At 35.6% G+C, this 144,179-nt stretch overlaps 2 protein-coding genes across 4 annotated transcripts; both read left to right on the top strand.

Annotated features, from left to right (window-relative positions):
- The first annotated feature begins 12,221 nt into the window (after positions 1–12,221).
- TMEM196 (transmembrane protein 196) lies at positions 12,222–63,536 on the top strand. 2 transcript variants are annotated; one of them, XM_032759733.2, is made up of 4 exons: positions 12,222–13,273; positions 55,912–55,968; positions 59,607–59,861; positions 63,241–63,536. In XM_032759733.2, the coding sequence occupies exons 1-4, from the start codon at positions 13,109–13,111 to the stop codon at positions 63,298–63,300; spliced, it is 537 nt and encodes a 178-aa protein (XP_032615624.1). In that variant the 5' UTR covers positions 12,222–13,108; the 3' UTR covers positions 63,301–63,536. The 2 variants fall into 2 exon arrangements, with proteins under 2 accessions (XP_032615624.1, XP_032615632.1); XM_032759741.2 differs by having other exon boundaries at positions 12,222–13,255.
- A 15,426-nt stretch (positions 63,537–78,962) lies between these two features.
- Positions 78,963–92,530, top strand: POLR1F (RNA polymerase I subunit F). Of its 2 annotated transcripts, XM_058446580.1 has the most exons (5): positions 78,966–79,237; positions 83,040–83,181; positions 87,730–87,938; positions 89,277–89,674; positions 92,110–92,530. In XM_058446580.1, exons 1-5 carry the CDS (start codon positions 78,984–78,986, stop codon positions 92,130–92,132), a joined length of 1,026 nt encoding a protein of 341 aa, XP_058302563.1. In that variant the 5' UTR covers positions 78,966–78,983; the 3' UTR covers positions 92,133–92,530. The 2 variants fall into 2 exon arrangements, with proteins under 2 accessions (XP_032615645.1, XP_058302563.1); XM_032759754.2 differs by having other exon boundaries at positions 78,963–79,237; positions 89,277–92,530.
- The last annotated feature ends 51,649 nt before the right edge of the window (positions 92,531–144,179 follow it).

The following is a 144,179-nucleotide window of genomic DNA, read 5'->3' on the forward strand; positions in this document are numbered from 1 at the left end:
TAAATGACGAGCTAATGGGTGCAGGAAATCAACATGGCACATGGATACATATGTAACAAACCTGCACATTGTGCACATGTACCCTAAAACCTAAAGTATAATAAAAAAATAAATAAATAAATAAATAAAATTAGAGTAGCAACCCCTGAATTTTCTTTTCTTTCTTCTTTTTTTTTTTGTTTTTTGTTTTTTGTTTTTGAGACAGAGTTTCACTCTTGTTGCCCAGGCTGGAGTGCAACGGCACAAGCTCAGCTCACCGCAACCTCCACCTCCCAGGTTCAAGCAATTCTCCTGCCTCAGCCTCCCGAGTAGCTGGGATTACAGGCATGCACCACCACGCCCAGCTAATTTTGTATTTTTAGTAGAGATGGGGTCTGTCCATGTTGAGGCTGGTCTCAAACTCCTAACCTCAGGTGATCCACCTGCCTCGGCCTCCCGAAGTGCTGGGATTACAGGCGTGAGCCACTGCACCTGGCCCGAATTTTGTATTTTTTTATTTGTGTGGTAGGTTTTTCTCTATCCTTTCACTTTGAGCTTATGAGTGTAATTGCATGTGAGATGAGTCTCCTGAAGACAGCAAACAGTTGGGTCTTTCTTCTTTTTTCAACTTGCCACTCTGTGCCTTTTAATTGGGGCATTTCATTTAAGGTTAATATTGATGTATGCAGATGTGACCTTGTCATCATGTTGTTAGCCGGTTATTATGCAGACTTGTTTGTGTGATTGCTGTATAGTGTCAAGGGTCTATGTACTTGAGTGTGTTTTTGCTTTTTTTGTAGTGGCTGGTAACAATCTTTCCTTTCCTGGTGGTAAAGAATTCCCTTAGCACTTGCTTTTCTGAAAAGAACCTTATTTCTCCTTCAATTATGAAGCTTAGTTTGGATATGAAATTCTTGGTTGAGATTTATCTTTTTTAAGAATACCCAGCATAGGCCTACAATATCTTCTGGTTTGTAGGGTTTCTGCCGAAAGATCTACTGTCAGCCTGATGGGGTTCCCTTTGTAGGTAACCTGTCCCTCCTCTCTAGCTGCCTTTAACATTTTTCTTTCATTTTAAACTTGGAGAATCTGATGGCTATGTGTCTTGGGGTGATTGTCTTGCATAGTATCTCAGAGAGGTTCTCTGCATTCCCTGAATTTGAATGTTGGCCTCTCTGTTGAGGCTAGGGAAATTTTCATGTACGATATCCTGAGATATGTTTTCCAAGTGGCTTGCTTTCTCTCTTTCTCTTTCAGGGATGCCAATGTGTTGTAGATTTGGTCTCTGTACATAATCCCATGTTTTTCAGAGGTTTTGTTCATTCTTATTTAGTCTTTTTTGTTTTCTGACTGAGTTATTTCAGAGAACTGGTCTTTGAGCTCTGGGATTCTTTCCTCAACTTGGTTAGTTCTCCTGTTAATACTTACAGTTGTATCTGAAACTCGTAAAGTGAGTTTTCCAGCTTTATCAGATCGGTTTGGCTCTTTCTTAAAATAGCCATTTCATCTTTCACCTCCTGTATTATTTTATTTCTTAGAATGTTTGGATTGGGTTTATACTTTCTCCTGAATCTTGAAGATCTCCCTTCCTATCCATATTATTAATCCTATATCATTTTAGCCATTGTAGCCTAGTTAGGAACCACTGCTGGGTAACTAGGGTAGTTGTTTGGAGGTAAGAAGGCACTCTGGCTCTTTGAGTTGCCAGGGTTCTTTTGCTGGTTCTTTCTCATCTCTGTGGGATGATATTCCTTCAATCTTTGAACTGAAGAAAATTCAGAGTCAAAAGATCAATGAAGCTAGGAGTTTGTTCTTTGAAAGAAAAAGTAAGATAGATAGACTGTGAGTTAGACTAATGAAAAAAGAGGGAAGATCCAAGTAAACACAATTAGAAATAACAAAGGGATATTACCACTGATGCTACAGAAATATTTTAAAAAATCAGGGACTACTATGAACATGTATATGCATACAAGCTATTATAAAACCTAGAAGAAATTGATAAATTCCTAGAAACATGCAACCTCCCAAGATTGAGTCATGAAGAATTTGAATCCCTGAGCAGACCAATAATGAGTTTTGAAACTGAATCAGCAATAAAAAGCCTACCAACCAGAAAAAGCACTGAACCAGATGGAATGACAGCTGAATTTTACAAAATGCATAAAGAACTGGAAACTACTAAAACTATAACAAAAATTAAGGAGAAGGGACTCCTCCTTAACTCATTCTATGAGGCCTAAATCATTCTGATATCAAAATCTGGCAGAAACACAACAAAAAAAGAAAATTTCAGGGCGAATATCCTTGATGAACAACAATACAAAGATCCTCGACAATATACTAGCAAACCAAATCCAGCAGCACATTAAAAAATAAGTTCACCTTGATCAAGCAGACTTTATCCCTTGGATGTAAGGTTGGGTCAACATATGTAAATCAATAAACATGATTCATCAAATAGAACTAAAAACAAAGAGCACATGATCATCTCAATAGAAGAAGAAAAGGCTTTTATTAGGTCCCTTCGTGTTAAAAATTCATAACAAACTAGGCATTCATGGAATGTACCACAAAATAATAAGAGCCATCTATGAAATACCCATGGCCAACATCATCCTGAGTAGGCAAAAGCTGGAAGCATTCCCCTTGAAAACCAGAGCAAGACAAAAATTTCCTCTCTCACCACTCCCATTCAACATACTGGATGTCCTAGCCAGAGCGATCAGGCCAGAGGAAGAAATAAAGGGCATTTAACAAGGAAGAGAGGATATCAAGCTATCTTTTTGCAGATGATATGATTCTACACCTAGAAATCTCCATAGTCTCTGCCCAAAAGTTTCTTGATCTGATAAACAACTTCAGCAAAGCCTCAGGATACAAAATCAATGCACAAAAATCAGTAGCATTCCTATACAAAAAGAATTTCCAAGCTGAGAGTCAAATCAAGAATGCAGTCCCATTCACAATAGCCACAAAAAGAATAAAATACCTAGGAATACAACTAATCAGACAGGTGAAACATCTTTAAAACAAGAACTACAAAATTCTGCTCAAAGAAATTAGAGATGACACAAACAAAGAAAGAAAAACGTTCCATGTTCATAGATAGAAAGAATCAATATTGTTAAAATGGCCATATTGCCCAAAGCAATTTACAGATTCAATGCTATTTCTATTAAACTACCAATGACATCCTTTATAGAATTAGAAAAAAAAATTAATTCATATGGAACCAAAAATGAGCCCAAATAGCTAAGGCAATCCTAAGCAAAAATAACAAAGCTAAATGCATCATGTTACCCAACTTCAAACTAGAAGTTTTCAGTAACCAAAACAGCATGATACTGGTACTGAAACAGAACATGAACGAATGGAACAGAATAGAGAGTCTAGAAATAATGCCACATACCTACAACCATCTAATGTTTGACAAAGTTAACAAAATCAATCAATGGGGAAAGAACTCTCTATTTAATAAATGATGCTGTGATAACTGGCTAGACATATACAGATTGAAACCAGACCCCCTCCTTACACCATAAAATTAACGCAAGATGGTTAGAAACTTAAATATAAAACCTCAAACTATTAAAACCCTGGAAATACTATTCTGGACATAGAACCTAGCAAAAATTTCATGATGAAGACATCAAAAGCAATTTCAACAAACACAAAAATTGACAAATGAGACCTAATTAACAAAAGAACTTCTGCACAACAAAAGAAACTATAAACAGAGTAAACAGACAACCTGTAGAATGAGAGAAAATATTTGCAAAGTATGCATCTGACAAAGGTCTTATATCCAGAATCTATAAGCAACATACACAAATGAAGAAGCAAAAAAACAAACAATCACATTAAAAATTGGGCCGAGTATATGAACAGATACTTTTCAAAAGAAGAGACATAAGCAGCCAACAAGCATATGAAAAAAATACACAACATAAAAATCATTAGAGAAATGCATATCAAAACTACAATAAGATACTATCTCACACCAGTCAGAATGGCTATTACTGAAAAGTCAAAAAATAACTGATGCTGGTAAGGTTGTGGAGAAAAGAGAATGTTTATACACTTCTGGTGGAAATGTAAATAGTTCAGCCATTGTGTAATTCAGTTTGGAGATTTTTCAAAGAACTTAAAACAGACATACTGTTTGATCCAGTAATCCCATTATTGGGTATATGCCCAAAGGAATATAAATTGTTCTACCATGAATACACCTGCATGCGTATCTTTATCACAACACTATTAATAATATTAAAAACATGGAATCTACCTATATATGCCTATCAGTAGTGGACTGGATAAAGCAAATGTGGTACATACACACCATGGAACACTACACAGCCATGAAAATCAATGAGATCATATCCTTTGCATCAACATAGATGGAGCTAGGAGCCATTATCCTAAGTGAACTAACACAGGAACACAAAACCAAATATTGTATGTTCTCACTTATAAATGGAAGACAAAAATTGAGTACACATGGAAACGAAGGGAACAACAGACAACAGCACCTACTTGAGGGTGGATGGTGGAAGGAGGGAAAGGATCAAAAAACTAGCTATTGGGCACTATGCTTATTACCTGGGTGATGAAATGATCTATACACCAAATTCCCATGACATGCAATTTGCCTGTATAACAAACCTGCACATGTACCCCTGAACCTATAATAGAAGTTAATAAATAAACATATAAATAAAAATAAAATTAAAAATTAATAAAAATTTTAAAAATAAAAATAAAAAGTTTTAATTTTCAAGCATTATCATTAACTTAAATTTTGAATTACATTTTAATATAATGAAGTTCTCATGAGATATTGAGATTCATAGACATTTTTCCACCAACATTAAACAACTCGAGATTGCTGTGCTTTTTATTTTTTTCAGTTATATGACATTTTTTCATTAAAAATTACAAGTTTTTTGTTCACAAGTGGAAAAGTACAGAATGTATAAAAGAGAAAAGGAAATTATAATCACCATCTAATGCACTAATGAATGTGTAACTTCTTACAGTGTTCTTTATATTCATACTGTTAAAGAATATGAAGATTATTTTGTTTATATGCATAAATAAAACATGTATGGCTTTAAAAATATTTTTGAATTGTTATAGCTAGATAACATATGATTTTAAAATGTAAATTTTAATGACTAAATTATTATATTTTATAATTTTACCATTCTTTATCTCAACATTAGACTTTAATTGGAAAATTAGGCTGATTTTTATTTTTTTAAATAACACTGTTATACACATTTCTATATTTAAACTCTGAATCATAAATGAAAAAGTGTATTAGAATAAAAATGAGAAAAAAATTACTGAGTCAAAGTGTATACACATTTTTAATACTCTTGATGAAGATTGCTAAATATATATTTTAAATATTGTTATCATTTACATTTCCAATAGTATTTATGGGAACAACCATTTTACTTTGTCACAACACTAATTATTCTTTTAAAATTCATATTTTTGGTCCAATAAGAGTTGTGACTGATTACACTTTTTGTTTACTACAGAGCCTTATCATTTTCTAACATGTTCATTGGCCATTTTTAATACTCTCTTTGAGTATGAAAATTTCCTGTTCATTACATTTTCCATCAGGTTGTTTTCTTTTGGGTTTGAAATAGCTACTTGCGTGTGAAGAATAAGATTTTGTCATAAATGTTTCAAATTTTTTCAGGTTATAATTTGCCTTTACATTTTGTCTTTAAATGAATAAGTGAAAAAGACAAGGAGGGGAATCATGCTGATTTGAAGTGTTGTAGTTAAATATAAGTAGTTTATAAAATTGAAGTGGATAAAGTATTTTAAAAATAACATATCTCTTGCTTATTTTTTCATCAATTTCCTTTTTCCTTTTATTTTTCCATATATTTGTAGAATAAATGTTTATTATTTGTTCAGTGAGTTCTAAGTGTCATCTTAAAATTCTAAACAACATGGGAAAGGAGCTTTGACGTGATATAGCAAGATATGTATCATCTAAATCTCTGCAATAGCTGAGATATGTCCCTGGCCAGATACTTTAGTTGTAAGAAAACTGATTGAACAGGAGGAGGACCCTTGAAACCAAAATTCTGATAACTACAAATTCTCTGTGTACCAATGAAATGAATAAAATCTATTAAATCTTCTGCCTGCCCTAAGATAAACATACAGTTTGAAGGAGATATGAAAAGATTAAAGGTCAGGAATATGACCTTTACTCAATGGTAAACCCTAGAGTGGCAGGAATTAGAAGGCAGTGATAGTAAAGGGGGAGTATACAAGTAACTCCCCAATTCTATTCATTTTTAAAATGTCTTGTTTATTACAGTTGTTAATTTTTACCGATGTATTTTCAGATTAACTTACTCTTTCCTTTCTTTTAAACTTACTTTTTATTTGCCATGTCCACTTAAGTGTGAAACCCTTCCAGTGTATTTTGTTCTTTGATTTTTTTTAATATCCAAACATATTTTTAACTTCTAGAATCTCCATTTGGCTATTTTTATTGCTTTTATTACCTGCTAACATTTCCCAGTTCTCTGCTGAAATATTAATTGGTTGAAAAAATATTCTGTTTTAATTCATTAAGATAGTTATAATTACTCTCTTAAAATCCTTATTTGTTAGTTCCAACATGTGGTTTATTTTGTGGTCAGAATCAATATTTTCTCTTGAAAATATTTTCTATTTTCTTGGTTCATCATTGAACAATGTTTTATTATGCCTAGGATATCATAAACATTAAGTTATGAAGATTCTTGATTCTGTCATTTTTCTCTAGTAAACATTATTTTGTTTTAGCTACTAACTTTCTTGGTTGTGCTGGAACTGCAAATTCTGTTTCTTACATAGAAATTCTGGTCTCAGTTTACAACTTTGAGCCAGTTACATACATGTGCAGTGCAGGGGTCTGCCAAAGATTGGAGATCTATTCTGTGGTTTCTTCCTTTACAAGTGTTCCCTATTCTCAGAGGCATTGATTGTTGTCCAGATTCAATTTCCTGGTTATCCCAGCCAGAAAGACTACAGCCTGCATCTAGGCCTAGACTGAAAACCACAGAGTTGGGGAGTTACTTGTATAGCTCCCCCTTTACTATCACTGCCTTCTAATTAGAATGGTAAAACTGCTTGTTTCATTGTAACTATTGATATGGTCGGGGTTGATAGTATCATCTTGATATTTGTTTTTTATTTGTCTCAACTATTCTTTGTTTTTTTTTCATTCCTTCTTTAAATCAATATAGTAATATCTAGTATTCATCTCCATTTTTAGCTAATTTTCTGTGTTTCTTTTTATCACCATTGCTTAGTAGTTGCTCCAGCTTAGGGCTGATAATTGCATCTTTAACTTATCACAACTAATTTGAAATAATATTATAATATAATGTAAGAACCTTACAACAGTCTATCTTGTTCTTTCTATTGACTGTGCTATTGCTGTCATAAATTAATTATAAATGTGTTATAAACTCCAAAATATGTTATTATATTCTCTTTTTGCAACCAATTATTTATTAAATAACTAAGGTGAAAATATTGTTCACAATTACCCATATATATACCTTTATGATATTCAGTAGTCTTTTGTGTAAGTCTAAGTTTTCTTCTGGTATATTTTAATTCTGTTTGGAAATATTTATTTTAACAACTCTTTTTTTTTTTTTAGAGGGCATCTCGCTCTGTCACCCAGGCTGGAGTACAGTGACATGATCTCAGCTAACTGCAACCTCCGCCTCCCTGCCTCAGCCTGCCGAGTAGCTGGGATTACAGGCGCCCACCAATACGCCCAGCTAACTGTTGTATTTTTAGTAGAGAAGGGGTTTCACCATGTTGGCCAGGCTGGTTTCGAACTCCTGACCTCAAATGATCCACTCACCTCGGCCTCTCAAAGTGCTGGGATTATAGGAATGAGGCACCACACCCAGCCTATTTCAACAACTTTTATAGTGAATATCTTATGTTAGAAAATTCTCTCAGCTTTTTTTAGTCTGAAGAAGTCTGTTTCCCTTTTGTTTTTATTTTTGCTAGGCATATAATTCTAGATTAATAGGTTTTTGGGTTTCTTTGGTTTTAAAAAAATATTTCATTGCTTTAAAATGTTATTCACTTGTTCTCCGGCTTGAATAATTTCAGATTAGAAGTCTAGAATTGTTGCCTTTGTTCCTATCCACCTAATGTGTCCTTTCTCTTTTGGCTGCTTTTAAGTTTTAATCCTTATCATTGGTTTCCAGCACTTTAATTGTGATATGCTTTGGTGAGTTTATCCTATCTGAAATAATTTGTTTGTATCCTATGGGTTTGTAGTTTTCACCAAATTTGGAAAATAATTGACCATTATTATCACTTCAAATACTTTTATACAGCCCTGTGGAATTGCACCCTACAATTGTGCGGCTTGGAATTTTGCAACAGGCTCTAGGAATCCTTATGGAGATTTACGGATCTCTCTTTCTGTGAAATACCCTCATCTCCCTGCAAATTTTGGCTACCTCAATGTCTTAGTCAGTTGGAGCTGCTATAACAACATACCATGAACTGGATGACTTAACAACAAAAACCTACTTTTCACAGTCCTGGAAGCTGAGAAATTCAAGATCAGGGTACCAGCAGGTTTGGTATCTGGTGAGGGCCCACTTGCTGGTCTGCCATCTTCTCATTGTATCCTCACATAGTAGAGAGTGAAAACTAAACTCTTTCTCCTCTTCTAAGAAAACTAATTCCGTCATGGAAGCTCCACCCTCATGACCTTATCAAACCTAATTACCTCCCAAAGACCCCACCTCCTAATACCATCACATTGCAGTTTAGGGTTTCAAAATCTGAGTGTGGGGAAGGGGGGAAACAAACATGCAATCCACAACACTCAGCCCCCAAGAACGCTGCCATTTGTCTCTGACATTTTGTAAGCCCACCATTCTCTGCCTGGCACCCTTCTTCCTGGATCATTATATGTAAAGGGCCTGTAGTAAGAAAACAAGCACAGCAAACCTTGTTACTCTCTTACCAAGGATCACAGTTCTGTGCTGCCTACTGTGCAGTATCTGAACACTATTATATTTTGTATGCAGCAAAATCTTAATCTTCAATTAAGTCCAGTCCAACTTTCTTTATAATGGCCAGGAGTGGAAATACCCATATATTTTATTAAATATTAGAATTTACTATAAACTATCTGTTTACATATTTACAGGTTATAATAATCAGAAACTATTTGGAACATAAATGAGAAAATGTGCTAAATATAGTATTAAATATGATACTTTATTTGATTAATTTCCACAGCCACTGAAGTTACTATTGGATACTGACTTCTGAGCTACATTATTACTAAAAGCCAAGAAAAGGCAGAAGATAAATTCAGGTTTTATTATCTGTTTCTTGACCGTTAAATAAAAAATAAAAACTCCAAATGTGGGCTATTTTTCTTTTTTAGCAAAACTAACTACTCCATCAAATCCTAGGTAGATCCAATATTTTTTACCTACACTGACAAGAGTATTAAATATTAGATGAACTTCTAGCTAAATGATTGAAATCATTTTATGATTTTTCTTTTTCTAATTTTTTGTACTGCACTGGCAATTCAGCCCAGGGCCCACAACCACCATATAAATTTTGCTTATAATAGCTTAGATACATTAAATCAGATCTTAAAATTAATCATTTCACAGTTTTAGCTTTTCAATAACTCTATATTAATGTGGCAGCATTGATGATTTTGTCAACTTACTTTATTATATTAAGACAGGAGACATTAGTGTACTGTCTACCCATTCCTGGATTTTCCTTCATCCAGATATTAAAATTTCCATAATCTAATTTGGGTAAATGGGTGAATGAGAGAACCTCAGAATCCTTGAATATTTACTGGAAGTGCTTAGGTCCTTAAAGTTAGCCACGATAAAGATGTTTTCTTTTATTAAGGCATTTAATAAGAATTATTTTGAGGCTACTCACATTCATTTGTATCATGCATAAGCCAGCAGATGGCAAACTTGAGATTTTTTGTGCTATTGCTCTCGTCAAAGTTGTGGAAATATTTAATTATCTATCAATGGATCTCATGAATAGCTCTTTTGGTGTACTATGGCATTAGAAAAATTAAATTCAGAAATTGTGGAGCTACTGGTATTTGGATAGTGATGTGCTTCATATGATTTTTTCTTGATTTATATTTTTTATCCTATAATTATTTGTCTAGCAAATAATTTGGAGGGATAATTATAATAAGAATCATAAATAATTTGTCAGTTTGAACTCTTTTTTCTTGATTTCTATATTTAGGGGGAAATTTTAGGCATATTTGGGTTTATCTTAGGAGGATCATTACATGATTTTTAAAAGGCACAAAAAATACCCTTTGTGTCCCAATAAAGATAACGTAATTTTTTTTTGAAAATTTTAACACTGATGCTCATGTTTTAAAACACAAAACAGCAGTTTCCTCTATAGAAAATAATTGTTTTTATTTCTAAAAATATTTGTTTTATTGTGAATTATTGGTAGTTACTTACGTGAAGATGAGTTGAATTTCTTCCATATACAATTTAATTTTCAAAAGTTTTGGATTTCTAACCAATGACCCAGAATCAATCAAGATTGGTTTTAATCAGGCGTATGATAACCAATCTTATATTCCAAGCCATCACATTCAGAGATAAAATGTTAACCACAATATATGTTTTGTTTGTTTCTTTTTCTCTGTGAAATTCAACTATTGTTAATACCATCCCTACGTTCTCTACAAAGGTTTATTTCCCTTCCCGTATGTCTCCATTAATCAATTCATTTTAATATTACAACTTGTTGTCTTCCTAACAGAGAAGCATTTTTTTCCTAAAGAAAAGAAGTGACTAAAGACAAAGTAAAACTTCAGCAACATATATGCTGTATTATTTATGCATATCAATTGGATCATTTAGATGACTTCTGTAATATTTAAATTAAATAAACTTTACATCATTAAAGCCATACACTAATAAGGTACTTTAGCATGTCTTTGAGGATTTAAAAGTATAGAAATGAATCCACTAATTATCATTCAGTACCAATGTTTATTTGTACTCCAAATATCACAATAACTGAAGCTCTTTAAGGCCTAATAAATTGTAACTCTTCTTCCTTGCATTTGTTTTAAGAGAAGAGGACTCAAATTTTTAAATTATAGAATATAAACATGTGAAAAAAATTATAGTGTAGAATTGAGTTTAAACTCTAAAAGAAGCCCTTAATCAAATTAAGAAAACTGAAACTGGCATTTATGTTACAGAACTTATGCTATAGGTCACCGAGCTTTTATGTTCTCATCATGGGAGCTTTAAGAAGCCTCTAATCACAGAGGCGCCTGCACTGCACTGATCTGCATGTGTATAGAAGTCAAGATGCCCTAGTCTTGTGTTATTGTACCCTAACCTCATCTTCCTTTGTTCTATTTTCCTTCAGTCCATCTCGAACTGGAGAATCCAGTTTTTGAGAAAGATGACCCATACCCAAAACTCTCTCTTCATCCCACTTCCTAGATCTCCTTGATAGAATACCTTGAGATTTTTCATAAAACTAGAGTAATGAAAATGGGGTCTAAACACAGCGATCCCTAGACATCTAGAGTCTCATAGGCATCAAAAGACAATGCAAAAATATCCGAGGCCAAGCTGGACTGGCCCCTGCCCTAAAGATTCTGATGAAAGTAGACCGTCAAAAATAGTTGTGCATTAAGCCAGACTTTTTTTCTTTTTTTAAATAATGCCTGTTCTAATGCATACACATATCTTGAATTTGGTTGAGAATATATAATCCCAGCTCAGATGGGTCTAGCTATGCATCCCAGAACGTGTAGTCACACTCCTAGGGGAAAGCAAGGGTCTGCGGCTGGAGAGGAACAAAATCACCGTGGAGGTGTGGCCCTCGTCCACTGTCAACTGCTTCTTCGCCCTCCGACACGGAAGGTGACAGGCTATGATAGCTGGGAGTGGACATTCCTTGTAAGCAGGCTTGAATCTATCTAGCTCTCCTAGACAGGGGAGTTCCTTGGTGAGGGGCCTTGAGAGTCCTAGTGACATTAAGAGTCTGGCTTTTCCACCCCCCTGGGGTTTCCGTCTTCCTTTGCTCACTGCTCCCCCTACCCCGCGTACAAGCCAAAGAAAGTTTTTCTCAGAATGAGCCCGCGTTGACGTAGGCATCGCCTCTCCTCTCCGCTGGATAGAAGCCCAGAAAGGAGCCACGGGGAGAAGCGGAGATAGGGGTCGCCTGGATTTCTGATGCTGCGGTCCGGGGGCGGGGCGGATCAAAGGCCAGCCAAGAGTATTGGTCCTGGATCTACAAATACATCAGGCTTTTTCCTCCTCCGTCAACCTCCTAAATCCCAATGAGGTCATAGCAATGAGAGAGAATCAGCTCGAGAGAGAGGGGGAGGAAGAGGACGACGACGAGGGAGAAGAAACCCAGACGGAAAGAGGCCATCAGACAAGGTCGCTTTTTCTGGCGACAAAGCAACTGCAAGGAGCGTGGTGCTGAATATCATCCGCCCGCTCTGCCTGGGGACCCAGAGACTTGCAGAAGCACTTTGCATTGCCACGAAAACAAAGGAGAGGAGACGAAAGGGAGAGGGAGAGAGAAGCTCGGAGCAGTTCTCTTTGGATCTCCTGGAAGCAAAGCTCCTCTCCTCGGCAATAAAACAGAAGGGACCGTGTGAAAGGGTCTAGTAGGCTGGGGAGGGCGCGGGTTTCCCTGCGGAGATTTGGGACGCGGCAGAACTCTGGACAGCGCCTGGGGAGCAAGGCTCGGAGCTCCCTGGGCTCCTCCAGGTTTCCGGCTCCTTAAAAGCCCTGGTACTGGTGTGCAATCTTCGCACCACCGAACCCAGGAAGATCCTTCTACGATCCCTATCTGAACGTGCCAGGGGGTGGAGCAACTCCTTTGCCTCTGGCCCAGCCAGGGAAGGTCTTCGTTTCTGGAAATCCAGCCCTTGTGGATAATGCCTCGCTCTTGAAGAAAGAAAAGTTTTGGGATCTGGTAGGGGGTGGAAGGGGTAAGGAGGATAGTGGAAGAAAAAAAGGTAGATGGTTGATTTCCCTCTCTGATCTGGAAGGAAGATGACCGAGGAAGGATGTGCACCAGCGGTCAGATTATCGGGAGCCTCTTGGTGCTCTCCGTGCTGGAGATAGGGCTGGGGGTGTCCAGCGTGGCGGTGGGGGCGGTCAGCTTCAGCCTGGCCCTCCGAGAGCACAAGCCGCAGCTCGGAGACTCGTCCCCGGTATGGAGCGGGGTGTGTGTACGTTGAGCCATTTCACTCTCTCTTTACCTCTTTACGGTGATGGTCAGGGTGCGCGCATTAGTCACTCCCTCCCTGGGAAACAAAATCATAAATGTCTGGCTTGCATGTAGGTTCATGCTGAAAAGCTATGCTTCTTTATATTGTCCTTTATTCGTTTTTTGTTTTGTTTTGTTTTGTTTTGTTTCCTTACTTGGGCTTAAGACCAAATTAAATGGCTTTGTTTAAAGGTGGGGGTGGGAGGTTAGTTTCCACTGGCTGATTCTACAAAAGGCTGCTTTACCCAGTGGTGCTGTTTGGGAGGCGGGGGGAAGGGGGGTGTCACACCTGTCAAGGGCAGGCTCACTTAATCTTTTGTTCCTTCTACAAGGAAAATCAAAATAAGAGTGTTCCATCATTTTTTTTGTATCAGGGAACAAGCAGGGATAGTTACGCATTTATCCCTGGGCAATAATGCCCAAGGTGCACCAGAGGCAACACCAATAACAAAAAGAGAAATGTGGTGTGAGTGTGAAAGGAAGTTTGTGGGTGCATTTCATTCCAGAAAACATTGCTCTTAATTTTCCTTTGCTACATTTCTGATATTTCACCTCTGAAAACGCTTTTGTAAGTTCTAGACAGTAAGTTAGAAAAACATCAAATGGTAAGATGTGTAACAACATTCTAAATGGATAATAATTCTGCTTACAGAGTACCTAACTGCTCAGAGAAACTGTCATAGTTATCTCTAGGTCAGATGTCGGACTCAACAAGCTTCTTTTTTATTAGGATGAATCTCCAAGAAAGCCTTAGAGACCCATTTCTTCCACCAAGATTCAATAAAATAACTCAGCACCATTCCTAATGTGAATCCAGTTGTGAAAACCAGTTTTTTCCTTCCTTCAAGCTATATACGTGTCATATACTTCTGGATGTCTAGCTTGATCCTACTTTTCAAGATAATTCAATAGAAAGTATTCTGTCACTGATAATCTGTAGCATGTTTAACCATCATGGCTTAGTCACTTGAGCTTTAAGTCACTAAAAGAAAATGATTATTATGGAGTTCAAGAAAAATTATTCAAAAGTAATTCATTTTTGAAAGACGCTGTAACTTTTTTTTGAAACTGGCAAAATTTTGCTTTGGATAATTAGTTCTTATATATTTTTTCAGGTGAGATAAATGTTTTTAAATTGCAGAACTACAAAAAAGAAAAATAGTGTTCAATTCTAACTTTGAATTCATCCAAGAATCCTTAGTTTGAATTCAATAATAAGTTACTATCAGCCCCCAAATAATTATCTTGCTCTTTGTCATGTAATTTTTGTCAATGTATATATTAAATTTGAGTTTGAAAGGATAAAGGCATCTTAAATCTGATAATTGTTCATTTTATATGTGGCAGTAATTATTTGGAGAGTTGTAGTTATTGTTCTTGTTTTTGTTGTTATTATATAAACAGAAATAACACTTTAAAACTTCATTGAACAACTGTCAAAATGAAGTGTAATGTCAACATTTAGGGAAAGAGGGAGAAAAGGTGATCTTATGATATCTTAATGGGGAGAAGCCTTAAATACTCTACAGCTCAATCCCCCCCCCGAAATTCAACAAATTGAGTCAATTAAGTTAGATTTTCCCTAGATAATACTAAAGTATCCAGTTTATCTTTGAGAATTAAAAAAATGGTTATGTTAGCTTAGTATCATGTAAGAAAAAAATGATTAAATGTTTTTTCTTTTTCTCAGACTATTTACTATTATCTAGATGTGTATGTATAGAAAATGAAAATTTTGAATCACCTCATGAAAAAGCAAATAAGTCAGTCATATCTACATAGTCATTATAATAAAGAATTATTCCCTTTTTTAACTGGTTGTTTACAGTGAGCAAAATTCATTTGGGTTTCTAGAACAATAATTTTGAATTCTATTGTCTGATTCAGTAAAATCAAATAATACATCTGGCTGAATGAATGGGTTTGACACCAGAATGCCCAAACAGCTGCTCACTTTTATAAACCCATTTAAAAAGTGAAATTTGTGAAGAAACAAATACCCAGTAGGGATCATTGTGTTTATTCAGTGACAGACTGGCTAAGTAGTTTCTAAATTATTTTGGAGAAGTCATTTATGGTACAGTCTCAACTACCTCAGTTTCTTCAATGATGAATTTATGTACCCAATATTTGTAGAGGGCTTAGCATGTGAAAGGCATTTTACCATTTACTACCAATACTATAAAGATGAATCAGAGCACTGTCTTAAAAAAACTACTCCATAGTGGAGGAAACAAAATGGTACATTACTAACTTTGCCAGCAATGAGAAATTAGAATGCGACTTCAGAGAGATACAAAGGCAAAAAACGGGGAGAAAGATTGGGGTGGTCAATGAAATATCCGTGAAAGAAGTATTATTTTATTCTTGATCTTGGAAGTTTATCAGGACTTAGAATCAATGTACTGCAGTGTTAACTAATGCTTCACAGTGTGAGATCTGAAACCATACTACCTGGTTGCAAATTCCAGATCTACCACTTACTTAGCTGGGCGACTAGCCCAAGTTTCCTTATCTATAAAATGGGGTTGTTAAAAGGAACAAATTAAATAGAGTTGGCCCTCCCTATTCATAGGGGATTGGTTCCAGGGCGCTCCTGGTTACCAAAATCTGAAGATGCTGATGTCCCTTACGTAAAATAGTGCAGTATTTGCAATAACCTAGACACATCTTCCAATATACCTTACATCATCTCTAGATTACTTATAATACCTAAAACAATGTAAATCCTATGTAAATAGTTGTTATACTGTATTTCCTTTGTATTATTATTGTTGTTGTATTTTTTTTTCCCAAATATTTTCAATCAGAGGTTGGTTTGTATTCATGGATGCAGGACTTGGGAATACAAAGGGCTGATTGTAATGTTCTTAGTGAAGTGAATGGACTGTAGTAAGCACTGAGCAAATATGAGCAGCTGATACTGAGTGCACAGACTGGTAGTGGAGGGCATGAGAAAAGAGAGTCTTTCAGTCAGCATAGATGAAGGCAAAAAACTGGGACAGGTTGGGTTGTGGTCCAGGAAGAGTAGGTTCTTCTATTTTTCTGGGGCCTAGGTGTGTAAGAGGAAGATAAGGATAGAAAAAGTGATTGGGGCCAGACCATAGGAGACTGTGTGCCAGTTTGAGGCGACAGATTTACTTTCTTCTCATATTTCGAATAATAATAATAATACCCATTTTTACTTCCCCTTCCCAAAGTGATACTAAGGAAATCCAGAAGAAAGCTAGATAGAAAATTATTCATCTCTTTGCTAAATTATGAATTAAAAACCTGGATTATTTATAAATGCCAAATAAGATTTTATAATAATTAACCTGTCACAATACACGTAGTCTACAATCAAACTATATTTTGATTAGTGCTGTAAAACTCCTTTCAACACATTAATATCATTACTATAAGATTTCTGAATTAAATTTAAGTCAGTGGAAATAAAAGCTGCACTATAAAAGGATTATTTTTATATAAAGAGACCCTAAAATCATAAGCTTTTTATCTAGGACAAGTGCATTAAGGTTTTAAGCAACTGCTGCATTTTGATTTTTTGGCCCCGAACATGGAAATACAAAAAACTGAAAGATGGCTTAAAAATAAAGATAAGGCTTAAAATGTATGAGATGGATGCTTACACAGATTATTTCCAGGCACTATTTCATCTGATTAATCAGGTAGGGATGCTTCCCGTGATAAATTTTAAATATGGGCAATTAGAAGGAAAAATCAATTAACTATAATTTCATAGAGAAAGAAAGCTATAGGTGTCATAGCATTTTTGTTTCTTCTTGATTCTTTGTTATAGCTGATATGGTCATCTACAATGAAAGCACAAAATCAGAGACATAACTATTAGATAACAATTAATAAACTATTGAGTAAAATGCCTTGGAAAAGATATAGTCATGTGAATTATAACTGATGTATCAGATTTATAAACAGGAAGTTAAATGGACAGAGCTCTGTTTCCAAGTTGCTGTGTGAAAGTCACTCTTCTCAGCCTCCAGTGCATCATCTATAATGGGAATGGACTGGGTTTAGTAGCACACAGATTTATAAATCCCTGAGAATTTTATTGCTGTAGGTAGAGATTTGGAAATCTAAAGATTCAAATGGTGGTATCCAGAATAAAATATGATGCTAAGTTGTATTTTATATATATAATGCTAAAATTCCATCCATCTATTAACATATCTGACAATATCCTGTAAAACTTAATTTATTAAACAAACTTTTCTAAGCCTAGTTCTCCCACATGTAAACCACGAGGTAGTATTTTTAAATATTTAAAAGTTTTCTTATCTAAATCATTTAATGTTTACAGGTTTTATTGCTTATTTTTCTGGAGCATATTTGATTTATACATTATATCTTTATCTGCTTAATATATCTGATGTTTTGCTTCAGCGAAATTTTCAGCATAGCCAACACACATACCTTTTATGTAGACTCTTGGTTTACCATGGCAACAACTCAGCCAATTGTAGGATTTTGTTGAAATTCACCTCTATACACTCTGATCTATATTATAGCAATCCAAATGAGGTGCTGTATATAAATTATAGCTGCTCCAAAGTATTATTTTTAATATTTAAGCTTTTTAAATATATTTAATAAAAAAGAAATAAAGTGAAAGAAACCTCTCAGTTACTGCAAATGCACACAATTTGAAACTAGTGTGTCTCTAACCAGGTAATACATCATTTTTTCTCCCAGATCAAGTACTTAACATAAGGGATTCATATCCTTTAGCATAAGATGAAAATGCTGCTCCTATCCCCCCAAAAAATTACAAACGTGTTTTTATGCCCCATTTTAAAATTAACTGAAATTATACAAGTAATTTATAAATACATTCAAAATGTTGTTCAAAGTTATAACTAAAGTCCTCTTCCCTACTCCCTCATCAAAATTAGGCACCATTATATTATTATAGTTTCACAGACATTTCTCCATGTAGAAAAAATAGTTTTGTTCTGGGCATATAAACCAATTTTCATCAAATTTTTGCATATAATAAAGCCCTTTAAGGGATTCTGTAGAGCTCAGGTAAAGAATCTCTTTCTTATATGATTCATACTCTCATTTTCAAATGCTACTAATTATCCACTGGGCATAAGCAGTTGGATGATTGACAATCAGATAAGTTAGGCAAGCCAAACTACTGGGAAATATAGTTATTATTCAGGGGGCCATACCATGCGTCAAAAGAGATATAAATATATGTTCATTTCTGGTGTAAATTGATAGTGGTATAATAGAAAATATGGTGAGTTTTGTCACATTTTTATTTATTTCATTAATTTCTTAGTCTAGATTCTGTTTACATGTAAATGGCACATACTGGAATTTCTATCCAAAGTCCATGACAAAATCTGCTTTGAGATTTTTGTTCTTATTCAAGGGTATAACTGGTCATGAAGTCTTTGTCCTAAAAACATTAAGAGATAACTAATAATATTTGCATCAGTCATCTACTAATTGACAGTTTGCTTGATAGAAACATCTGAATAAAGTCAAACTTTTTAATTTGGACATTTTTGCCTAAAATACATCTTAGTTGTGTCTCTGTATTGCCTTAATTATGAGCCAAATTATCCAATGTGTACTTTGAATAGAACCAAACTATCTGACTTTTTATATATTCATTTGGTTTTCATGCAACAATTAATCATATTGGTAGATTAATCCACCCTGAAATGTCTCTCCTTGGCTTCAATAAAAGCTATAATAGATTTTGATGTGTGTGTGTGTGTGTGTGTATGCACTTGCATACACACACACACAAACCAAAGGTGACCAAAGGTGAGAGAAACTGCAACAGTTTTTGGATCTGAACCATCATTTTACTTGTGAAGTGAACCAAATTTCATTTCGCTACTGCATTAAAGAAGTTTTATATATATATATATGATCCTATATTTATCACATATATAATATATATCATCATATATATATATATATAATATATATATGATCCTATTCACCCAAATAGAACTTCTGTGCCTAAATAACTAGGTCCAGCATTGGTCTAAATATTTAAATTTGTCTTAGTAATCTAGAGAAATTTTCTTGTGGCCACGCTACAGATAGATGTTTCAACATGCGAATGGACAATGCCTTGATAATTAGACTCTCATTGAGCATATTTCTAGAAAAGAGAAAGAGAGAAGAAACTGTGTGACTACTTTCCTCTGTAATGTACAAAGCCATGCAGTCCTTATAACTGCAGATCTAATCTATATATACTTCATTAAAATTAAATGACAATCAGATTAGATTCATACATCTCACTCAATATAACTGTGTCAGTGGGAAAGTTTTATTTCTTCACCAAATCACAGTCTCATTATTCCTAAAAGGAGGAAAATATCAGGACCTATTTCATGGAGTTCTTGCGAATCTCAGAAAACAATGTTTCTAAAGCTGCTAGTTCTGGGCCTGGCATAGAGTAAGAGATCAGTGAGCATCAGCTGCTGCTTTCTCTCTGCTGGCCTGTGCTGCTCCTTGCCTGCCTGGGGTCTAGAGTCCACTAGTAATGCTCTGGCTCTCAATATTTCTCCCACACCTTTCATCAGCCCTAGTTTGACCCATTCTTTTTGTTTTCGTTGTTTCTGAATAGTATGTATCTAGTTAGGTTTTGATTTAATTAGGATATTTACATTAGCAACTATGAAAATGTACCAAAATATCTATATTAGAAAAGTTTTGTAAATATTTAGTCTAAAACCGAATGAGGAAACATAAAACACCTCTTCTTTTGTTTTTCTTTTGGAGTGAGACAGGGTGGTAGAAACTCTATCATAAAGATATTTGGTAATCAGATTAACAAGATAATTATATAAATTAGGCAAATCGAATAGTGTGAATATGGTGACCATTATTTATGCCATAAAACAAAGTATTCAAAAAACATTTAGAACTATGTAAATACTTGTTGAAAAGTGAAAGTACAAATTAACACATCTAATAAAGATACTTAATATCTTAGAAACTTGAACTGCCTGAATAGTAGCTTTACAAGCCATATTTATTACATGATGTATTATTCACAGATACCTCAATTAAATACCTAGATTTCAATAATGACTATTATAACCTTAACTGGTGCCCATGATTTATTAGTACCAATAGTAAAACCCCCAAGAAGCAACTCTAAGTTCCATTAGTTCATAATCTATTGTTAAATATTGAATAAAATCATGTGGTCAAGGCAAAAAGAAAATATTAATGGTTAAATAAATAGATCAACTTGGGAGATAGAGTGCCCTGATCTATTTACCCTATAGAAATAATTCTAGACATGATTTATTAATAGTTAACTAATGTCCAGATACTTCCATATGTATTATTATTTCTAATTTTAACAACTTTGTGAAAAATGTGGTATTTTATAAAGTTTAAGTAGAAAAAGGAACTTACGTAGGGTCCACTGTTATTCAATCAGCTTAGTCAGTACTTTAAGTCACGGCAATACTGTTTCAAAGTCTGTACTTTTTCTATTGTGTGTTGTGTGGAACTTTGGAAATTTTCATGAAAAAGTCTTTCTTTGAGGCCTGACCTCATTATTTGCTCCACACCCTTGAATACATGGAACAGGCAGGATGTCTTAAAGGCTAAGTCCCAATCATTCTTTTTATCTATTTTCCAGAAGAGACTAGCACAGTCAATCAATCAACAAGCACAACCCCCATGTTACCAGAAGTTTGCATCTAAGATATTGGACCGAAATTGTTCCTGCCATTAAAGCTTAAGCCTTAGTGTTGGATTATGAATCTCAAACTATCCTTCAATATTATGAGGTCTGGTCAGTATAGCACGTGACAACAAATTTAAACAGAGTTCAAAATAAAAGGTATAAGCAAGAGATCACTTTCTCTTCATCTAAGCCTTGGACACAGAATAGGTTTCCAGTGGGCAGAGGAGGAAAAGTGTGCAAAGCAAAACTATTAACATTTGTAAAGTCATGGAGAAGAGGTAAAGGCAATGAAATGGGGTTTTTGTGGGGCACTGAGGATATCAGCCTTGTTAGGGTGAGACATCTTCATGTAAAAACTGCAAAATGAAGATCTGCCTCAACTAAATAAGATGGTACCAGTCTTGAAAAGGTCCTGAAAGAATGCCAAGACTGGTCTGCTCTTGATACCCTACTAGGCTTGGAGAGCTCTACAGGGCAGAACTTGACAATCGTGAGGTCAAGGCAGTTAAGCCCAGGCAATGCTGCTCAATTTCACAGCAAAATGCCAGCTGGGTTCTGAGATGTACATCCTGGATCAAAAGAAAGACTTGAGGAAGTTCTTGAAATTGAGGAAAATGTAAATTTACCATTACAAATCTAACCACATTTTCAAGTGTCATTCCTGTTGATGGTAGATTTTTAAACTTGTAAGTTTCTTATGTTCAGTGAATCTCACAGCTGGCTGGCATATAAAAATAGAAATTTGTGCATTTAAGTGGAGATACCGGCATAATACAAAGAAGTGAGAATAGGTTTGGGAGCTATTAAGATCTAGGTTCATATCTTACCTCTAGCACTTTTTAATTGTTTAGGCTTGAGTGAGTTACATTGTCTCACTGAACAATCAGTTAATTCATCTGCAAAATAGAAATACTACCACTTATCTCATGGAGTTGTTCTAAAAATTAAATGTGATATTTATATTAAAGTATTCAATATACACATTAGATATTTAAAAACCATGTCTGACCCACAACAATGGGATGCATGTTTGTCATTTTTCTGGAAAATCTATAATCTGTGTGTGGTTTCTATTTGTTGTTTATAGACACATTTATTTTTATACATTTATGAAGAGGATCTTGTTGTAAGACCATTGATGAAATTGACCTTGGACTCTAGGCTTGCTAACATTTAGGTCATATACCCTCTCTTAGAAACTGTTTACTCTACGTAACTGATTTTGTTCCTTAGTAATAGTTGTGATTTGGTGTGCATGTTCCAGAATCCCAGGAATAATTGTTTTAGATCAAAGTTGGAATACCAAGGTATAATTTTTGTTTGTTCTACCAAACAGAGACATGTTTGATTTTCTTGTTATATTTGGCAGGGTTTTTGGAATTCTTAGTTGCCTTCTTTTTAAATTTGTACCCTGCCAATTATTTTTCCATATGGATTATTCTGAGGAATTAAAATAATATCAATGATGTTAATAATAGCAATGGCAGCTTATGTTTATAATAAATCACATTGCCCAAGAAATCCAACTGCTTTCATTACACCATTTATCCCAGCAGATAAATTTATTCACTTAAGGGATGAGAGACTAAAGGATTTAGGATTTAGTGATTTAAGATCAGAAAGTGAAACCAGTAACAGAAGTAGGATAAAAATCAAAATCACCTAAAGAGAGAAATACATTTACGAGTCTGTGTGTGCACACCCAGGCACAGAGAAGGTAAAAATATAAGCAATTCCTAAGAAAAAGTTGGTAATTGTCATCAATACACAATTTAAGCTGCATTTAGGCTGCTATTACCCTGACGTGGGGGCAAGTTCCTAATGCCATGACATTCTGTGCAGCTATGTTTGTTTCCATAACTGGCTAGCTTTCAGAAACCACTATGCATGTTGGATGAACATTCATCTGTTGTGTTGGCAATTCTTGGGAAGAACATAACTTCCATTCTTTAATCCCCTAGGGTCACTGGCTATTTTCAAATATGTAAGAACAGGTCACAAATCAGACTCAAAGCTGGCACAACTCAAGGGAGTAATTTTTTTTCTTTCTCCTTCACTAAATTTATCATCTACATTTTAAAGCCTATTATAGTTTCCACATGTTTCAAGTTGTGAGCTTTATATTTGAATGTTGTGCTAAGCTATATCCAAGTACATTGTAGTCATATTTGATATGAAAGAATCTTAAACATAAAATGTAAGCAAAATGATGTAAGTTGGAATAACCTACATTAATATAAAACTACTTAGTTACATAAGTATGCTTATTAAATTGTTATTATGAACTACATAATACAGAGATTCTGCACAAGTATATAAAAAGTCTAAGCTACTGCAGTAACTAGAATATTATTGATAACATTATCCATACATTGATGCTTAATATTAATCACAATCCTTTTTACTTCCCTCTAGAAGTAATCACTATTATAATGGTTTATATGAATTTAATTTTAAAATTTATTTATTTATTATATTTGACTAAGATAACACAAATTTGAACTCCAAAGAGAAACTCTTCTGATTTTTTTACTACTATCTATGAGATGGGTTTTCTTTTGTTTTAAGAGCCTATGTGAATAATGACTATAACTAAGATTTAGTTAGAAAAATGACATTTAAATATACTGCAAATTCAAAGTTCCCCTTATATAAAATTCACAAGTTTGGTTATGATTTTTCTGTCACTTCTGAAGCAGAAACAGCTCTAACACCTAAAAGCCTTATTTACTTAGCATGCTCAAAATATTCAAGAGATAGTTTTTTAAAAAAGAAAAAACTATCACAAAACAGAATTGGAATAGAACACAGTGCATAATGCATTAAAAACAAGAAAGATTCATTACATGAACACTGAGAGGGAGATGTGAAGAAATTGCATTCTGAGAATTAAGGCTGATTTGTTCTGTGCACTGAAAGATTTCGGTCCTGGGCCAGTTTGAAATTTCTGAGATTTTTTTGGACTTGGATTTATTTAGAAGTGTGTGCATGCGTGTTAGCTACATGCTATGTCTGGTGATTTCTTCCGAAATTTATTCTTAAGTTCATCTTTCTTTCAGTTACTTTAGTCTCTGAAAAGGTTTCTGTCACTACCTGATGTGCATCTTCATTTAACACCATGAAACTATTCTTTCCACCTCTCTCGAGTGCTTCTGTTTTAATTTCTGTTTGCTATAGTTGCATCTTATCTCACCTGGTCTGCTAAGCCACCAAGATGGCTGCTGTTAATGGAGGAACACCTTATCACATAAACGTGTCTCTTGTACATTTTATCATCTTGGGATTTTATTTTTCTATGAAGTTGATTACATGTGTGAGAGGTTATGTCTCTTTCGATAAAAGATGTACATTACCCTTTTCCAGTTAAACTGATGGTGAAATTTTCTGTAGTGGAAGAAATATGGTGTATGGAACTATATTCTTTACATTATTTCAGTCCTTCGTTATAGTTTAAAAAATAAGAAATTAGTTTGAGCTTAAGGAAAAAAGAACGTTGCATAATTAGCAGGGTTTTCCATTGACTAAGAAAAGAAAGAAATATAAATAGGAAGATGGAAAGTGGCTTCTTTTGAAGATGTACACTATGCTAAAATTGCAGAAGAACTGGGAGAGGGGAAAGCTGAAAGCCAAGACCACTGAGGAGATCTGTAAATCTAATAAAGGCAAGGAGGGCTCAGGGATCTGGATTGTGAGCCCAGGGAGTGGGACCCGCAGGGATTAGGCTTATGAAGATGGGGCCAAGTCAACGTTGAGGTCAATGGCAATAACATCTGATGGGCCTTAACTCCGTAGTCCACACTGGGCTGGGATGAGACAAAAGAGGAAAAGACAGCGTGATGTGGAAGAAAGCTCTGCGGGACTCCGGGAGCACAAGCTTCTGTTGTCACTCTCATGAGCCACCCACTTACTCTCCTCGGTTCTCTTTCTTATTAGATTTAGTGAACAAATATTGATTCCATGGCTACTGTGTTTTATGTTGTGATTTTGGTCCTGAGGGTCTAGCAGTAAATAAAATAACCATAATGCCTGATCTTCTGATGCTTAATTCAAAAAGAAATATAGACAATGAGTAAATAATACACAAATTAAAATTAAAGATTGTGCTATGTTAAACAGGAAAATAGGCCAGGCGCAGTGGCTCACGCCTATAATCCCAGCATTTTAGGAGGCTGAGACAAGCAGATTGCTTGAGGTTGGGAGTTTGAGACCAGCCTGGCCGACATGATGAAACCTCGTCTCTACTAAAAATACACAAATTAGCCGGGTGTGGTGGCATGTCTGTAATCCCAGCTACTTGGGAGACTGAGGAAGGAGAATTGCTTGAACCCAGGAGGCAGAGGTTGCATTGAGCCAAGATCATGTCACTGCACTCCAGCCTGGGCAATAGAGTGAGACTTCATCTTGAAAAAAAAAAAAAAAAGGAAAATATATAGGCTTATGAAGAATATAAAATAACTTTCTTAACAGTGGGAAAATCAGGAAAGCATCTCTGAGGAAGCAATATTTTCTCAAGAATGATGAGGCATTAGTCAGACATAGAGAGGGAAGAGCATTGTTTCATGCAGAGGAATAGCATGAGTAAAGACGCTGAGATAGGAAAGCTTTGGTGTGTTTCAGAAACTGAATGAAGTTCAGGGTGACTGAAGTATGACCTGAGGGGGAGGAGGTAGAAGGCATTGTGTGAGATACTGAGCCTAATAGGGGTAAACATTAGACCTTTATATAGGTGCCACAACATTTAGATTTTTCCCTAATTATAAAAGGATCTATTGAAAACTTTTGAGCAGGAAATGGACAAGATTATAAAGGTCATTCTGGTTTTCAGTTTAGAAAATATATTGATGTCACACAAGAAGTCACAGGTGTAGTTAGGAGGCTACTAAGATGTATGATACAATGGTTACTGCAACGAAAGCAGAGGTGGTAAAAAATAGAAGCACAGCTATTTACTTGATAAGACCTTGTGTTTTGTGTTCAATTTTATGCCATTATAGAGGGGATGTGTTAAGAATAACTACCAGATTTTGAGATCAAGCAAATGATAGAATCGACTTTCTGTTTAGTCTTTTGAGAAGCAGATAATCAGAAACGAGAAAAACTCTGTGTGCATGTGTGTGTGTGCGTGCATGTGTGTGTGTCTGGTGTAGGATGGGAGATCAAGAATCTGTTTGTGACCTGTGAAAGTAGAGATGCTTGTGAGATATCAATATAGAGAGATGCTGTGGACTGTTAGATAAATAGGTCTAGGGTTCAGAAGAAAGGGCTGTGTTAGAAATATCAGTGTGGGAGTAATTAGTAATTACAAAATATTTTTAAGGTCATATGTTTGGTTGACACCACCCAAATAAAGCTTTTAGTTACTATAATATTTAGAGAATGCATAGAAATGAGGAACCAGAAAAAAGGTACTAAGAAGTTTGGCCAGAGAGATATGCTGAGGACCAGAAGAGTGGTGTAAGAAAAGACCGAAGGAGAGACTTCCTTGTAAGATGAAGGCTGAAACATGGCGGTCATTGTTTGCTTTTCCAAGAGTAGCTGAAGTAAGGTAATGGGAATATAAGCCAGGCTAACGTGTGCTGAAAATATAATGGGAAATAAGAATCTAGAAATTGTAAACAAGAGGCTTAGTGGTGAAGGGAGATGCGTTCTGTGTAGAGATAGAGCAACAGACTTTGGATTCAAGGAAGTTTTCTGTTTTTGGGGGAGATTTTGGAACCTGTTTACATGCCAATGTGAATAATGGGGTACAAAATGAAAAAATAAATACGTAAAGAGAAAAAGTATTTGAGTAGGTGAAGGGTAATTGGATTTAGAGCTAAAGGGGGAGTTTTTTTTATTAATTCTCATCTTTGTCTATTGTAAAAAAAGAGAGAGCAAGTCAAGTATGAGTGAAGATGCAGGCTAATGTACGACTAAGTCAAGTATGAGTGAAGATGCACATTAAATGGCCAATGCAGAGAGGAGTCTTGGACAGCTTCTGCTTTTTTGTGTAGCCTGAGACTCTAGCAGTCAATAGCTGAGGGTAAAGAAGAGATAGAATTCTGAGTATGTGTGCACTGAAAGCATCATTAAAATGTTTTCTCTTCCTATTGGTTGAGAATTATAATTGAGTCATGCAATGAACTAGAGATTTAGAAATAATTTATTCTAAATTCACCATTTCACAAATAAGTAAACTTAAGCCAGAGAATCAGCATAGCTGGCTAGCTGTAGAACTAGGACTAGAGTCCAAATCATCTATTTTTTTATTCAAACATTATTTCTACAGATGACTCAAAATATTAACTATCCTTAAAATAATCTTTCAACTAAAAGGAAAATGCAGTTATCTGGCCACTACCCAAAACTGAACAGGAATGATCCCAAATTATTGGCAGTGCTAAACCATAATGGAAATATAATTAGTATGTTAACAGATTTCAGGGGTTTCTACCTGTTTGGAAGTTTCAAAGAAATGGCTTTCTACACCAATTTTGGCATCTTTTCCATGGTGCTTTTCCAGACCAACTGAGAAATGGAAGCTAATTTTTAGAAGCTAATAGTTTCCAAACCAACAAAGCTATTGATCAATTTGGATAAGTAAGTGAATTGCCTTCAAGAAGATTTTTTTAAAAAACAGAGTCCAAAGCTCATTTATCAAGCAGTGAACATTCAAAACTTTTGACTGGAAATGTCAAAGTCATTAGGCTATTAACATTTGCTATCTGAGCATTTTCTTTTTAATTCAAATTATATGAATTAAAATTTATAAATTTATTACACCATTTTCCTGGAGTCCTTAGTAAAAAAAAAAAAGTATATATATAAAAATGCTTCATCCAACACTATTTTAAAAGATAAATGCCTTTTAATCATGCTATATGTTTAAAAAGGTAACCGTTTTAATGCTTTTATTTTTAACCATAGGTAGAGTACAGCATATTTACTAGTGATGGGGTGGGCTGTTTTCTAATACGAAAGTAAGAAACTAAAATACCATTATAAAAGACAAGCAATATTAATTAATTTTATATGCCAATCACTTATAATTAAAATATTTTCTCAAAGGATCAGTTATTTTGGAGAAAAAAAAGGAGTAACTTTAACTCATGATTTTGCTAATGTCTTTTCAGCTCCAGCCAAGCTATCTCACTAAACCTCTTAGACCCTCAGACCTTCAGAATAGTCTCTTAGAGGGGACATGAAGGTTTATAAAATACTAAGATGAAAGCATTGACTGGGCATCGTGGCTCATGCTTGTAATCCCAGCACTTGGGAGGCCAAGGCGGGTGGATCAATTGAGGTTAAGAGTTCGAGACTAGCCTGGTCAACATGGTGAAACCCCATCTCAACTAAAAATACAAAAAAAAAAAAAAAAAAAAAAAACAGCTGGGTGTGGTGACACGCACCTATAGTCCCAGCTACTTGGGTGGCTAAGACGACAGAATCGCTTGAACCTTGGAGGCAGAGTGCAGTGAGCCAAGATTGCACCACTGCACTCCAGCCTGGGTGACAAAGTGAGACTTCATCTCAAAAAAAAAAAAAAAAAAAAGTATCTACTGCAATATAAGATGCAAGTTTTGGAGATATTACACTATAAGTTATCAGAAAACTTATGCAGGTAAAAAGCAAACCGCCTTTAGAGCTAATATAGGAAGACATTGTATTTTCTGAGTGATAAGATATTTGGGAAGAAACTTGTCTTTTCTTGACTTGTAGCCATTACTAGAACTGTGCATCATCTAGTCTTGCGTGGTCAAGTGTAGTAGCCAATAGCCACATGTGGCTATTGAGCACTTGAAGTGTGGTCAGTCTGGATTAAGATGTGCTTTACACTATTCACAATAGCAAAGACATGGAATTAACCTAATTGCCCATCAATGATAGACTGGATAAAGAAAATGTGGTTCATATATACCTGGGATATTATGCAGACATAAAAAGGAATAAGATCAGGTCTTTTGCAGGACGTGGATGGAGCTGGAGACCATTATCCTCAGCAAACTAACACAGGAACAGAAAACCAAATACCACATGTTCTCACTTATAAGTGAGCTAATGTCTTTTAATAAGAACTTTTAATAAGAGCTCACTTTTAAAGTGAGCTAATAAGACATTAGCTCACTTAGAGCTAAATGATAAGAACATATGGATTCACAGAGGGGAACAACACACACTGGGGCCTTTCAGAGGGTGGAGGATGGGAGGAGGGAAAGGATCAGGAAAAATAACTAATGAATCTAGGCTTAATACTTGGTTGAGGAAATAATTTATACCACAAACCACCATGACACAAGTTTACCCATATAACAAACCTGCAGATGTACCCCTGCACATGTAACTTTTAAAATAAAAGTTTAAAAAACAAAGATGTGCTGCAGGTAAAAAATACACACTAGATTTCAAAGACTGAGTATGGAAAAAAGAATGTAGAATGTCTCAAGTCGTTTTATGTTGATTACATGGAAAAACGACAATACTTCTTATATGTTAGGTTAAATAAACTACATTGCTGAAATCCCCCTTTTGATCTTTTAATGTAACTACTAAAAAGAATGGTTATATATGTGGTTTGCATTTGTGGCTTACATTAGATTTCTATTGCATAGCTTTTGTCTGAATACATTTTTTTTTTTTGATCAAAAGAAATGAGTAGCTTGTCAGGAAACTTCATGCTTTTTTTTTTCTTTTTTTTTTTTTTTTAATACAGTCTCACTCTGTTGTCCAGGCTGGTGGCTGGAGTGCAGTGGCACAATCTTAGCTCACTGCAACCTCTGCCCACCAGGTTCAAGCAATTATTGTGCCTCAGCCTCCTGAGTAGCTGGGATAACAGGCATATGCCAGCATGCCTGGTTAATTTTTATATTTGTAGTGGAGACAGGGTTTTGCCATGTTGGCCAGGCTGGTCTCAAACTACTGGCCGCAAGTGATCTGCCTGCCTCAGCCTCCCAAAGTGCTGGAATATAGGCGTGAGCCACCATGCCTGGCCTCATGTTTTGTTTTGCTAAGACATTAACTATAGATGAGGAAAGTCTTTAAGACAATTTGTGTTATTTTTTGGCATATTCATAAACTGGAAAGGCAGAATTGGCTTATTTGCCTTGTAGTGACACCAGAAACAGGTGTTACAGTACAGCATTTCTCAAAATGAACCCTTAAATTATTTGTACTCATGACACAATACTTTCAATCTTATTTATTTTTTTTTTTTTTGCTAGTAAAATCAAAGTCTCTCTGTTATTTTTTGTTAGTGGGATTTCAAGTATAGTATAATCTGGCAAGTACCAAAAGTGTTCCAGGCAAGGGAAGACTATTTCCCACTTCTCCCACTGAACGGAAATTCATTCACTCATCGATCTATTCATCACCAAATATTCACTGAAATTTTCGTATGTGCAGGTCTCATGTTAGTGATAAAGGTTTAATATATATTTTAATAGCAGTCAACCAGGAGGAGTTTCAAACCTTTTGCAATGACAGATATATAATTAATGATTACCAAAAAGTATGATCAGGGCATCAGTGTTAAAATATGCATTAAAACAATATTTTGTTAGATTTTGACTAAGAATAAGTAAAAAGGTTAAAGAAAGCATCACAAATAAAGTTAATAACTGCACTGAATCTTGATGTTCAAAAAGAAATTTTTCACATGGAAGGAGGAAAATAAACATTTATTAACAGCTGCCATGTACCATAACCCAAGATTGAGCACTTTCACATGAATTGTCCCTTTAAGACCATAGTTACAGGATATTAATATTAGTCTCCTTATTCTTATAAAAAGAATGGAGAGAAATATTTCATTATAAATAATATGTGCTGTATCAGCTGTGATTTTCATCATGGTAGACACCGAAGAAATGCCTGCTAAAAATGAGTGGGAAAAAATAGGGTTATATAGATTCGTGATCAGAAAATGTCAGAGCTGGAAGAGATCCACAATTTCATGTGATCCAACTCCCTCTTTTTGAGGATGAAGCCCAGAGAATTAACTGACTTGCTTAAGGTAAATAAATAACAAAGGAAGACAGAATCGCCACCTAGGGGTTCTGTTCTGAATTGCAGAACTTTTTTTTTCTTTTTTTTTTTTTTTCTTCTTATAGTTCATGGCCACAAGTAGTTAGTTGTCAAGCTTTTAGCCCATGACTACAGAAAAGAATTTCATCAAAACCTGCACTCTGGCAACAACACACTTCAAACCATGCTCATGATTTATTGCAAGCTTTCAGATTACTTGTAAAAGATTCCCGTCTGTATTCTACTGATTAGAGTTGTAATTATAATATTAACATTTAATCATATTATCTTTTTGGAAATTCTGACGATTTTTTTCATCTGCTTTCCTAAATATTGGTTTCTTTAACAGGACTGATATTATCACGGTACTTCTGGTAATACAAAGCTTCGATATATACTGGACCCTAGAGCTCTCCAGTGAATCAATTTGACAAATAATTATTGGACTAACTTTGAATGAAGCACTTGACTGAGAATTTGAAGATAAATAATACACTGGACTCTGGATCCAAGGGCTTTAGAGTTGTTAGAAGAAACATATCCGCAAACAATAATAGACAGCGAGCACTTGAATTCTTCCAAGTGACTTTTACCTACAATTTTATTTAACATTTACAGCTATTCTATGAGGTGTACACTGTTATGCACCTCAGTAAAGAGGAAACTGTGGAAAAATAAGTAACTTTCTCAAAGCCACACAGCCAGAAAATGGCAGAGCCATGATGCAAACCCAGTCAGTATGACTCCAGAGTAGTTATTCTTTATCACTAAGCTACACTACCTCCTACTCAATCCACATAAATATAGTTCAATACACAATAAAGTGTATGCAGATCCTGTGGATGCACAGGGAAGGTGAAGGTCACAGATGACTTCATGAAAGATGTGCCTTCGGTGGCAAACCTGGAAAAACGAAGTAGGGAGAGCTTGAAAAGAGAGGAGGAGAGATATTCCAAACTCGTGGAGGCAAAGCCTATGAGAGCTTGAGAATGGCAAAGATAATGCTGGTTTCTAAGCACAGAATGAACAGAAAGCAGGGAGCTTGAAGAGGTAGGCTTGGTCCAACTATGACGAACCTGAGTATTAGACTATAGGATTTGAAGCCTGCTTCTTTAGAAATGAACAGGTACAAAAAATGTTGTAAAAGGTTTTAAGGATAAGGGTGACTAGAATCAATATATTTTAAGAATAATCACCTAGGGAGTGGTGTGAAGAATTAGAGGCAGGGGGATTATGTATGCCTTTAATATTAAAATTAAGAGTCAGAATGAAGGGAACACCAAGAGCAATGGAATTATGTGAAAAACTATGGAGGCACATTCAACAAGACTTCATGGGAGTCAGGCTTTTAAAAACATGGGTTGAAAAGATTGGCAATTAAGTCTGACTTTCTGCCTGGGTTAAAGAGAATGAATGTGTGCTGAGATCAGAAAAACCAAAATGAAGGCAGGTTTGGGAAGGGGTAAGAAAATGAGTTTAGATAAGTTGTACCTCTTTGATTTATTCTGAGTGGGAGTAGGGTGCTGGTGGTGGTTATAACATAGAATAAAAAATAGATTTCTCTTTAACGTGCTTGAGAGGTAATAACAGAGATGATAAACATATAAATATTTATGAGTCAAAACGTAATAAGCCCCATAAAAAAGATACTATGAGAATTAAGAAAAAAAGATGGGATTTTATCTGAGCAGAGAATTTCAGATGGACCCTGGAGAATAGTAAGAATAAGAATAAAGCTGTCCAAGAAGGGAAGTGGAATATGCAAAAAGGGATAAACTGAGAGTGTACAGAATAATTTAAGTGCACTTTGGCTGTAGAAGATCCACAGTAGACCAGTTGTCAAATTGGCTTGGAACCATCCATTTGGGCCCTGATGCCAGGCCAAGAAATTTGGAGAGACACTGATTTTAAAAATTGAACGAAAAGGCCAGGCGGGTGGCTCATGCTTGTAATCCCAGCACTTTGGGAGGCCGAGGCGGGTGGATCACGAGGTCAGGAGTTTGAGACCAGCCTGACCAACATGGTGAAACCCTGTCTCTACTAAAAATACAAAAATTAGCCAGGCGTGGTGGTGCACGCCTGTACTCCCAGCTACTCGGGAGGCTGAGGCAGGAGAATCGCTTGAATCTGGGAGGTGGAGGTTGCAGTAAGCCAAGATCGGGTCACTGCACTCCAGCCTGGGTGACAGAGCAAGACTCCATCTCAAAAAAAAAAAAGAAAAATACATAAAATTAAATTTTAAAAAATTGAACGAAAAAATAAGGCACTAATAAGGCACTAAAAATCATGCTAGGAATGAACTTAGAGTGAGTGATATGAGAGAAACTAAAGGCAGGGGGACTCGCTCAAAAGCCCTTAAATAATCCAGTTAAGGGCTGGTGAGGCCTTGAATAAAAGAAGAATTTCACTGTGGATATAAAAGTAATGGCACACAGTAATTAATATGATGAAAATGACATAGGAGGAGAGGGGAATCAATAGTGTCTTTGAGTTTTGAGAGAACAGTAATAAGAGTAATAGACATAGGAAAAGTGGTGAGTGGAAACAGGGTTGAGATTCATGTTTTGAGTCTGAAGCTGACAGTGTAAGTCTAGATCTGTTTCATTAACTGCTGTGCATCTGGCTACATGCACATTGAATTGCAAAATGATTGTAGGCTGAGCTAAAACTAGATATAAGCTTTTATGATGACCAACATCTTATGTTATTCTTTAGTTTCTTGGAGCATCGACCCAATCTGAATATAACATTATGCTTTAAAACATGACATTCAGAGACAAGTATGATTGGTAGCATTTCGAAGACTTCCCTTGGAGTAAATAGAAATTAATACACAATTATTTTCCAGAAGACAGTCCACTTACGATTCTTGAAATCTTGTTAATTGTAGCTTAGTGTATTAGGGCCAGAGGTTGCAGAGAACAATGGTACTCAAATCCCTGAGTATATATATTGGTGTGATGTAGGAAAATCTGCCTCCATGGATGAGGAAACATGAGTATTCTGAAGCAAACATACACACAGTTTTGGTACAAGGGAAGATCCTTTAAGAAAATAAAAGTATAAAATATTCCTTATAATTCTGTTAGGAATTCTGACACTGGTCTGTACCCATCAGATGCTCAAGAGTTATAAAATTTTAATAATTATTATTAACAGCTCCATCTATTTATAGTTTATTGGACATTAGAAATATACCAAAAATATCACAAGCATTGTCACATTAATGTTTTTAACAGCACTTTTAGATAAGTATCAGCATACTTGCAGGAGTACATCCATTTTACCAATGGAAAAATTGAGAGTCAGAGACTTTCATTAGCTGCTATAAGTCCCACTTGATTGTGACACAGCCAAATTTACAGCACATGTCTGTCTGACTCCAAAGTCTGTACTCTTAACCATTGTGTCATACTTTTAAGCCTTGGTTCTAAAGAGCAGTGCTGGTTTTATATTCCAGAACTTCGTGGACAGCACCTATCAATTAGCCTTTTCCCAGAGTGAAAAATGTCCTGGAGCATAAATGCGGTTCCACTAGTGCTTCAGAAACTAGCAGCTCAACATGAAAAGCCATTGCAGATACCTCTCTTCCCTGTATAGTTGCATTCTGTTAGCTGATGCAGAATCATCTTGCTATCTATCTTGTCAAGGGAGAGGAATTATTTTCTCTTCCAATATGTATATTTCTTCTTCATATGGTTTAGTGGAAAAATCATGCCATTCTGCATCTTCCTATTTCTGCTCTAACAAGAAATATATAAAATAAAAATAATCATGACATCCTTTATTTCTAATCAGAGAGTCTTTCTAGTCTTTCCTCAGCAATGAGGGAAAAACTTTGAATGCATTACATTTTTAACCATTCCTCTTAACTTGGTCCACATATTACAGTTACTCCTTTACAGATACCTTTGGAAACAAAACACTTTTCAAGGAAATAGCATTGGGGAATTACAAACTTTAAAGCCAATATTTTAAAAGATATAATAATATATGATTGTTCTTTTTCAGATATTCTGAAGGTATATTTTTGGTGTAGATTGTGCAAGATTCACTCTATTTCTGAAGGAATGATGTTATTTTTATCGAGTTCTGTAAAAGGATAGAACTGCCTATAAAGGAAATAAATTGCATAATGAATGGTACTTGTTTATAGACTGCTAAGCATTGTAGACCCCATGTATTTTAATCTCTGTTGTCCTATTTGGGAGTAGAAAATGGCCTGGTCTCGGTAAAGACACCAGAGGACCACTGCTTAAAAGTATTTACAACCCCAGAGCAACTTTTCACCAGCTTAAGGCTGACATGTGTTAAGGAGTTCTTGTGAGATACGAATATCTGTAAGGACATAATAATGATTAAAGACCTCAACTACTTCGAAATTTGCTAAAAAGAATCTTCTTCTGACTAACAGAAAAAGGTCTTCCAATTTATTCATTTGCATTGTAGCTTCATTTTTAACTGCCAAATAATAATTGTATATATTTATGGCTACAATGTGATGTTTTGATTGTTTTGATATATGCTTACATTGTGGTATAATTAAATCAAACTAAGTAAGATATCCATCCATCATTTGCATACTTATCTTTTGTGTGTGTGACAAGAACATTTAAAATCTACTCTTTTAGAGGAATGGGAAGTTTTGCTGACTCTTAAAGAGACAGAAAGACAACAGAACATTTAGGAGAGAGTGATCATGAAAATGGCTGAGAAGCTAGGGCATGTTTTTCCTAGGGGAAGATACAGAGTTAATGGTGCTCTTGTCTTAATATGTAGACAATGGGTAGACATGCTGGGGATAAAATCTTCAGGCTTAATGAGAGAGAGAACTTTCTAACAATCAAAGTCATTTAGGATATAAAAGGCTGCCTTTTTAATGGAAGAGATGGATCCTAAACTGTGAAAACTTGTCAAGCAAGGAATGAGAGTACTATAGTTATGCCAGACAAGTTATGATTGCGGGCAAGTTAAGATTGCATAACTCACTGACACTCTAATTTCCACTGCAGCAGGCTGAGCTTAGCCTCAATATGTAGGAGAATTGTTTGTGAGTGTTGTGTATTTGGAGGTACGAATTATGAGTAAGGGAAATAAAGGAGAGAACCAGAATAGATGAGAAAAATCTGGAGGAGTTGTTAATGAATACAAGGCTAACTTACAAAAAGCCTTGTTCTCCTTGCATTGAAAGAGATGATGGATATGTTCATTTGTTTCACTATGGTAAGCATTTTATTATCTATATGTATCCCATAACATTATGTCCTACACATTTAAATATACACACAAAAAAATTATTTAAAAAAAAAAAAAACAGAACTTTCCAGGACATTTAGCATTGCTCTGGGTTATTAGCAAGGGTTTCTGACATGCACACAAAGCAAGATGAAGGTGTTTTCCCACTTGAATACTAATTTTGTGAATGCAAATCCCACCCACTTTATAGGTTACATGCTAAATGGATGCCTTTTGGGGAATCTGTGACTTAATTCAAATGAATAATTCATAGTAGGAACTTAAGCCAAGTGAGGGAAATATTTTGATTGGCTCTCTCCATATCACGTGTTATAAGTAGGTCTTCCTCCACTTCTAAGAAGCGTGGCATCTCTTGGTTTATTTTTATCTTATTCATATATTAACTCCTATAAATGTAAAAGCCATAGACCAATGGCCTAAATAAAGTTATCAGGACAAATTTCTGGAAATATTATACTTAGTATCCTATTATTTTTTACAAGTTTACTGTAAAGAATTGGAAAAATACAAAATAGCAAAATGACATTAAAATTGCCAATAATCCTACCACTCAGAGATAATCACTGTTTAGATTGATTCATAATAATTTTCTAGTTTAAGAACAAAATGTGCATAAAATATTATATTCCGATATTATATTAAATTGAAAATAGTCATATAAACATTTTATTGTGACCTAACATATTCTAAGAAAACATGATTTTAAGGAACAGTAATTTTTTATTCTAGTCTTCTGCTTTCAATTTCATATAATTATTTAAGGCAAATATTATCTCTACCTCCTAAAAAAACTTTCTGCCTTATCTCATTCTAGTAGACCACTCCAAATTTCCACTTGCCTTTTAGCTAAGCAAAATGTATCTTGATCACTATGAACTCATTTATTTTACTTGCTTTACATTGGAGAGTTCAGCATTCTTAGAATTTTGATATTCCCTCCTGAAGTCTTTCTGCACATGTCTTCCTTTAGGCATAGTGCTGCCATCATCAGAGGGAGCGTGACACAGAGGAGGGTGCACATGTTTATGTCAGACGACTCTGGATTTGTGTCCTGCTTCTGCCATTTATGAGCTGTATACACTGCGTTTAAGTGGACAGAATCACTTAAATTTCTCTGAGCCTGTTTCTTGTTCTATAAAATGGACTGGTTGTGTGTATTGAGACAACATACTTAAAGTTCCTCGATTATTGTAAATGCATAGTAATAAGTTAATGCTCAATGATTATAAGGTCTCTTCTAATTCTGGTTTGATAAGCTCTCATTCTTTCTAAGTTCTGTTATTACCCTTTTTTTTTTTGGACAGCCACAGTGAACATCTCTAAATCTATAAGGCTGAATGAAGGAAACCTTTATATTGTCATTATGTATAAACTTTGTTATAAAGGAAAACGCAAGGATTTTAACTTAGGAGATGCAGGAGAGCATTGTAAGCAATGCCCCAGAAAATCATAATCATAATAAATAATAAATAAATATGCATGGGAGAAACCAGTGGAAATACACGTATTACATGGAAAAAATAATTAATTGAAGGAAGTAATCCTTTTTACAAATCACTCCCAGTTAGAGGTAACGATCAATAGCTTAGTTGTTAATTAATTGGGAGCTACTGCCACCAAGTGGTAGGAAAGTACTTCTTCAGAGACTAGAATCCAATAACCTTTAGGGAGAAAAGCTCCCTCACCATGCTGTGGACTCAAATGTATTCCATCCTATCCCATTGCATTACAATCACCCAAGATCTGATCTTCATTAAATAACCAGCAGCTGTCTTTGGTTTCTGTTACCACACTAACAAAATATTTTTCTGTCAAGAGACAAAACTGAAGTTTAGTTCTAATGGAGGAAAATAAAACAACCAAATACTGACAGAGTTCAGGTAAAATCATAATTGAAAAATTCCAAATTAGGTTAGCCTCTAGAGTTAAAAAGGCTGAAGTTCAAACACCAACTCTGCCACTTGCCTGCTGTATGATATGAAAAAAACGTATCTGAGGATCAGTTTTCTCAGCTGAAATATAGAGGTTCATTTAGATGATGTGTGCAAAATGTTTAGCCTAGAGGCTATCTAGCAAGTGCTTGATAAACATTATTCCATTCCTTTTTATTATTATAACTATAGATTGTATTCCTCTTCCCTAAACCTAAATACATATTTAGTTCATTAAAATTATGACATATAATCAACTCAAACTGTAAAGAGGTTTAACCTGAGAGAGTAAAAATCGCCACAAACATAATAGGGATTTTCCGATTTACCTAATTCCAAAGAAACAACTACAGTGAGAAGACAGAAATGAAGAAATCTCATACGTTCTAAATCTAGATCAGGCAGTAATAATTCCTTCCTGCTGAGGTTCTGAGCAAGGCAGTTAAGCCCCCTTGAACCTCGTCTAACTCATGCAGTGCTATAAAATATACAAATCAATTAATTATTTTGGAAAGTGGCCCAAAATACAAAATTTGTATGTGGTGCCAATTATAATTTTATGCAATACAAACCATAAAGAGTTATCTACTCTTATCTTTAATCAAAAGAAAAGTAAAAATAGTGTAGTTGTTTCTTTGGTTATAGTAAACTGTTATCTGGAATTCTGGATTCAGTAGCCTTAATTAACCAATTCATGCATATATTTATGAGTTGAGTAATTTATATTCACAACAATAAATATCCCAGGACACTGAAATAGCCTAAAATGTCTTGTTTTATCAGAGATAAATTACACAGTGCCACATATATGTCACTGAACTCCAATTCTTCGAAAATTGAGCATGTACATTTCTTTGAAAATTGAGCATCTAGCCATGTGGTAAATTACAATTAAAAAGAGAGTCAGTATATTTCATAGGATTCTACTTCAACTTCTTGCCAGATTTGTACCAGCCTTATCCTCTGTACTCCCACGTGGTACTCATTTACTGACTCCCTAAACATTTCCCGTTAAAAAGACCTCATTTATGTTATGAGGAACCTTAAGCTACTTTGTGGACAGATCTATTGATTAGAAATTATTTATTGATAATTCATTAAAATCTTCCTCTATATAACTCCTCTCCACTGTTCTTGGAGCTAGCATTTAGATTCAGAAATAATAGATAACATTTTAGACTACTCCAATTTCCCAGGTAGGTCAAAGAACAGAACTTTTAGTAGTATTAGCTTCAACCTATGAATGTGCATATCCTGCAGCACAAAATGTAGTTCTTCTGTGTATCTCACCTTTCAGCAATCATGTATTTTTATGACCTTAACACTTTAAAATAAATAAAATATAGGTCCTCTGAGTTATTCGATTTTTTAAAATCTGGATATCAATCAGAACAAAATGCAAAAAGACCATCATTTTTATTAAAATAACCCATAGAATACGCCAATGGATAATTTCAATTGGGAGCAGATGACCATGGAAGTGGCCTCTGGCCCTTTGTCTCCTAAGGTTCGATGTCCTCTCAGCATCCCCAGTACTGGGTCACTGGGTGCCTCCAACAAGATGTGGGATGGAACAGGCCCAGCATATTAGATGAATTATGCACCAGGAAGAAGATACGTGCTTTAATTTTCTTGTACTTCTTTATTTTCTAGCCACGTCTCTTTGAATATATCAACTTATTTTAGTTGTGTTAATAGATAAATGGAAATAAATTTATTCTAGCTGTGTTGTTTTATCCCCAGCTGGGCAAGAGATACAGTGGGAAGCATAAGTGTGACAGTGATTGTGAGGGGAAAAAAGAATCTTCAGGGAAAGGTGAAAATTAAGGTGACAGTCATACTCATTAGCAACCCTTCCCTCCAGAGAGATTTTCCTCAAAATCTTTTTACTGGGAACAATTTATAATTGATCTATTAAAGAGAGTATTTTGTGACAAGGTGTTTCCAATATACTTAGTACTAACGTGAAACCAAGAATAGTTGGCCCTCCCTATGCACAGGTTCTGCATCTACCAATTCAACCAACTGCAGATTTAAAAAAAAAATTGGGAAAAATGATAAAAATAAGAGTACAACAATAAAAATAATACACATAGAAAAACAATATAGTATAACAACTATTTACACAGTAGCATTTATATTGTCTTTGCATTGAAAGTAATTTAGAGATCATTTAAAGCATATAGAAGAGTGTAGGAAGATGATATGCAAGTAGTGTGCCTTGTTACATAAGCGAATTGTGCATCATCAGGTTTCAGGATCTGTGGTGGTCCCAAAACCAATCTCCTGCACATATGGAGAGATGACTATAATGGGCACAAGAAGGAATAATTAGGAAATCCCAAGCTTCAATTATCATTAAAATTCTGCCACTGATTTGCTATGTTTTGTTGTTGTTGGCTTTTTTTGTTTTGCCTCTTTATTTCTCTACACACAAAATAAAAACACTGAATGTTCTTTTCAGTATTCCCAGAAATATTGGGGGAGAGAACTCAGGTAGTCAGTGTTATAAACTTTTGAAAAAAGTAAACTATTGAAATTTGAGAATTTATTCCAAAAGAATACCTCAGAAATGTGTCCATTTGGGGTCATTCTTGATTTAACAGCAAAGTAAAGAAACTGGATGATGAGGGTAAAGTTTCATCGCTAGACATCTTATAAATTTTTTTTAGTAAGGCTAAGAATTGTGCCTCTAAGGGATATTGATAGAGAGTGCAGTGTTTAATATTTTCTGCAAAACCCAAAACCCACATGTGTTTTATGCTCCCAAATTATGTCTTTTTGCTACACTATTATTTCTTGCTGCAGCCTTTGTGAGTATTTCAGTAAAAGCACACTGTGACTCCAGGAAATAGAAAATCTGTCAGGCTTAATCTTTTTGCTTCTTTAAGAGCCAGCATCTATTGTCTGGCTCTGTTGAGAGTATAAGTTATTTTTTATTCTCTGTAGCATCATCTTATAATACCACAAAGACATACAAGTGTTAAATCTTGTATGCAACTGCACAGGCCTAAGAAAATTGCTGAGTAATGAATAAATGAATCAGTGAAAGGCTAGAAAAAGAGTTAAAATTATTTTATGATAGTCCTATTTATCCAGAGAAAGCTGAAAGCTGTTACATTAATAACACAAATCAACGAGGCTCAGAAACCACCATTCATAACTATTCTTAAATAATTCAGAAACTCAGCATCTTCCCTGGGTCTTTTATTAGCTTAAGTTTATAAATCACCTAGACCATTACTGTACTTCAATTATAATGATTTCTTCCACAATCTAGTCCTTAAAAACCTCACTCTCCGGATTCATTTACCAGAATCTTCTATCTGATTTGGATTAGACAAGATTCTGGTTCATGTTCTTGTAAGATCTTATTTTAGATTTTTTGAGACAATGAGAAATGTATAATTACTTTTCAGTTATATAATTCTCCAATATTTCCTTTTGAGATTTGATTTAAAAGTCTCCCTATTTGCCTTGTCAAGATTTTAGGACTCTGTGGCAAATCAAATTGAACCAGGTACTGGAAAGATGTAATTCATGTTTGCTGTCCTTTAAAACCAGTTTGAAGTTAACAAACTAGGTATGTGGAGAGATGAGATACTTCTCCCTCAGGAAATTTCAAGTGAGTTATAAATAGTGCTCTTTAACTCATTGATTTCCCATAGAGTTTGGAAACAGCTCATTCTAGTTTACTATTTCCAACCCCTTCATTTTCACAGTCCAATTATGTATACTGATGACCTCTGGCATAAATGTATTAGGGAAGAAAACCATACTTTTATACCTGATCCAAAATATTTATTATAAAATTGATACAAACAGAGAGAGCATGGCTAAGTAATATAAACTATAATACTGACTCACAGAGTGAGAGTAAAATTCTTCCCTGTGTTTATTTCAAAGGCCTCAAATCAACTGCTCTAGAATCTCTGGAAAGAGAGAGTGAAACAAACAGAGAAAGACAGAAAAAGTTGGGTGAGACAACTACTTTTGTTAATAGCTCTTGAAGAGGCCATTCTCTCATTGGTTAGGGGCTCTATCTGGGATGATAGCTCCACCTTCCCTTCAATCCAAGTAGTCTGATCCCCAGAAATAATCCCTCATCATGAGAAACAGAAAAACAAAGTTTAAAAGAACTTAAAAGCCCAGATACACCACCAGTTCTTTGATGGGGGAAATGAGCCTCTCAAAGACAAACTACACAAAATTTCCCATGCAAAGGCATAAAAGGTCAACAGGATCTAGAGAAAGCAACAGTAACCTCTCCCCATACCTAATGGAGATAAGTATGAACAAGACACTGACTCCTGACAAAGTGCTTCTGACAACTGTCTTAACACCTGGGAATGGAGAGACAAGTGTTCTCTATGAGAGTCCATACCTTTCAGGAAAGAGAAGAACCTTGTCCATCACAAAAGCTTAGGGAGTCCTTAGAGTATATGAGACATCAATTGCTGCTCCCTTCAGGACTCTTACATGAGTCTGCATTTCTAAAAAGTATCCCCTTGTCATTCCAATATAATGGTCTATGGAAGTCATTATTTGAAAAATTATTGTGGATGCTTTGTAACTCAGATTATTCGGACTAAAGTGGGTCCAGTTGTTAAGACAGCCAAAACTGAGTCCTCACAAACTACCTGTGGAGAAGAAATAGGCAAATAGCATCAGCAGCTTTTATACACTGCCTCATTCCCAAGAGTGCTGACACCGGATAGATGCACATTCAGATAGGATTATTGAATAAAACATATGTTGTCAAATGGAGCGATGTCTCTTTACTTTCAGTGATATCTTATAAGGGATTTCAAGCAGAGTCATAAAGTCAGGATTATTATTAATATGACATAAGCCCTGAGGTTTAAGGAAGTTCCTCTAAGAGCACCCTACTCTCCCTGTGAGAGCATACTCTTTTTCCTCAGAAAGGACAAACAAAAAAGATGGCAACAGCTTTGGTTATAGTCCTTCGAAGACCAGTCATTGTTTTCAATCAGAAAGTAAGATGCCTCTCTCCTTTAGGAATTGTGTTTTAGATAGGCATGGCATGAAAAGTATAGTACCCGCTGGGTTAAAATAACCATAAAATAACAAAGAAATTGACCCTATTTAAAAATGTATTCTGAAATTTAAATGTCCTGAGACATTTCTAATGTATTTTGACTGTTCATACGTTATCTGATCTTGATTGAATTAAAAGTATCTGGATTTCTTCCAGATGCAAGATTCTAGATGATATTAGGATAGTGTGTGCATGAAGGCTAAAGAGGGGTCTAAAGAGGAGATTGAACTACAATTACTCAGAACAGTGAACCAGTCAATAGCAGGTAACAGCATCTCAGCATTCAGATGAAAGTGCTAAGACGTTGTCCAACTTCCAGTTCCACCAAAAGAGAAAAGCTATTCTGTGTATATTCTGAAGCCAAATCTGGTGTTTGAAAGAAAGTGAATCAACTACTGGAATATATTCTCTTAGGTAAATTTCACAAATCATTTTCTGTCTTAACAATTAAGTACAGAGTCTTTTCTGGTTTGGGAAATTACTTCTCATCTCTAAAAAATATTTTTGCAATCATCACTCAGTGCAAAAGTACTGTCTTTTTCAGTGACTTTTATGTAGAAAAGTCTATTTGTATTGACATCTCAACAGCATCTGAGGACTGAGAAAGAATTTTCTGAAACACACAGTGTTATGACTGTGACATGTGGAAGGTCAACACCATCCAAGTTATTTTCAAATGCTACCATATAGAAAAGAATTAATCTATCATGACTAACCATAACTGTTTTCAAATGTTTAAATTAACTGGATTTGATTCAGTGACGATTAATTGCACCCAGTTATGTGCCTTAAAATTGGCTGAAATTGATTAATTTTTGTACCTCCCCATGGATACTGTAAATATACTCATCAATGCATTTACTGATTCATTCATTTCATCTGAAGTTCCATTATGTTATCTAGAAATATTATTTCAACAGCACAGCTTTGTCAGAGAGGCTACGGCAAAGCTGGATATAACGAGTAGATGATCTGTTGCTCTAAAAATGCCAGTAATTGCAAATGAAATAACACATTGAATTCCATTGTTTATATGGAGATTCATATGAGGTTTGAAATGGTTTCTTAGATCCATAATTTATTTTCTTCATAAACTTGCCCATCACAGAGCAAAATTCCTTTTTCAATCCATCTGTTTTTTCTAGAGGGTCAAGAGACTATCAAAATGCTTTACAAAATAAAGATTTTATTTCAGCAACTATTATGAATGTGTGGGAACTACAAGATCCTTTCTAAATAAAGATGAAATATGTTAGTTTTTGAAGGTGGAGCCTGCATCTACTTCAACACGTAGTGGTTTATGCTTCATTATATTTAAGAAGAAAACTGCGCTCAGCCTTCAACCTCAATCTTCCATGATAGGCTTAATTTATTTCTGTACTCAATTCTTATAAACTACTCTATGGAACTTTCGAGTTTGTTCCTGAAATGCCTGACCCTCCAGATTCTGAATTCATTTCAATTCCACATACAAAACCAGCCTTGGATATAGGCAGGCAAAACAATGACCTCAGTGGTTGTGGTTGGAAAAATGCTAGCAGAGCTCCTTGGCTCACCCCAAAAAGGGCTGCCACCCTCTCATTCCAAATACACATTCTGAGTATGTACAGATTGGGGAGTTTTTGTTAGTATTTTTTAAATACCCATGGAGAACACAAAACTGAATAACAATGAATCTTGATGGGCTATTTTTTCTTAATAGTTACATCATAATTTTGCCTTGAGCAAATAGGAGTCAACTTATTTAACTTTTTGAATAAATAACTCCTGAAAATGGTTCAAATGTAAATAAAACCAAAAGTATTCAATGAAAATTCAGTCCCCTTGATCAGGTTGCCATCACTCCTCTAACCCAAATAATCACAGCCATTTGTTTCTTATTGGTTTTTCCAGAGTTACTTTACACATGTATGAGCAAACTTGTATATAGATAATTATATATTTCTTGCCTTTCTACACAGAAGGTAGTATATTACATACACTATTTTACACTTTGCTTTTTTCCCTTGACTATATGTGTTGGAGAACTCTCCATATCAGTGAATAGTAATCTTTCTCATATATTTTTAATAGATGCAGAGAATTCCATTAAGTTTAACCAGTTCTCTACTGACTGACATTTGGGACTGCTCTTCTTGTGTTATTACTAATAGTGCTAAAATAAATAATATGGCACATGGATCAGTTTGTACACTTGCAGCTAAATCTGTTGGATAACTTCTTACTTGTGGGACTGCTGAGGCAAAGGAGATATATGTGCGCGCACACACACACACGAAACACACCTGTATAATTTTAATAATTGTTGCTGAATTCCTTTCAGTAATCAATTTATCTATAAGCAATGTATGACTGTCTGGTTCTTTACATCTTTGCCAAGATTATCAAACAGTACAGAACAGAATATAAGGATTTCTGCCAATCTGATAAGTGAAAAAACACATTTGAGTTAGTTTGAAATTGCATTTATCTTATTACTGATGAGGTTGAGCATATTTATATTTAGAAGTCATTTGTATTTCAGGGAAGTATCTGTTCATATCTTTTGTGTATGTTTCCATTGAATCATTTATCTTTTCCTTATTAGTTTTTAGGAGTTCATTTACATTAGGGAAATTAGTCTTTTGCTTATTGTTGCAAATATTTTCCCCAGGCTGCTGAGAGATTCAGTGTCTGTTGAGGGTTCACTCTTTGCTTCAAAGATGGCACCTTCTAGCTGTGTCTTCAGGTAACTGAAGAGATGGACAAGCTCTCTGAGGCCTCCTTTATAAGGTCATTAATCCCATTCACAAATATTCAGACTATAGCAATTATGTTTTATGTATTTTCATTTTTACAAATCTATAATATTCTTCATTAATATTTTTTAAGTTTTCTCCTTATTTATACTTAAACAATTTATTTTTAGGAATTTTATCACTTGCATATATGAATATTACTACTTTCTAATATTAATTTGTGCCTTGCTGCCTTTCTATATTACCATGTAGAGTTGATTCTCTTTGGAATTTCATGTATCAATTATATTGTCTGCAAATAATGATAGTTTCACTTCCACCTTTGCAATTTTAATATTTTAATTTCTTTCTATTGCCTATGTGAATTGTCTACTGGCTCTGTTCCAATGTATAACACAAGTGGTAACAGTGGGCATCCTTGCCATTTTCATCACATTGTATGAAGGATATATACTATCAACATGATTTATCACTGTTGGCATTGAACTTGGTCACCTGATTGAGGTGGTGTTTGTTCAGTCCCTCCACCCTAAAGTTACTCTTTTTTTTCCTTTCCCATATGATACTTTTTGGAAGAAAATCATTACGTGTGGCTGACACTTAGATAGTGGGAAGTTATGCTCCACTTCTTTGAGAGCAAAATATCTACAGAAGTTATTTGAAATTTTTCTGTACGGTAGATTTTTCTATTCTCTGCATTTACTGATTTAGTCAATCATTCATTTTTATGGCCTCAGGGATATTTGTTGTACACATTGGGTCATAATCCCACCCTATTTTATTTTGGTGCTTGAATTGCTCCAGCTTTAGTCATTGGAAGCTATTTCAGTTGGCTCCTTTGTCCCTTTGACAAATCTCAATGTGGGTTTTGTCTGTTTGTATGCTCCATGTTCATCTTATATATTTCCTGCCCCAGTCCAAAAATCAGCCATTTCTCCAAGGATTCATGGTTCTTTTTATAGGAGAAGGTATTAGAAACCAAGATCTGGGTGATAGGTGTGCTTATTGATACTGGGATGTTGCTCCTTCTGTCAGTTAACAGAGCAAAGAAATATACATATGAGTATATGCCAATGTGTGTATAGACATCTATATAAATAGTTCTATATGTAACCTTCTGTATCTACATTAAACTAAAAATTGCTTAATACTGATACCTACAACTCCAATCCCTTACCATGTGGATCATCCTAGACTCTTCCCCTGACTTATCTCTGAACTCTCACTCCAACAGTAAGAAATCTGGCTTTTACCATCTATGCATTTACTTAAGTGTTCAATTTCAGTATACATGTATAGTGGTGTCAAAATTGTTAACCAGTAACCCTGTAGGAAACAACTTTGTGAAACAGAGTATAATGGTTATATACCATTGCCTTTTTGTTTTTTCTTCAGTTTTACAGATTCTACTTATTTCTAAAATTACATCTCAGGTCAGCATTTTCTTCCTGACCCCTTTCATTGAAATTGCCTTATACATTTTATTATAGTTATATAGTTTGGTTACATTCTACATTCTATTCTGGGATTCCCTAACCCCCTAATTTTTTAATTTTTAACAAAATTAATTTAAAAAATTGTTTAGACATTAAGATTTTTTGTGTTATAAAGTTCTATGTGTTTTGACAAAAGGATAGTATCATTTGTCCACAATTGCAATATCATACAGAATAGTTTTATTTCCTTAAATATATACCCCATGCTTTGCCTTTTCAACCCCCTTTACCTCCCTCAAACCCTAGCATTTACTTTTTTTTACTGTCTCTATTATTTATTTTTTCCAAAAGTTTACAGAATTGGAATCATACGGTGAACAGCCTTCTCAGACAGGCTTTTTTATATAGAAGTATGCATTTACATTCTACCCATGTCTTTGCGTGTCTTGGTATCTCAGTTTTTTTTTATATCAGTGAATGGTATTGCATTGTATGAATATACCACAGTTTATCCATCTTTCTATGAAAAAGCATCTTTATTGTTCCTAGGTTTACAAATCATTTCAAATTAGTTAGGTAAATACCTAAAAGCACAATTTTGGGGCCACATGGGAAGACTATGTTTAGCTTTGTAAGAAACTGCCATCTTGTTTTACATAGTGGCTACACCATTTTCTATTCCTATATGTAGCAAATGAAAATTCCTGCTGCTTCACATCGCAAGCAATTGATATCATCAATTGTTTGTTTGTTTAATTTTAGCCACTCTAACAGATTCGTCTTGGTATTTCACTGTTGTTTAAATTTGTAATTTTTAATGACAAACAATGTTGACTATCTTTTTTTATGTTTATTTGCCATCTGTGTATCTTCTTTGTTCAGTTGTCTGTTCAGATCTTTCACCCATATTTCAATTCAGTCATTTGTTTTCTTATTCTTGATCTTGTTTAATTTCAGTTTATTTCCCTTCAATATTTTTCTACAGTGGTGTTTGTTTGTATAGGTGTCTTTCTTTTGCCTATTTCTCAATTCTCAATAAAAAACTGGCCTGATTTACCCAGATAATTGTGTACCATGCCAAATTCTAGGTCTAGTTAACGAAAACAAAACAAAGTTTGAAAAAAGTTTAGAAAAGATTAGAGGCTTGGGGAAAAAATATGTATTAGCAACGATGAAAGGCCCTGAGTGAAATAAAGGATGATAAAATAATGATCTCTATATCTAAGACCTATTACAAACCAAACAACTCTCATTCTTTGACCTTACGTTTTGAACGTTGACTCCATGTCTCTCCCTTGAAGAGCGGTTTATCTGGTCTTCATGTTTGTTGATATCTCACTGACAGTAGTTAAGAAGAATTTCAGTGCTGAAGTGGAGAGCCCTAAAATGAATATGTCTATTGGTAAAGCACTGCTGAAAACACTGCATGTGATTCCCAGGGAAATAGATTCTGTACCTTGACTGTACACTAGAATCACCTGGGAAGATTTAAAAATAATGACGCCTGAGTCCTACCCCGGATACTCTAATTTGTAATTGGTTAAAATATCAGGAATTATGAAAGCTAATGTGCAGCCAAATTTGAAAACCAGTGCTTTCAGGCAGGCTTTCCAACTTGATAAGCTTTCTCCATTTTACAGAGATAATTTACATATTTTTATATATATACAATAGGAACCACTAGAAAAGTGGGATCTCAAATGAAACGAAGCCCGTAACAGAGGAGGCATCCTTATGAGTTGAGCCAGGATATGATGTAAGAAAAACACAATCATCAGCACAACATCAAGAAAACTATGAAATGCTTTTTATGTGCATTTTGTGTGTTGAACCACGAAATAACCTTTCTAAGAGCTTTCAGAGTTATTCTTTAATTATAAGGTGAGTGAAGTAGAGTAAAACTATTCAAGAACTAGTGGTCTCAAAATAAGTCTTTCAACTTTTAATCCAGGTACAGGATAAATACATCTTTTAGCCAGAACTAGATTCTTTCTAAACAATTTTTAAACATTTAACATTTGTCTGTGTGTTTTCCTGATGATTTTTCTATACATTTTAAAGAAACGAACTAATGTTATGAAATTAAAGGTTATCAAAGTATTAAATTCAATTTGTGGTTCAGCTCATTATCTTGTGGGTAAAAAAAGCAGTGTTGTTTCTGTTTTCTAATGAGTATATCTCCTCTAATACCTAGAGAATTTCAATGAAAATTATTTCATCTGAAGTAGTTAAATATTATGGGGGGAAATTTTTAATAAGCTATGTTAAAATAGGATTGGCCTGTCATCTTTTATAATCTTATCAGTTCAACCTTGCCTGCTCTCCTTCAACCTTGCCTGCTCTCCCTGCCAGCTAATAGAACCGTTGCTTATATCTGCTTCCACAGTAATCAGGTTCCAAAATTTTCCATTATATAATTCAAACTGGGGAATTCTACCATTGCCTTTTTTACTCTTAGTCGCTCTTTCCCAAAATAAACTTTCTTGTACAGAAAAGAATAGTAATAAGGAACTCATTAACTAGCACGTAGGCCAGTACAAGAGAAAGAGAGAGAGAGAAAAAGAAAGAGAGGGAGACAGAGAAGAGAGACAAACTAGCAGGGAAAGAAAAGGGTTTTACTCATTTTAGAGAAATTCTAACAGAGTAGTTTTCTGGTTTCTATCTTTCCTCTTGCTAAGAAAGTTGAAAACATTCACATTTAGTCTTATTGCTTACTTTATTAGAATTATTTACACCAATTTATTGCATAGTTTCACTTTTTAAATTTTTTTCTAACTTTCCTAATACCTGTTGGTTTAATCTTTGTTTTCATTGTATCTTTTTTAAAAAAATTTCTCTTTTAGTTTTCTGATCTATAATTTAATGCACAAATTTAAAGTTTGACTGTTTAATCAATATCTAAATCTAGTTAGGATCTCTTTATTCAGTTAAGTAATATAAGAATGTTACAAATTTTACTTACATCTTCTTTACTCCCACTCAACACATCATAGCTTATGCCAAAATTGCCTGGGGTATTGGCAGATATTAATTTTTTCAATAATTTTTTCCATATATTTACTGTTTCTTATTTTGTGCTTTTGTTATTTCATTCCTTTCCTGTCTCATATCTTTCCCTATTTATTCTCCTGAATACAACTTCTGGTAATTCTTTTAGAGTTTTATGTGGAATAATGTTTTCGAGCCTGTATTAGTTTCCTGTTGCTTCTGTAACAACTTTCTGCAAATTTTGTGGCTTAAAACAATGGAAATTTGTTTTCTTACAGTTCTGAGGGGCAGAAGTCTAAAATTAGTCTTTAGGGCTACATTCTTTCTGGAGGCTCCAGGAAGAATCAAATTCCTTGTCCTCTCCGGTGCCCAGAGGTCACCTACATCCTTTGCCTCATAGCCCCCTTGCCTCTCTTCAAAGCAAACAGTGTAGCATCTTCAAATTTCTTCTCCCTGTCTCTTTGTTTCCTTCAACACATAGGCTTCTGCTTCTTTTGACCTTGCCTACCTCTTAAATGACCGTTGTGATTACATTTAAGGCATCTGTGGATAATCTGCAATAATCTCACCATCTCAAGAAACTTAATTTAATCACGTTGGCAAAGCCTTTTTTACCCCATAATATTCATGGATTATGGGGGTTAGAAGATGGATATATTTGGAGGGCCATAATTCAGTCCACCACCATGCCCTTGGCCAAGTGAACATGTCGTTCTTATAATCTCTTGCTTAAGTAAGAGTTTGGCTAGATATACACTGCAAAGTTTGAAAGTCATTTTTTTTCAGAATTTTGTATTTTATCTTAATATCTACTTTCAGGCTGTTAGTGTGAGAAGTGGAGTCAGTCTGGTTTAAGGGACTAAACGTTGTTTGGCTGTGATTATCTGTGGTGCAAAATAGTCTTCACATTCCTCTAGTGCTGGGCTACAGTTGCCATGAGTGCCCCACCTTCAGCTTGAGCCCCTATTCATCTTCATCACAGGGTTGGGGTGGAGGGTCTCCTCCCATGCTGTTGTCTCCCCCTCATTGGTAGACTGCTGTCAGTTGTTACTCCCAACTGCTAACTCATGGTGAAGTGAAGGTGGGGCTGAAGGAGAAAGTGTTTTGTTGTTGTCAATCAGTTTCAGTTTAGGAAGTCCCTGTGCAACTGATCTCAGGTGTGGGGCTTTCTCAGTATTCTGTACCCTCCTCCCTGAGACAATTAAATTTAGCCTTATATCTGGGGTTGATCTTGGGCAAGAGGCTCTTGCCTCTTCTCCAATGGTCAATGTCCTCTACTTAGTATAGGCATAGTATGCCAGGCCCAAGATGAATTCCTGCCTCTCCCACTGTATTTAAAAAAAAAAAAAAAGAATCTTCTACTTTTCCTCCAGTTAGAGTGGCAATCTATATTTGAATAGGCCCTGGAAATGAGAAGTTTTGCTACCCTTCTGCCAGAAGCCTAAGTCTTTTGCTTCATAAAAAAGAAGGTCTAGGGAAGGAACAGGGCTTTATACCTCCCTCAGCACACACAAATGTGTGATGACCAGTGTCTCTTCCTCCCTTACTCTGCAACAGGTGACATAGTGTCAGACTTTTCTTGGAGAAGATTGTCCCTCTTTGAATTGAAGTTATCTCATTGTCTTGGAATCTCAACCAGCTCTCTGATGGGCTCTAAAATATCATTTCCTTACTGTAAGAGTGGAAATGACATCTTTCATCTTTCTCTGTCCTAAACAAAAGCAGAAACCTCCAAGGACTTTACATAAAGAAAATCCACTCAAAGTGTAAAATACTGTCTTCATAATCATGTCATTTAATCCAACAAGTCACAATCTTAGTCTTCTATTGAATATAATCTAAATTGGAATCAAATGAAGTTCGCTTGGAGGATGAACTAATTTTATTTTATAGTGTAGCACTTGATGCCTTATCATTAGATTGCTACCTTTATATTATTTCACAGTAAGATCAACGCAAATAACCCTCCCTGGATTTAAACATCCCATCTTCTCAGAAATAAAATCATATTTTCTCATGGTTTAGGCTTTACACATATACACATACATACAGCTATCAGCTTTACTTTTTTAGCTAATTTGTTTTTTACTTGCTTAATAATTGCCATGATGTGGGTAAGTGCTTTGCATCCTGGATAAAGTTATGTTGAACAAAAAAATATGTATTTTGAAATATTATAACAAATTCCTTTATAAAATAAGATGCATTTAATTTTAGAATGTAACACAATTGACTGATGTTCTTATTATTTTTATTACATCAGAAGTTATATCATAAATTAACAATGGTCTTGCAGTTGTGGGTGAGTAGGTATTCATTGAACACTTGTAGTTGGATTTGCTAGTATAATCTACACTGAACTAACACCAAAAAAAAAAAACTCTTTAAAAATCCGGGCACGGTGGCTCACGCTTGTAATCCCAGCACTTTGGGAGGCCGAGGCAGGCGGATCACGAGGTCAGGAGATCGAGACCACGGTGAAACCCCGTCTCTACTAAAAATACAAAAAAAAAAAAAAAATTAGCCGGGCGTGGTGGCGGGCGCCTGTAGTCCCAGCTACTCGGAGAGGCTGAGGCAGGAGAATGGCGTGAACCCGGGAGGTGGAGCTTGCAGTGAGCCGAGATTGCGCCACTGCACTCCAGCCTGGGCGACAGAGCGAGACTCCGTCTCAAAAAAAAAAAAAAAAAACTTCCATTACTTTTTTTTTTTTTTTTTCCTGACCTTGCTGTGTTACCTTGAGCAAGTCACTAACTCTCTGGACCTCTGGTTCCCCACGTCCCCACATGTAAACTTCGAGGGATGAATTAAATCATCTTTTAAGATCTCTTCCAGTATTATGACTTGAGGTAAATAAAGATAGCCAATGAAATAAAATATCAATTTACTACTTTGGGGCCCTCTTTTTCTCTTTTCTGTAAACTGTGATGGCTAAATTTCAACCAAGATCTTTTAGATCCTCCTCATAAATCCCATGATTTCATATACTTCCTGTTACATGTGTCCACTTTTTCTCAGGTTACAGCTTTTCTCTAGGAAACGTGATTTTGGATACTCTAACAGAAGTAACAGTTGGAGAGTATTTACATTCTTCTGCTGAAAGTAGAAAAAATATTGATTGATTCCTTCCCTACTCTTCCCTTCCCTCTCCCAATCCTTGAATTCACATTTCTTAGCTCCATCCAGTTGAAGTGAGACAATACAAAATAGCAAATTTATTGCCACCTAGATGTTCCAACCAAATGGTTGGATGGAGAACTCTGCTTATGCTCCTGACCACCCCTTGGGCTTTACTGTAAATGAATAATGGCAGTGTTTACAGATTTCAAAACAGATGCAAGGAACACAAAACTACACTGCTTTCAAATTATTTTCGAATGAGTTCTGGATAAATGGACTTTCAGGATGAAAATGGGGTAGTCAGGGAAACTTAAGGAGAAGAGTATGCTTGAGCTTTGATCTGAAGCTTGAAGCACTGAAAGGTACAAAATTGGTCCAAACTGGCATTTCTTCAGCACAGCCTTGAAAAATGTGAGATGAAATTAGTAACAAAAAGAGTCCATAAGAGGACATGATCATCTACACTTAGGACACAGTGGGTGGTGAGAAATGGTCACTCTGAAATAGCTTTTTAAGGCTACTGAAAATTATGCAAGTATTCAGATTTTATAAAGTTCTGAGTTTCTATCTTCTCATGGTTTTATAATACTAAAAATATTTTGTTAGATCTCTTTCTAAAGTATGTTAACTATTTGGCTATCATATACTTTCCGAATATAATCCCAACATTTTTTGCCTTTGAGTGTTACGTTTTTGACCATCAAAATTAAATTTTTTTCTATTAATAAGTACTTTCTACTTCGGTTTATTACTTTGGTGCTACATTTAGAAAATCCTTCCCAGTCCTCTAAAATTATATAAATATTTAACTTTGTTGTCTCCCAATGCATTTAAGCATTTTTGTATAAATACTCAATTTTATATTAATTTTGGCATATGTTAGGGAATGTTAACACATCATTCTAGTTCTATTTATTGGGCAAATAATCCTTTCCATTAATATGAAAGGTCAACTAAATTATATACCAAATTCTTATATATTCTGTGTTGCCTGTTCCTTCTTGCTGCACCACTGCCTGCATAATAATCATTCTGCTCCCTTATAGGAAAACTTTCCTTGCAACAACTTCCCTTACTTATTGCTTTTTAACCAATTTTCTTGATACTTCTCACATGCATATTATCTCAGATAATCCTTAGTATATTTTGATATGTATTTGGAAATAAATCTATCCAGGTGTCAAATATTTAGTGAAATACGCTATATTGTTAGTTCTGACTTCAGATAATTAAACAACAACAACAACAATGAAAACTAGTTCTCTTTGCAAATAAAAATTTTCTTTACAAATCTGAAGTCCTTTAGTGGACTTCTTACTTATTAATGAATATTTTATATAGTTATTTCAAGTTAGAAGTATGTGAAAACTTGCATTCAAATGGAACTGTTTCTATTCAAATTAAACTATTTATCATTTTATGATTACCAAAGTATCTAATAGTCTCTCCTTGGTAGATAATGTGATGTGACTGCCTTTGCAAAGCAATTATGTCAACAATGTTTTATTTACAAGAAATAATATGCTATCAATTGCTTTATCCCTTTGTGTTCTTTTTTTTTGAGATGGAGTCTTGCTCTGTCGCCCAGGCTGGAGTGCAGTGGCGTGATCTTGGCTCACTGCAAACTTCGCCTCCCAGGTTCACGCCATTCTCCTGCCTCAGCCTCCGGAATAGCTGGGACTATAGGCGCCCGCCACCACGCCTGGCTAATTTTTTGTATTTTTAGTAGAGACGGGGTTTCACCGTATTAGCCAGGAGGGTCTCAATCTCCTGACCTTGTGATCCGCCCACCATGACCTCCCAAAGTGCTGGGATTACAGGCGTGAGCCACCGCGCCCGGCCTATCCCTTTGTGTTCTTCTGACATATCCATAAGGCCAGTCTTTCTTGTAGAATAAGGAGGTTGTCATTGTACCAATTGGAGAGGTACAAAGAGTATCTCTATAGAGAATCATCGCCTTGTCTGATGCATTATGTTTCGATTTGTGCAGATTCTTTCCTGTAGTATAACTTACTGATTTCTAGTTGTTAAGTGTGAATGAATGTATCACACCACTTTTCTCCCTGAGAAAGTAGAAAGGAATCAGACAGTGAAAGAAAGTGGGAGAAACAAAGCTCTAAATTCATTTATTTAACAATTTTACCTGATACTAAAACTGATTCAATTACCTCTAACAATCTGGCAAAAACTAAATTTTTATTAGGGTTTATACTTTTATCCTTTATTATTCTAGAATGAGATCTTATCTTCTCCAGGTTTTGAAGGAAATTTAAAATGTTCTATCTTCCCTGGAGAAAGTGTCATGAGTGAACTATAAGCTAAAATCTAGGGGTACTCGTGTCTTTGGATAACGAGTAATTGTTCTTCTTTTCCCTTTCAGTTTCTTCTTTGTGGCATTTGTGGAATATTGTGCGCCAAAAAAAAATCAGGACTTGTCGTAAGTGTTTGATTTGTTTGTATTGTGCATTGAGGTGTATGAAATGTAAAATTTTAAAATAGAAATGATGACTAGCCAGCTTTCATATGCTGAATATTGCTAGTTTGAAGCAAAAAAAAAAAAAAAAAAAAAAAACTGGCAAATAAATCCTGCCTTTTCTGTTTTCAAAGAAAACCATCAAAATTATTAGAAACTATGACAAAAGCCCACCGATGTAAAAAAAACTTTAATAAACTCTTTAAATACCTGAATATGTAACCTTTAATGACTGCTACGGATGACAGTCTCTAGTTTTCCAATTTGGAGGCCGCCAGACAATCGCCTGAATCCTTCAGTAAGCTCAAGTAGATAAAGCTTCAGCCCATGAGAAATGTAACCGTTTAAATGTGGAACTGGGCCTAAGGATTATTGGCTTTCGTTGACTGTGAAGCAAGTTTTGCGGAGCAGCGAGACAGCTGTGTTGCTATGGTTACAGTTAATTCTCAGAGATTTATTTTATTTTCTTTTATTACTGTGAATGCACACATAAGTGTTTTCAGATGTTTTGTGGTACTATAGTAGGTTTCTGGGGTATGAAACACACTCCCAGTTAACTCTGATATTGGCTGGATGAGACACACTGCATGCTGAAGTGTGGATTCCCCATCGCCTTTCATGATTTTTTATAAGGGTTTGGAAATAAGGAAAAAGTGTGGTTTATTTTACCAAGTATTATGGAAAAGAACATAGACACTTACAAATTGGCAAAATTAATACTACACAGGGACCCTAGGAAGTGGCCTTTGGGCATTAAAAGAGTTTTCCAACGTGAGGCCAGTTATCTGAGCAGATCAGGGAATGGGAAGCATTGCAGTTATTTTTATTTGACCCCTTTTTCTAATCACATCTTTCTTTGTGAGAACATCTATTATGACAAAAAGGCTCACTGCTTTAGACAGCAATTTTAGATGTAATTTTTAAAAATTACATAAAGGGAAAAATGAAACCTTTAGGAAAAAAATGTATTTTTTCAGGCTTGTAACTTGCATTTATGATTCTCCCATCATTCTTTAGACATGGTCTTCATTCTTCTTATGCTCTTCCTCTACCAAGACTCTTTATGACTATGTAGGAACAACTCCTTGGGAGAAAGCAAGTAAACAAGCAAGGAAGCATGACAAAAAGAAAGAGAAAGAGAAAAAAGAAAGAGAGAAAGAAAGAGGAGGGAGGGAAGGAAAAAACAAAAAAAGAAGGAAGAGGCTTTTTGTTGTTGTTGTTGTTGTTGTTGTTTTATACAAAGGCAATAGTGGCACTTCTCTTTCTCTTATAAATTACAAGGAAAAAAATGACGAAATCTGATTTTTTTAAGAAACTACCACCCAGGTGGTAGCTGTACCTACTATTAGAAGGTACATTATCCTCTGTACTTTCTAAGGTCCCTATTGATGGCATTTAACTATCAAGATTTTCTACATTTTAATGAAATTTTTTTTTAAAAATTTCACTCCAAATATATCTGGAGTCTAGAGTCTCCAACCTGGTGAAATTTGAAAATAGTATATGGTCACAGATTTAAACATTTTAATTCCTGGATAAGATTGTTTTATTAACACATGTTAATGAGGTGTCATGCCTTTAAAGAATTAATTAGAATGACATCAGGAAAGACGTGGGCTTTCCTGTGATAGAAAACTAAAGGTATTGTCTACTTTCTCTATAACAATAATTAATTATTTGAAGCTAGATTGTAATATCTTTCCGTATTTTCAGAAAATGAGTAAACACCAAAATATATCCCCAAAGAACAGCATGACATCCAAACCTACTTTAAAATAAAATATAATTGGTTAATTCTACTAGGCATCTTGAACTACAAGTTTACACTTAGTAGGATGATTTAATTATTTGGTAACTGATCTCCAGTATTATATTTAATCAAGTATAAAAAGATTTTACCCATTCATTATTGGATTTTTAGCTCTGATGATATTTACAGATGCAATAAGGAATGCTGAATTAAGTTGAAGAAATGAAATTAACTACTTGTAGTTACTGACATGACATATTCTCAAGAAAGCCTTCTCCAAAAATCTTGGCTGGGCTAAATTCTTCTCCTCCCTACTCCTAGGGCAACCCATATATCCATTTCTTAATATTTATCATGCCATGTTAAAATTCTGGATCTTCTCTTTCACAAGATTTAACTAGTCTGAAGAGGAATTATTATGAATGATTGATTGTAATGCCAGCAGCTGCTGCACTCAGGGGCTAACAAATGCTAGGTGCTCAATAAGTGCAGGCTAAACTCAACTGTCAATGAAAAATAATATCTGATAAAATAAAATTAAATGTTAAAGTGAGTTACAAAGCTGTTTGACCTGGGGAATTATAGCAAAGGAGGAGATCAATAAAGTCCAAGTTAGGACTTAATTTGTGCCTTTCATCCAGGAGTCTAAGGAAGAAGCAAAATTATTTCCAGGAAATGAAAAATATCACTGATGTGGGAATGAGTAACCCATATTGAAGGACAAGAAAGGTGACTGGAATAAGACTGTGTTCCAGAGAAGAATGGAAATTAGATTGCATAATTCAATTAATATCATAGTATAAAGTATCATGAAAGCCCATAGAAGAATTTAGACCAGATGCAAAAAGAAAATATAATTATTAAAGTTATTTGACTAGTTAATTAAATTTATTAAATATTCACAAAATATTTACTTCTCAGAAAGCATTATTCTTGGTTCTGCCAGGGATCTTATGATAGTTGTTGATTAAACCCCCTTAGCTCTATTAATAGACACCTAGATCCAACCAATAGTAGGACCAAAAGCAAAGCCACATCATCTGTTTCTCTAAAACAAACAAACAAACAGTATTTTTGGAACTCCTATTGTATATTCTTTAATGATAGTGCCACAAGTAATAAAATATTTGTAATATATAGGGGTCAGTTCATAGGAGTCCCTAAAGTACTTGTTTAGGAAATACATGCACAACGAAATATGAGTGAACTTTTTATTTTTTAAAAAAAGAGATTTAACTAAATTTCCTAAGCTCACATAGGTAGGAAGATATAAAGATTTGAAGTTAGGTCGAACTAATGACAATCCAAAGAGAAGCTATTGAGATATTTTTGAAGGACTGACACAGTGAAAGTAGATTTTGAATCAGAAAAATCTGGGTTTGGTGCCTAAATTTAGTGTTAGCTATTTACCATTCATTTTTCTAAAACGTATGTTACTATCTCAGAGGCTTGCTGGGAGTGTCAATTGACATGATATCTGTTAAAGTTTCTAGCGTAGTAGCACACAGCAGATGTTAAATAAATATTTAAATCTAAATCTACCTAGAAGATAAATTTTGTTTGCTTCAGAGTTTTCATAAGCTATATCCTTGGCTTTAATATAGTCAGCTATCAATTTCTGAAACACTGTGGTATACTCCCTCTGTCTACAGTGAGTCAGAGTGAACAGAAACTTGGCTAAAAAAAAAAAAAAAAAAAAAAAAAAAAATCTCCTGTCCTCTGTGAAGCACCAAAACCACTTTTTCTTCTTTATTGTAGGTTAGTCATCGTTGACGTGCAGCCCGACAGGGCAACTGTGTTCTGGTCAGGTTTGCCTTTTCAACTTTAACGCTGCCTTTCTTTTTCTTATCAGATGATCCTCTTTTCAGCCTGCTGTATCTGTGGACTCATTGGGGGCATCCTGAATTTTCAGTTCCTCCGGGCGGTCACAAAGAAAACTTCCTCCCTATACCCTCTGCACCTTGCCTCCATGTCTCTCGCGTGCATTGGGATCGGGGGCTGCACTCTCTCTTCCTGGCTCACTTGTCGACTAGCCAGTTATGAACAGAGGAGGATGTTCTCAGAAAGGGAGCATTCCCTGCATCACTCTCATGAAATGGCTGAGAAAGTGAGTTTTGTATCTTATCCTCTCACTGCTAGCACATGATGAAGACTGAAGTCCACTCTGGGTGAATCAACTTGAAACTTTAGATCATAATTTGAAGAATCAGATTTTATATATTTGGCTCTATTGGGTTAAGAATAGAAATTTTATTTTTTTTCTCTGCAATTCATGGGCACACCTATTTTCAACAAAATTTTGTAGTCTTTCTGTCTATTCAAAAACACAGTGCCTAAAATAGTATTTCATAAAATATTGAATACCTTACAAATATGGATTTTTATGTATTATACTGAGGAAAAACACAGATACTAAATACACTCTCCACTCAATAATGCCAGTTTTAGAAATTGCATGAATTCCCTTTTCTAGCTCTTCCCTTGTTCTTTTAAGGAGATGCATTTGATTATGTAAATTTGATCTTCAAGTATAAAGGGGCTTTTTAATAAGGTGACAAAAAGCCTTGTCTATCAGTGCAGATATTACAGTCCATATAAAGCTTCATTTAATTCTCATGTAAACTTATGCATATTTGGATAGCTTTGCCTGTATTTTAAACAGTTGTCCTTGCATAATTGTTTCATGAAACCCATATAAATAGGAAGTTAAATTAATTGTATGAAAGGATAAATGGTATAGTATGATGTCTGTGTTTCTATTACATTTTGCACGTATTCCTTAATTCAGTTTCTGCTACTGGATCTAGTAGAGAAAAGAGGAAACATTTGTAAAATAAACTCACCAAGGTAATGACCACATTATATTTTGCTTCATATCATGGAAATAAAATTGCACAAGGACAGAGGAGAAGTAATAATAGCAAGACTTACTGCACATTTCTTTATAATGTTATTTTGAAGGAAAAATATGTATTCTGTAGTGTTTCCATGTTGTGTACCATCTATACATTCAAATAAGGAGAGTAAGTGTTCTCAAATTGACTCAAGAAAGCAATTTTAAACAGAGGTATGCATGTCCTTCATTAAAGAATTAATAATATACAAAGCAAGACTCCAGTAATTTAAAGAAATGATTGTTAAAAATAGATGATAATTTTATATGTATATATGAATAGTGGCTCTTTTGTGCTTTATTTTATACTAGTCTGATTTAGTTTTCTGTATATATTTGTGCAATATTTATTGTATGATTGTTATATTTATATTAGAGATTGAGGGCTATTGAAATAACCGACTTGCCCAGCTGCCCGGTGGTGCCCCCGACACCAGAGTTACCTACAAGGTACGCTGATTTCTAGGGAGTTACCATGTTGTAATGTCGCTGCAGAAAGCACTACCCCTTCCAGAAAGCCATGATGTCAACAGATCAGTCTGAACTGATGTTGTTTAATGTTTCTCAAAGTATCGCTTTCATAAGCGCTTACTTTGCAGAGCTGACATAAACCTACATGGCCGAGTCTTGCAGCTTGAGAGTTGGTTGAATATTTAAAATACTCAGCCTGCCTATAAGCATCCAAACACATTTCTGCTTGGATGATTCATGACTCCTTTTATTGTCTACTACTTCATGATTCTGACTCAGTATAATCATTCATGGGCCAGAGTTCTGTTTTTAATAATAGCTATGTCTGGATAAAGACAAACTGTGTATTTCCCTCATGCTAAAATTGCATGAGAAGATGGCCAAAGTTGGACACTAATACAGTAAAATTTTGGTATGAAAAGATTCTTCTTGTAAAATTATCTTATGTGATGCATTTTAAATTTAGTTCCCATGTTTCAAATTGCTAAAAATAAATAGTAATGGTTCTTGGTTTGCTCAAACAAAGTAATTGGACATACAGAAAGTCACATGGATACTATGGCCCATTTGCAGAAAGCCCATTTGCAAATAGTCACATTGGTCCAGCCCAAATTTAAACCACAATCTTCCTATTAAATTAAGCATGCCTATTTGCAATTTTTTTTGCAAACTGGAGACTCACTCATTTTAAAACTAATTTTCACTCTTCTTTCCTATCAGTGATTTTACTGTGTTTATGGTAGAGTGAATTCAGTTAAGAAAATTCTTTTTTTGTAAAATTTTAAAAAATTGTTTTACTAAATTCTGCAATAAAAGGCTAATATAACAGATTAACTTTTTATCATTTCTAAGCAGTTTTTGAGTGGAAAGTCATTGTAGAAGGAGAAAAGGCTCCTAACGGGTTTATGTAAATTTATTAGAAATTTGATTTTTCTCCTAGTAGGTAAAATAGGAAAAGTAAATTTTGTTGAAGATCACTGCGGGTAGGGGGTGATTCTACCTATTTTGCCATCAATGGTGAGTTCCTCAGTGAAGCCTCAAATCAGATTTCTGAGCTATACACTTAATTCCAGCACATAACCGTAATATATTTTCAGATTTTTCATCACATACATGTCTAGGAGACTTTCACCATGTACATCTCTAGCAGATTCTCCAAACAGAGCTAGATAGAAATAGATAGAAATAAAATAATTGAGAAAATAATTTCCACTTGTAATTTTTTTTTTTTTTCTGCTCTGTTGCAAATAGGCTTGTTCAAGCATGGAAAGATGCTGCCAATTTATTTTTAGATAATTTTATCAACATATTTTTAGTATGGTGCTCTAACCATTACAATATGAATGGGCTTCATATCCCATTACTTTTTATTGTGTTGGGAAGGATTTAATATTTAATAAAACATATGAATTAAAAGAATCAGAATTTTTCATAATGTATTTCATATAATCGAAAATGAAACTTTTAATGCTAGTTTGTCCTTTGTAACTATATTTTCGTGCTTTTCTATACAGTTTTACTTATTAACTTTTTAGTAATTGATCCGTTAAAAACATGTTAAGAGACTTCACTGTTTTTGCTTCTTACTGGAAGAGTGATAGTGTCATGAAAAACAATCTTTCCCACTATGATTTTTTAGTGATCCATAGTTACAAATGAGCAATAATGCCCTTGTAGGCCTTTTTCTGTTCTTAGCAAAAAGGCCACACATTTTCCTATAGAATAAATGTCACCTCTAGAATGCATTGGCACTTTGTTGACATGCTCAGCAGAGTCTATGCATTAGAAAAACTTGCGCATTTAACCATCTTCTTCTTTCTAGGCGAGGTCTTTCCAAAACTGAGTTGAAGAAAGAAAGAGGAAACTCAGGAAAGTGGGGAGAGAATGGACTGTTGTTGTGGATAGAATATTTTAGTCTAACTGACTCTTACTTCAGCATTTTCATGTGCTCCAAGATGCCATGAAATTTTAGTTCCTCAAATATAACAGCAATATCCTTGTCTTACCCCAAAACTTAGCAAGTTTTTCAATGGATTGAAATTTCTGTTTTGCAAACTCATTAACGAAAACAATGTCTTACTCTGAAAGCGAATTTTAATTAATCATGTCATTTTTCTAACAGGAAATGACAGACAACATCAGCAATGGAGGACCACAGCTGATATTTAATGGAAGAGTATAATCAATGTTTTAAAGAATTGAACACTTTTTAGGATTTTCATGAGGCAATGAGACACCAAAGGACTAGAAAATAAAAGTTTTTGCATTTGCATTTATCTCTCCTGAGCATCCACTAAAATTATTCTTCCTAAAAAATATATTGCCTCACTGGTTTCTCCACCCTTTTTTGTGGGGTAAAAAACTTTCCAGAAACATTCTAGTAAAATAATTTCAAGACGTTTTCCAGATTGTTCTAAAGAAGACTTTTCAGGAAAAAGAAATAATAAAACAGAAATAAAATGCATATTCTATACAAACACTATTTGACTAGCATGATTATTATATTTGTAATGACATATTTCATATGAGTAATTGAAAAGTGCAAATGTCAAGAAATAAAAATAACTTATTGATGTCTTTGTTTTGAAAGACAGATGGCTTCAAGAATGCTACAATTCAAAACCTCAGTAATGCCTTGTTATAAAAACACTGTAATTATTTTCAACTTATGAATGAAATATATTTCATAATTTATTTGTAAATGACAAAAAACCTCAAGCATAAAAAAGAGACTTTTTAGAGAGAGAGAATACTAATCTATATGGTATTTTTGCATTTTTGCACAAAGAGTGAAAAGTTATATGTGAATATCATTTAAGAAAATAAACATGTTTTGATCATACTGTGCAGATTGATCTGCATGTTCATGAATGAGCCTAAGAATAAAGTATGTGTGTGAATGTGTGTATATATACTGTAAATATAGAACATGTATACGGCATATATTATAGCATACATGAATGTAAATAGGTATTAGAAAAGAAATTGTGATGCTGTGGGGGTATTATTAAGATTCTACTCCAATAGAAATGGGAAGGCAATTGCTCAAGGCTCTTCTATGCCCACAAAATCACGTTTAATTTCTACTAAAATTGCCCATTTTTCTTCTTTTAATTAGGTTTTGTGTAAATATCATTGTGGCTGATATTTATGAAGATGAGTGATCTGAATAGGGTAGTGTACAGATAGACTACTTATTTGACTATTTCACTATGATTATAATATTTATGTATAGCAATTAAAATTAATTTATAAACGAACATGACTTTAATGACATACTTCCATATTTATAAAGACATCATGACTTAAAATTATTGACGATATTGATATTTCAAACACCTTGCAGTCCAATTAAATGATACAAAAGGGCAGATGATGTAACCCCCCAACAATGAAGTTATAATTACCTTTGCTATAATCTAATTTAGGTGTTTTGTTTTACAATTCTCATGAAATAATATAGGCAGTCCATATATAAGAAAGCCTATATCCAAAGATCCTGAAAGAATTCTTTCGGGAAAAAGTGAAAAGATAGGCTAACATTTATATAGCTAGATTCAATCCTTTCCTCTAATAATGGAATGTTAAAATAGCAAACAAGAACAACACATATAAGTGAAAAAACAACATATATCTGAATATATTTATGAGAATATAACCTCTGGCAACAGACAAAGAAATCTATTATTTTTAAATACATAAATCTCACTATATTGTATACTTTTCTTTTCCCCCAAATCTAATCAATTTTCAAGTCATTTTTATGAGTTACTTATTGAACCAAAGGTAAATTAAAATATTTAGTATCCAGTATGAGAATATAATTTATAAACAAAACATGAGTTTTAATTGTGCTAACACAGTAATAATAATTCAAGTTAATGAAAATTTGTAGGTCTTTTATTTTATAGCAACATGATCATCATTTAACCTATTTAAATCAGCTCACTTAAAATTCTGGCTGTCATCTATTCAAGAGAAATAACTGGACTCTTCTTGTTTGGTGCAGTTTTTGAAGCCTCCCAATTCCTCTGGATAACTTCATTGCCTAGTAGATTACAGAAGCTGTCCATAAATGCAACCTCATATAGTGAATCAACATCATAACTATTCATTCAATGCCACAAACAGGCATGATCTTTGCCAGTGAAAATCTAAATTACGTCATGAAGATATTTGTGTGTGTATGATCCTGCTGAATTCATGCAAGGATGTAGTTTTGTACTGAAAGAATAAACACTGACTCAAATTTTCAGTAGCATTTCTCTATAAACATGTTTGTTCAATACAAAATTATAATACATCAGAAAAATGTTGTAATGCCTTTTGAACTGATCTATAACATAACACATTAAAGGACAAAAGGAGGCATATCACTTTGATGTATAGTTAAAAAGAGACGGCATTATCACAATTATTCAAATAGTTTACAGTATATATTTAACCAAGTATAGATATATTTTTAAATATGATTATTTCTACCTAGTGTTTTCAGAATTGAGTTTAGAATGATTTACTTGGGATGTGCAGCGATTCTTTTTTAGATAAATGGGGGATGTTAGGAAGATATTGTTCAAGTGCTTGAAACTTTAATTTGGACAATACATTGAACCATATGCTGGAATGTTTTAAGTGACTACCTTATAATTTTAGTATGAGCCTATCCTTGGAAGAAAGTAAGGTGATATTAAATTAGAAAAACTATGTGAAACTGGAGTGGTGGTATACTTTGGACCATATCAAATAAGTAGAGGTATTATAAGCATAAAAGAAGAAAACTGGGCTCTCTTTGGAAATTTTAAACATATATGTGTATGTGTGTATATATATACACATATGTGTATGTATACGTGTATATATATACACATATGTGTATGTATACGTGTATATATATACACATATGTGTATGTATACGTGTATATATATACACACATATGTGTATGTATATGTGTATATATTATGTATATACATATACATACACATATGTGTATATATATGTATATATACACACACAATGGTTTGGAAGTGGAACATGAAATGATAACTCTACTGACATGTCTATAATAAAATGATGTGCTTTGAAACTACATATGGTGTTGGCTTTCTTTTCATTATAATACAGAAATGGCTTCCCCAATAGCTACAAGAATAAATGTACTATTCTAAGAGTGGCAAGGGATGGCCTGCTGTGAATGAGGGAAAAGAGACAGTCACAGATGAAGGATATAGAATTAAATAAGAATATTATTTGAGATACAAAAGCTAGAATATGTTCAAGTATAGACAGAGACTGGTTGAAGACATCAAACAAAATGATTATAATAAGAATGTGAAGCCCCTGAGGGCATGAGAAAATAAGACACAGATCATATGAGACAGAATTTACTACGGTAGGACAGAGACTGCAGGTGATGTCACAAATTAAACCACAATATTTAGACAACTCTGAAGGCCTATTTGAGTTTGTCAAATTGGTTGTTACTGGCATTTGGGCTGGATAATAACTCATTATGCAGACTGTCCCACACATTTCAGGCCATTTAGCATCTCTCATCTCTACCCACTAAATCCCAGGAGGACACTCTTATCAGTTTAATAACCAAAAATGTCCTAACAAATGTTTACCTGTTCCTTTGGTAAGGAGATATTAGCCACTTAAGAACCACTGAGGAAATCCTTTGAACATAATCCAGAGCAGCCAATTTTAATGCTAACTATAAGTGAAGACTTGAATGGCTCAAGGTCATAAACTCACTGTTCTAAGGTCTACCTACACGGTCTAATATGGTAGCCACTATCCACATGTGACTATTTAAATCTAAATATAAATTAATTAAAACAAAAGAATATTTTTTTTCAGTTTCTCCATCAAACTAGCCATATTCCAAGTGTCAAATAGACATATATGGGCAACAGTTACAGAATATCCCCATCATTTCAGAAAGATCCATTAGATAATGCTAGTCAAAAGCACATAGAGAGGAACTTCCAATTTCCTTCAGTCCTTGTACAAATTCTTGCACAATTAACCAATTATCATTACAACTGAAAATATGAAAAGAGTCAGTAAATACTCCATGGAATTTGAAAGGTGATGTACCAATTACAAATCCATGAACTGGGCAGGGCGTGGTGGCTTATGCCTGTAATCTCAGCACTTTGGGAGGCTGAGGTGAGTGGATCACAAGGTCAAGAAATCGAGACCATCCTGGCCAACATGGTGAAATAATTTTATTAAAGCTATAGCTTGGTTTTTAAGCAGTATATTACTTGCGAAATGCATTTGCATTCCTCGTAAAGGACTCTTGTATTCAATAAATTGTTTTCCTGGCAAAGGGAGTAAAAAGAATGGTGAAACCCCATCTCCACTAAAAATACAAAAATTAGCTAGGCGTGGTGGCATGCGCCTGTAGTCCCCCCTACTCAGGAGGCTGAGGCAGGAGAATCACTTGAACCCAGGAGGTGGAGGTTGCAGTGAGCCAAGATGGCACCACTGCACTCCAGCCTTGTGACAGAGCGAGTCTCTGTCTCAAAAAAAAAAGAAAAATCCATAAACTGAGCAAAACTTGTAAAAACTAGCAAATGTGGTAGAACAATCCATAATAAATTAGAAATTTTTTTTCAAGATTTCACATTTAAAAAGTTCTGCTTAGGGAGGCGGAGTTTGCAGTGAGCCAAGATCGCGCCACTGGACTCCAGCCTGGGTGACAGAGCGAGACTCCGTCTCAAAAAAAAAAAAAAAAAAAAAAAAAAAAAGTTCTGCTTAGAAAAATTCCACTAAATTATTAAATATTATATGCTTGACAAGCAAAATGAGATGTTGGGTAACCCCTATTTTTCAATATTTTTACTCTACCTATTACATGTGTCAAAGGATACCCTGCATTTCTTGTGCTTATGTGACAATAATAAATACATGGTCCTCCACTTTATTCTTTGACTTAGTTCAAAATTGGTGTATTTAAAAACCTTATGTCCCAAACTATTTTCAAAGATTATTTAGCAAACATATTTCAGAAACTTAGAGGAGCATCTTAAGTATCATTTAGTTAGAGTACTGTTTCCAAATAAAATGTCAGAATTTGGCATCGCTTCACTCTTTTCTTCTTTTAGTCATTTTTTTTCTGGAAACATATATAATACTTCTTACTCAAAGTGTATGACAGCCAAGAAATTCAATTATTCCAAATCCATAAATCACAGGTTGTCAGTTACTCATAGCATGGGAAACCAATTCAGAAATTGCTGGAAATATGGATGCCTAGCAAAATTATACAGAGGAATTTCTTTTTTACTCCCTTTGCCAGGAAAACAATTTATTGAATACAAGAGTCCTTTACTAGGAATGCAAATGCGTTTCACAAGTAATATATTGCTTAAAAACCAAGCTATAGATTTAATAAAATTATTTCAATATTTTAACACTTCAATATTATTTACATCAACAAATTACAGTGAAAAGAGACTCCTTCATTTTAGGCAGAAGGCCTTATTTAGTTGGAAATCTTGCCATCTTTGCCTTTCTCCGCATCAACTAGGGACTACTGTTTTCACAAGATTTTCTTCACTGAAAGTCTCCACTTTCTTCAGCCACACAATACATTGCAAGCCTTTCCCCAAAGCTAAAAGTTACTATGCCACTGAAAATTGCCAAGAAGACTCTAGAACTTGCCTGAAACTTCACAGAAAAATCTAAAATGTTGTTAAAATTTCACCAAGTGTTGTATTAGCCGCAAGTAATCTCATGACTGCTCCTTAGTATCCAATCAGGGTATTGATCTCCACCTAATCATTCTATAGCATCCATCCTGGGAGTTGGGGTTGGGGGGTGTGGTGCACTAACAGATATCTCTTGAAATAGCTAGGGTCATTGCCCAGGAAAGAAAAGCTACTGATACCTTTGGGGGTGGCTCTATTAGCCAACACTACCCCTCACTCTGAACTATAAGTCAGCCCAAGGATGAGATAACACTCAACTGTGTAATATAGAAGCACTCTAAGAGCTTGTTTAGATAGTGGTCTAAATGTCCACTCCTTTCATTACTATCCAAAAAGGCGTTTGAAAGCCAGACTTCTCTATCTTCTAAGTATATTAGTATTCTTCTATCAACCTCTAAGAAAACAAAATAAAAGCCTCAATGTTCTCTGTAATAAAATGAATTGCTGGAGAGAAGGTCAACTTTCCAAGCCTCAATATAATTAGTAGTGGTAATATTAGCCTATTGCCATTTACCAGCAAAAAGGATGGTGGCACAGCAGGTGAAAATAAGCATTTGTCAAGCTCTATTTAGCAAATGCTATTATAATATACATTATCTATAAAGTTGAATATCCCTCTATGATATTAACATCACTTATTTAATATGAAATAAGAAATAGAATAAATAAGAAAAAGGTGGGTAGACATCATTTTACCTGAAAAGTGAGATCATTTCCGATGGTACTCCTGAATCTTAAAGCCATTCAGCCAAATCATATAACATGTATGTGTATACACACACACACACACACACACACACACACACACACTCTCATACTTAGGTCCATAAAACAAACCAATTCTATCCCATATGAACCATTCTCCTTTATTTAATCTGCTGGTTTTGATTTTAGATTCAAATTTCTGGTTCTGTGATGCTGCCTTGATTTCAGTTTCTGGTCCCTGCACTTGAACCTGAGACTTCATCTCTCCAGTTGTCAAGCTTTGACAGCTACCTTCAGTCATTTCACTCTAGGCACTTGGATTTGTTTAACAAAACTCCCTACTCCTCAATCAGCCAACTGAAATCCAGCTTTAGTCACTGAGGCAGCAGCAGCTAGTGAGAGAAGCGACTGTTTTAGTCACCTAGCCAACAAGTTTGTACTCAGATTGAAAATAGGAGTTCAGAGAAAGGATCTCAGCCAACTGAAAGAAAACTTGAGCTCCATAAACCTTGAATAAAAAGAGGCTGGAAAATCTAGGAGGTCATTGGAGACAGGCAGAAAGCTGTAACTGAGAAACGGAAACAAGATCACTTTTCCCCTAGGCTTTATTGATAAGGTGCTTGGACCTACAGGCTACAGAGAAAACTAATTTGGTCATGAGCAAAATTATTCCGCTATATTAAAGACATGTTCATTTCTGGTAGGGTCTGTTTTTTTTTTCTACTTTTATTTATTTATTTATTTTTCCATAATTTTTTTTATTATACTTTAGGGTTTTAGGGTACATTTTAGGGTACATGTGCACAATGTGCAGGTTTGTTACATATGTATCCACGTGCCATGTTGATTTCCTGCACCCATTAACTCATCATTTAGCATTAGGTGTATCTCCTAATGCTGTCCCTCCCCCCTCCCCCCACCCCACAACAGTCCCCGGAGTGTGATGTTCCCCTTCCTGTGTCCATGAGTTCTCATTGTTCAATTCCCACCTATGAGTGAGAGCATGTGGTGTTTGGTTTTTTGTCCTTGCAATAGTTTACTGAGAATGATGTTTTCCAGTTTCATCCATGTCCCTACAAAGGACACGAACTCATCATTTTTTATGGCTGCATAGTATTCCATGGTGTATATGTGCCACATTTTCTTAATCCAGTCTATCGTTGTTGGACATTTGGGTTGGTTCCAACTCTTTGCTATTGTGAATAGTGCTGCAATAAACATACGTGTGCATGTGTCTTTATAGCAGCATGATTTATAGTCCTTTGGGTATATACCCAGTAATGGGATGGCTGGGTCAAATGGTATTTCTAGTTCGAGATCCCTGAGGAATCGCCACACTGACTTCCACAATGGTTGAACTAGTTTACAGTCCCACCAACAGTGTAAAAGTGTTCCTATTTCTCCACATCCTCTCCAGCACCTGTTGTTTCCTGATTTTTTAATGATGGCCATTCTAACTGGTGTGAGATGGTATCTCACTGTGGTTTTGATTTGCATTTCTCTGATGGCCAGTGATGATGAGCATTTCTTCATGTGTTTTTTGGCTGCATAAATGTCTTCTTTTGAGAAGTGTCTGTTCATGTCCTCTGCCCACTTTTTGATGGGGTTGTTTGTTTTTTTCTTGTAAATTTGTTTGAGTTCATTGTAGATTCTGGATATTAGCCCTTTGTCCGATGAGTAGGTTGCAAAAATTTTCTCCCATTCTGTAGGTTGCCTGTTCACTCTGATGATAGTTTCTTTTGCTGTGCAGAAGCTCTTTAGTTTAATGAGATCCCATTTGTCGATTTTGGCTTTTGTTGCCATTGCTTTTGGTGTTTTAGACATGAAGTCCTTGCCCACGCCTATGTCCTGAATGGTATTGCCTAGGTTTTCTTGTAGGATTTTAATGGTTTTAGGTCTAACATATAAGTCTTTAATCCATCTTGAATTAATTTTTGTATAAGGTGTAAGGAAGGGATCCAGTTTCAGCTTTCTACATATGGCTAGCCAGTTTTCCCAGCACCATTTATTAAATAGGGAATCCTTTCCCCATTTCTTGTTTTTGTCAGGTTTGTCAAAGATCAGATAGTTGTAGCTATGCGGCGTCATTTCTGAGGGCTCTGTTCTGTTCCATTGATCTATGTCTCTGTTGTGGTACCAGTATCATGCTGTTTTGGTTACTGTAGCCTTGTAGTATAGTTTAAAGTCAGGTAGCGTGATGCCTCCAGCTTTGTTCTTTTGGCTTAGGATTGACTTGGCGATGCGGGCTCTTTTTTGGTTCCATATGAACTTTAAAGTAGTTTTTTCCAATTCTGTGAAGAAAGTCAACCGAATCCAGCAGCACATCAAAAAGCTTATCCACCATGATCAAGTGGGCTTCATCCCTGGGATGCAAGGCTGGTTCAACACACACAAATCAATAAATGTAATCCAGCATATAAACAGAACCAAAGACAAAAACCACATGATTATCTCAATAGATGCAGAAAAGGCCTTTGACAAAATTCAACAACCCTTCATGCTAAAAACTCTCAATAAATTAGGTATTGATGGGACGTATCTCAAAATAATAAGAGCTATCTATGACAAACCCACAGCCAATATCATACTGAATGGGCAAAAACTGGAAGCATTCCCTCTGAAAACTGGCACAAGACAGGGATGCCCTCTCTCACCGCTCCTATTCAACATAGTGCTGGAAGTTCTGGCCAGAGCAATCAGGCAGGAGAAAGAAATAAAGGGTATTCAACTAGGAAAAGAGGAAGTCAAATTGTCCCTGTTTGCAGATGACATGATTGTATATCTAGAAAACCCCATTGTCTCAGCCCCAAATCTCCTTAAGCTGATTAGCAACTTCAGCAAAGTCTCAGGATACAAAATTAATGTACAAAAATCACAAGCATTCTTGTACACCAATAACAGACAAACAGAGAGCCAAATCATGAGTGAACTCCCATTCACAATTGCTTCAAAGAGAATAAAATACCTAGGAATCCAACTTACAAGGGATGTGAAGGACCTCTTCAAGGAGAACTACAAACCACTGCTCAATGAAATCAAAGAGGATACAAACAAATGGAAGAACATTCCATGCTCATGGGTTGGAAGAATCAATATCGTGAAAATGGCCATACTGCCCAAGGTAATTTATAGATTCAATGCCATCCCCATCAAGCTACCAATGACATTTTTTCTACTTTTAAACATCCAGTTTAGTCTATTCAACTGTGCCAAAGATTTCAAGAGAAATGGTTTTATTCAAGCTGGAGTTAATACTGTCAGTATCACCCTAAAGCCAATATGGTACAAGACAACAGGAATCACAACAAAAAATGTCAAGGCAAATGAGACAGACACAAAGAAATCGAGTAGCTTTCTTTTATTCATTAGTCTATCCTACTCAGTGCAAATTTTGGACTTTCAGATATTTTACTAACAAATGTGGCCTTAAAGTAATGACTTATTTTGTAAATTCCTGCAGGGCATTTTTTCACAACTGGGCAAGTTGACTTTGCCATTGGACAACGATAAATTCATAACTATAATAATGTCTAAAGCATTGACATATTAAGCACCCTGCAGCTGTAACGGGAAGTCTAGAATATGATACATTAATATAAATTGTGTTTGGTCACTTCAGAGCAAATTGTATATCAAAAGGCACTGCATCTAAATTTCATTTTTTTAATTACCACCTTCAAACTTTCCATACCACATTCTTTGGAACTATTTAATGTCAAGAATCTTGGAGTTCACATCTACACAGATTCTGCAGTCAGCAAGTGGTTTATGAAACTACAGCATTAAAGTAATCTCCAAAATATAAAAAAGAAAACTGTTTCCTATTTTTGTTCTGCACTGAGCCAAAGACAGGTGGAAGTAAATAAGAATTTCCATAGGCACCCTTGCAAGCATCATAGCCAATTGTATTAGCCTAATTCATTGGATTTGAAAACCTTGAAAGAAGGATGTTGAAATTCGATTGCAGAAAGGTCTGATTAGAGAGGAAACAGGGCTTAGAAGAAATACTGACACTAGTTTTTGTAAGAGGACAATAAATACAGACGGCATCTTGTCCTCCTAAAGTAGATTCACCCTCTTGAGATACCTTGTTTACCTCTTCCCAACCTCAAGAAGAAGTCATCAGTGCTCACATCTACATGTATGCAGATTCGTGCATACCCACACACCTCAGATTTATTTTATTATTTAAGCCAATCCTTTTTAGCTGACATCTTTCATCCAAAGTGCTCGGCAGTTGCTTTCTTGGCTTTTACCTAGATAGATAATTGTAACATCAGGAGCTAAAAAATTGGCATTTTTTATTTAGGTCCATATTTTAAAGCTCAGGTTTAAATCGTGTGTGTGTGTGTGTGTGTGTGTGTGTGTAATATAATGTGCTCTGTTAATATATTTCCTCATTCTCTGCAGGCACATGTGTGTCATTTAGTGTCAACAATCTAACAATCAAGTAGAAGGCGACTTCAGAGTCAAAAATTCATCCTAAGTTCTTTTTTGAAGAAGGATTGTAGATTAAAAAAAAAAAAAGCCATCAATAAATAGTTTCCTTTCACTTTTGTCATTTCTATAGTCCTTAGGCTAAAGCAAAACTTTACAAATTTAAGCTCATTTTTGCCATCTGCTGGCAAATTTGTGAAACACAAGTGGTCTGCATCAACAAACATTCGGTTGATATATCCTGTATTATATATATTTGGCTAAAACTGGTGCTTGTTGACACCTTTCCAATCCTACTAAAATGTTAATATTTACCAGTTTGGTTAAATATCTTACTTTAGCATTTTTTAGGCAAAGACTAAATAAAATAAACCATCAATTTTTACAATTTCCTTCTTCATCAGCTTTTGTTACAGACATAGAAAAAGTGAGGATTTTTAGTGATTGAAAGCATAAGTTATGGGATAACTCATGCCTGGGTTAGATTCCTTTATTGATAAATAGCTGGGTATTCTTGGGAAAGTCATTAGTTCATTCACCCAAGGAGTATGCATTAGGCCCTGGCCATATGACTGTTAGCAATACAGAGAGGACAGCTACCATCATGAGGCTGACTTTTATTTTTAGAATACAGGCTCCTCACTTGTAAATATATGTAATTATTGTAACAAATTCGTAAAGGTTATCTGTCAGTGATTTACCTAGGGCACTTGGCATAGCATCTGGCAGGTTTGTAATAAAGTTTACCCATGATAATGTTGGTCATTGTGATGTTGACACTCATCACTCATTCCACCAATTTGATATAAACAGTCATATAAGCGTGATTAAATCCTTCCTGTCAGTACTAGTATTTCTCTTTATCCAGGGTGGGCATTCCTAGGGACTTATATACCCCTGATATATGACAGAAGAAGCTTCTGAGCCTCTCTGAGGCAAAGAACAAAGTACCTGAGATCAGATGTACCCCATACATTGGACTGACATTGTGGAAGTTCCAGAGTCTAGACAGGAGGTCTTGTGTGCTTCCTGCTCTATCTTGGAAACCTGCATAGCTGCCAGGAAAGCAAGCTCACTCCAGCCTGCTGGAACACCAGACACATGAGGCCACGTATGAGGACAGATACACAAGTGAACCCAACTGAATGCTGCCTAAATTTGTCCCCATAGAATTATGAGTTAAATTAATAGTTTTATTTAAAGCCACTAAATTTGAGGATAGTTTGTTATGCAGCAAAAGCTAACTGATACAATGACATTTTTCGTGAAATGCTCTTTATAGGAATTTTTTATGCAAACGATTACATATAGCCAAAAATTCCTGTCTGATTCCATCTTCACATAATCCTACTGTAATAATTTTAGCTTTTTGAAAAGCGAAAGAAATTTGCCTAACATCACACATCTAGTAAGTGACAGAGCCAGGATCTGAACTCAAGCAATGTGACTTTAGCATCTAGGTAGGCTCTTCTCTTTGTATTAAGCCTGGTGCAAAAGTAAGTGTCATTTTTCCCACTAAGAGTAATGGCAAAACCCACATTACTTTTGCACCAACCAACACTATTAAATCATCTAAAACTAGAGTATTTCCTGTAACAACTTAAATCTTCTGATTAAGTTTCTGATTTGTTTCTGTATAAAACATTAAAATAATATATAAAAATTCACAAAAATAAAAGTATAAATTCACACTCAAGAGATGACTAACATTAACATATGGTATAGACATGTGTCGCTTAATGACAAGGATACATTCTGAGAAATGCATAATAAGGCAATTTCATCATCACATGAAGATCATAGAGCGTACTTACATAAATCCAGATGACATACCTTACTACACACTTACGCTATATGATGTGCTATGCTAATCTCCTCCTTTATCAGCTTTGGTCATGTACATAGAAAAAGTGAAGATCTTTAGTAATTGAAAGGGTAAGTTACAGCATAAGTCATGCCTGGGTTAGATTCCTTGATTGATAGATAGCCTATTGCTATTTAGCTGGTTGATAAATAGCCTGTAGCCTATTGCTCCTGGTCTACAAACCTGGACAGCCTGTTACTGTACTGAATACTGTAGGAAACTGTAACACAGTGGCAAGTATTTGTGCAACTAAGTATATCTAAATATACAAAAGATACAGTAAAAAGACATGGCATTATAAACTTACAGGGCCACCATCATATAGGTCAGCTGTTGTTGACCTAGATGCATGAAAACAATCATGTGCCCCATGATTTTTTTCTAAGCATATAAGTGTGCATGTGCTCTACAAAAATCAGAACATATGGCACATATTACTTTGTAACCACCATTATTTATTTCAGCAAACCACCAATTTTTGCACATTTATGTTGCTCCAGGGATTATCTGATTGTGAGGAATAGAAACACAGTAATATAATAAGGTATATGAGCGTGCATGCCAGAGGTGGCAAGGTCAGTGATAAAATAATACAGACAGTTGCACAGGAAATTTTCTCTCTCTTCCTCTGAGGCCATTGGTCATGGGGTCAAAATTATTTCTAATTTTCTTTCTCCTCCTTGTAGAATGAAGATCTTCTAAGCACATTGCCTTTGACTTGACAGAGCTTTTCATGAGACAGGGACCACGATTGCCTTACTTTCTGTGGAACTTGGACAAATTTCAGAGAAAAATAAAATGGTTCAGTTCAACTACAGGTCTTTGAACAAATAAACTTTGTACATGTCTGCGGGGTAGGGTAGGTAGGAGGAACTCATGGTATTTCTGTTTTCTTCCCTGTGTCGAAGGTGGAACAGGTTAATTTGTAAAGTAACCCCATAATGGTGAACACTGGCATGCAGGCAGAATCACCTTGTTCGCTCCCAAATCCTGCAGAGCATGGATAGCAGCTAACGATCAAGTCAGAATTTTTAAAACTGAAAATGAGAAAATCAGTTTCAAAATTAAACAAGCAAACTTCCAACTGCAACTGGACACACCTAGGGTTACAAAACTACTGCATGGGTGCACTATATTTAGTAGTTGTGAAAGATTATTACTGGAATATTTGATCTCAGGTAACGTTTTGTTTTGGTCAAATTGTCATGATGTCCAGCTTGTGTTTTACTAAATTCTTTTTTGACCAAATTGTTTTCATTCAAATCACTTATAGCCAGTCTAGATCCATCTTGACTGTAAGGTGTAGTCACCTGGAGAGGTTTTGATTGAATTGGTCTGGGATGTCATCCGGGCATCAGGAGTTCTTAAAGCTCCTCACCTTAGGTGACTTCATTGTTTAGCCAAGTTTGAGCACATTGAACAAAAGCGTCCTGCACAGGGGTATCACAGGACTTTGCAACAAAATGAAGGTAAAGGCCATTATGTTTCCCATTTATGGACTTAAAGTGTCTACTATTAGGTTTTGGGGGCAGTTTCATCCCACTATCATCTCATGCTGAGTTTGCAGTTATTTAAGGAATATTAAAGAAAATGCTTTTTATTTATCTCGTTTGACCCTCCTATCATCTCTCTAAGGTAGCAGGGCAAGTATTATTTTTCCTATTTTACAAGTCAGAAATCAGGTTTAGAGAGGCCAAGAGGCTTTTTGCAGTATCTAGGAGATGAGGGAGTATGTTAATACATTACTGCTATACGTTTCTCTTGGCACTTATCCAGCATAACCTGTTATATGTTTATGTTTAGATCCCACTTCCACTTAGGCTGTGAGCTCTTTATCACTTATTGTTTATTAACTCACTATCAGGTTATTCATTCAGGATGTATTGGTTGGGCTTTTCTTGGTTTCGTTTCTTTGGAGGAGGGATAAGATGTGGGGGGCTACTGTAGTGAACAATACAGATATTATGGTCCCCACTTTAGTGAGTGTAGGAATCTATTGATGGAACAGGCAAGCAAATGGGCAGTTAATAAAAAATTAACATAAAAACCAACATAGATGGGTAACTAGCTAATCCTTCTAGAAAAAGAGGAGTGGGGTGCTTGAAAACTCTTTGCAAAGGTATAGAATGTAAAATCTAAGCTAAAAATTCATACATGAGTAGAATTTACGCTTGTGAAAAATGCTATTATATTCCCTGGTGGAAGGAACAGCGTTAAGACTGCAGAGAGATCTGAAAGTGGATCAAGGAGCATGATAATATTAGGCTGGGGAGTGTGACAAATGAGAGAGGCTGTGTGCCCACGCAGATCACAAAATGGCCTTGTAACTTTTAAGCCATTTTCAGGAGTTTGTGTTGTCCTAGAGAAAATGGGGTGCCTATGTAGGGCTTAAACAGGGCACAATACGATCATATGTATTTCAGGGAAGATCTGGCTGCCCCAGAGTGTCCTCCTGACCATTGAACTAGGCTTCCACAGGCAGGGAGTCCTGCGTTTTGGCGGCAGGGAAAGAGAATAGTGTCCAAATAGAATGGTATTTCCACTTTGGGTAATACAGGTCTTCAGGCTGATTTGATATTTGGGGATACAAAAGAGGATCCGAGGCTGACAGCTTGGCTGTATGATTCCCTGATTTAGCAGTTGCATAATGAGAAGAGAAGCGGGACAGGAGAGAACTAGTGGGTTCGTTTTCAGATGTGTTGCATTAGAGTTATCAGGCCTGCTTCTTAGGATTCCGTGTACTGCATAAAATATACTCCATAAATATTTTGATTTTTTATTGTACAGTCCAAGCTTGTAAAATTCTACCAAACCCACCTTACTACTGGAAATGATCAAAGTGAGAATCCCCCTCCTACCTAGTTAATCCAATAAGCTTCTGTGCGAAAACATACATTTGCCTGCCCTTAAAAGAGCAGTCGGTTGGCTTTCCTGCGTGCTCAATGCATTTCCGAGGCTCTAAGCTCCCGCCCTCGAAGCGCGAAAATACGGTTTCCCCTGCTGGTCAGGGCTGCGTAATGCAGCGTAAGGAGGTGAAATTCCTAGGGGCGTGGTAGTTGGTGGATGACGTAAACGAGCGTCGGGAACTGGCGATTGTGCTTGCGTCAACGGCGCGCGCCGTGGGAACCTTGACAAGCAGCATGGCTGCGGGTTGCTCAGAGGCGCCGCGGCCAGCGGCGGCTTCTGATGGGTCTCTGGTAGGGCAGGCTGGCGTCCTACCTTGCCTAGAGTTGCCGACTTATGCCGCTGCTTGTGCTCTGGTGAACAGTCGCTACTCATGCCTGGTGGCCGGGCCGCACCAGAGGCACATCGCGCTGTCGCCCCGCTACCTTAACAGGAAACGCACTGGCATTCGAGAACAGCTTGATGCGGAGCTCCTTCGCTATTCTGAGAGGTACCGATCTCTTTGCCTGTTCCTTCTTTTGTGCACGGGAAGTAGCAGCAGGTGGATGTGCTGACGACGCAGCAGAAAGGGGCAAATGGCAAAGGTCGCATTGCCCCCCGGAGCTTAGCCCCGTGGAATCCTAGAGTCGCGATCCGTCCCTCAAGGCCAGTACCGCTCTGGTAAAGATCTATACAGGGTCCCTTTCATAGATAGAGAAGAAAACTTAAAGATGAAGTTCAGGTGTGGGCGGAGAGAGTGGAGATTCTCGCTCCAGAACCCTGGTGTAGGGGTAGGAACAGACCAGGGATCTGGAGACCTAGTAGGCCTAGTTCTGTTTGGCATTCAGCCTTTCACCGATGATGTTTTCTCATTTGACAATAAAAATTCGGTTTGCAGTGCTTGAGTAGATTCTCATTCCATAGAAGATAGCACATGAAGCATTAGTACAACCGTTCTACTTGTAAAACATGAAACACGTTTTTTGTTGTTGGATTTCGCTCTGGTAATTTCCCCATTTTCTCTTCTCTTGGACCCGATCTGGGGATTATGAACATGCCGTTAATTTAGCGGGATTTTGTTGTTTTTAAGACGATTTATTCAGTCGAACTAGTGAGCCTGTTGCTTTTGGGAGAGAAAAAACCAAAACGTATGCATTTATATTACGGTATTCAAAAGTGACTTGAAAACTTAGAATTACAGAGGTGGGGGGGCGGGGGACGCGGGCATGTGCTTTAGTATTCCTCTGGACTATACTTTGGTTCAAAAGCGGGGTTCTAAAACTAGAGTGAATGGATTCCCTAGGGATTCATGATTGCCCTTCAGGAATTCCTATGTGAAGTTCCTTGGGCACTGCATCGGAAGCTTTTATCACTTTCTTAAGGGATCCTGGACCTCCACGCATGTCTAGAATATACAGATTCTTCCAAGCACCAATATACCGAACACTTGAGATACAAAAACAAAAAATAAAATCCCTATTTCAAGGAGCTTTAAGCTGTAGTAGAGATACAAATACAAGCCAATAAATAGTAAAGTGTTAAAATTTGACAGAAATCTAATAAGATAAGGAGTGTAGAATTTGGATCTTGGGACCTTTGAGAACAACTTGATTGAAGAGGGTACTGTAACATGGTAACATTCCAGGCAAAGAGAGTGGCATAAACAGATACTGGATGTGAACTGGTATGCTTTGCCCGGAGAACTGTATCTATTATATAAGTAGAATAAGGTTTATGTCAGGGGAAAGGCATTGGATGCCATTGGAGAGGAGGGCAGGGGGTCAAAGATGACTCAGAGAGGATGGCCATTTTGCTTTTCCCTTCCTGCCATTGCCAGTTTTTGTTATTTTGGGGGTAAGGTGGGGTTGTTGTTTTTCCTTTTGTGTTTTTGTTTTCTTAGGCAGGGTTAGTGCTCCATCCTCTCAGTCCCTTTAACTCTGACACTTGGCACACTTTTGAGAAAGTAGTACTTATCTGCAGTCCCTGGAATATCAGATTGCAGTTTAAGAAACAACACTTACTTAATGGTTAGCTACCAAATAGGATGAGAAAGTGGACAAGGAGAGGAATTAAGATAATGTTATAATTGTCCAAGAGAAAATGATTAGAGAGGATGGATTTGAGAGATTAAAGGATATACAAAGGAGTCATAACATCTGGAAACACAAGCAACTATCTTGTTTTCTGTAACCAGTACTGCCTGCACTTGACAGGCTAGTGGGGGAAATCACGCAGAGTGGCTCTGAACAGATCTGGGCACCACTCCTTCCATATTACTTGGGTATGCTGTTTATTCAGGTGCAAATCAGGCACCACACTTTGAACTATGCATTACTAATAAGGGACAAAACATTGAACATATAGTATTAAAGAACTAAAGTGAGGCTACCACCTTGCCCTGATACCTATTTAGGATGGTATCTGAAAAACAAAAGTGAAGGAAGAAAAGGTATATAGTGTTGGGTGCCTGTGTTCACATATCTGATGACTTTTAACAAAATCCCCCTTGAATTTATATATTGCTAAATTCCTGAAAATTTTAATATATATTAAAACTGTGCAAAGATGACTTTGTGTTGATGTGTTTTAAGAGTTAAATTAGGTGCCTAGCTATTTGTAAATAGATTTGCCCTTTTATTCAAAAGTCAGAGCGAAGGATATTTCCTCATTGTATCAGACTGTCCTGTACATGACAGACTGTTTTCTTCCCTGACTTCTGCAAAGTTTATGATAACCATGATTAGTATCACAAATTTCCAAATGTCCCTCCTCCCACCAGGGGACCACAGCCCTCCTTCCACTTGAGAATCACTCTCTGATACTTGAGAGACAAGGCTTTGATTAGGGGAAATAAAGTCTTGATATTTGTTTTTCTGTTTAGTATGGCAGTTAATTTTTCTTCCTATTCTCTGTTTTCTGTGTCCCTAACATTGTCTTAGTGATAGGATGATTCCAGCTTAGGAATGCCACATGCAGAAATTAAAACCTCAGAAGATTGCTTTCCCGAGTAAGTCTCTCAGTTAGGATTTTCCTAATTTGGTAGTTTTTAAAGTCTATTTTCTGTGGCTTCTGGCTGTTTTACTAAACAACATCTATTAGGGATAAATTCTTTCCCTTATTTTATGTGAATTGTTCGAAGTTTGAGTTCAACAAAAAATATTCTTTGCTATCAAAGGCCTTAGAGTCATGTGTGAAATTCAAACATGTATACAGATAGGTTCAATACAATTAGATTAAGAACAGTGAGAAAGTTGGCCTATAGGAGTAGAGGAATGATTTCAGCTTTGCCTAGGGGAGTCAGGGAAGTTTTCTCCAACAAGTAGTGGGTGTGGTAATGAAGCCACCAGGTTTTGTTTGTTTTGTTGTTTTTTGTTCCTTTGTTTGAGATGGAGTCTCCCTCTGTTGCTCAGGCTGGAGTGCAATGGTGAGATCTCAGCTCACCACACCCTCTGCCTCCCACCACTAGGTCTTTCTCCTTAATAGTTATAATTCCTTAAAAACTAAGAAATAACAGTTTGAAAAATAGTTGTCCCTTAATCCTGACTGTTAACATTTGTAGACTAAAGTGTCAGAGTCAGTTCCTAAATAATGTAGTTGTATTAACATTTGCATTTACTAGCAACAGTTGAAGTTTGGGATTTTCTCTATTAAGTCATTGACTTTAAAATTCAGGGGCTTCAGCTTTAACTGTAATGCTTCCCTTGCTATACGCTGTCAAGTACTGAAATTCAGTAATGGTGAATAATACCAGAATTGCCTCTTATTCAGTCATGTCCACAGAGATACACATTTTCTTTGCTAAGTCCCTTCTTTCTATCATAGTATAACTTGAAGAATTCAAATAGTCATGCTAGGATAGAAAGAATGGGACTTGGCCAGGGAAGAAGAGTTGATTTACTGCTCATGCATTAATTGGGCATTTTGTTTCTGTGTATCTTGAGTCATCATTTTAACTTAGCCAACACATCAGAATCCATTGGTGAAATAGGACTACTAAAGTTGTTACAGACTAATCATATACTATTGTTTTTGACATGGATGGTGTATTTAGGAGATGTGTAAGTTTTGGATAGAATATCTAATCAGTATGAAAATGGCCTGGTTTGAAAGAGTGCAGTGGTGCACACCTATAATCTCAGCACTTTGGGAGGCTGAGGCAGAAGGATCAATTGAGACCAGGAGGTCGTGGCTGCAGTGAGCCCTGTTCATGTCACTGCACCCTATCCTGGGTGACAGAGCAAGACCCTGTCTCCAAAAAAATAAATAAATAAAAGAGGATAAAAGATATCATTTTCAACTTTTTCTTTTTACAGCCTTTTAGGTGTCCCTATTGCATATGATAACATCAAAGTTGTGGGAGAGCTTGGAGATATTTATGATGATCAAGGACACATTCATCTTAACATTGAAGCCGATTTTGTTATTTTCTGCCCTGAACCGGGGCAAAAGCTTATGGTATGTGTATCACTTTTTTCTAGCTCCCTTTGTGTAATTCCATAATTATGTAACTTGGAATATTTTCAGAGATAATATATACCTTGGGACTCAAATAAATTGCTACTGTGAGTAAATAAATATTATTTTTAAGGAAAAATTAATTTGTATCATTCAAACGTAGGTAAGTTTTTGAATATCCTCCTAAAATACATACATGCACAGAATATATGTCCCATCCACTTTATTTTCATAGTAGCAGGAGGATTTTAAGGGAAAAAAAATCAATTATCATTATTATTTCAGAAGTTCTCAATTCTACACAAATACTATTTCTTTATAAAGGATTCAAAGAATATAGCAGTATATAAAACAGGAATTCAAATGAGCCAGGCAGTAATGAAAATACATCAATAACAGAGGACAGGGCAGCCAGTCTGTGCCTTGGAAATGGAAGCTCTGTGGGAAAGGTCTTCCGGTTTTTCATAAGCTGGAAATGCAGATATTGATACGAAATCTACTGAAATAGATCCTTTTTTACTCTTTACTTTCTCCTCTCTTCCTCCAGCAGTTCTCTGTGTGTATACACATGTTCGTATGTATACTTGTATGTGTGTGTATATGTTCTTTTCCTTAGCTGATAAATATTTTAATAGATCAGAACTGTTAACCCTTGATATTGTTCATAAAAAATAAGATCAATTTAACCATGACAAAACCCACAAGGCACTTCCAATTTTTCATTTTTCAATATCAAATTAATACAAATAGTATCCTTTGCCTGTTAAAGTGGAATCTTATAACTGGACTACTAAAGTTGGCAGTAGATTTGTATTTGGAAATTAACAAACTTAACTTTCGTCTACTTTGTGTAAATTATTATTTTAAATATAAACATGTAGGCCAGGCACAGTGGTTCACACCTACAATCACAGCATTTTGGGAAGCTGAGGCAGGAGGATCACTTGAGGCCAGGAGTTCAAGACCAACCTGAGCAACATAGTGAGACCTCATCTCTACACAAAATAAAAAATTAGTCAGGCATGGTGGCATGCATCTGTAGTCCCAGTTACTCAGGAGGCTGGGGTAGGAGGATCACTTGAGCCCAGGGGTTCAAGGCTGCAGTGAGCTATGATTGTGCCAATGTATTCCAGCCTAGGCAACAGTGAGACCCTGTCTCTGAAAATACACACACACATACACACACACACACATACACGGAAATAACATATATACATGTACATGGAAATAAAGATTGTACAAAAAGTATGAAATGAAAAATGTCCCTTTTATTCTACCTACAAGATCCAGTCCTCAAATATTTTTGACCACCCACTTTTTCTTCAATTATTATTATTAATATTTGGTGAGATAAAATTTACCTATAATAAAATGCATAGATCATATCGTTCAGTTCAGTGAATTTTGTCAGGTCTGTATACCATTCCATCTCCTTAGAAAGGACCTTCATGCCCTTTCCTGGCCCAGTTCCCTCTCTTTAGTGCAGATATAATTACTCTTCTGATTTTGTTTATCATAAGTTAGTTTTGCTGATTCTATAATTCCATATTAATGGAATTATTCATTATACATTCTTAAAATCTGCCTTCTTTTGATCAGCATGTTTTTGAGTTTCATCCATGCTGTTGTGTGTATTGGTAGTTTGTTCCTTTTTATTGCTCATGGTATTCAGTTATATGACTATATCCCAATATAATTATCTGTCTTCATTGATGGATTGATTCCAGGCTGGGGCTTTTATGAATAAAGCTATTGAAAACATATATTTTCAGACGTATGAATGAAAACATATTTTCAGACATATGAATGAAAACATACATTTTCATTTCTCTTAATAACTAGAAGTAGAAGAGCTAGTTCACAGGGTATTTATATAAAACCATTGTCAGACCGATTTCCCATTCAACACTTCCATTTACTCTGTATCGTTATTAACATTTGCTGTTGTCCTTTAATTGTACTGATGGGCATATAGTAGTATCTCATTATGGTTTTAATTTGCATTTCCATTTCCCTCCTAAGCAGTTTTTCATATATTTCAGTAAGAAGGGCCTGTTCAAGTATTTTGCCCAATTTTAATTGGGTTTTTGTATTTTTATTATTGACTTGTAGCAGTTCTTTTTAGTCTTAAAACGAATTCTTTTCAGATAAGTATTTTGAATATTTTCTTCCAGTCTGTGACTTGTCTGTTAACTTGCAATGGTATTATTTGATGAACAGGTACTTTTAATTTTGATGAGGTCCAATTTATCATTTTATATTTTTATGACTATTGCTTTCTGGACCCTATCAAAGAAATTTGTCTACCTAAAAGTTGTGCAGATACTGTTCTGTCGACTTCTACAAGCTTTTAGTTTTAGCTTTTCCATTTAGGTCTGTGATCATTCTCAAATAATTTTTGTGTGTAGTGTGAGGTAGGCCTTGAGATCCACTCTCTCCTTCATGTAGCTTTCCCGTTGTTCTGGATTCATATATTAAAAAGCCTTTTCTTTCATTGATTTTCTAAAATTGATATATTTTTAACAGCAGTTTTAGGTTTACAGAAAAATTGGAGAGTATAGAGTTCCCATATAACCACCCCCTTTCCCCTATTATCAACATTAACTTGCATTAGTATTGTGCATTTGTTACAATTTTTGTGCCAATATTGATACATTATTATCAAGTAAAGTCTGTAGTTTACATTAGAGTTCAGTCTTTGTGTTGTACATTCTATGAGTTTCCACAAATGTGTCATGGCATTTATTGAGGTTATTGCTCCTCAGAAGAGGGCATTAGCTGTGGGGGTCTGCCTGCAGACCTTGACCTAAAAGATGGATGAATGAAATGTACAGTGACACACAGATATTCTGTTTTGCCAGTACTGCTGAGTGTCCGACTGCCTACACACCAAGAGAGGTTTGTCACTGCCTCTGGCCCTGAGCAGTTCACACTCCAGGTGTTTATTTAGTATACAATTAACAACAGAAGCTCTGAGTCCACACACTTGTGGATAATTAACATGGTTAAGAGAGTAGCTCTATGAATGATTAAAGCTCAGGTACCAAGGTTTAAAGTAAATATCATTGGGGGCAATATCCCTGGTCGACCTCCCCCCACCCCGCCCAGAGGGCCATCTGACTTAAAGGTTAGTTAATGGAGGTGTAGGGTAAACAGACTTAACTGGGGAAGCCTCTATTGTCCCTAGTATTTACCTTATAACTTAATGCTGTAAGGTAAGAACCGGCTGTCTTCGGCCTGTTCAGCTATTACAAGCTATGTAACCTTTTGGCCTTCCAAAAAGGTTTGTGACTATTCCCTATAACTTTCCCTAATATTTCCCTTTAATATTTCTGCCACTATCCTGAGTGAATCCCAACAACTTATTTTCCATTACAGTATGATACAGAATAGTTTTCCTCTCCTAAAAACCCCTTGTGCTCCACCTATTCATTTCTCCCTTCTTCCCTCCATTCCCTGTAATCCCTGGCAACCACTGATCTTTTTACTGTTTCCATAGTTTTGCCTTTTTAAAGAAGAAGAATAGAGTATGTATCCTTTTCAAATTGACTTCTTTCACTTAGCAATATGCATTTAAGGTTTCGCTATGTCTTTTTATGGTGAGAACTTATTTATCTTTATTACTGAATAATCTTTTATTTTATAGATGTACCAGTTTGTTTATCTAGACCATCTGGAAACTACCAGTGGGAACACTAGACTTCTGATCATACCAGATAGGGAAGTTTTATTCTGTCACATGTGTAAAGGGTTGCTGATGTTAAACAGCATTGTATACACGTCAGTATTATTTGCAGTTTTATAATTCAGAAAATGTGAATTTTTAATATTTCTGAGTCTCATTTATATGCTTTGTATATATTGACCCTGAGAAGAAAAATAAGTTTTATGCAAAGTCTCATCTTAAAATCATATAGCACATACTTTTGTTTTAGTTTTAAAGCTTCTAATAATACTTTTGTGATTTAGCCAAAAGATAGTCATGGTCAATATTTACATATAAAGGGTAAGCTGTCTTCTAATGGAATGCTTGCATCATGCTAAATTAAATAATTAAAGAATGCATTTTTAAGCTTTGAAATTTGGTCTATTTACAGAAACGTAACATGGATCCCAGTTATAAAACGCATATGAGGTCTTTTTAGAGGTTAAATGGGGTTTGCTTGGTTTCACTATAGCTAAAGAGTAATAATCTCCTCCCTAAGGAATCCTGCAGTGGGGAGTTTAGGTGGTTTTTTTCTTGGACAGGGTGGCGCGGGCAGGTTAGTTTATCCAGTCAGAAACTTAATGTGCCCAGTTAGACAGTTAATGTGCAATTACTTATATAATAAAGTTTGAGCTTTCTCAAAACCCAATGGTATTTTAAAGTGATGTTTTGGCATGACATGTGGTAAGTTTTAATTGAAGTAAACTTTTTCCATATTAAATTAGACCATTAATTTGATATTTGCTCTTTGAAGATTATTTGAAGCTTGTAAAGTTTGGTTCACCTTTTAAATTCATGGATGTGTTCTTTATGTTATGCTCTTTATTCCTTCTTCTTCCCAGGGTGTAGTTAATAAAGTGTCTTCTAGCCACATTGGCTGTTTAGTACATGGGTGTTTCAATGCCTCCATTCCTAAACCTGAGCAGTTGTCAGCTGAGCAGTGGCAAACCATGGAGATAAACATGGGTGATGAACTAGAATTTGAAGTATTTCGTTTAGACTCAGATGCTGCTGGAGTATTCTGCATTCGGGGAAAACTAAATATCACAAGGTTAGTTTATCATTACATAATTATCATTAGGTACTTAATTTCTATTTAATTCTGAATTTTAAAGAGAATTTTAATTTTAAAGAGAATAAGCCTCTCTAAAAATACCTGTTTATAGGAATATTCATGCTTTCAAACCGTAAAGTCAATATAAACAATACTCTTAAGTAATCTGTAACAGTGCATCAAATAAATATTCTGAAACACAGACTAGCTAATTGGTCTGTATTTTAATATTTAATAGCTCAATTTTGCTGACTATTTTCTATTTTGTTAACTTTTTTTTTAAAGTTGCCCTCTAAACTTGAAACTACTGAAAGCACAATTACCTTCCTAACTATTGGCCTGCTTTGTTTTTACACACAAAAAATTGTGTGGATTATTGTCATCTGTGCCAGATATTTTAATTTCTGTATTATTCTGTATTGAAATTATTATAAGAATTAACTCTGATCTTGAGCTTGATTCCATGGGAGCCAAGTTTAAAGGAAGAAGGAGAGAGACAACTCTTAGAATGCTGCTATTGCTAATAATTTTTTCTATATTTTGCCTTAAAGTTACAAGAGTATGGGGTTGAAGTTCTGGAACAGCCGTTCAATTTCTGTAATGACAAAAATACAGTTTATATACATAATACAGCAGCCTCACTATTGAGCATTGAAATGTGACTAAGTCTGACTGAGGAACTGAATTTCTAAAGTTATGTTTTTGGTATTGATTAGGTACATGTGCCCAGTGCTACTGTATAAGACTGAAGTTCTGGAGAGAGAGCTACTTCATTGATCCTTGTTTTATTTTAGTGGTATAAAATAATTCACAATGTTAAAGTAACACTATCTTAGTATCAGCTAAGTAGAACAATGGACTATTATTTGAAACAAGATTAAAATAGTAGGCTGGAAACTCCATTACTTTGATAAATACCAGATCGTATTTTCTATTAGATGTCAGTGGTTTGGTTAATAAGCCTAGGTATTGTGGTGTTTAATGTTCAGTGACCAAATTTTTCTGAAACAACCCAAAACTTGGAAGACGTGTTTTGACAAGATTTTTATGTCATTTTTATGTGTGGAAACAGTCTGGGAGAAGTTCTTCATAAAGAAAGAATTTCACATTTTAATGTTAAATTTAACATTTTTCAATTTAACATTCAGCAGCCCATACATATTTTAGTGGGTTGAGGGATAACAGGATAGAATATTTGGAATTTATGCCATGGTTATGTGTCTTGTACTGGTGTCATTATTTAGAAAATCTTAGCCTGTTGGGATATCTTGATCTCAATTTGTTCTTTGTTTTTTGCTTATTGCTCTGTTAATTTTTTTAACTGTTAATTTATAGTTTACAATTCAAGCGCTCTGAAGTTTCTGAAGAAGTTACAGAAAATGGCACTGAGGAAGCTGCTAAAAAACCTAGTAAGAAGAAAAAGAAGAAAGACTCAGAGACATACGAAGTGGACAGTGGTACCACAAAGCTAGCAGATGATGCAGATGACACTCCAATGGAAGAGTCAGCCCTGCAGAATACTAATAATGTGAATGGCATCTGGGAGGAGGAGCCAAAGAAAAAGAAGAAGAAGAAAAAGCACCAGGAAGTTCAGGACCAGGACCCTGTTTTCCAAGGCAGTGACTCCAGTGGTTACCAAAGTGACCATAAAAAGAAAAAAAAGAAAAGAAAACACAGTGAAGAGGCTGAATTTACCCCACCTTTGAAATGCTCACCAAAAAGAAAAAAGAAAAGTAATTTTCTTTAGTGTATTTTAAATATGATTCAGTTTTTAAAAGATCGATCTACATACAATTGATGAATAAATGTTTTCAGTGATATGAAATGGTTAAGTATACCAGTAGTTTAACAAAACAGAAAATACTTAACTAGGAGTAGGAGGCTAAAAATGATAAAACTGACTGTAAATTAATCTGGGGAAAACCAGTATTGTTAAAGTACCATTTTATACAAAATAAAAAGCTGCTCTGTCAGTTCTCACTGTCAGCTCTCATATTCTTCCAGGTTTTGCACTCTACCTAAAATTATTTCTACAATGTCAAGACTAGCCAAAGGACTTTGTAATACAATATTATATTACTAAAGAATGAGTTAAGTTTGAGATTTTGATGATTTGATTTTGTGTGTGTTTAATAGGCTTCACCTTATTACATGCTATTTTATTTTGCTTTTTTAAAAACTCAGGACATTAACTAATTTTAGGTTTTCCTTTATCATGGCTTCTACAGTATTTCTGTTGTTTAACATAAAATGGTTTGCCAAAGAAGTTTCTGAAGTCTTCACAGCTCTTAAAAGCCAGGCTAGTACTGACTGTGTGGTGGTAAATGCTATTCATTATTCTTTTCTTCCAGGTGCATGTGTGTCCTTGTCTTCTTAAGTCTGAGTGGTTGATGGAAAGGACTGTTTTCTTGTACTTGTTCATTTGTGCCTCAGCCATTCTAATTTTGTTGTGTGTTGGAGGACGGTCTAATGAAGACAGGATAAATGTGATTCTGACTAGTGGGAAATTTTAGATTACTTTTTAATGATTGGAATGGGCTATAAGATATTGTGCTGAAGAGAAAACAGTTGTTCTGTTCACTGCTTTCATTGAGAAAATGTGGAATGTCTCTTGACTAATTGACAAAGTGTAATGAAATGACAAGCTGGTTGAAGCTTATAATCAATGCATGGCCATATTTATTCATTTTTCACACACTTGACCATCTACTTTGTATAACACATTCTGCTAAGGCCCAGGGATATAATGGCAAACAAGATAGATGTAGTTTCTTCCCTTGTGGCATGTCATAAGAGAAACAGATGTGCATATACACACAATAACTAAGAAAATTAATAATTGTGTTAAGTGGTATGAAAAAAAGGGGGAGGATTGTTCACTCACTGTTACCTGTGTTAGTATCTGCAAATGGTTGAATGGTTGAACTCCCATGTCAGCATTTTTGTTGCCATTTATTTAGTACCAGACATAGTGCTGGTCTCACAGCTTAATATTTGGTAATGAATAAATTCTGCTAGTGGTATATGTTGATCTGAACGTATAATGATGGGATATAGAATTGGCAGAGTGGCAGATGTTCACAATTGTCTACAAGTAGATGTGCTAGACAATGGAAGGATGCAGGCCAACCTCTTTGATTACAATTGAGATTCATGTGAGTATTGAGCCCTGGAAATGTAGCTTGTCCAAATTGAGATGTGCTGTCAGTATAAAATACATACCAGATTTTGAAGATGTACCAAAAGATGTAAACTATCTCAATTTTTATATTGGTGAAATCAATATGTTTTGGTATAGTGGGCTAAATAAAACAATTTTAGCCTCTCAGTTTATTTTTCTACAAAAAGATTAAAAATTATACATGAAGCTAATGTTAACTTTCTTTTGGTCAGTGCTATTTTAAACGAAGTATGAGTTGAAAAAAATTTGAAATAAATCATATTACCAGGACTTAATATAGTGGCATACCCAGGAAATGCTTAATAAGTATTCCCTTCACATTTTAAAATTTGAGTATACAATCATGTTTGACAATATAGAAATTTAATTTTTAGTGAAACAATTCTAAACCCCTTTTCCATAGACACCAAGAAAGATGTCACATTTATGCTATTCTTGGAAAAATACATTGTGGCTTAGCAAATAAGCAGGTTCCCACATTACTTTTGTTTTGCTTCAAGTAATACTTCTGCCAGTTGTGTTTTATGAATTAAACAGGGAGTGGCATGCTGAACTTGAAACTAGATTTGTTCCTGCTTTTTACACAATGTGAGTAGTTTTGAAACGTCAGATCTGGCCATTTGTCTTTCCTAGAGTAGAATAACTAACTTTGTTCATTGTTTTTTTGTTTGTCTTTCTGACACAGACTGATGATGGTGTCCACCATGTATTCTTCAAAACATTTGTCACATGCTACACTAACCTAGTCTATCTTTTCTATCTTGGAATTTGCTCATACAAACCCTCTAGCCTAGACTAGATCCCTTACCCTCTCTCCAGTTCCTATCATTCACCCATTTCACTGTGCAAGACGCCTCACTAGTCACCAGTGATACAGAAATGACGTAAGCAGTTTCTGCTCTTAAGGGCTTACCGTTTTGTCTATAAGATACACAAGTATAAATGATAAGTACAAATAACAATGAATGTTTAATGCTTTATGTTTAGTGTTTAAGATGGTTGTTGGATGAGCAGCATTTTGACCCTTGGAGAAGAAAAACTAGCTGTGGCATTCCAGGTGGAGAACCTGACAGAGGACTAAGAAGTTATCTAATGTAAAAGACCTAAGGCGCCACCTTCGCATAAACTTCTTCCAGACGAGGCTAAATGTGCATGCTTCATAACCATAATTCTTATTTTTCTTTAATAAGTATTTTTCTACTTGTAACACTGTGCATTATTTCAAACTGTTTACCTGTTTGTAAAGCTTGTCTCTGAATCAAATTTGTCTTCACCAAATAAGTTTCCTGAGGGCTGGAATTATGCCTTAACTGTATCTATAGTATTTAACAGTGAATCCTTTGTATAATGAAAGCATCAACAGATAATTAATTTTAAATTGATAAATAAAAAGCACAGTTTCAAATGGTATCACTTTGCCTCTGATGTGATATTATTATTTTCACTTGTTTCAATAAATGCATTCCTTTTTTTTTTTTTTTTTTTTTGCCTATATGTAATGTGGTTTTTAAGCACTTTTATCACTTTAGTGTGTCCGGGATAGAATACTTACAAATGACAGAAATTTGATCTCTTTTGTTTTATACATTCAACACTTGGGTCATCTTTGCCCTTTTTTCCCAAAAAGTAGATATTTTATGTTACAAAATCAATATATATTCGTTTAAAAATTCAAATAGTAAAAGTATGTACATCTTCCCACTCTACCATTGATCTCCCTCCCTATTCCTCCCCACACCACACACACCCACTTCGCAATTCTGCTTCCAAAAATAACCACTATTGTCAATTCCATGTGTAGTTTTAGAGATTTTTTAAGTAGTGAATCCTTTAAAATGTTTTAAGATATATATGGAATCAAACTACCTGCACTTTTTGGGTCTACCCTATTTTATAGTAAATATCTTCCCATATGAATATGTAGAGGTCTTCCTATTTTTAATGTTTGCAGAATTTCAGTATATAATTTATTTCATTTCCTAAGGATGGATATTTAGGTTGTTTGTATTTTCCCTCTTAAAAGGGTATTGTTAACATTTCTAAAAGCTTTCACTGTTAGTTTAATTGCTCATTTCCAGCTGTATTGTACATTATGACTTCCAAAGGTAAGCTCTGATTCCTACCTTTAGAAATGGAGGTATTTCAGGGGGGCAGTACATAGTTCAGTTTTAAAAAATATTCTTAAAAAATATTCTTTAGGCACTTGAAATGAATAGTTATTTTTTAAGTAGAACAAGCACTCTTAAAATAGATTTTATATATCATACAGTGAGAACAAAATTGAAAAATAATGGATAATTCTGCACATTATGTGACTTTTTGTGGTATTTTTCCTGGACAATTCATGGAAAAGTTCAACACATCTTCAACTCAGAATATCACTTGGCTGTCCCTACTAAACATAAAGATGTTCAGATGTTTGGTCTAAACTTTCTCATCCAAATCTCCGCTTTGGCAGTAGGAAATAACTTCATGGCATCATTTTGTCTTCTACTTCTTTGAAATAAATATTTGGTACACTGAATCATCTTAAAGTCCAGTCGTTTTATCTCAGACATTTGAATGCTAGACTTGTTCCTACTTATTCACATTGATTTGATAACTTGAATATGTTTGAAAATTTTTAGTAAGACAAAATTTAGTAAGTTATGAAATTGGAGTAATTAAGGGGGAAAAGGCAGAATCAACAAACCCAAGTCTACAACCAGGATTTCAATAGCAAATAAGCTGCAGTCTGTATAGTCGTAGGTAGTTAGTTCCACATTCATTAGCTATAACTAGAAAATGCTCTGGCACTTATTGAGTCACAGAAAAACAAGGACACATGAAATACCTCGTCCATTCTTAGTAAACAGCTGGACGTAGAAGCTAAAAGAGCCGTCAAAGAGGACCATAATTTAGCATTTGAAAGTAGAATGCATTAGTAATTAAAATGACCTACAAATTTATGAGATTATGGACAAGAAAGAGCTAAATACAATGTATCTAATACAGGAGAGAAGTTCCTGCTAATTCTGCATCCCACCATAACCTGTTACAGTCTAATGTCTCAAATTCGGTTGCCTATAGACAAGATCACCAGTTACAGAAGATTCTTATAGGCATCAGATATACCGTATTTTGTGTGTAATTATGCCTATGTGCAAGGGAGCCTGAAAGAATACCAACTCTCTGAAATGAACGATTAAACAAAAATATTTAAGTGCCTAGTGTTCTAAGATATTCATGCCCAATTTTTATTTCTTTTAAAATTTACATGGTAAATGACAGTGATTTAACCCCATTGGATGGAGTTTTTTTAAACAATTTTATTGACCTCTCTAAGCTGTGTTTCTTTACCTATAAAATGAGAACACTGAACTGGAAACCAGGTTATCTAGAAGTTCCTTTCACTTAGAGAATCCTGAGTATCATTGATACTGCTGTCTATTGAAAGAAAGAACTGTGAAGAGTCTAACATTGCATCCAACTTGCAAACTAATAAGTTACTCTGCCACAGCTTCATGGATGCTAGCTTAAGACAAGACTCCTAAATCAGAGACAAAAGGAGTTTAATTATTACCCACTGCACCTCAATAAGCTCCATGTTTGTACCAGCCAGTTCCCATTGCACCCCAAGTCCTATAGGAACAATGCAGAGTCCTAGGGAGCTACTGTGCATGAAGGGAGTTTGTGTCACAGCTGAGAAACTCCATGCTTAGGGAACCCCAGTGATTTATATAAAACGGACTGCAATCATTTTATATAAAACGCCCAATCTTTGCCCCAGAGGAAGATATCTTTATTACACTGGAAAGTAAACAAATCTTTTTGTTTACTTCTGTTTATTGTCTTCTGCTCTAGAGGGGGCACTGTTTTTATTTCCCAAGGCTTTAACTATCTAAACATTCTTGAAAAGTTAGTCTGGAACAAAATCTGTGAGTACCTCTGTTCACAAGGTTTGCAGAAATTCAAGAGACTTGTGCAATATTGTCTCAGCATCACCTCACCCAAAGGATAAAGTCAGTTAACATCATTTAAGTAATGCATACGTATACTAAGTATCACTACAGATTGTTATAATTTATGCAAAGGTACATAATGATATTTTCATATTGAGAGGTGACAATATGATAGCAGCCCTCGCTCGCTCTCAGCCTCGGTGTCCACTCTGGCTGCGTTTGAGGAGCCCTTCAGCCCACTGCTGCACTGTGGAAGCCCCTCTCTGGGCTGGCCAAGGCCGGAGCCAGCTCCTTCTTCTTGCGGGGAGGTGTGGAGGGAGAGGCGTGGGAGGAAATGGGGGCTGTGCTAGCATGAGTTCTGGGTGGGCATGGGCTCGGTGGTCTCCGCACTCAGAGCGGCCGGCCGGTGCCCCTGGCCCCGGGCAGTGAGGGGCTTAGCACCTGGGCCAGCAGCTGTGGAGGGTGCATTGGGTCCCCCAACACTGCCGGCCCGCCCACGCCATGCTCGATTTCTCACCAGGCCTCAGCTGCCTACCCATGGGGCAGGGCTCAGGACCTGCAGCCTGCCATGCCCGAGCCTCCCCCACACTGTGGGCTCCCGTGCAGCCCAAGCCTCCCCGACGGGCGCCACCCCCTGCTCCCTGGCGCCCCATCCCATCGACCTCTCAAGGGCTGAGGATTGCGGGCGCGTGGTGTGGGATTGGCAGGCAGCTCTGCCCTCGGCCCCTGTGCCAGATCCACTAGGTGAAGCCAGCTGAGCTCCTGAGTCGGGTGGGTGGGGACTTGGAGAACTTTTATGTCTAGCTGGAGGATTGTAAATGCACCAATCAGCACTCTGTGTCTAGCTCAGGGTTCGTGGATGCACCAATCAGCACTCTGTATCTAGCTAATCTAGTAGGGACTTGGAGAACTTTTATGTCTGGCTAGAGGATTGTAAATGCACCAATCAGCACTCTGTGTCTAGCTCAGGGATTGTAAATGCACCAATCAGCACCTTGTCAAAATGGACCAATCAGCTCTCTGTAAAATGGACCAATCAGCAGGATGTGGGTGGGGCCAGATAAGGGAATAAAAGCAGGCTGCCTGAGCCAGCAGCGGCAATCTGTTGGGGTCCCTTTCCATGAAGTGGAAGTTTTGTTCTTTCGCACTTCACAGTACTGCTGCTGCTGCTCATTCTTTGGGTCTGCACCACCTTTATGAGCTGTAACATTCACCACGAAGGTCTGCAGCTTCACTCCTGAAGCCAGCAAGACCACAAACCCACCAGGAGAGATGGACAGGAGGAACAAACGACTCCAGACTGTAACACTTACCACAAAGGTCTGCAGCTTCACTCCTGAAGCCAGTGAGACCACGAACCCACTAGAAGGAAGAAACTCCAGACACATCTGAACATCTGAAGGAACAAACTCCGGACACACCATCTTTAAGAACTGTAACACCATGAGGGTCCGTGGCTTCATTCTTGAAGTCAGCGAGACCAAGAACCCACCAATTCCAGACAATATATAATTATGAAATCCATTATTTCAACTTTAATATCAAACCATTAATGCTTTTTTAGTTTGAGTTTCTCATTAGAAAACTATATTCAAGTTACTTGTTTATGTATTTTTTTCTTTTAAAACATGTTCATTGTAAAATACACTATTAATATCTTGTTATACTACACACACATATACATACAATTTGTATGTATATACACTCATGCATACTAGGGGATATCTGCTAATTTTTCTGTCTAAAAAATTAGGTATGAATATCTTAGAACACTAGGTACTGAAATATTTTTGTTTAATCATTCATTTCAGAGAGTATCCTTTCAGGATCTCTCACACATGTGCATAAATACACACAAAATATGGTGTATTTGATGCCTATAAGAATCTCTCTTAGAATCCATCTCTCCTCTACTACATGGATTCACATGGGAAAGTACAATTATGGGATCCAGTCTTGGGTCCCCTTGTGACCTCAATTCATGAGTCATATGTCCTAAAATAACCAAGTGATTAAATAAATGTCAGGGTGAGTTTTCAGAATAATTTTGATCCTGCAGGAAAGAAGGTTTTATTGTCTCTTGGACCATGTGACAGCCATGAGAATGCACCTCACAGACCTTCAAAATGGAGCTTAATTGGCTATGAGCTCTAGCTGCTGTGCTCTGAAATCCATCACCACATCTGCATCAAAGCCATGCTTCCTACTGCCACTCCCAGCCAATGCTGGCTTGCAGCACAGATATGAAGGCAGACCCATTTCTGGGACACACAGGACTCTTACCAACTTTGACTTGACTCCCTGATGGTCCCTGGAATCTTTGGTAGATTACACAGCAGACTATAATGCTTCCACCTTTCTTTTCCTTTCTATTTCCTTCTGGGTCAAACTTATACTGTGTTCTGACAGTTTACCCTGTCTATCCTAGTGCCTTTCCCATTTTCTCCCACAAGCATTTTCTCTAATAAAATCCTTGCATGTTTAGTAACGTTTAGGTGTCTGCTTTTCAGAGGACCTAACATAGATCACTGGCTCTTAGTAGGATCTAGAAGTTCTGGTGACTATTTTGGCTGTCAGGTTTTCCCAACATGGAAACACAGAGGACAATAGAGGCAAAGAGATGAAGTCAATAGATAATATTTGTTGAATTCCTACAGTCAGAGAGCCTGAAGCCAGAAACACCATCTTGGACTTCTATAGTACAAAACCCACGAAATCCCCTTCCTCTTCTTTTTCCTCTCTCTTCTCCTCCATGAGAGCAGGAACTCTGCCCATCTCCCTTCATGACAGTAGGATCAGAATTGGTCCAGATTGCCTCTGAATAATACCAGTGCTGGTACAGTGCTGGTAATATAGTAGATACTCCATACATATTTGTTGAATAAATAAAATTTAAAAACATTCTAATTCTCCTTGTAACTTCTAACCACTTTAAGGCTGAATTATTACAGAAGTACAAAGGATGTCCATGGAACCAAGTATACTTCCTTAGTCCCGGGAATCCAGTGGGCAGAACCTTTATGATGTTCCCTTTCAAATGCAGGCAAAAGGTCTGCACAATCCACCCTTGGAAGAGAGAACTTCTCAAATCTATTTTAAATAAGAAAAGCTCTAATTTTGCTCACTTTCAAGCTACATGTCAATTATATACAACTCTATTTTTTGTTCTGTTTTGTTTGGCTTTTTTTTTTTTTTTAGAGCCACATTCTCTTCTTGTTCCATTCAATTAGCATTTCCAACTGGATAGGCACTGTTGGAGCAAACAAGAATCTCCCACAAAAAAATTTATCTTCTCATAATACCACATTTTAATTTAGAATTATTTGTTCCCAAACAAATAAAACCTATTAGAATTTACTAAAGCTAAAAACTGAACTAATGAACTAACAAAAAACAGCATGAGAGTTGCTATGAAAATGCAAGGTGCCATAGGAATTCTGGGACCAGCATGCAGCTAGACCTCAAGAAAAGATTAAGAGTTATTGGAAAGCATCAACAGTTTCCCTCAGTCTTTCATATATATTCCACACAGTCACTTTGCAGTTCCAATCACATGGAGATTAATTCTTTGGCTCTCAGTACCAATTGCAAATCCCCAGGAGGGAGAATCCAGGCCAATTTGGGGATGGATTCACTGCTCGTATTACCAACATGACTGCCTGATATCCAGATTTATGAAAGAGGAGTTAAAAGGTGAGAACAATTCCCCCCAAAAAGAGGAATTATTACTACCTGAAACACATTCCAAAACATGACTTGTATCCCAGGTACCAAATATACATATTATTTTCATCCTAATAATCATTTTGAAATGATGAAATTTTCTTTTTGTGTGTTTTCTTTCTTCATAGGGTTCTTGACTGAGTTACATCTTCTATTGAGTGAGAAAAGGCACAAGATAGTAGTAGGAACATAATAGAGTAATGGAGAGTCATCCTACTCCATGTAAATGTAGCACCAGAATCTATCAGCAAATTGCAAGCTGAGGCTGTTGCTCAATGTATCAGTCAAGCTGGGAACATCAACTTTTAGATGTATGTTCTGTTTTCGTAACCTAAAGGTAATATGTACAAGGGGTCGTAACTGGTGGGAGGACTGGGAGAGGCATTTTTAAACTTACTTGGCTGTAGTGATAGAAGTTTGTATTTTATAATGTGAAATACATGGTCATCCATTTCCTCCTTTTAAAAATCATGAATTAAAAAACATGGGAAGGAAGCCATATTCGTTTGTTTTCATGCCACAGACAAAAACAAACTGAGACCATGCAATTACAAAAGAAAGCTGTTTATTGGACTTACAGTTCCATATAGATGGGGAGGCCTCACAATCATGGTGGAAGGCAAGGAGGAACAAGCGACATCTTACATAGATGGCAGCCGGCAAAGAGAGAGAGAGCTTGTGCAGGGAAACTCCCATTTTTATATAATCATCAAATTTCATGAGACTTATTCACTATCATGAGAACAGCATGGGAAAGACCTGTTCCTATGATTCAATTACCTCCCACCAGGTCCCTCCCACAACAAGTGGGAATTCAGGATGAGATCTGAGTGGGGATTCAGCCAAACCATATCAGAAGCCATTTATTTATTTATTTATTTGTTTATTTATTTATTTAGAGACAGAGTCTCGCACTGTTGCTTAGGCTGGAGTGCAGTGGCACCATCTCAGCTCACTGCAATCTCTCCGCCTCCTGGGTTCAAGCGATTCTCCTGCCTCAGCCTCCTGAGTAGCTGGGATTACAGGCACCCACCACCACGCTCAGCTAATTTTTGTATTTTTAGTAGAGATGGGGTTTCACCATGTTGGCCAGGCTGGGCTTGAACTCCTGACCTCACAATGCGCCTGCCTCAGCCTCCCAAAGTGCTGGGATTACAGACTTGCACCACCCTGCCCGGCCAGAAGCCATTTATTTTTTAAATCACTGATTGATTATTGCCAGCCCTGAGGCAGCAAAGTTTATTCCAGTCTCTGATCCAGTTGTTTAAATTACCATAGATGCTATAGCTTGGGGTACTGGCACACTGTTTATTGCTCCATACAATACAAACAAATGAAAACAAAGGGTGCTGCCAAAGTGCCTGAGCTGTCCGTGCAGTCAGATCTTTAAAAAAGCTGAGATATTTTTTCCTCTAGCCAAGCATTAGAGATTGTGTACATTTTACCAATCCATGTGACAGCAAAAAAGAAATAATATGTACTCATAGCCTAAATTTGGGTTTCTTTGTTAACTGTCTCTACATTTTAGTTTATTTCAAAATTTAAAAAACCTGCACTGCCAACACATTTAAAAAAACGAATGGTGAAAACTTCTTAGTTTCCAAAACGTCCAAAATTATTAACACTTCAAAGGCAGGCAGACTTGAACTAGAGGGGATCTAAGCACAAATTTAAAAAAAGAAGAAGAAAAAGAAAAGACTAAGACCAACTTTATTTCTGACATGTTTTTTAATGTCTTGAAAGTGATTATGTAGTAAAACTTACATTTTAAATTGTATTTTCTATGTATTTTTTTCCTCCTCAATCTATTAGTTGTAAGAACACCTATGACTTGAGAAGAGAGAAGATTGGAGAAGTAAGTAAAATCTCTTCACGTGCATTCCAAAGTGAGCTTTGGATTATTCCCAAATAGTTTATAGACAGAAACAACTAAAGTCATAAAACTGACTGCTCTCACCTCAAACAGAGAACATTATGGTTCTACAAATCATAACTGAAGAGTTTCTATCCATTTTTCTTTGAGACATCTTTATAATTCTGATAAAATGAAAGCTTTGCTTGTAGTTTATCATGTTCATATATATAGCTTTTAAAACTTAAAAATTTATTTTCTGTTAATTTTGGTTTCAGGCTACACAACCTATTTGATGTCACATGATAATGTACATTAAGGCCCAGACTTAATAGTCTCTGGTGGCCCCAAGTTATTTGGTGAGGTAAATGTGAATGTACCCTCACATTAAAGAGCCATTTGCTTTGTGATTGTTGGAGATTTTCATTTTTTTGTTTGTTTTTTCTTTTTCTTCTGAGCCATTCAGTCATGCAATCAATATTTATTGGATGTCAACTATGTGATAAATTCTGATTTGAGAACTTATTAGGGAAACAAAACAGACAACATTGCCTGTCGATGCAGCATATATTTTAGAAGCAGGAGGAGAACAAAAAAGAACTAAATAGGTAGTATGCCAGACGATGATAAATGTTGTGGAGGTGAAAAAAAAAAAAAAAAGTGTCAAAAGATATGTCAGTGTGGTGAGGGTAACAATTGCAATTGTAAAAATGGTAGTGAGTAAAGGCCTCACTAGAAGGTGAAATCAGAGCAAATACTTGAAAGAAATAGATTCTAGAGGAACAGAATTTCAAAGTGAGGACACAGTCAATGAAGAGGCTCAAAGACATGAGAAGTGGCCTGGGTTTCATATTTCTGAAAGATAACCAGAGCAACAATAATTTTTGTGTGACTATAGCAGAGAGAGCAAGACAGAGAATGAGATGTGATGAGTTCAGAGCAAGTTGATTTCATTGTATGTCTTTGTATCTTTGACATTATTTAACCATGTCCAATAATCTAAAGAAACTACTTTGAAAGAATTATTGTTGTTTGCTTAATAATTATTTGATGATGAATTATATCAAGGATAACTGAAGACTTAATTAGAAAACGGTATTTTAAATGTTTGTCTATTAAGTGGCACACGTAATATGCCTTATCTATTTTGGTTTCAAGTTACAAAAAAAGAATATATTCATAGGTTTTCAACTCATATGCTATAATGAGATCAAATAACATTATTCCTGTTTGACAGATGATGTAGTAGTTTCCAGATGTTAATTTTTGGTTATTTTATCTTCCAGTAAGTTTAAATTATTGATTCCAGGTGTGCTTTCTTTTTATTCTCAGACATATATAATACTAAAAAATCTCTAAAAATACCTAGCCTGGAAGTCCAGGATTGCAATAAAAGCACATGAGTTAGTAGCATAAAGTAATGAGTGTGTGTGTAGTTTAAAATCCTCATTACTGGTAAGTGGCAAGAGAAATGCACTTTAGATGTAACTAGAAATGAAATTCCTCTCTTAGCATTTACATCCTTTTTAACCCAGTTCTGGCCCATAGTCCTAAGAAGGGCAACCTTTGTATCATACAACTACAGTTTTCTAGTCATATTGATTTGATCATGGATGAACAATGACCCAGGCTGGAATAACCATGTTCTCTTTCCAAAAATGTTGGGATATAAAAACATAGACTGAAACATCATGTTATATTGCTGTTGGAAATTGGAACTGTAAATTCATGGAGAGAAGAGAGAATGTCAGAAAAAGAGCCAACCAGATTCTTCTGGTGCAAGTTACAATCACTAAAAAGTAAAATCTAGAACTTTGCAAGAGAGCATCTTCTATGAGAAAATGATACATTATATCTTTTCACAAGGATAGAGTGTGAGAGGCTAACTGCCAGGCAAACATCTACTTCACTGAAGGCCTAGCAATATTGCTTGCTGTTGTGTTACACAAGCTCATTTTTCTCTTTGTGATAAACATCCTATTACCTCGGGCCTTTTTGAAGGGGTTCCATTTCTTTCAACCAAAGAGCTCTTTACTATTGCTAATGACTGGATATAGTAAAGACTTGACATGTTGATGAAGTAAGCTTGTTGAATTGTTTAAGCAGGCTTTCAAAATATTGTTTTAAGTATAATAGAAAGTTGCTCAGATTTCTGATAGATATGCACAGCTAGAATAAGTAAGATACCACTCTTCTCCATCATTTGAACAAGGCTGAATTTAGTGATTACTCAGCTGCATATAGGCACTGTGAAGATACACTTGTGAGTATGTAGCATGTTCACTATTTGAGGAGAATATTTATACTTATACCTACCTTGTTGTAGATGTGAATGGATCTTATTTATTCAGTAATTTGAAAATATAACATCTTTCCTACCTCTTGTTTTTTCTTTTCCCTATTTTATAACACAGTGGCCAAGTTAAATGGATGATTTTGATGAGAGAAGAAGGTTTGTATTACATTTTATTTTTAAACTTTATAAACTGTGCATTGGCCAGGTGTGGTGGTGCACGCATGTAATCCCAGCACTTTGGGAGGCGGAGGCAGGTGGATCACCTGCGGTCAGGAGTTCGAGACCAGCCTGGCCAACATGGTGAAACCCCATCTCTACTAAAAACACAAAAATTAGCCAGGCATGGTGGTGGGCGCCTCTAACCCCAGCCACGCAGGAGACTTAGGCAGGAGAATCACTTGAACCCGGGAGGCGGAGGTTGCAGTGAGCCGAGATTGCACTATTGCACTCCAGCCTGGGCAACAAGAGCAAAATCCCGTCTCAAACAAACTAACTAAAAACAAAAAAACTGTGCATTAAATGCTTGCTATTTGCAGGTTTCTGTTGAGTGCCAAGAAGGCTATAAGTATGATTAACGGATGGTCCTTACATTGTCTCCTCCTCTATAAAGAAACTCTTGAACTAAAGAAAATCTTTTGAGCAATAGTGCATTTTGCTCACCACAATGGCCAAATTATGCAGATTGGTTCACTTTCCCTCATAGTAGAGACCCATCTTTGGACAGCTGATTATGTCACCTTTCTCATAAAATGGGCAAAATTTTTTAGAGTAAATCTGGAAGTCACTATGACGTTACTTTCACAAAATATTTAATACATTTCTCAAAGAGCCTAAGGAACCCTACCTTAGTAAGATTTAGGTTAGTCTTTTAAACACCAAACCCAAAAAACACATAAAACAGGTATGTATATGGGACGGGGAGCAGATGAACAATGGTTTTTATTATGAATTAGTCAGCAATTGAGTTAGTAAATATCATAAAAATACAGTAGTCCCCCCCATTTCCATGAGGGATATATTCCAAAGCTCCCAGTGAATGCCTAAAATTGTGGATACTGCCAAACCCTATATATATATATATATATACATATATATATACATATATATATACACACTATATATTTTCCTATACATACATGCCTATGATAAAGTTCAATTTGTAATAAGATACTGAAATAAGAGTTATATAAATATGGTGTCTCCCTCAAAATATCTTATTGTACTGCACTTCCTTCTAGTTTTTTGTTTTTGTTTGTTTCCTTGTTTAAGAGAGAGGGTCTTGCTCTATTACCCAGGCTGGAGTGCAGGGATGTGATCATAGCTCAATGCAGCCTTGAGCTCCTGGGCTCAAGCGATCCTCCAGCATTGGCTTTCTAAATTGCTGGAATTAGAAGCATGAGCCACTGCACATGGCCTACCCTTCTTGGGATTAAGAAAAGACAGAACAGAACAGTGTGAGATTTCATCAAGCTACTCAAAATGGTGCACAATTTAAAACTTATGAAGTATTTATTACTGAAATTTTCCATACAACGTTTTCAGACTGGTTGACCACAAGTAACTGAAATCAGATAAAGCAAAACCACAGATAAAAGAGGACTACTATATTTTATGCTTTCTAAAGTGAAGGATAAATGAGTTATTTTGAAAGAGGAAACAGTGTTTATAGTTGTATTCTTCCTCACTCTATTTTAAGATTGTAGGACAGCTGGTCTGTTACATTATTATATTTCAGTCCCAATTATTTGTCATTCAAATTCTATATGTATGATATAATGAATGTGGAAGAGAGAGGTATTATGGCCAATGTTTTTTGGCAATTGTATCTCTGTTCATGGTTTTTTCTAATGCAAACTATGTCCAACCCTAAAAGTCAATAAGAAAAATACCTTTAAAACTTTCAAGTACTTATTATAGTTAAAAGTAAAAGCCATGCTATTATGGTAAAAAGTATAATAGTGTATATAAACATATGGGCCTAGCTGACAAATTGAAGGTTATTTTGAGAAGACAAATAATTAAGGACCAGAGAGATTTAAGCAAGATTAAAGTAATGTAATAACTCAATAATAGGACTTCATGACTGTTAAGTGGATGGCAAAGTAACCTCAGAATAACTTGAAGATGTATAAATAAAGGCAGAGTAAAACTGATTATACTAGGATAAAATTGAGCAAAAAATGTACATGGATCATCACATAAAAACAGAAGGATAAATGTAATTGGATTAAAGTTATCTCACAGAAGAAGTGATTTTATTTATAATAAGTCAACTGCATTTTTATCCTTTTTAAAATCTGAAATAAACTTAATAAGACATCATATAATTTTTTCTAGAGGTAACCAGGTAACAAGTTCTAATAGCTCATGTTTTCTATGAATAGAATGAGACTAAAGAAAGGAAAGTATCCTGGGCCCTCTTAATGTTACTAATGAGTGGAAATAAGAGAAAATTAATGAGGGACTTTAATTTCTCATATCCCCATTTAGAAAAATGCATTCATTATTTTTTATTTTAATTTTTTGCTCTTGTAGAGAATTAAACATTCCAATTTTACAATCCACACAGGGAGTAATAACGTCTTTCTCATGGTTCTTGTCTCCTAACTGCTCTTACTTTTTCGTGTCTTCTTTTTTAAGTTCAGGGGTGTGAGTGCAGGTGTTACATGGGTAAACTTGTGTCTTGGAGGTTTGTTGTACAGATTATTTTGCCACCCAGGTATTAAGCCTAGTACCCATTAGTTATTTTTCCTGATCCTCCCCCTCCTTCCACCCTTCACCCACTGACAGGCCCCCGTGTGTGTTGTTCCCCTCTATGTGTCTATGTGTTGTCATCATTTAGCTCACACTTATAAGTGAGAGCATGTGGTGTTTGGTTTTCTGTTTCTGCATTAGTTTGCTAAGGATAATGGTCTGTAGCTCCATCCATGTCACTGCAAAGGCCATGATGTCATTCTTTTTTATGGCTGCATAGTAGTCCGTGGTGTATATGTATAACATTTTATTTATTCTATCATTGATGGGCATTTAGGTTGATTCCATGTCTTTGCTATTATGAATAGTGCTGCAATGAACATGCACATCTGTGTGTCTTTATAATAGAATTATTTATATTCCTTTAGGTATATATCCATTAATGGGATTGCTGGATCGAATGGTGTTTCTGTAGGTCTTTAAGGAATAGCCACACTGTCTTCCACAATAGTTGAAATAATTTATGATACTGTCTTTTTTTAATCAAATTAACTTTTCCCCATCATTCCCATGTACATGCACCATTTTACCTTCTCTTCTTCTTGCTTGCATCTTTTGTATATTATGTAATATAAATGGTCATTCCTATAGCAGAATAATCAAAAGAACTTTAAAAATCAACAAATATAAATGCTAATATGTTTGATGAGAGCTTCCTACCCTTTCTGATTTTTATTTGGAAACTAAGTTCTTCATTTGTTTGATGCTATTTTGTTTCAATTAGTGTTTCTACCTATAAATCATAGATCAATTGATTTATTAATATTTCATTGCCAAGTTCTTAATATATTTGGAAATTCAGTGCAATTTTTTTTTCAGAAAATAATTATCACTTTCACCTTACGTCTAATTCCATTTCAGCCCTAGAGTTATCACACAGATAAAGGAATTCTTGAAGTATACTCCAAAGTCTTTCACAATATATATTAGCTAAAATGCTATCACATGAAACATAATTACATTTAATAATTTTTAGAGGTGCTTCCGGTTATTGTCATCCAGTGAATTGGGGAAGGAAACTAGCCTAAAACTTAGAGAGTGGCGTTTTATCGTTGACCAGAGAATCTGATCTCAAGAGAGGAGAACGTCCAATAATTTATTTTTCTCTCTCTACCCTCTCACCACTTGGCTCTGGATGCAGACACATTTTCAGGAATGCATGACACAGTAGGAAACTAAAGCCACAGCTTTTTATGAAGAGGATCAGTGAGAGGGACCTCTGGGAGTTAGAAACCACTGGGAGAGTACAGAGAGGAGAGAGCTCAAGAAAGAATACTCTAAGGTTTTGTATTTGCTTTTGTCCTTGCCCTGTAACTATTTTCAAATTTGACTCTAATCAGTGTGTAAATGCATTCAAGAACTGAACTATGAGTTTAGACTGCCATCCAGGTCTCATAGTAGCTACTGTGTTGCATTTGAAATTGAACTAACATTGAAACTACAGCCCACAGAAAGCAGGTATAAACTTGCTGCTTTAATCTCACAAGCCAATTTCACGCCCAAACAAACAAGCAAGTAAATAAATAAATGAATATTTTTCCATAGGATTAAAATAAAACCCAGAGTCATATAATATTCAAAAGACCCAAGATATAATCCAAAATTGTTTAATATATTAGAACCAGGAAAATCTCAGCATGTTGCTAGGTAAAATACAATAAATACCAACACATAGCAATTGAAATTATTAGACTAGGATTGTAAAATAGCTATTATAGCCATGCTGCAAAAAGTAAGTACATTGAACACACCTGAAATGAATGGAAAGCTGGAAAGTTTCAGCAGAGAAAGATATAAAAAGAAACCAAATGGACATTTTGGAACTGAAAATTACAAGTGAAAACAATTTCACTGTATGCTTGATAGCAGAATGAAGATGACAGAGGAAATCAGTACACTTAAAGACAGATTAATATAAATGGTCTAATCTGAACAAGAGGAAAAAGATTTTAAAATATTGAAAGATAAATAAATACCTTCTCAGACCGAGAAAAGCTGAGGGAATTTGTTAATAGCAGACTTACTCTTAAAGAAATACCAAAAGGTCTTTAGATGAAAGGGAATTGCTACTAGAGAGAAACACAGAATTTTAAGAATAAAGGAAAAAATGAAAATGGCAAAAGGGTAAATATGATAGATAATATTTCTCCTCTAAAGTTCTATAAAATATATATGATGGTGTTTCAGTGTATATATGTGCAACACTTATGATACCTGCAAGACAAATGAGGCAGAGTAAAGGGACCTATCCATATGATAAGGTTTCTACATTCCCTTTAAATTAAAATATTAATTCAGAGTAGATGATGAAAAGTTAACCATGTCTATTTTAATTCCTAGAGCAACCACTATGAAAAACTATTCAAAGAGATATAGCTTAAGTGGAATATTAAAAATTATTCAAATAATCCAAAATAAGACAGAAGCTAGGAAACAGAGAAACAAAGAATAAAGAGAACAAATGGTAAAGAAATAATAATATGACAGAGCTACTGTTACATTCTAAATTTCATCCTAGGAGTCCTATGACCTCTTAAATAATTTTTTTTTTTTTTTTTTTTTTTTTTGAGACGGAGTCTCGCTCTGTTGCCCAGGCTGGAGTGCAGTGGCGCCATCTCGGCTCACTGCAAGCTCCGCCTCCTGGGTTCACGCCATTCTCCCGCCTCAGCCTCCCGAGTAGCTGGGACTACAGGTGCCCGCCACCACGCCCGGCTAATATTTTCTTGCATTTTTAGTAGAAACGGGGTTTCACCGTGTTAGCCAGGTGGTCTTGATCTCCTGACCTTGCGATCCGCCTGCCTTGGCCTCCCAAAGTGCTGGGATTACAGGCGTGAGCCACCACGCCCGGCCAACCTCTTAAATAATTTTTAAAGAAATTTGCATATTTAAGCCACTCTTTTTGCTGTAAAATTCTATGAGTTTTGACAAATACATAGCATTTTGTATCCATCATTATGGTGTCATAAAAATAGTGACATTGCTCAAAAATATGCATGGTGCTTCACTTATTTAACCCTTCCTCTTGTTCTAAGCCTCTCTTAGCCACTAATATTTTTGTCATCTCTACAGTTTTGACAGTTCATGAATGGCAAATAACTAAATCATACAATATGTAGCCTTTCAGAATGCTTTCTTCTATTTAGCAATATGCATTTAAAATGAATACATGTATTTTCATGGCTTGCTAGCTCATTCCTTTTTATTGCTGAGTACTATTCCACTGAATGGAAGTTTATTTCACCTTTTGAAGGAGATTTGGCTCCTTTCAGTTTGGCAATTATGAATAAAGCTCCTAACAACATTTCAAATCAATTGACTAAATACCTAGAAGAAAACTGCTGAATTGCATAGTAAGACTACATTTTACTTTGTAAGAAACTGTCAAGCTGTCTTCCAAATTTGTTGTACCATTTTACATTCACGTCAGCAATGGACTTTCTGTTGCTCTGCAACCTTGTCAGCAATTAGTATTGTCAGGGTTTTTATTTTATTTTATTTTAGACATTTTAATGTGTGTAGTCATATCTCATGGTTGTTTTCATTTGTATATCCCTAATGTATATTGAGTATCTTTTCATAAGCTTATTTGCCATCCGTCTATCTCTTTGGAGAGGTGTCTGTTTAGATCTTTTGCCCAAATTTTTCATTGAGAGGCTTTTAAAAAAAATCTTAACTTGATGGGAATTTTATTAGAATTCCATTAAATGAAGATTTAACATCTCAGTAATATTACACCTTCAAATTCATTAATATAGAATATCTCTCAATTTACTTATATCTATGATTTCTTCATTCAATGTTTTGCACTTTCTGCATTCAGATGGTATTCATACTTAGAATTATATCTACAAGTGTTTCATTTCTGGCACTATTGTAAATGTATTGTTTAATTTTAAGTTCCATTGTTCATTGACGGTGTATAGATAAGAAAGTGGCTTTTATATATTCACTTTATAATCTGTGACCTTGCTGCATTCACCCATTGGTTGCAGAAATTATTGTGTAGATTATTTGAAATTTCTGCATAGGCAATCATGTCATTTCCAAATAAAAACAGCTTTTTTCAATATGCATACCTTTTTTTTCTTATTTTAGTGCACTAAATAGAGCTTCCATTATGACGCTGACTATGACTACTGTGAAAGGACATCCTTACATTTTCCCAAACTTAGGGAAAAAGCATTCAATTTTTCAACATTAAGTATTCATTTTTTCAAAAAGAGGCTTGTTTCAGAATGGTGGTATGTAGATTTTTTTTGCATAACTCTTATTTTTTCTAGCAAAAAATTTTTAGAAAATTTTCTCTATTCTTAGTTTGCTTAAAAATTTTATTACAAATTGGATTTTCTTCAAATGATTTTCCTGCATCAATGTATGATTATATCCTTTTTCTTTATATCCTTTGACATATCAGATTATGTTGAATGGCTTTTAATGTTGAACAAGGCTTGTCTACATTGAATAAATCCCACTTCATCCAGGTGTATCTTTTTATATTATTAAATTCAACTTGCTAATATTTAGTTGAAGATTTTTGAGTATATGTTCATTAGAGATACTGGTCTGTAGTTTTTCTATTATGTTAGATCTTTATCTGGCTTTGAAATTAGGGTAACACTGGCCTCATAGAATAAGAGTATTCTTTATGCTTAAATTTTTTATGGAAGACATGGTGGAGAATTAGTATTATTTCTGACTAAATGTTTGTTAAAATTCACCAGTGAAACCAACTGGGCCTGGTGTTTTATTTTGGAAGGTTATTAATTATTGGTTAAATTTCATTAATATACTTAGGGCTATTGAGGTTATTGCTTTCTCTTTGGGTATGTTTTTCAAGAAATTTATTCATTTCATTTAAGCTATCAAATGTATGGACATAGAGTGTTCATAGTAGAACTTTGTTATAATTTTAATGTCAGTGAAATCTGTAGCGGCGATCCTTCTTTCATTTCTGAGACTAACTGCAGCATTTCCAAACAATTTTCTTGAAGCCCTGACCCCTATTGACTATGTCTTCTCCCCTCTCTTTGGTGAGACAGGAAGCCTGGAAGGAGGGCTGAAGTGGGAAGAATACCCTGGGGTAAACTCCAGCTCAGTCTTTTCTCCCAGAGATTAGGCCTTTATTATGGAAAAGGTTCTCCGAATACTTCAGAATGATTAATACTTCCTTTCTCTGCTAGAGTCATAAGGAATCTTTCTTAGATCTTCATCATATAAACATGCTGTGATTCCTGGAGGCTGCCCTATGACTATGACTTCCAGTAGTTTCTCATATCACACCAGTCCACAGTCCATCTCCAGCAATTCATTAAAATTACCATAAAATATTTCTATCAGATTATAACTCCAAGCTAAGCAGATCTTGGCTGTGTCTCTCTGGATATGTCTGTCTCTCCAGATTTCAGGGTGGTTTGTCCTACAACCTCAGTTCTCTGATGGGTCCAAGCAAAGTCTTGATTTTCAGTTTATCCTTCTTTTTCACGATGTAAGGATAGGAGTGACAACTTTCAAGCTCTATATATGTCAGGGTTGAAATTGGAAGTCTACTAGTTGATTTTTTAAAGTTGCAAAGACATTTCAATAATGTAAGGACTGTCCTTTGAACACATGGTATTGGAAAAATTTTATATAAATCAGTCAGAACACCTCAATCTAAATCTCACACCCTATACAAAATATTAACTCAAAATAGATACTACATCTAAACAAAAAATTTCGAACTATAAATTTTTTGAATAAAACATAAGTGAAAATTTTCCTGACATTTATTTAAGCAGTGTTTTTATGTATGGCACTAAAAGCTTGATCCATAGAGAAAATAAAACCCAAGCTGGATTTTATGAGAATTTAAAACTTGTAAATTTTTAAATTTGCTTTCTGAAAGACATTTTTGAGAGAATGATAAGACAAGCTACAGACTGGGAGAAAGCACAGTTGCTTCTTGTTATTTGCAGTGGTTATGTGCTATAAAGTACCATGAACAATGAATTGGTGAGTACTGAATAATTGCTTCTAGAGGAAATACATGGTTAATTCTCTGGTCACAATATTTTCATTAACTGATCAATACACATCCTTGTTATATGTTTGTTTCTGTTTAAATATGCCTTATTTAATAAATATTGTTTGCTCTTTAACATTGAATTCATGGCCAACAGCTCTAAAGTCACGCCTGAATGAACCTCATCTAACTCATACATTTTTCTGTAAGGCACATCACAGCCTTCTTATGCTCGAGATCACTAGACGGCACTTCAGCATTATGTTCAGGGCCATTCTAAATGACCGAATTCCAAAAAAAAAAAAAAAAAATGAGTGAAAATATGTAATTAAGTAGGCTGCAGAAAGGATGCTTTACTATGAGAGCTGAAGCAAGAAAGCAAAGTGTCACCTTATTCAACCTTGGTGAGGAGTGCTAGGCAACACAAATGTTTTACCACTCTGCATGCCTGTGAATTACTGCAAAGAGATGGTGAGAGTATTAACTTGGGGTTATTATTAAGTTTTAGTGAGCAGACGAATGTGCACTATGGAATCTGCAAATAACGTTCAGGTATATTTTAAAATCATATATCCACCAAAGTACTTACATTCTGAATATGTAAGTAACACTCAAACTCCACAGTAAAAAAAAAAGCAATAAAAAACAGGTAGCAGGCAAACATTTTCCACAGACACTTTGCCAAAAGAGATATAGGGATGGCAAATAAGCACATGAAAAGATGCTCAATATTATATTAGAGTAATGCCAGTTAAAAGCACAGTGACACACCAAGTCCTATGACATACCTAGTAGAACCACTAAAACAAACAAACAAAATAAACTGACAAAACCAAGTGCTAGCAAGGATTCAGAACAGGTAGATATTTCACACATTGCTAGTGCAAATGAAAAATTTACAGCCATTCAGGAAAACAGATTGGTGGCTTTAGGTAAACTTAAAATTATACTTACCATTTGAGTCAACAACTCGATTCCTTATTATTTACCCTGGAGATACAAAAACTTAGGTTTGGAAACCTGTACATGAATGTTTATAGCAACTCTATTAATAATCACTAGAAATTAAAAACAGTCCAAAGGTATCCCAACGGATAAGTGCATCATACCAACTCTGATCCATAGATACATCCATACAATGGAATACTGCTTAGCTATAAGAAAAAATCATTAACACATGCAACAATATGGATGAATCTCAAAGGCAGTTTGTGTTGAATGAAGGAAGCCAGTCTCGAACAGTTACATACTATATGATTTTACTTAATAACATTCTGGGAAAGAGAAATCTACAAAGACAGGGACAAGATCAGTAGTTGCTAGATTGAGTAATGGAGAGATGGTTTGACTACAAAAAAAAAAAGCAGAAGAAAAAGTTTTGTGGTGTAATGGAACTAGTCTGTATTTTGATTGTGGTGTTATAGCAATATAAATGCATTAAAATACAATTGTGCACCAAAAAAATCCTTTTCACAGTATTTAACTTAAAAATATGGTGGTCGTAAACATTCAATTGTTAGAAACATTAAATTCAATATATTCTTCTTATAAGTTTTATTCTTTCTCTTTTCTCATGCACTACTTTAAAAAAGAAATAAAATACACAGTGTTTTAACATATCCAAATTCTCCATCAGTGAGAAAATGAATGAATGTATGTTGTGCATATATATGTACAATAAAGAAAATTTTGGTAATTTCTCCCCAGTTCTCGTGACCATTTTCTGCACCATTAGGTACTCAAAGAAATGTAGTTAAGTCTAGTGCCTAATTTTACAGGCTCAAGCACACTTCTTTCAAGCTCTGAAATCACTTTTCAAATAGTACAATATTATATTAGTTCTTTCTTGTACTGTTATAAAGAAATACCTGAGACTGGGTAATTTTTAAAGAAAAGAGGTTTAATTGGCTCACAGTTCTGCAGGCTGTACAGGAAGCATTGTGGCTTCTGCTTCTGCGGAGGCTGGAGGAAGCTTCCAATCATGGTGAACGGCAAAGGGGGAGCAAGACACTTCAGAAGGAAAAGGCTGGAGCAGAAGGAAGAGAGAGAGATGGGAGAAGATGCTAGACACTTTTAAGCAACCAGATCTCATGAGAACTCACTCACTATCAGGAGAACAGCACTAAGCAGGATGGTGTTAAATCATTCATGAGAAACTGCCCCCATGAACCAATCACCTCCCACCAGGCCTCACTGCCAACATTTAGGATTATAATTCTACATGAGATTTGGGCGAGGACACAGATCAAAACCATATCAAATGGTCTTAAATTCATCTAGATTAGGAAAATCTTCACTCCTCCTGAATTTCAAAAAGTTTTTCAAAATAATTCAGTCATTATTTCTTTCCTTATGCTTAGTTTGAACTCTTACAAAATGCTATTTAATTTTTCCTCCAGTTTGAATTTTATTTTTTTATTTTTTTTGAGATGGAGTCTCACTCTATTGCCCAGGGTGGAGTGCAGTGGTGCTATCTTGGCTCACTGCAATCTCTGCCTCCCGGGTTCAAGCAATTCTCTTGCCTCAGCCTCCTGAGTAGCTGGGTAGCATACTGCCCATGCCACCAGTCCCAGCTAATTTTTGTATTTTTAGTAGAGACAGGGTTTCGCCATGTTGGCCAGGCTGGTCTCAAACTTCTGACCTCAGGTGATTTGCCTGCCTCAGCCTCCCAAAGGGCCGGCATTACAGGCGTGAGCCACCATGCCTGGCCCAGTTTGAATTTTAAATGTAAGGATGGTTTTCCTAACAAAATGTCTTATGTACTATACTCTGTATGAATGCATTGTTAATTAAAAGAGGACTTGATACCAGCTCTTTGAGATGGGACCCAGAAGATCCCAAGGTTGCTGATTGTAGCTTTCCTCATTTATAGCAAGATTCTTTCTACTCGGACACTCTACTTTAAAGTAGAGGTGGCAATTTTGATGTTTTTTTTGTTTGTTTTTACAAACTGTTTAGATCATCTCCAAAGCAATTTTCAGTTTTCCTAAAAATAACAACTTTAGGGAAATTGTGAAATCATGATGCTTTCCTAAAAGGAGATATTCTACATTCCATATCACATCTTTCAGACGTGTTTGAAAATTTCGATAAATATGTCATTAACTGATCCATTAAGTAATTTTCTACCCTTCAGCTTTTCCTCTAAGGGGTTTTCAAGATAGTCCATTTAGATTAAGCAAGTACTTGTCAGGTAAGTCAGGGTGTAATAACGAAGTATTTTTAGCCCAGGAGACTCCCATTGGATCTTACTCAATTTGTTCATCTTAGTTTTTATTATGACATTTAGAACCAGACCTAATATTTTTTACAAGGCTAATTTATACTGACCTAAGATAAAGCTTACCTTTTAATTCTTGCATTGTTAGACTCAGACATTTTCATATATACATATATAGTATAAGTGTTTTTAAAACTTCATTAATAACAGCAATATAAGCTTAATCATTCATTTAAAATGTCATTTCTCATTTGTTAAAAAAATTAGTCCTTCTCAGATAATTTTTAAAATTTGCTTAGTTTTGTAAATAAGACACTTTGTCCTTGCTATGCAAATGGAAAGATTGTATGAAGGAGTGCATGGGTGTGAGCCTTGGCAGAATTAGGTTCAAACCTTTGGGTGGATTACTTAATTCCGAACCTCTGTTTTCTCATCTCTCAAATGGGGACAATAATATTTGTCTTGTAGGGATGTTAAAGTTCTAGAAATAGTATAAGAAAAGGAATCAGTCAGTGGCTGGCAGTAGTTGTTGGCCCACAATTAATGGCAATAATTTGAAACCAATAACTTCTACCACCCACAGATTTAATTTTTTTCCCTGAAAGAAAACTCAGCTCTCTTAACAGGTATTCTTTCTTTAGTCTAGCATCCAAGAAAAATTTGTTTATGCAATATATATTTATGTTAGAGATTGTATTCCTTAAAAAAGCAAAAACAAAACAAAATAATAATTGATATTTATAAAAACACCCTAAAACTTCTAGATATTTTTACTATTAAATTAAAAATTATTAATATCAGATTTTAAAATGGTAATGGCTATCAACATTTCAAGAATAACTTTTTCTTCCACTTTTCTTTTAAATATTGGATTTCTTTTCACTGTAAACATAATACCTTTGTTATCAAGTATGTTTTTCCTTATGGTGTATAAAATTATTTATATTATATGGTATATACCTATATATTTAGTTTTTAATTTGAAATTTTCTAATATTTCTTCTAGTCTATGCCTTGGTTTTCCCTAGAGAAAACTAACCCAGCACTTGTGTTTTTAATTTAAAATGTGTCTTTAATCAAAATATGCATATTAAAATTAGTCAGTGATATTACCTAGTATCAGTGTTTTATTCTTCTCAAAGTTTTTTTTTCTTCAAATTAGGTGAAATTTTTCTCTTGAGTAATCAATAGTTGAGAAGTCATTATTTAAAAATCAATAAATTTTCTGGTATTTCTTCAAAGAGAGAAAGTCAAGGAAAAGCTGCTATTTCAGAGTCAATGGATTTGTAATCATTTATTTGCTGTTGAAGGAATTTCTATGCATTTCTCATACTCTACCACAAGGTGGAGTATTGCTTTAAATATTGGACCTTTTTACACCATGTGTTCCTAACTAGACTAATTCTATTATGTAGGTAAACAGTGAAATAAAATTTTGGTGAATGTTAACAGAACTTTGGGCAGTAAAATTTTGATCACTAAAGGATTCACCTGATTACTACTAAGGTATATTAAGAAAAAAAGCCAGAAATATTGCATTCAACGGCCCCCAACAGAAGAAAGCAAAGAAATTTATTCCAGTGTAGGGATTTTATGACATAAGTCTTGAAATGATATTTAACTTTCATATATCTTTTTCCTCAAAGGCAGGACTGTCATAGCCTACTGTTTAGATAATTTACTTCTATTTTGTATATATGCATTAATTGTGATAATGTAGTTTGTGCTGAAGAATATTCATTGAATTCCATTACATTGTTTTGAAATGATGGCTGTGCTACTGAATTGCTTTAGAATCATCATGCTGAAAACTTACCAGAACAAAATTTTTTATTGACACTAAATAATTTCTAGCTGAGGTACAGTCGAAGGAAATCCTTCAATTACTCGATGCTGCTTTTAATTCAGAGCAAGCAGATGATCTCCCCAGAAGCCAAGGCTACTTGCAGGAATTTTTATGGATTTAACTGTCGTGAGATTACATCTCTCTGACATCTCTCTGCCTTACCACTCTTGTTTGTAATTCTACAGGCTAATGGCAGGGGCTATGATAGGTAGCAACATAGATATAACAGAATCACAAATGCCAGTTATTTATGAATGTGAAGAATGCATGCTTAAATAGTATCCAGTGGCTCGCCTCTCAGACCTCTATGAGAAGACAAATGAAATGTTTGAAGTGCTGCACATGACTTCGACCAAAATGTCTCATATTCTCATTCAGACATATCTATTTTTTTAAAAAAAAATTTCAACTTTTGAACATTGGATGAAGTAAAAAAGAGGAGTTTTCCTAGCTCCTCAGCCCACCCCCAGCATGTATATAAAGCTAAGATTAAGACAGTAAAAAGACAAATTCTAATTTGGAAAGGTAAGGATGACATTTAAAGCCATTATTTCAAAATCAAAGAGATGTTTAACTTTTCTTTTTATAATTGCTGAATAGCAAGACACCAAATATTTTATGTTTAGACCAAACTGTATTTTTTCATTGATGTGCAGTTCAAATAACATACAGTAAACCATTTTAAGGTGTACAATGCAGTGGCATTTAGTGCATTTGAAATGTTTTGCAAGTACTTCCTCTTTCAGTTTCAAAACATTACCACCTCAAAAAACACCTTGTAGCCATTACGTGATAACTCAATATTCTCTGCTTTCTCTGTCCCCTAGCAACCAGTAATCTGCTGTCTGCATGCATTTGCCTCTTCTGTATATTTCATTAAAAGGACATAATATATAACCTTTCATATCTGGCTTCTTTCATTTAGCATAATGTTTTCAAGGTTCATGCATGTTGTAGCATGTGCCAGAATTTCATTCCTTTTTTAAGGCTGAATAATATTCTATTGTATGTATATTACCACATTTTGTTTATATTCATCTGCTAATGGACATTTGGCTTGCTTCCACCTTTTGTCTATTGTAAATAATGCGGCAATGAACATTGGCAAACAAGAACCTATATCCTAGAAGTGGAATTGCTAGATCATATAGTAATGTTATATTTAGATTTTTGAGGAACAGCGAAATCGCTTTGTACAATGGTTGCTTCATTTTACATGTCTAACAGGAATGTATGAGGATCCCAATATCTCTGTATCTTTGTCAATACTTATCTTCTGTTAAAAAATTATATCATTCCTAATAGTTGTGAAGTGGTATCTCATTATGGTTTTGATTTGTGTTTTCTTAATGACTAATTATGTTGGACATCATTTCATGTGCTATTGGTCATTTGTATTCTTCCCTGAAGAAATGTCTGTTCAAGTCATTTGTTCTGTTTTTAATTAGATTTGTCTTTTTGTTGTTGAGTGTTAGGAATTCTTTGCATATACTGGATATTAAACCCTAATCAGATATATGATTTGCAAATATTTTCTCCAGTTCTAGAGGTTGTCTTTTCACTTTCTTGGAACTGTCCTTTGATGCACACAATTTTTTATTTTTATGAAATCCAACTTATCTTTTGTTGTTGTTGTCGCTTGTGCTCTTGGTGTTAAATCTATGAATTCATTGCCAATTAGAAGTCATCAAGAATTACTCCCAATGTTTTCTTCTAATGGTTTTAGAGTTTTGGCTCTTGCATTTTGGTTGTTTTTCCATTTTGAGTTAATATTTTCCTATGAAGTAAGGTAGGAGTCTAACTTAATTCTATAACATGTGGTTGCCCTGTTGTCTCATCACCTTATGGCAAGGAACTATTCTTTCCTCATTGAATGATCTTGGCACCTTTGTTAAAAATCAACTGTCCACAGATGTTCAGGTTTTCTTTGGGACTTTCAATTCTAGTCCATTGATCTAGATTTGTATCCTTATGCCAATATCTCATTGTTTTGAATACTGTAACTTTGTACTAAGTTTTAAATCAGGAAGTGTGAATTCTTCAAGTCTGTTTTTCCCTTTATATATCATTTTGGCTATTTGGGGGTCCCTTGAAATTTCATGTGATTTTTGGAATTGGCTTTTCCATTTCTGCAAAAAAAAAAAGGCAATAGGAATTTTGATAGAGATTGCATTGAATCTCTATACCACTTTGTCGATATCTGTTGCCATCTTAACATTATTAAGTCTTTCAGTCCATGAACACAGGGTATCTTTCCATTTATTTAAGTCTTTAATTTCTTTCAGGAATATTTTGTCATTTTCAGTATATAAATCTTGTACCCCATTGTTTAAATTTCTTCTTTGGTATTCTTTTGGATGCTAATGTAAATAATATTATTTTCTTTATTTGACCTCAGATTGTTTATTGCAGGTGTAAACAAACTGATTTTTTCATAATGATCTTATAACACAACTTTGCTGAATTTGTTTATTAGCTCTGATAGGTTTTTTAATGGGTTCTTTGGGATTTTCTATTTATTTCATCATCGACTTTCTTACTTGGATATCTTTTATTTATTTTTCTTGCCTACTGGCAAGACTGGCCAGAACTTCCAGTATAATGTTGAAGGGCAGTGGTAAGAATGGACATCCTGATGTTATTTCTAATCTTAAAAAAAAGCTTTCCATCATTCACCGTTGAATATGATATTAGCTGTGGGTTTTTTATAAATGCCTTTAGCATATTGAGGAAGTTCCTTGCTGTTCCTAGTTTGCTGAGTGTTGTTATCAATAAGGAGTGTTAGATTTTGTCAAATGCTGTTTTTGTGCCTATTGAAATGACCACATGTTTTGGAGTTTTTTCCCCCCTTGGTTTTATAAATATGCTGCTTTTTATTGGCTTGTTTTCATATGTTTGACCACTCTTTTATTTCTTGGAAAAATCAAACTTGGTGATGGTATATAAACATTTTAATGTACTGTTAAATTCAGTTTGCTAGTATTTTGTTGAAGATTTTTGGCTTTATTTTACTAATGGGTATTGGTCTATTTTTTTCTTTTCTTGTAATGTCTTTGTCTCATTTTAGAATCAGAGTAATGCTGGAATCATAGGATGTGTTAGAAAGGGTTTCCTCCTCTTCTATTTAGGAAGAGTTTGAGTAGGATGGGTGTTACTTCTGTATATATTTGGTAGAATATATCAGTAGAAGTTATCTGACTATGGACTTTCTTTGTTGTGAGATTTTTGATTACTTACTGATTCAATCTTTTACTTGTTGGAGAAGTGTTAAGATTTTCTGTTCTTTCTGAAGTCAATTTTGATAATTTGAGTGTTTCTAGAAATTTCTCCAGTTCACCCATTTATAAAATTGTTTAGCCTACAATTGTTCATAGTATCCTCTTATTTTTAATTTCTTGAGGTCAATAGTAATATCCCTACTTTTATTTCTAGTTTGAGTTATTTATGTATTCTGTTTATTTTTCTTAGTTTGACTAAGAAATGCCAATTTTGTTAATCTTTTTAAAAAAGACAACTTCTGGGTTTGTTGATTCTTTCTATTGTTTTTCTGTTCTTTATTTCATTTATCTCTGCTCAGATCTTTATTGCTGTTTGTTTGGGATTTAGTTTTCCTTATTTTTTAAAGCTCCTTAAGGTGTAAAGTTGGGTTGTTGATTTGAGCTCTTTCTTCCTTGTTAATGTGGTCATTCGTAGCTATATGCTCCTGTCTAGGCATCGCCTTTGCTACATCATCTGTTTTCTGTGTTTTCATTTTTATTTATTTCCAAGTATATTCTAATTTTCCTAATGACTTTTTTGACCCATTGGTAGTTTAAGAGCATGTTGTTTAATTTTCATTTACTTGAGAATTTTCATTTTCCTTCTGTTATTTATTTCCATCTTCACTCCACTGTACTTGGATAAGATACTTAACATAAATTAACATTTACTGAGAATATATTATAGTGGTAAATATTTATAGCCTGGAGAATGTTTTATGTGAACTCTGCTTTCATTGTGTGGTGTGTTTCTGTATACAGCTGTTAGGTTTAATTGGCCTAGGGTGTTGTTCAAGCCTTCTATTGTTGATTTTATTTATAGATATTCTATCCATTCTTGAAAGTGGAGTACTGAAGATCCCAACTATTATTGTCAAATTATCTATTTTTTAAATTCAATTGTCAGTGTTTGTAAAATGGACCAATCAGTGCACTGTAAAATGGACCAATCAGCACTCTGTAAAATGGACCAATCAGCTGGACGTGGGTGGGGACAAATAAGGGAGTAAAAGCTGGTCACCCCAGCCAGCAGCAGCAACCCATTCATGTCTGCTTCCACGCCATGGAAGCTTTGTTCTTTCACCCTTCACAATAAATCTTGCTGCTGCTCACTCTTTGGGTCTGTGCCACCTTTAAGAGTTGTAACACTCACCGTGGAGGTCTGTGGCTTCATTCTTGAAGTCAGCAAGACCGAGAACCCACTGGAAGGAACTAACTCCGGACACATCTTGGTGACCATGAAAGAAGCATCACCAACTGGGGAGTACCACTGGACCTCTTTCACTTGCTATTCTGTCCTATTTTTCCTTAGAATTCGGGGGCTAAACACTGGGCAGCTGTAGGCCAGTTAAAAGCGACTAGCACAGCCAGCGGACTAAAAACACATGTGTCAGGCTTTCTGGGAAAGGGCTCTCTAACAATCCCTGACTCTTTGGAGTCAGGGAATGTTGGTTTGCCTGGAACCAGTTTTTGCTTTTCCTGTACTTCTGGGCTGAGCTGAGTATTGACAGAGAGGAAAACCATTCAGCTCCGGGGTCCCGACAAAATGTTGGTTGACCCTGCAGAGATGAGCAAAACTGTCAAAGTCACATCGCCCAAGTGAGACTCTCCCATCTATCCTATCTTTCCTGACCCTTGCCTCCTGGGCCCTAATGCCTGTCAGACAAACTTCCTCTCACTTCTCTTCTCCAAGGCTAGTTCCACTTCTACAAACCACTCCTTGTCACTGGTGCTTTTCTAGTTTCTCCTAAAAGAATGATTTCTAGTATAAATTTCAGGACTCTGTCCCTTTCTTCAGGCACCCAGGCTCACCAATCAGAAAGACATAATTTTTGCCCCAAGCTCCATCAGCGGGAGACTATCTGGAATTTTAGGATCCCTCCTCAGACAAGCAGGCCTAACAAAGGCTATTCCTGAAGTTAGGATATGGGGAGCCTCAGAAACGATATCCTTCCTATCCATATGATGAAAAGTGAGGACAAAAGGCGTCACTCTTCCAACCCTGGAGATCCCTTCCCTCCCTCAGGGTGTGGCCCTCCACTCCATTTTGAGGCATAACATCTTTATAGGACAGGGGTAAGGTCCCAATACTAACAAGAGAAAATGCTTAGGACTCTAACAGGTTTTTGAGACTGTGTCGGTAAGGGCCACCAAATCCAATTTTTCTCAGTCCTCTTTGTGGTCTAAGAGGAAAGGCAAGGGTGCAGCTTTTCAAGAATGCATTGCTAAGGGCCACTAAATCCGACCTTCCTCAGTCCTCTTTGTGGTCTAGGAGGAAAACTAGTATTTCTGCTGCTGCATCGGTGAACACAACTATTCCGATCAGCAAGGTCTAGGGACCGTTGCAGGTTCCTGGGCAAGAGGGGATCTGCTGCTGCATCGGTGAGTGCAACTGATCCAATCAGCAGGGTCCAGGGACCATTGTGGGTTCTTGGGCAAGAGGGGCATCTGCTGCTGCATCAGTGAGTACAACTATTCTGATCAGCAGGGTCCAGGGACCATTACAGGTTCTAGGGCAAGAGGGGAATAACAAACCAAACCCGCAGGTGATTTTTTCTTTCAGATGGGAAACACTCAGGCATCAACAGGCTCACCCTTGAAATGCATCCTAAGCCATTGGGACCAATTTGACCCGCAAACCCTGAAAAAGAGGTGGCTCACTTTTTTCTGCACTACAGCCTGGCCCCAATATTCTCTCTCTGATGGGGAAAAATGGCCACCTGAGGGGAGTATAAATTACAATACTATCCTGCAGCTTGACCTTTTCTGTAAGAAGGAGGGCAAATGGAATGAAATATCTTACGTCCAAGCTTTCTTTTTATTGAAGGAGAATCCACAACTATGCAAAGCTTGCAATTTACATCCCACAGGAGGACATCTCAGCTTACTCCCATATCTGGAACCAATATGGCTGGAGTCCTAGGTTGGGAGGCTCTGCCCAGTGAGGAAAAGCAGAAATGAGGACCTGCATTGAAAACAGTCTGGTCACTTTTCTTTGGGGTGGCTTCACTGTGCTAGGGATCCACGCCAATCCCTAATTACCATGCTCACTCCAGAGCCTGAGGGCAACATTGGTGAGGGGTGTGAGAGAGCAAAAATAGCAGCCTGCCTCTCCCTCTGGGAGCTCTGTCTCAAGGAAGTTCAGAGCTGCTACCAGCTTGAGAGCCCAGGTGGGGCAGAGGTGGGCACACTATGGTCCCAGTCCAGAGGGCTTTATCCCAAGAGGGCCAGCAGAGGCAAACTCTGCAGTCTGTCATGGCTCAGCCCCCAGGATTTGGCTCCTTTCTTCAGGGTATGCAAGGGAGCCTGACCTCCCCCATAGCTGGAGCTGGAGCCACTAATGCTGGGGTGCCTGGGGATCTAAGGCACCTGGAACTCCATGTGTGCCTGAGTGGTGGCCTTGCCCAGACTCCATGTAGCTCTCCATGTCAGTCTGGAGGCCTTGGTGTGGGGACTCATGCGGGAATCTCCTGAGCCCAGGGTTGCAAAGCTCCATGGCAGAAGTGTGGGTCCCTGGGGACTCTCACTCACTTACAATTTCCCTATTATAGAGGGACCTACCCTGGCTTTGTATCACTCCTGGGTGGGCAGTTGTCGCGTCTCGCTCCTCTCTGTTCTCCATGGGTCGAATTGTTTCCTTGATTAATCCCATTGAGTCCACGTGGACGTTCCAGCAGAAGAGGTTGTATTTACTCACAATTGTTTCTCTCTCAGTGAGAACAGTGCACACTAGCTGCTTCTAGTCAGCCATCTTGGCTCTTCTCAAATGCTTTTTATCGTTTCTCTGTCTTGTGTTCTGTGAATTCTATAACATGCAAATTGGTATGCTTGATAGTGTCCCATAAGTCCCTCTGTGTCTTCATTTTTCATTCTTTTTTCTTTCTTCTCCTTAGGCTGGATAATTTCATTTTACCTATCTTTAAGTGCACCAATTCTTCAGAAGTTACATCTTGGTTCAACCCTTCTAGTGATTTTTTCATCTTGTTTGTTGTACTTTTTAGCTCCAAAATTTATAGTTGGTTTCCTTTTATAATTTCTATCTCTTCATTTGGTATTTCCTACTTGCTCATACATTATTCTTTTGATTTCCTTTTTTTTTTTTTTTTTTTTTTTTTTTTTTTGTCCATGGTTCCCTTCAGTTCTTTGAGCATATTTAAGATACTAAAGTATTTGTCTCGTAAGTCCAATGTAAGAACATCCTTGAAAATAACTTTTCTCATTTTCTTTTTTTTTTTCTTTTCTTTTCTTTTCTTTTTATTATTATTATACTTTAAGTTTTAGGGTACATGTGCACAATGTGCAGGTTTGTTACATATGTATACATGTGCCATGTTGTTGTGCTGCACCCATTAACTCATCATTTAGCATTAGGTATATCTCCTAATGCTGTCCCTCCCCCCTACCCCCACCCCACAACAGTCCCCAGAGTGTGACGTTCCCCCTTCCTGTGTCCATGTGTTCTCATTGTTCAATTCCCACCTATGAGTGAGAACGTGCGGTGTTTGGTTTTTTGTCCTTGCGATAGTTTACTGAGAATGATAGTTTCCAGTTTCATCCATGTCCCTACAAAAGACATGAACTCATCATTTTTTATGGCTGCATAGTATTCTGTGGTGTATATGTGCCACATTTTCTTAATCCAGTCTATCGTTGTTGGACATTTGCGTTGGTTCCAAGTCTTTGCTATTGTGAATAGTGCTGCAATAAACATACATGTGCATGTGTCTTTATAGCAGCATGATTTATAGTCCTTTGGGTATATACCCAGTAATGGGATGGCTGGGTCAAATGGTATTTCTAGTTCTAGATCCCCAAGGAATCACCACACTGACTTCCACAATGGTTGAACTAGTTAATAGTCCCACCAACAGTGTAAAAGTGTTCCTAGTTCTCCACATCCTCTCCAGCACCTGTTGTTTCCTGACTTTTTAATGATGGCCATTCTAACTGGTATGAGATGGTATCTCATTGTGGTTTTGATTTGCATTTCTCTGATGGCCAGTGATGATGAGCATTTTTTCATATGTTTTTTGGCTGCATAAATGTCTTCTTTTGAGAAGTGTCTGTTCATGTCCTTCACCCACTTTTTGATGGGGTTGTTTGTTTTTTTCTTGTAAATTTGTTTGAGTTCACTGTAGATTCTGGATATTAACCCTTTGTCAGGTGAGTAGGTTGCAAAAATTTTCTCCCATTTTGTAGGCTGCCTGTTCACTCTGATGGTAGTTTCTTTTGCTGTGCAGAAGCTCTTTAGTTTAATTAGATCCCATTTGTCAATTTTGGCTTTTGTTGCCATTGCTTTTGATGTTTTAGATGGGAAGTCTTTGCCCATGCCTATGTCCTGAATGGTATTGCCTAGGTTTTCTTCTAGGGTTTTTATGGTTTTAGGTCTAATATGTAAGTCTTTAATCCATCTTGAATTAATTTTTGTATAAAGTGTAAGGAAGGGATCCAGTTTCAGCTTTCTACATATGGCTAGCCAGTTTTCCCAGCACCATTTATTAAATAGTGAATCCTTTCCCCATTTCTTGTTTTTGTCAGGTTTGTCAAAGATCAGATAGTTGCTTTTCTAAGTAAGTAGGCTGGAACTTTCTCTGCTTATTTTTGTTGATTTGGTTGTTATTGTTTAGAAATAGACCCTTTGACTATTTTAATGTATTGATAGTAACTCTAGAAATCAGATTTTTCTCCCTCTCCAGGATTGTTCTTTTCTTGTTGAAGGTTGCAGTCATTCGTTTATTACGTTTCCAAACTATTTTTGCAAAGACTATTCCTTTTTTTCTCTGAAAGTCACTCTTCTGTTATCTGTGCAGTCAACCTGTCACCTAAGATATTTCCTTGAATGCTTTGACTCAAGGGGTAAAAAAAAAAAAAGGTGTCTGACTCTAAATTCTTTCAACAGATGCTTCTAGGGAAGTAGCTTTAGACTGAGAGTGTTGAAACAAAGGCCAGCTTCTGAGCAGGTTTCTCAGTGAACCACCAGGCAGATTCAAACCTAAAACTCCAATTATTGGAGGACAAGGTTTTCATTGTTCACCCTGGCACAGGCAGACTACACCAGGACTTTTGGCCACTGTTTCCATGACCATTTGCCCCGGGGCTGGGAGATGGTTGTTGCAACACAAAATGCTGAAATTCACCCATATTCACCAGCCCTTTTCTTTCATCAAACACTCTTGTTGATGAGTCAAGTTTACAACTAAACTTGAGGTCTAAAATAGTTGATTCTCACAGTCTTGAGAGCTTAGTAGTTGTTTTGGTGGCGGAACTGATTCCTGACCTGCCTACTCTGATATCTTTTGTGTCATCGCTACTAGAAATCCTAACAAATCTGATGATATACTATCTTTCTGATAACAATAAAAATCCACATACCTGCTTGTACATAAATTACTTTAATTTAGGTTAGATGTTTTATGAAAATAGTTAATCCTTGGGTGGCTTTTTATTTTTTGCCATAAGTATTATCTCACCTCTTTGTTTCCCTTTTAATATAGTCAAATATTAAACTCTGCTTCTGTAACACATGCTCCAAAGAAACTTTAAATATTCTGGGAATGCAGAAAAATCTTTAAGCTGATGGTTCAACCTCATTTCTTGTTTATATCACCTCTACAAGAACCCAGCAATCTTCTATTTAAACATCTCAGGGCTTGGAGTTTATATTATTATCAACATTATTCCATTCCATATTTTAGAATCTTTGATTGCTGTAATGATCTACTTTGTATGAAGTTGATACTTTCCCCCACTACTTTGGTACTAGTTTATTTATGAAGTAATCACAAAATAAACCTGAACTTCTACCACATAATAGAAATGGATATTTGTAAATGGTTGTTCTCTGGGTTGTCTGAACTAAGTGTTCTTAGTCTTTTCCATTTTTTTTTCCCCACATAAACCAAGTTTTAATCAAACCACATAGGTAATAGCTTATTTATGGACATTTTCATCCTGGGAATATTATTCCTAAAACAGAAACTCAGTACTCCAGAACAATTGGCCAGCTTCAGATTGATCATTCTAGAAACTACTAAAAAGAAATAATTACAATCCGGCTTTATTTTCTTCATGAACTCACTGTGGCATCTTCCATTTAGATACTAATAAACCCATTTTGTAATGGATTTATTAGTATTTAATTCCTTAGATATATAAATTACAGAAAATTTAGAAAATAGAATAAAATGGATTATTACACTACTCTAATAATACCATTATGATTTTTCAATGTTTCTTCTTGTGCTCTATTGTGTAAGTATAATGTCTTAAGGTTTTTAAAGTTTTAGTGATAAACTCAGGAAGAAAATAATCCATATTCTCACCATTATAACATAATTAGTATTTAGAGTAAAATTAATACAAATTTTGGGCTAAATGTTTCCTTTTTTTAAAGTAAGCATTTTTAATGCAATTAGCATATATGCAATTTCATATACTACTTTTTAATATTATATGAAAATTCACTTATGTGATTACATGGTATTTGTAAGTATCATTTTCAGGTTTCGTAACAATTACCCTAAAGGTGCTATATTTAATCTTGATGTAATATTTTTATACATCTCTATATATAAAATTTTGTATTAATTTAAGTTTACTTATGTAAGTTAGAAAATTGAAAAAAATGGGCTAAACACCATGAATTTTGAAACCAAGTAGATATTTCTATGTTCCAAAAACAGGTTACAGAAATCCACATTGCTGTGAGAAATTTATGCCCACTTCACTTTGTACTTTTTAACATCAGTTTTCATCGTCTTTTATTAGGTTGGTACAAAAGTAATTGCAGTTTTTTCTGAGTAATGGCAAAAACCGCAATTACTTTTGCACCAACCTAATAGTTTGATAAGCAAAAAAAGTCATTTGTTTTTTACTTTGCAGTTCTCTAATTACAGTTGATATTAAGTTTTTAACTCTCCATGTGTGTTTACTATTGTCTTTCTTCTATGAATTACCTATTCATGCTATTTGTCAGTTTATTGATATTTTATCTTTTCATCTTGAGAATCTTTTTCAAAGTAATATTAACTTTAATTTTTGCTCCAAATCTTTTAAATCTTGAGTTGCTTCATTTTCTTTTCATGCATCGAAGTTCAAATATCTATGTATTTCTACATTTTCTATTTATTCTGTTATTTTATGCTTAAATTGTTCCTCTCAACTGTTCCATACCATTTTTTTCAGACTGTCTATGGATTGTTATTTTGCATTTAATTCTTTAATTACCTTCAAATTTACTTTGCAATTTTAATGAGATTCTGTTCTGGTTTATTTTTCTAAGACACTGAATATTTATTTATAACAGTTGTGTTGACATCCTTTGCCCTCATCTCTTTCTTCCTGGATAACAGGAAACCATCTCTCCATTCATTGAAGGTCTGAGTCTCATAGTGTTTTTAGGTCCACATGATACCATTCTTTCAACCCTGCCAACTAGTCTTCAAGGGCAAGACCCCTGAAAGAAATTGCTGAAGTCTCTGACAAAATACTTTCAGTTCTATCAAACAAGTTTTCTTTCATGGGAAATACGAGTATGTTCTGGAGAGCTGGGTCATGCAATAACTGTGAATTTGGTGGGGATTATTGTATTTGTTTTTTGTTTTACACTCAGGTCTTGTTTCTTAGTCTCTTAATTTTCCCAAATAGTGATTTTTGTCGTGATGTTTATCCTTTCCCTATCAGTTTTTTATTGGCTATTAAACCTATGTGTATACTTGTGAACCTGTTTCAACACATGAGGCTGAACTCAAATTCTGTCTAACTAGGCTCCTGAGCCTGTGAAAATCAGGAGATCTACTTAATAGTGAGAAATAAAAGATATATCTTAACTGTATCAATCGGGTATTTTTAACTGAATTTCAACTCTCATTTTGCCCAAATACCCAATAAAATATTCTTAAAAGACCCCAAATTAGACCTAAAATTTTCAACTTACTCTCAAAACAAAGTCTTTTCAACTTGTATATTTAACAAACTGATCATAGATATAGTAAAGGAAAATGAATAAAATCTTGATCTCTCGAATGAAAGAGATCTAAGTTTGAATCTTAACTCTCTCACTTACCAGTTCTGTGACTCTGGGCTAACAGACTTAACTTTTCCAGATTTGAGTGATAACTTCTTTATAGTTTACTCTGAGGATTAAAGGGAGGTGATTCTTTAAGTTCTTATGAGGTAACTGGTGTGTTATAAACATCCTGCAGTCTTGGGTATTATTATTTTATCTATTAACATACATATAATATGCATAATGCAATATAACAATTTTCAACTTTGTTGAAATGGGCAGTTGGGAAGTGGGAGTTTGTATGCTAAGTTAAGCCTTGGCATAACAACAAAAAATATTGGAAATCATAGGTCTAGTAATTTAAGCCTCTAAATATATCTCTAAAACAACAACCTGTTATATATAGGAAAAATAATTTCTATAAAAATCCTACTAAATAGGTAATAATTTCCCCCATTTAACAGATAAGTAAATTGATGTTCATAGAATTTAGTTTGCTAAAGTTTATTCAGCTGAGAAATGGCTAAATGGAAGTTTAAATCTAATTTTATCAAATCTCTTTTACTAACTAGCTCTAGCTTTTGAATAGCTTTTTTTAAAGACGCAATTTATATAATGTCAATTTTTTTATTTGAAAGGATTCTAGGTAAATCAAGAGCAATTCATAATATTTTCCCTTGTATGACGTTAGATTCTATGGCAGAAATATAGTACTTTAGAAATGTTATAATTTAAATAATAGGCTACTTCTGGCACCTATGAGACACCCGTAATTTAAGTATTAGGTTACCTCAGAATCCTATAAAACACTGCACTGTTTCAATAAGAAGTGTGTCTAATATCCATATTGAGGATGGAAGGAAGGTATTATCTTTTGTTGCAGAGACAAGGGAGGTGAGTCCAACTCATCATTTATACTGTTGATTCACTTTCCTATAATATTCTCAGCTTTTACCCAGTGAAAATGCTTATTTCCTAGCCCAGAGGCCAACAGGGTAGGGAGCAAAACAAGGATTTGAATGAATGTGGGAGGTTAGTGTTCCTGAATGGGAGAGAACTGAAGTTCTTCGGAAGAAATGGTCAATCCCCTCCATCAGTTGTGGTAAGCGGAGACTACAACAAACTCAGCAGCCACCCTGTATTAGTCAGGGTTCTCCAGAGGAACAGAACTCATAGGATATATGTATATATGAAAGGGAGTTTATTAGGGAGAATTGGCTCACATGATCACAAAGTGAAGTCCCATGATAGGGATAGGCTGTCTGCAAGCAGGGGAAGAAAGAAGCCATTGGCTCAGTTCAACTCCAAAAGCCTCAAAAGCAGGATAGTGAGAGCCCCCAGCAATCCACTGGTGTAAGTCCAAGAGTGCAAAGGCCAAAGAAATTCTAGTCTGATGTCCAAGGGCAGGAAGCATCAAGCACGGGAGAAAGGTGAAAGCTGGAAGACTTAGCGAGCCAGCTTATCCTCTTCTTCCACATGCTTTGTTCTAGCCATGCTGGCAGCCGACTGGATGGTGCCCACTCATATTGAGGGTAGGTCTTCCTCTCCCAGTCCACCTACTCAAATATCAGTCTCCTCTGGCAACACTCTCACAGACACACCCAGAAACAATACTTTACCAGCTATCTAGGCATCCTTCCATCCAATCCAGTGAACACCTAATATTAACCATCACATATCTCAACCCTCTTTTCCTGCCCATCATTTACTACATCAGCTAAAAATTCCATATACTGTCTTTTCCAGTATATTTTGTGGCTAGGGTATCCATGATGAAGCCCAATTAGATATAAAAAGAACTCTGCTGGATGATTTTACTAAGGATTTTTCTTCTCCTTGATAAACATGCAGAAAAAGAAACATGCAAAAAATAAAACTTGCTTGCTGTCTTTGGGCATGATCATGTGAGAATATGGTCATGCATCAACAGGATGCTTGTTGCTTTGAAAACACACCTTGTGACTATGGGAGAAGAGCCAAAAGAACACCAGTGACACGAACAAAGCACACGGTATCGTTGAACTGCTAAGCACCCTGCCTCCAGATTCTTCCTTATGTGAGCTCTCTTTACTGTGAAAGCAAGTACTAGTTTGTTTTTTTCTTTTTGTTTGCATTTGAAAACGCCTTAAGTGAAGCAGGAATCTCCTGGAGATTCTTCATTTTCTTAGCATAGTTTTTATTATTTTTATTGTTATTATAGATTCAGGGATACATGCGAAGATTTGTTACATGGTTGTACTGTGGAATGGTGAAGTTTGGGCTTCTAGTATACCCATCACTCAGCCAGTACTCAACAGGTAATTTTTCAGACTTTAGCCTCCCAACCACCCCATTTTTGGAGTTCTTAGTTTCTATTATTTTCATCTTTATGTCCATAAGTACCCATTTTTTAGCTCGTACTTATAAGTGAGTACTTGTGGTATTTGATTTTCTGTTTCTGAGGCACTGTTTTTCTTATCAGATCCTTTCACCATTCTCAGTAATTGATATGCCTGCTTCCCTTTACACTACCCCAAATCAATTGCTGTGACAGCAGAATGTTTCCACATTAGCTCAATAAAAAACAAGATATTATATTTTCTTTTCAAACTCCCCTGCCATTGGACTAAGGGAGAGATGTGAGGGATGTGTCATCTTCCTAAAGTGCTATTGTTTACCAACTCTGGAAATCAGAATTTTCATCATAATTGAGAGCTGGATGGAATTCATCCATTGTGGAATTCATCAATTTCACATCTATCTAAAGCAATCCATAAATGTGATGTCAAGATACGTATTTTGGGGTGTAGTGGTAGGCGTTTTACTCAGGAACTAGAAACTTTACCCTAGTTCAGTATATGTCAAACACACACAAAAAGAATTAACAAAGTAAGAGGTCTTCCCACGCCATGAAATGATAAAAACTTATTAACTACTAAACAGATAATTCAGGTATGAAGGTGTATGTATTCAACATGTATTTAGTATACATAAAGCAAAGTACATGTTCTATGAAGAGAGGATTGGTTCCAGATTGAGTTTATATGTATTCAACATGTATTTAGTATACATAAAGCAAAGTACATATTCTATGAAGAGAGGATTGGTTCCAGATTGAGTTCATGATAAAAGTGACCATACCATATTCTAGAATTTAGAGGTATCATAAAATTTCAGGTAAAATAATTTCAAGGCACCTATGAGCATTTTAGTCTTTAATCAGTTCATGGCATTATTACAAATATACACAAGCACATCTTTTGACTTTTCTGTCTCATTTTTTGTTGATACATAAGGATATGGGAGGATTTTTATTCACCAATTCATTGTTTGATCAGTTAACAGAGGGATTAGGTTATGCTTCCTAAAGAGAGCCATGTCATAAAAGTTTTGTGCCAGGGGTATGGTCTTGAATACAGTGGTGGTATTTATAAAAGTGTCAGGGGAACTGCTCCCAGAGAGATAACATGGGGTTTGAGACAGTCAGATGTCTGGGCTCCTGCTGAACTTGGTGTAAAACCCTCCCCCATCTCCTGTCTCCCTGGCAGACAAAAATATAAAGTAGAAGTAAAAGACCATCAGGATTGACATGATGTGATAAATTGCTTATAACAGGCATAGGAGAAGATGCAGGGACATAACCCATATTGCCAGTTTGGAACACTTTCTACATGGTAGAATCACTTGGAATCCAAGAAAGAAGGGTTTGTGTACTGTGGGAAGAGAAGGAGAAGACTAAAGGAAGCAGATTATTGAAATGTCACAGAGTCACATCTAAATATATGCAACATTTGCAGGTTGGAGCTTGAAAAAATACAGGCTGGAATCAGGCCTAGTTCAGAGTAACAGAAGTAGCTACACAGAGATATGATCTGTTTTTTTTTTTTCACTACTTCAGCATAAAAACAGAAGAAGGGACTATTGCACTTGAAGCAGGTATCATGGTCCATTCCAATGGGAATATAATCCTCAGAGTAAAAGAGGGCATATTTTATTTAAAAATGACAACTAAGAAGAGTTATTATTGAACATATACAAAGATATAAGAACAAAAGTGAAAATAAACACTTTCTAACAGATAATAAAGACACATCAAGAAAACATAGCCATGAAAAGACAAATGGTATAGCCACACATTTTAAAACAAGGTAAAGTAAACAAAGATAAAAGATTTTTAAAAAGATATAAATCTGAATTAGATATCAATGATATAGTTAGGCAATAGGTAAACAATATAAAGATGATATGATGACAGAACTTAGGAAAGCATTGTGTGGTGCATAATGATGTTCTAGTCAACAGCAGACCACATGTATGACAATAGTTGTATAAGATTATCATACAGATGAAAAATTCCTTTCACCTAGTGATGTCCTTGCCATGGTTAACTATGTAGGGCAATGTATTACTTAAGTGTCTGTGGTGATGCTAGTGTAAAAAAACATACTTTGCTACCAGTTGTATAAAAGGATAGCATATCCAGAGATTCAACTTCTTCCTCACTTAGCTTTGGGAGGGTGTATGTGTCCAGGAATTTATCCATTTCTTTTAGATTTTCTAGTTTATTTGCATAGAGGTGTTTATAGTATTCTCTGATGGTAATTAATAGCCTACCAACCAAAAAATATCCAGGACCAGACGGATTCACAGCCGAATTCTACCAGAGGTACAAAGAGGAGCTGGTACCATTCCTTCTGAAACTATTTTTTTCAAACTAAAAGAAGATATTTATGCAATAGAAAAAGAGGGAATCCTCCCTAACTCATTTTATGACGCCAGCATCATCCTGATACTAAAGCCTGGCAGAGACACAATAAAAAAAGAGACTTTTAGACCAACATCCCTGATGAACATTGATGCGAAAATCCTCAATAAAATACTGTCAAGCCGAATCCAGTAGCACATCAAAAAGCTTATCCACCACGATCAAGTCAGCTTCACCCCTGGGATGCAAGGCTGGTTCAACATATGCAAATCAATAAATGTAATCCATCACATAAACAGATCCAACAACAAAAACCACATGATTATCTCAATAGATGCAGAAAAGGCCTTTGACAAAATTCAACAGCCTTTCATGCTAAAAAATCCCAATAAAGTAGGTATTGATGAAGCATCTCTCAAAATAATAAGAGCTATTTATGACAAACCCACAGCCAATAGCATACTGAATGGGCAAAAACTGGAAGCATTCCCTTTGAAAACTGCCACAAGACGGCCGGGCGCGGTGGCTCATGTTTGTAATCCCAGCACTTTGGGAGGCCGAGGCAGGCAGATTGTGAGATCAGGAGATCGAGACCACGGTGAAACCCCGTCTCTACTAAAAATACAAAAAAAAATTAGCTGGGCGTGGTGGCGGGCGCCTGTAGTCCCAGCTACTCAGAGAGGCTGAGGTAGGAGAATGGCATGAACCCGGGAGGTGGAGCTTGCAGTGAGCCGAGATCGCGCCACTGCACTCCAGCCTGGGTGACAGAGCGAGACTCCGTCTCAAAAAAAAAAGAAAACTGCCACAAGACAAGGATGCCCTCTCTCACCACTCCTATTCAACATAGTGTTGGAAGTTCTGGCCAGGGCAATGAGGAAAGAGAAAGAAATAAAGGGTATTCAATTAAGAAAAGAGGAAGTCAAATTGTCCCTGTTTGCAGATGACATGATTGTATATTTAGAAAACCCCATTGTCTCAGCCCAAAACCTCCTTAAGCTGATTAGCAACTTCAGCGAAGTCTCAGGATACAAAATCAATGTGCAAAAATCACAAGCATTCTTGTACACCAATCACAGACAAACAGAGAGCCAAATCATGAGTGAACTCCCATTCACAATTACTACAGAGAGAACAAAATACCTAGGAATACAACTTACAAGGGATGTGAAGGACCTCTTCAAGGAGAACTACAAACCACTGCTCAATGAAATAAAAGTGGACACAAACAAATGGAAGAACATTCCATGCTCATGGACAGGAAGAATCAATCTCATGAAAATGGCCATACTGCCCATGGTAATTTATAGATTCAATGCCATCCCCATCAAGATACCAATGACTTTCTTCACAGAATTGGAAAAAACTACTTTAAAGTTCATATGGAACCAAAAAAGAGCCGGCATTGCCAAGACAATCCTAAGCAAAAAGAACAAAGCTGGAGGCATCACGTTACCTGACTTCAAACTATACTACAAGGCTACAGTAACCAAAACAGCATGGTACTGGTACCAAACAGACATATAGACAAATGGAACAGAACAGAGCCCTCAGAAATAACACCACACATCTACAACCATCTGATCTTTGACAAACCTGACAAAAACAAGCAATGGGGAAAGGATTCCCTATTTAATAAATGGTGCTGGGAAAACTGGCTAGCCATATGTAGAAAGAAGAAACTAGATCCCTTCTTTACACCTTATATAAAAATTAACTCAAGATGGATTAAAGACTTAAATGTTAGACCTAAAACCATAAAAGCCCTAGAGGAAATCCTAGGCAATACCATTCGGGACATAGGCATGGGCAAAGACTTCATGAATAAGACACCAAAAGCAATAGTAACAAAAGCTAAAATTGACAAATGGGATCTAATTAAACTAAAGAGCTTCTGCACAGCAAAAGAGACTACCATCAGAGTGAAAAGGCAACCTACAGAATGGGAGAAAATTTATGCAATCTATCCATCTGACAAAGGGCTAACAGAATGGGAGAAAATTTATGCAATCTATCCATCTGACAAAGGGCTAATATCTAGAATCTACAAAGAACTCCAACAAATTTACAAGAAAAGAAACAAACAACCCCATCAAAGTGAGCAAAGTATATGAACAGACATTTCTCAAAAGAAGACATTTATGCAGCCAACAGATACATGAAAAAATGCTCATCAGCACTGGTCATCAGAGAAATGCAAATCAAAACCACAATGAGATACCATCTCACACCAGTTAGAATGGTGATCATTAAAAAGTCAGGAAACAACAGATGCTGGATAGGATGTGGACAAATAGGAATGCTTTTACACTCTTGGTGGGAGTGTAAATTAGTTCAACCATTGTGGAAGACAGCATGGTGATTCTTCAAGGATCTAGAACTAGAAGTACCATTTGACCCAGTGATCCCATTACTGGGTATATACCCAAAGGATTATAAATCATGCTACTATAAAGACATATGTACACATATGTTTGTTGTGGCACTATTCACAATAGCAAAGACTTGGAACCAACCCAAATGTCCATCAATGATAGACTAGATTGACAAAATCTAGTCTATCGTATGTATCAAACCTGCACGTTGTGCACATGTACCTTAGAACTTAAAGTATAATAAAAAAATAAAAATAAATAAATAAATAACTCCAATACTAGGATGGAAAATACATATGGATGGCTTGTACTAGATTGTCCTACACTTTATGTTTATTTGGATTTACTTTGATTTGTAAAATTCTTTTCTGAAAAAATGCATACAATTGAAAAAATAAAAGTATAGTATATCCAACTATGTACAGTACATAATACTTGATAATATCAATAAAAACTGTTGCTGGCTTATGTATTTAATATATTTTTAATTATTTTAAAAGGTACTGTATTTATATAAAAAAGAAATGTACAAGAGTCTCAGGCAAGGTCTTCAGGAGGTATTCCAGAAGAAGGCATTGGTATCACAGGAGATGACACCTCCATGTGTTATTGCCCCCAAGACTCTCCAGTGGAACAAGATGTGGAGGTGGAAAACAGTAATACTGATGATCCTGACTCTGTGGAGGCCTAGGTTAACGTGTGTGTTTGTGCCTTAGTTTTCAACCAAAAATTTTAAGAAGTAAAAAATATTAAAAATAAAAAGCTTATGGAATAATGCTATAAAGGAAATATTTTTGTACAGCTGTAGATGTATTTAAGCTGTGTTATTACAAAATAGTCAACAAATTAAAATTTAAACATTCATAAAGTGAAAAAGTTACAGTAGGCTAAGTTTAATTTATTATTGGAGAAAGTAATTTTTAAAAAATAAATTTAGTGTAGCCCGAGTGTACTGTGCTTATAGTCTATAATTGAATACAGTAACGTTCTAGGCCTTCACATTCACTCATCTCACTCACTCACTGACACACCGAAACCAACTTCCAATCCTGTAGACTCTAATCATAGTAATTGCCCTATACAGTTGTACCACTTTTTAAAATCTTTTATACCATATTTTACTGTAGTTTTCTATTTAGATGTACAAATACTATTAGGTTACAATTGCCTATAGTATTCAGTACAGTAACATGCTGTACCGGTTTGTAGCTCAGGAGCAATAGGCTATACCACCTAGGTTTGTGTTAATACACTCTATGATGTTCCCACTATCACAGAGTCACCTAAGGACACATTTCTAAGAATACATCCCAGTGTTTACATGACATATGACTGCAAATATAAAATTTTTGGTCTTCATCTCTTAATATTTCTCTTTCATAGCCTAGCAATTTTATATCTTTATCCTCTTTTAATACTTTTTAAAATGTTTAATGTTTGTGGGTATGTAGTAGATATATATATATATATTTATGGGGTACATGAGATGTTTTGATACAGGCACGCGATGCACAATAATCATATCATGGAAAATGGGATATTCATGCCGTCAAGTATTTATCGTTTGTGTTACAAACACTCCAATTATACTCTGTTATTTTAAAATGTGAAATTACTATTGACTATAGTCACCCTGTTGTGCTATCAAATACCAGGCCTTATTCACTCATCATATATATTTTTGGTACCCGTTAACCATCCCTATCTTTCCCCTGAATCCCCACTACACTTCCCCACCATCTGGTAACCATCCTTCTACTCTCTGTTTCATGGATTCAATTGTTTTGATTTTTAGATCTTGCAAATAAATGAGAACATGCAATGTTTATCTTTATGTGCCTGGTTTATTTCACTTAACATAACCTCCAGTTCCATCCATGTTGTTGCAAATGATTGAATCTTTTTTTTTTTTTTTTTGAGACACAGTCTCACTCTTTTGCCCAGGCTGGAGTGCAGTGGGGCAATCTCAGCTCACTGAAACCTCTGCGACCCAGGTTCAAGCGATTCTCTTGCCTCAGCATCCCGAGTAGCTGGGATTACAGGCACATCCCATAATGCCCAGCTAATTTTTGTATTTTTGCTAGAGACAAGGTTTAGCCATGTTGGCCAGACTTGTCACAAACTCCTGACCTCAGGTGATCCACCCACCTCAGCCTCCCAAAGTGCTGGGATTAAAGGCATGAGGCACCACACAGGGCCGGAATCTCATTCTTTTTTATGGATGTATAGTACTCCACTTTGTGTAAGTACCATATACTCCTTATGCATTCATCTTTTGATGGGCATTTAGGTTGCTTCCAAATATTAGCTATTGTGAACAGAGCTGCAACAAACATGGAGTGTAGATATTTCTTTGATATACTCATTTCCTTTTTTGGGGGGTATACACTGAGCAGTAGGATTTCTAGATTATATGAAAGCCCTATTTTTAGTTTTTTGAGAAACCTCCAAACTGTTCTCCATAGTGGTTGTACTAATTTACCTTACTAACAACAGTGTATGAGGGTTCCCATTTCTCTACATCTTCTCTAGCATTTGTTATTGCTTGTGTTATAGATATAAGCCATTTTAACTGGGGTGAGATGATATTTCATTCTAGTTTTGATTTGCATTTATCAGATGATCAGTGATGTTGAGCACCTTTTCATATGCATGAGTGTCATTTGTGTATCTTCTTTTGAGAAGCGTTTATTCAAAATCTTTTGCCCATTTTTAAAATAGGTTATTAGATTTTTCCCCCCATGGAGTTGGTTGCACTCCTTATATATTCTGGTTATTAATCCCTTAACAGATGGGTAATTTGCAAATATTTTCTCCCATTCTGTAGGTTGCCTCTTCGATTCGCTGATTGTTTCCTTTGTCATGCAGAAGCTTTTTAACTTGATGTGATCCCATTTGCCTATTTTTGCTTTAGTTGCCTGTGCTTGTAGTGTATTACTCAAGAATCTTTGACCAGATCAATTTCCTGGAGAGTTTCTCCAATGTTTTATTGCAGTTGTTTCATAGTTTGAGGTCCTAGTTTAAGTCTTTAATTCATTTTGATTTTTTGTATATGGTGAGAGATAGGGGTCTAGTTTCATTCTTCGGCATATGGATATTGAGTTTTCCCAGCACCATTTATTGATGAGACTGTCTCTTCCCCAGGGTATATTCTTGGCCCCTTTGTTGAAAAGGAATTCCCTGTAGGTGTGTGGATTTGTTTCTGGGTTTTCTATTCTGTTCCATTGGTTTGTGTGTGTGTTTTTATGCCAACACCATGTCATTTTGGTTACTAAGCTCTGTAGTATAATCTGAAGTCATATAATTTGATTCCTCCAGTTTTGCTCTTTTTGCTTAGGATAGGTTTGGCTTTTCTGGGTCACTTGTGGTTTCATATACATTTTAGAATTGTTTTTTCTATTTCTGTGAAGAATGTCATTGGTATTTTTTCTTTTTTTTTTTTTTTTTTTGAGACGGAGTCTCGCTCTGTCCCCCAGGCTGGAGTGCAGTGGTGCAATCTCGGCTCACTGCAAGCTCCACCTCCCGGGTTCACGCCATTCTCCTGCCTCAGCCTTCCAAGTAGCTGGGACTACAGGAGCCTGCCACCACGCCTGGGTAATTTTTTATATTTTTAGTAGAGACGGGGTTTCACCATGTTAGCCAGGATTGTCTTGATCTCCTGACCTCGCGATTCACCCGCCTCAGCCTCCCAAAGTGCTGTGATTACAGGCGTGAGCCACTGCGCCTGGCCATGTCATTGGTATTTTCGTAAGGATTGCAGTGAGTCTATAGATTGCTTTAGGTGGGATGAACATATTAACAATATTGATTCTTCCAATCCAAGAACACAAAATGCCTTTTATTTTTTGGTGTTGTCTTCAATTTATTTCATAAATGTTTTATAGTTTTCATTATAGAGATCTTTCACTTCTTTGGTTTAGTTAATTTCTAGGGTATTGAATTTTATCCATGGCTAACTATAAATGAGATTAATTTTGTATTTCTTTTTCAGATTGCGCAGTGTTGCCATATAGAAATGCTATTGACTTTTGGATGTTGATTTTGTCTCCTGCAACTTTACTGATTTATCAGTTCTAATAGTTTTTGTGTGTGTGTGCGGAGTCTTTAGGTTTTTCCAAATATAAGATTATATAATCTGCAAATAAGGAACATTTGACATTTTCCTTTCCAACTGGGTACCTTTTATGTCTTTCTCTTGTATGACTGCTCTAGCTAGGACTTTCAGTACTATGTCGAATAACAGTGGGGAAAGTGGGCATGCTTGCCATGTTCCAGATCTTAGAGGACAGGATTTCAGTTTTCTCATATTCAACATGATGCTAGCTGTGGGTCTGTTGTATATGGCTTTTATTATATTGAGCTATGTTCCTTCTATACTCAGTTTTTTGGGGGTCTTTTTATTATGAAGGGATGTTGAATTTTATCAAATGTTTTTCAGCATCAATTGAAATGAGCATATGGATTTTGTCCTTCATTCCGTTGATATGATGTATCACATTGATTGATTTGCATATGTTGAACCATTCTTGCATCCCTGGAATAAATCCCACTTGAACATGATGAATGATCCTTTTAATGTATTGTTGAATTCAGTTTCCTAGTATTTTGTTGAGGAGTTTTACATCAATGTATATTAGAGATATTGGCCTGTGGTTTTCTTTTTTTGTGTGTCTTTGTCTGGTTTTGGTATTAGAGTAATATGGTTTTCATAAAATGAATTTGGAAGTATTCCTTCATTTATTTTTTTGGATTAGTTTGAGTAGTATTGGTATCAGTTCTACTTTAAATGTTTGGTAGAACTTAGTAGTAAAGACCCTGGACCCCAGGATGTTTTTTACTGGCTGACTTTTGTTACGGCTTCAATCCGTTACTTGTTATTGGTGTGTTCAGGTTTTTGGCTTTCTTCCTGGTTCGATCTTGGTAGGTTGTGTTTCAGAATTTCTCCATTTCTTCTAGATTTCCCAAATGATTGGCATATAGTTGCTCATAATAACCACTAACGATCCTTTCATTTCTACAGTATCAATTGTTACGTGTTCTTTTTCATCTCTGATTTTATTTATTTAGATACTCTCTTTTATTCTTTTTCTGGCTAACAGGTTGTCAATTTTGTTTTTCATAAAACTTTTTGTTTCATTTATCTTTTGTATTGTTTTCTTCATTTTGATTTATTTCTGGTCTAATTTTTATTATTTCTTTTCTTTTACTAATTGTGGGTTTGCTCTTACTTTTCTAGTTCTTTAAGATGCATCATTAGGTTGTTAATTTGAAGATTTTCTTATTTTTTAATGTCTCCACTTATATCTAAAAAAGTCTCTTAGTACTGCTTTTGCTGTATCCCATAGTTTTTGATATGTTGTGTTTACATTATTGTGTATTTCCAGAAATTTTTCAGTTTGTTTCTTAATTTCTTTATTGACCCACTGGTTATTTGGGAGCATATAGTTTAATTTCTATGTGTTCGTATAGTTTCCAAAGTTCTTCTTGTATTGATTCCTAGTTTTACTCCATTGTGGTCAAAGAGCATGCTTGATAATAATTTTTTGAGTGTTTTAAGACTTGTTTTGTTACCTAGTATATGCTTTATCCTTAAGCATGATCCAAGTGCTGAGGAAAAGAATGTGTATTCTGTAGCCTTTGGGTGAAATCTTCTGTAAATATCTATTAGATCCATTTGGTCTATAGTACAAATCAAGTCTGATATTTGTCGATTTTCTTTCTGGAAGATCTGTCCAATGGTGAAAGTTGGGTGTTGAAGTCTCCATCTATTATTGTATTAGGGTCTCTCTTTCTTTAGCTCTAATAGTATTTGCTTTATATATCTGGGTGCTCCGGTATTGGGTGCATATATATTTAAAATTGTTACATCTTCTTGCTAAATTGACCCCTTCATAATTATATAGTGACCTTCTTTGTCTCATCTTACAGTTTTTGTCTTGAAATCTGTTTTGTCTGATATGAGTATAGCTACTTCTGATCTTTTTTGGTTTCCATTGGCATGGAATATCTTTTTCCATCCCTTTATTTTTAGTCCATGTGTGTCTTTATAGGTGAAGTGTATTTTCCTTAGGCAATAGATCACTGGGTCTTGTTTTTTAATCCATTCAGCTAGTCTATGTCTTTTGAGAATTTAGTCCATACACATTAAATGTCATTATGATAGGTCAGGACTTACTCCTGCCATTTTGTTATTTGTTTTCTTGTTGTTTTGTGATTTTCTCTTATTTCTTTCTTTCCTGTCTTACTTTTAGTGAGGTGATTTTCACTGGGGACATAATTTAGTTTCATGTTTTCATTTTTTGTGTATCCATTTTATGTTTTTTGCATAGAGGTTACCATTAGGCTTGCACATACTATCTTATAACCAATTGTTTGAAGCTGATAACAATACTGTTTGCATAAACAAAGAAGCAAAAAGAAAAATAATAAAACTCTATGCTTAAATTCATCCCCCAGATTTTTACTTTTTGTTGTTACTATTTATATCTTATTCAACTGTGTCTTGAAAAGTTGTTGTAGTTATTCTTGTAGACTGGTTCATCATTTAGTCTTTGTACTTACCATAAGAATAATTTACACACCACAGTTACAGTGTTATAATATTCTATGTTTTTTTCTGTACTTACTATTACAGGTGAGTTTTGTACTTTAAGAAGGTTTATAGTGCTCATTAACATCCTTTTCTTTCTGATTGAAATACTCCCTTTATCATTTCTTGTAGAATAGATCTGGTGTTGATGAAATCCCTCAGCTTTTGTTGGGAAAAGTCTTTGGCTCTGCTTCATGTTTGAAGGACATTTTCACCAGATATCCTATTTTAGGGTAAAAGTTTTCTTTTCCTTCAGCACTCTAAATATGGCATACCACTCTCTCCTGGCCTGTAAGGTTTCCACTGAAAAGTCTGCTGCCAGACATATTGGAGCTTCATTGTATGCTGTTTCTTTCTTATTGTTGTTTTTAGGATCCTTTCTTTATTCTTGACTTTTGGGAGTCTGATTATTAAATGCCTTGAGGTAGTCTTCTTGGGGTTAAATCTGCTTGGTTTTCTATAACCTTCTTGTACCTGAATGATGATATCTTTCTCTAGGTTTGGAAAGTTCTCTGTTATTATCCTTTTGAATAAACTTTCTACTCCTTCCTCTCTCTCAACCTCCTCTTTAAGGCCAATAACAAATATGCATTTTTGAGACCATTTTTAAGATCCTGTAGCGATGCTTTTTCTTATTTTATTCTTTTGTCTACTCTGACAGTGTGTTTTCAAATAACCTGTGTTCATGCTCACTATTTCTTTCTTCTGCTTGATCAATTCTGCTATTAAAAGACTCTGATGCATTCTTCACTATGTAAGTTGCATTTTTCAGCTCCAGAATTTCAGCTTCTTTTAAATTATTTCAATCTCCTTGTTAAGTTTATATAATAGAATTCTGAATTTTTTCTGTGTTACCTTGAATTTCTTTGAGTTTCCTCAACACAGCTATTTTGAATTATCTGTCTGAAAGGTCACATATCTCTGTTTCTCTAGGATCAGCCCCTGGTCCCTGGTTCCTTATTTAGTTCATTTGATGAGGTAGTATTCTCCTGGATTGTCTTGATACTCGTAGATGTCTGTGCCTGGGCATTGAAGAGTTAGCTATTTACTGTAGTCTTCACAGCCTAAGTTTGTTTGTATTCAAAAGGACTTGAGTGTTGTGATCTAAGCTGTATCTGTTTTAGGAAGGACCCCAAACCCAGCAACTCTGTGGGTTTTACAGACTCATAAAGATACTACCTTGATGGTCTTGGACAAGATACAGAATAATTCTCTGAATTGCCAGGCAGAGACTCTTGTTCTCTTATCTTACTTTCTCCCAAACAAGTGGAGTCTCTCTGTCCCTTGTGAGCTACTTGAAGCTGAGGGCAGAGTGACACAAACACCCCTGTGGCCACCACCCCAGGACTATGCTGAGTCTGACCTGAAGCCAGCACAACGCACAGCACTGGGGTTCGACCAAGCCTTGCTATAACCACTTTCTGGCTACTCCCTGTAATTGCTCAAGGTCCTCATGCTCTGTAATCAGCAGGTGGCAAAGCCAGCAGTCCTGTGTCCTTCCCTTCAGGATGGTGA

The sequence above is a fragment of the Hylobates moloch genome, unplaced genomic scaffold, assembly GCF_009828535.3.
Source record: "Hylobates moloch isolate HMO894 unplaced genomic scaffold, HMol_V3 SCAFFOLD_1, whole genome shotgun sequence".
In the NCBI taxonomy this organism is placed as follows: Eukaryota; Metazoa; Chordata; class Mammalia; order Primates; family Hylobatidae; genus Hylobates; species Hylobates moloch.

Excerpts from the sequence above, each read along its gene's own strand:
- TMEM196 (XM_032759733.2), top strand. The coding sequence starts at position 13,109 with ATGTGCACCAGCGGTCAGATTATCGGGAGCCTCTTGGTGCTCTCCGTG. Across the intron at positions 13,274-55,911 it reads CGGTATGGAGCGGGGTGTGT|TTTCTTCTTTGTGGCATTTG; the intron begins GTACGTTGAGCC and ends TTTCCCTTTCAG. Across the intron at positions 59,862-63,240 it reads CTCATGAAATGGCTGAGAAA|GAAATGACAGACAACATCAG; the intron begins GTGAGTTTTGTA and ends TTTTTCTAACAG.
- POLR1F (XM_058446580.1), top strand. The coding sequence starts at position 78,984 with ATGGCTGCGGGTTGCTCAGAGGCGCCGCGGCCAGCGGCGGCTTCTGAT. Across the intron at positions 79,238-83,039 it reads CTCCTTCGCTATTCTGAGAG|CCTTTTAGGTGTCCCTATTG; the intron begins GTACCGATCTCT and ends TTCTTTTTACAG. Across the intron at positions 83,182-87,729 it reads AACCGGGGCAAAAGCTTATG|GGTGTAGTTAATAAAGTGTC; the intron begins GTATGTGTATCA and ends TCTTCTTCCCAG.